Source organism: Eptesicus fuscus, chromosome 13 (genome assembly GCF_027574615.1).
Source record: "Eptesicus fuscus isolate TK198812 chromosome 13, DD_ASM_mEF_20220401, whole genome shotgun sequence".
NCBI classification, from domain to species: Eukaryota; Metazoa; Chordata; class Mammalia; order Chiroptera; family Vespertilionidae; genus Eptesicus; species Eptesicus fuscus.
The window spans coordinates 76,890,832-77,030,913 of record NC_072485.1 but is presented as its reverse complement, the minus strand read 5'-3'; the positions used below and the strand labels follow the sequence as shown (position 1 = coordinate 77,030,913).

General features: G+C 57.7%; 1 protein-coding gene across 4 annotated transcripts; it reads left to right on the top strand.

The window, feature by feature from the left end:
• Nucleotides 1–67,168: 67,168 nt before the first annotated feature.
• On the top strand, nt 67,169–136,111 carry ANO1 (anoctamin 1). 4 transcript variants are annotated; one of them, XM_054725330.1, is made up of 28 exons: nt 67,169–67,225; nt 67,592–67,764; nt 73,639–73,971; nt 82,428–82,526; nt 83,176–83,327; nt 85,613–85,667; nt 88,636–88,687; nt 91,676–91,741; nt 92,199–92,254; nt 95,784–95,825; nt 100,898–100,962; nt 101,668–101,802; nt 104,393–104,553; nt 108,436–108,518; nt 110,479–110,490; nt 111,068–111,139; nt 113,160–113,237; nt 114,240–114,314; nt 118,096–118,297; nt 118,463–118,574; nt 119,546–119,603; nt 121,577–121,677; nt 122,236–122,381; nt 124,919–125,071; nt 129,554–129,606; nt 130,493–130,677; nt 133,527–133,632; nt 134,514–136,111. In XM_054725330.1, exons 2-28 carry the CDS (start codon nt 67,657–67,659, stop codon nt 134,754–134,756), a joined length of 3,003 nt encoding a protein of 1,000 aa, XP_054581305.1. In that variant the 5' UTR covers nt 67,169–67,225; nt 67,592–67,656; the 3' UTR covers nt 134,757–136,111. The 4 variants fall into 4 exon arrangements, with proteins under 4 accessions (XP_054581305.1, XP_054581307.1, XP_054581306.1 ...); XM_054725332.1 differs by lacking the exons at nt 67,169–67,225; nt 91,676–91,741 and having other exon boundaries at nt 67,604–67,764; XM_054725331.1 differs by lacking the exons at nt 67,169–67,225; nt 113,160–113,237 and having other exon boundaries at nt 67,604–67,764.
• The last annotated feature ends 3,971 nt before the right edge of the window (nt 136,112–140,082 follow it).

The window sequence follows — 140,082 nt, the reverse complement described above, 5'->3', positions numbered from 1 at the left end:
ACGGAGTGTTTTTGCTGTTCTGCTCACTTGCTGTCCGTGACAATGCTGCAGGGAGGCACAATAACGGATCCCCGTTTCACAGACAAGGAAACTGAGGCACAGAAAGGAAAGGGCACTTGCCCAAGATTGCCGAGCTGACAAAGGGCTGGTGGGTGTGAGTCAGTGGTCTCCCAGCACGTGGGACCACCGTGCTCTCGGCCCTGACGCACCTCCCCGGGTCGCCTCTGAGCGCCCCAGCCCCCAGGTCTAGCAGGAAGCAAGAGCCGTTATACAACCCAGTGTTCGGAGACAGGACCACACCAGTGGATCAGAAGGGAGGTGCGGAGACCAGGGGGCTTCTGGGCGTGAGTGCAAATTGTGATTGTCCCGGGTCAGAAGTCCAGTGAAAGTAACAGCGCGCTGCTCAGCACCTCGGAATGGAAGGAACGAACACCAGGCTGGCTGCCTATCTGGAAAAGAGCACCATGGAAGACCCTATGAGGCAGGAAGGAAGGCGGCCTGGGAGAGCCTTGAGCAGGACGGGCAAGTGGGCCCCCTCCATGGCGCTGCAGGACCCCCTGCTGCTGCACTCGGCTGCCACAGCCACCGGACAGTGCCACGCTGTCCTGGGAGAATCCGAACCCTGCCCTCGCTGGTCCAGAGTCGCATCTGATTGGCCAAGCCTGGGTCACATGCCCATGGCCCAGTTCCCAAGGAGATGGAGCTGGAGGATTTCCTACCCCCTGACACAGGAGCAGGCTCTGTACCCACCAATGTCACACCTGGGGGATCCTCCCATAGGAAGGGGAGTTAGGTGCTGGGCAGCCCCCTCCCTGAAATGACCAAGCCCCTCCTACCCTCCCTGAGGAGTCCTACAGGACAGCCTTCCGTGGGGTCCACTGAGAACCGCGGGCTCTAGCTGTTTGAGAAGCTGTGGGAATGAGGCCCCTGAGCCAAGGGAGCTGAGTGGGCTCTGAGGACAGACCCACAGTCCCCGTTCAGGGGCGACTTGGGCTCCGTTAGCACCCACACCAGGGGTGATTTGGGCCCCCAAGGGGCAGCCCCCTCCCCCGGTCCTCGGAAACCTGCAAGAGCATCTTTCTGGGGTTCATTGTGCTCATGGCAACGGTGGGCTGCGGCTCTGGGCCCGAGCTCTCCTGGACAACCTGCCCAAACAGCCTCCCTGGTCCCGGAACCAGCGTCCCTCCCGTGAGCCAGTGAGAAGTTGGGGCCTCCAGCAGGGGGGTGACTTGTTCCTAATTAGAATGGTCCCCGCAAACCATCCTGGCTGGCAGGACCGGGCAGGTGGCCGGTGTGCTTGTTCCCGTTTGCTCCGGGTTGTTTAGTTTAGTCTGCTGTCCATGCAGCTGGGGCCAAGCCCTCGGCCACCGTGCCAGGGCCTCCGCAGCCCAGCGCCCCTGCCACCCGCTCTGCCCCGTGCTGGGGGCGGCGGAGCTTTATGGACTGGGTGCACTTGTCCCCGGCACTCTCTGAACTCTGAACATGCCCAGCCACTGGGGTCAGAGGACAGAGACACTGGGTGTCTGTCCTCTGGGCCACTCCTGCCAGGCTGCTGTCCCTCTCCGGCGGCCACAGCCCCGCCAGGCAGCCCTCTCCGCTGCCAGCCCTCTGGCCCTGCCCCACCCCCTCTCCTGGCTGTTCCAGGATTGACCCCCCAGAGCCGCCCAGGTCCCAGTGCCTCACCCCGCCTTGGGGTGGGTCTAACCCAATGTGACTAGTGCCCTTAGAAAAAGAGAGAAGACACACACAGGGGACCATGGGGGTACCCAGGGGGAAGGCGGCGTCTACACACCCAGGAAGGAGGCTTCAGGAGGAGCCTGCCCTGGGGCACGTGGGTCTCAGACTCCAGCGTCCAGGACGGGGACCGTAAATGTCTGGTTTAAGCCGAACCAGCTGTGCCATTTGTTACCGCCACTGAGCTGACTCATTGACACCTGCCCGAGGGAGCCCTGTGTTTGCTGCCGGCCGACAGGTGCACACCAGGACACGCTCCTAACAGCTCAGATGCTGGCCCAGGTCCCCCCGCGCCCCCCCCCCACCTGAGTTCACTTCATGCTCATCCCCCTCGGGTGGGTGCCGCCACCCCTGCGCTGTGTGTGAGTTTGGGAAGGCTGGGAGGGGCGCCATAGTGAGCCGCACAGCCAGGACGTGGGCCCCACGGTCCCCTCCCCTCCTCTCCCCTCCCCTCCCCACCCTGTCCTGCTTCTCGGAGTGCGACAGGACTCATCACCCAGAGCGAGACACCCCAGGTGGTACCAAGTCCCTGCGGTGGAAGTGAGGAGGGGCCAGCACACAGCTCTGGGCACTACCCGGCCTGCCCACCAGCCCTGGCACCCAGTGCACCCTGCCCGGGAGCGCAGCAGACGCTGGGGGAGGGCGTTCAACCCCGAAACGATGCCACAAAGACCATGGAAACGATAAATGTGCCGCCAACAGGGGGCCACTGTTCCAGGCCCGAGGCCGCGGTGGGTGGTCCTGCCCACAGCTCCCCCTGCTGAGCCGCGCGGGGCCCCGAGTCCAGGTGCCCCCCAACCCAGCAAGGCCGCCGTGCTGCAGGCAGAAATACTGACAGGCCCGGTGTGAGCGCGATGGGCGGCAGGTCACCCTCTCACCAGGGTCTACACCACGGCCCACGCGGACGTCACGGCGGGCCGGAGCAGCAGGCTGTCCCCGGGGCCCTGGCCTGATGCTCTGCGGTCGAGATTTTGCCATCAAATGTATCATAAATGGGGGCACAGGGCGGCCCGGGGACGGGACTCACCCTCGGCTTTTGAGGGACAAAGGACGCCTACTCCGCGTCGGGCCGTCCCGGCGATGACTGCGGCTTTGTGCACCCCACGCCCAGAGCAGAGCGCCGTGGGCGCAGCGTCCTGGCGGCTCCCAGCCCTTCGGAGATAAACGGGGTCGAGTTCCGCTTTCCCCTCTCGGGTTCCCTCCGAGCGTCTGGGAACGCGTTATCTCTCCCGAGAGGAGAGGAGGGTGGGTGCGCCGTCTTCTCTCCGAGCCGCTGCGCTTGGTCCCCGGGGGACACCCTCCCAGGGACACCCGAGGGGCCCTGTGGAGGCCCAGGAGCCGAGGCGGGCAGCCTGACCCCGTGTTCTCTTTCCCTGGGACCTGTCCCCCCTGACCCCTGCCCACACTGAAGATGAGGGTACGTGAGGCATTTGGGACAAAAGACCCCGAGGGACGCCCAGGCCCAGCCTCCGGCTCTTGGCAGGCTGGCACCCACGCCGTCGGGTGGGCCCTTTGCCAGGCAAGGCCCTCTGATCGGATGGCGACGGCTGAAGCTTTCGTGGGCGACGCACCTGCAAAAGGCCCGGCCTGGAGAAGCAAGCGGCCCGGGGGTCACCGACTGTGAGCTCGATGGTTTTATTTCTAAATGAACGCGTGGGAAGCGATCCTCCCCTGGGGAGGCGGTTCATCGCCGGCTCCCGGAGGAGGCCGACGTCTCCATTGAGAGGACTGAATAGAACTGCGGCCTTTTGGGGGGAAAGAACCCTCCGGGCGGGCGTGCTGAATTACAGAAGGGACTCTCATAGAAACCTACCACCCTTGGCAATCTCCTCTCGGCCTTATTGCCAAGAGCCTTGGCATGTGTGCTATTTACTCTGAAAAAACACCAAGCTGTGTTTTCTCTGACGGAGCTTTGAGCGTAAATATTTGCACCATTAATTAGAGTCCCTTTAATTCCGAACATTGGAGCCATCTGGGCAGCCTCGGAGGCACACGGGCCACGAGATGTTAGTCGTTCCTGGAAGACGGCGGCCGAGTCTTCCTCCTGCAAACAAACAAGCGGGCGGAAGGCTGAGGAGACGCCAAGGAGACCTGCGCCCGGATTCTGGACGCAGCCAATCAAACGGACGGAACAAGGGTTTTTTTTTTTTTTCAAGGACAGAGTCTCGGCTTGGGGTCAGCAGGTCTGTCACCATTTTGCCACCGAGTCTCCGGGTCAGCGGCACCACCCAGGCTCACGCCCGCCCCCCACAGAGCACCCAGGTAGCAGTGAACATTGGTGTATAAAATCTGTGCTCTAGCCCAGCTGGTGTGGCTCAGTGGTTGAGCATCGGCCCCATGAATTAGGGGGTCACAGTTCGATTCCTGGTCAGGGCACATGCCCGGGCTATGGCCTTGACCCCCTGTGGGGGGCATGCAAGAGGCAGCCAATCAATGATTCTCTTCATTGATGTTTCTGTTTCTCTCTCTCTCTCTCTCTCCCTCCTTCCCTCTTCCTCTCCCTTTCCCTCTCTCTAAAATCAACACAAACATATTTTTTAAAATTATGCTCTATTAAACTATCACCTTCTTTATGTAGCCAGTGATTCTAACTTTCCATTTCCAATGGCAATATTGGTTCTCTAAGAATAAAGTTGGATGAGCCCTTTAAAAACAAGAAACTTCTGAAACCCACGACCACGTGGATGAACCTGAGGGCCCTGGGCTTCGTGAAAAATGCCAGACTCCAAAGGACAAACCCTGTGTGACCCACTCACAGGAGGGCCCTAGAGGAGTCGGATTCATAGAAAGTAGGACGTGGGTGCCAGGGCTGGGAGGGGAGGGGAGGGGAAGGAAGGGGAGCGAGTGTTTCCTGGGGGCATTTTCGGTTTGGGGAGAGAGTTCTGTGAATAAATGACGCTGCACAACAGTGTGAATGAACGTCAGGGCCACAGAACACCTGAAAATGGTTAAAATGGTAAATGTCATGTCATGTGTACTTTACCACAATTAAAAAATAAAAATAGCCCAACCGGTGTGGCTCCGTGGTTGAGGGTCGACCTATGAACCAGGAGGTCACAGTTCGATTCCGGCCAAGGGCACATGCCCGGGTTGTGGGCTCAATCCCCAGTGTGGGGCGTGCAGGAGGCAGCCAATCCATGATTCTTTCTCAACATTGATGTTTCTATCCCCCTCTCCCCTCTCCCTTCCTTTCTGAAATCAATAAAAAATATATTTTAAAAAAATAAAAAGAACCAAAAAAGTTTGAAGAGATGAGCTGGATAAAGGAAAACTAGGAAGTAAATGTAGCCCCAGGCTCACAGCTCAGGCTGCAATCGGGGCCTGGAGCTCACATGGCGGACGCTGGGAAAGCTGGGCTTGGACCTCAGAGCACAGACTTAGTTCGGTCACCAACTCTGGAGCCGGCTGCCTGGGTTTGAGCACCGGCTCTCACAACGGCGGCTGTGTGGTCTCGGGCCAGTGATTTCACCTCTCGGAGCCTCAGTTTCCTCACCTGTAAAGTGGGACTGATGCTGGCGCACACTGCAGAGAGCGGCTTTATAAAGTGCTTGGCACAGGGCCTGGTACACAGTAAGTGCTGGCTAAGTGCTTGTTAAATAAACAGGCTCCGAGGGAGGCCCCGGCGGCAGCTGCCTGGTCCCCGGGCCCCTGTGCCGGTGAAGCCCAGGGAGAGGAAGCGGGTCCTCTGCATTCGCGGGGGCCGGGCTCGCTCCAGCACCTCCGGCCCACTCAGGGGCCCCCCGCTATCAGCCGTGAGCAGCTGCCTGGCGTCTCAAACTGTGGGAAGGCTGGGCCGGTTTCTCCCCAGCTCGCCGCTGCTCCCCCGTCCCCCTCCTCCTCCGCTTCCGCACAGCTCAGCCACTGTGCCCTCTGCCCAGCCTTGCCAGGGACCCTTGGGCCATCGAAGAACCCCAGGCCCTGCAGGCTCCTTGGTGGGACCCCTTGGGGAAACAGCCCAAGACTCATCGGATAAGTGGATACCAACGGTGGCATAGCCACACCACGAACTCACTCAGCCACAGGAAGAAATGAAGTCCTGACACGTGCAATAACGTGGAAGAGCATCAAGGACATTATCAACTATGAAAACAAACGCGGAGAGACGAGCACAGAAGGCCACACACTGCTCGGTCCCGTGGACATGAAACGCCCAGAACAGACAAAGCCACGGAGACAGAGAGCAGGCGGGGGTCGGGGTTGGGGGAGGGGGGCAGGGACTGACTGTGGGGTGGGGGGTTTCCTCTGGGGTGAGGGGAGTGTTTGGGACCAGGCAGTGGCTATGGTTGCACAGCACTGTGAATGTCCCAAATGCCACTGCGTCGTTACTTTACAGTGGTTCATTTTGTGGTATGTCACTTTCACCTGAATACAATTTTTAAAGTATTTTCAGTCCTGCCCTGGCTCAGTGGGAACCTTGTCTCCTACACCAAAAGGTTGCAGGTTCGATCCCCAGTCAGGGCGAGTACGGGATGCAGTTGATCGACATTTCTCTCTCTCTCTCCCTCCCTCCCTCTCCTTCTAAAATCAATAAAACCATATCCTCCTGTATCTATCTCTCTATAGAGAGATAGCGCACTGCTCAGGCCTGGGGTCTGCCTGAACCCCGCCTTTGGACTCATTACTCCCTGTGCCCCACATCTACCAGGCTGGCCTGCTCCCACTCGCTCCCCCACCTCTGTGCCTTGTCCCCACTTCTGCCCTTACGCCACCTCAACCCAGAGAAACCCCTTCCCCTCCCTGGTCCCCAGGTCAGGGGCGCGGCAGCTCCAAGCTACTTGCTGCCTCTGAGCGTCCCACACAGACCCTGCCCGCCGACCCAGGACGACAGACGTAGCGACACCCTCCAGTCCAGTGCTGATGAGAGCCACGTTCCGGGCTGGAAGCTGGGTTCTCTTTCCAGCTTCACAACCCCCCCACTCCCCCCCACCCCCCCAGAGGCAGCACGAGCCAGGGCCCTTCTCACAGATGCACAAACCGAGGTCCAAGGAGCAACTTGTGGGCGATGGGTTCCAGCCGCTCTGTTTCCCTGCGAGGCCCTGCCTTAACTCCTCCGCCCCTGGCTTATCTCCCCCAGCTGTGCACCAGCCCGTGGGGGAGGGGGGCTGGGGCCTCATCTCGCTCATTTGCACCCAGACCCTCTGCCAACCCTGAGTCGGGGTCCTACCCAAGGCAGGTGCTCAAAGAACCATGTTGAATTGCAAACAGACCTCCTAAGACTACAGATCAGGATTGAAGTGACCCATGACCCTGTCCCTGTGCTGAGGACGAGTGACACTGGGCACCTCCTGGTTTATCCGAAGGCCTGGGTTACTGCAGGTGACACAGAGGGGGTGGCTTTCGGCTCGGCAACACTCTGCTTGTTGAGTCAGCTCTGGCCTCTGACCGGCCCCTGAGCAGCAGTGGGGAGCCGTGGACACGCGGGTGCTGTTGCCGGTGGCCCTGAGTCACGTGCAAGTTCAGACTCCACGAGGCCCCGGTGTCTGATGAGGCCCCGGGGTCTGATAAGGCTCCGGTGTCCAGGAGGGCTGAGCCTGTCCCACCCCGAGGGGCTGGGCCTCACCCTGCAGAGCCTATTTTAAACCTGGGCCAACCCCAGGGCCGGAGCGCCGGCCCAGCCTCGCAGGGAGCTGCCTCTCCCCCTCCCTTGCCGCCTCCCCAAAAGGGAAACCATTGCCCATGATTACAAGCGTTGTGTGGCGTGATTGCTGTGTCCCGGAATGATGGCTGGGCTGCGATGACAGGCGTGCCACTCCCCGCGCCAGTCCACTTGCCCCAGTCTGCTTTCGACATAAACATCTTCTGGCGCAGGCGGGCTGTCCCTGACCGCCTCGCGGGGCTCCCTGGAGAACAAACGGTTGGGGCAGGTCATCCCATCTCCTCCCAGGGCACGGTCCCCACGCAGGCCACGTGGGAGCCCCAACTCTCCCCAGCCTGGCATCCTCCTCGCCCGGCAACATTTACCAAAATAGTTGCCAAAACCGGTCTTGGTAAAAAATGAGCCGGTATTTACGAAGATATCTTTTTACACCGGATAGAATGGAACATCGGCTCAGCCGGTCTCAGTCTACTCCTGGCTCTGGCACGTGCTGGGCGCGCCTGAAGGGTCCATCAGAACACAGCTCAATCAGAGCCAAGAGCGTGGAGCCAGACACACGGCTCCCGTCGGAATGAATCAGCACCTATTAATGGCCGCTTAACATACGTCTGCTAATAACAATGCGTTAAATAATGTGCATTTTAAAGCTGGCTAAATGTGCAATAGCCCATCCCTGGCCCAAAAAAGGTAAACAATGGGGCTTAAAAATAGCCCTGGACGTATTTACATTTTTTCCCCCTGAGCCTTTTCGGTTTATAGTTCATCATTCCAGGGGTTAGAATGCTAAAATTTTCTCTGTGTATTTACACAACTGAGCTATCGCCATGGATCACGTTGGCCATCAGGCCCTCCCAAGAAAAATGCGTTTTTAATCTTGATTCCCGCACCACAGTGGTTGGGGTCGGGTGGACAAACTGTGAGAAAGTCTCGTGGCCCCTGCAAGGGCCCGCTCTGCCCTCCTGGGGTGAGTGTCTGGAGCGCTCAGCCCACGCCTCGGGGCCCCCGGGCCGACCCCTCACAGGTGAGCCTTCCTCCACGGAGGCTGAGAAGCCCCACCTGGTGCCTGTCTCCCAGTTTCTGAGTCCAGACGGAGAGGGGCTGAATGCTGAAGACAATGGCAGGTCCCCTTCCTCCCGCCCCGTGGGGAGCAAGGGCACTAGACTGTCCTCTCTGTACGCAGCACATCGGGAGAGGGGCAGGGAACACATGCTCGACCGACCGGAGACATTTCTTTGTGGTTTTGCTGCTACCGGAGTGTTTCCGCCCAGGGCAGAGTTTCTGCCGGAGCAGGCCTGGGTGGATGGGGGAGGACTGGCAACTGCGGCTCTCTACCTCCGTCCCCCCCCCCCCCCCCCCCCCCCACCACCACCACCACGGACACCAAGATGCATAGATTCCTTTCATGTGGGTGATGCCTGTCCGCACGGGGTGGCTGGGTCTGTCTCCGCCAGGACCAGCCACAATGCTGATGGCTTGTGGAGTGTGAACTTGGCAGGTGACTCAGGGGTCCCTGGCGCAGGAGGGCGCCCAGCACCCGCCCAGCTCCTCCTTGTGGTGCAGAAAGTGTGAGGTGACCTTTTGAAATGTCATGCGGGCTGCCCCTGTCCCACCACCGCTGTGCTGTGGCCGGGGAGCCGCTCAAATTAGCAATTTGTTGAAGGCAGTTCTGCTCAGCATGTACTGGGTTTATTTGAGGCGGCACGGGTGTGAGGTTTCTAGAGACCCTGGAGGGGCCTCCCCTGTGGCTCTCCGCACTCTCCTGGTGCCCGCATCTCTGCCCAGGGAGGATGCGGGATTGTCGGGACCTGGCCTTCTAAACGTGGACAGGGCTGGAGGGGGCACCTGGGAGTAGGTCAGAAGGCCTTGCCTGCACCCTTGGCGGGTTTTCTGAGCCTCACTTCACTGGAGTCCTCATGTAACAGGATTTCTCCTATTTGGGGGCGGCAGTTCTGCCTTTACCCAGATTCCAAGCTCTTCCTAGCCTTCGGTTCAACTTCAGGCCTCCCTGCCTGGGGGGAGGGGTCTGGAACGCGCTCATTGCCGCTGGATGGGCCACCCACGGGATCACCCCACGCTGTGCTGGTCTCTCAGGCTGAATCGCTACCCCTGCCCCTCCCCCAGTGGACACCCTTCCCTGGGGGCCTGGCTGGGGGCGCGCCTGGTAGGGCTGCTCAGGGCCCCACTGATAAGTCGGTCCAGAACCGGTGGAGCGGCGCCCGCGGAGTGGAGGCGGGGGCGGGCCGGACCCGGAGCACAGCACCGGGCGGCTGCTCATCGCCAGCGTCCCGAGCGCTCGCTCGGTGTCTGGGCGACCGCGGGGGAGTCGATTTGCGCGCGGGGCGGGGCGAGGGCGGCGTCCGCAGGTGGCCCCCCTGGGGCGGGAGGCTGGCCCAGGACCCCCAGCCCCAAAAGCCCAGGGGGCGGAGTGGCGCGGCGGTGCGCCAGGGAGGCCAAGTTTGGCTCAGGCGCGCGCGCGCCAGGTTTCGCGTCCTGCGTCTGGACCGGAGGAGGGGTGCTGTCCCCTGACCAGCTGGGCTAGGACCCCGGCCCTCAGAACCCTCAAAGACGAAGCCACCTCCTCTCCTGGACCCCGCGCGTCCGGGGCGCACCGGAGCCGGGCAGCAAGCCCAGCCATGCTGGCGGGCGACATCGGCCTTGAGGGGCTGCCCCCCAAGGAAGACCCTGCAGCCCGTGAGTATCCAGAGGCTGCGGGAAGGGGGCGGGGGGGGGGTCCCTGAGCACAGCGCGTTGGGGACCCCAGGGGTGGCAGCTCTCAGGGGACTGAGAGGCACGCGAGGGGCGGGAGTCAGGGGACCCCAGCCTCCTCGGTGGGGACCGCCCCCTGCGCTGCTCTGGGGTGTGGAGGGTACTTTGTCAGCCGCAGGTTCCTGGGGGCACCACAAGCAGGCAGACTGCACCCGGGCCGAGGCTGGGCCAGGGATGGGGTTGGGGCTGGGGCTGGGGGCTGCCGCCTGAAGGTTTCTCAGTCCTGGAGAGCACTCCCCCCCACCCCGCACCCCCCACCCCCGCCCCAGCCGTGCTGTGTCCACCGCGTGGCGGATGGAAGGATTTCGGATGTTTTTACAGGCGCTATTAATACACACAATATTTCCGTGCTATTCTGGAGATTTATTTGAGATATAAAGTAACTACTATGACTTGGAGTCATAATGGAAACTGCAGAGGAACTGGGGGTGAGGGGAGGAGATAAATGAGCCTGGGACCAGCGGGGAGGGGGACTCCCTCGCTTCCTGGGCCTCTCCCTGCACATAAATCTCGGCCCTGGATATTTTTATACCAATAATTTTAAAATAAATGACCCAAGCAGTGCTTCCTGGACGACTTCCCCCTCCCAGTTCAGAGGTTATTAAATAAACCTGGGAGGGGGCGGGACCGGGACAAGGGGCTGCGGCAGCTGGAGGTTTACTTAATTGCGCGGCTGCGTCCCACCCCTGGAGCCGCGGGCTGGGCTTCTGTGCCCTGCAATCAGAGTGCCACCTCGGACTGGAGCTGCTAACTATAGCCTGGGAGCCCTCCTTCGGATCCTGCCCTTCTCCCTCTCTCCTCCCCGCCCCTCTGCTTTCCTTTGGATTTCCAAGGAGAAACTCATCCTGACGGCCGCTTCTTAAACCGCCCAGTTTGGCGTCTTTCTGGAAACGAAGCTGTGCGCTCATCAAGTTAAGGGGCCAGAAGGAAGAGAGAGGGCCCCCCTGGCCAGAGAGGGGAGGCCGGAGCTGGGCACCGGAGGGGAGGGGGCGGGCGGCCTGAAAAGCCAGCCCGGAGGGCCTGCCGTCCTACGCTCAGGAGGCCTCCTCCAAATGGGCCGGTTCCCTGAGACCCAGATGTGAAGTCATACCTGACACTCCGTGGTATCCTAGGACCAGCTCGTTCTCACTGCCCTGAGCCGTGGATTGTTACACATGCCACCTCCCACCCTGGCTTCCTCACCAGCTCCCTCATTGGTTATGAAGAAGTTATGTAGCCCACAGTCTGTACCTCCTGCAAGGGCAGGTGGAGGTGAAGTGGCAATTCCACTGCCTGACGCGCTCCTGCTCATCCCACAAAACCCTGTTGGGATGTCCTCTGTGCGTCTCTACACGGATGGCATCCTGGGCATGGAGGGAGGGAGGGAGGGAGGGAGGGAGGGAGGGAGGGAGGCAGAGTAGATAACTCATTGCTGAGTGGGCGTGTGGAAGTCTCTTATACATCATCCCCGGCGGTCCTCACTCTGTGTGGCAGGCCCTGTTGTTTTCCCCATTTGTGGATGAGGAAACTGAGTCATGAAGCCTCAAGGTCAAACAGCGGACAGGTGGCAGAGGCAGGATCGGAAGCCCAGGCAGGCTGTTGCTCAGCCCACTCGGTGGGAGCAGGAGCGCTCGCTCTCCTGAATCTTTCATTCGCCTGTTCAGCAAGCAGCTATGAGCTGGCTGGGTGCCTGGCACTGTGTCCTCAGGGCTTGGGACACAGCAGAGGACAGAACAGACAAAGCCGTGGCCCTGGTGAAGCTTCCTTGACCGCCGAAAGTACCCAATTAAACCCCTAATGTGCTGGCTTAGCGAATGGCAACAGCGGCGATTCTAAATCGGGTGGCCAGGGATGTCCTTGTCCATGGGCAGCATGGTGGCAGCACACACCTGGAGGGAGTGGGGGAAGTGCATTCTGGGCAGAGGGAACAGCCCGTGCAAAACCTCTGACCCAGAGTGCCTGCAACATGCCGGATGGGTTTGTGGGGACAGTTTGGGGAGAATGGAGGGAGGGAGCAGGAGGGGCCATAGGATTGTGATGAGCCTCTGGCCACTGTGGGGGCTTGGGCTGGGTGAGACAGGAGCGCTGGAGGGGGCTGGAGCAGGGAGGGGCGGGAGCTGACTTAGGTTTGGGCAGAATCCCTCTGGCTGCTCCGCAGAGAGCAGGCCGGGCCAGGGCAGAGCGGCTCCGGGGGCTCTTGCAGAAGTCCAGGTGTGCGGTGCTGCACAGCCGGGTGCGGGGAGAGGCGGAGGCCAGACCTGCGTATGGTGGAAGCCATTGGATGTGGGTCTGGGAGTAAGACAGGCGTCAGAGAAGCGCCAAGGTTTCTGGATGGCACAGGGTCAGCAGGTTTGGTTGGGGGTAGGTGAGGGGTTTGCCTTTTTGTTTTTGTTCTTTTAAATGGAGGTTAAATATATAGCATGACCTTTTAATCATTTTACGTGTACAGTTGATTCAGCGGCATTCACACTGTTATGAAACCATCACCACCATCTATTTCCAAAACTCGTCAACGTCCCAAACAGAAACTTTGGACCCATTAGACACTGACTCCGTTTCCCTCCCCTCCCCCCCCTCCCCCAGCCCCTGGTACTGTTCTACTTTCTGTCTCCAAGAATGTGACTATTCTGGATACTTCATATGAGTGAAATCATACAATAGCTGTCCTTTTGTGTCTGGCCTATTACACTTTGCATATTTTCAAGGTTCATCCATGTCAGAGCATGTATCAGAACGTCATTCCTTTTTTTAAGGCTGGGTGACATTCCATGTAGGTAGAGCCCACACTCTGTTTATTCATTCATCTGTCAATAGACACTTGAGTGGTTTCCACCTTTTGGCGGTTGTTCGTAAGGCTGCAGTGAACATTTGCATACAGGTACCTGTGTGAGTCCCTGTATTCAATCCTTTTGGGAATATACCTAGTGGGATAGCTGGAGCGTATCTCTAACTTTCTGGGCAATCACCAAACTGAAGCAGCACCATTCCCATTCCCTTTCCCAGTTGGTGTGAGGGTTCCAACTTCTCCACGTCCTAACCAACACTTGCTATGTTGCGTTTTCTTTTTTTTTTTTTTAATTGCAGCCATCCTGGTAGGTGTGACATGATATCTCATTGTGGTTGTGATTTACATTTGCCTATTGACCACTGATACTGAGCATCTTTGCATGTGGTTAGTGGCTGTTTGTATATCTTCTTTATACATCCGTTTTAGTTACTTTGCCTGTTTTTGTAAAATCTTGTTTAAAAATTTATTTTTTTTTTATTGATTTCAGAGAGGAAGGGAGAGGGAGAGAAAAATAGAAACATCAGTGATGAGAGAGAATCATTGATCGGCTGCTTCCTTCATGCCCCACACTGGGGATTGAGCCAGCAACCCGGGGCATGTGCCCTAACCTGGAATCAAACCATGACCTCCTGGTTCATAAGTCGACACTCAACCACAGAGCCACGCCAGCCGGGCACCTTGGCCCATTATTTTATGGGTTGTCTTTTTGTTGTTGAATTGCAGGCGCTCTTTATATATTCTGGATATTAAACTGTTACCCGTTATATGTTTAGCAAGTATTTCCTCACCCCCTGTAGGTTGTCTTTTCACTTTCTCGAGAACGTCTGTTGATGTCCTCACACATGTCACGTGTTCTCTTCTGTGCTGTGATGGGACACATGGAGCAAACCGTCTTGTTCCGCTGCCGTATGACGCCCAAACCAACCCAGCTGAACAGACGGCAATGTATCTCCTTTGGGCCAGTGGCAGTGCCAGGGGCTGGAGCTGCAGGGGACCCACCGTCCTGCTCTCATGGAGTTTACAGCCCGTGTAGAATTACGCTGTGGTTCACGATGTGGAAGGTTCCTGATTCTGGCTAAGTCAGCTCTGCGTGCCGAGGCCGGGTCCGCCTGTCAGACCCACCTCCTCACCTCCGAGCTGCTGATGTGGGGGCTCAGCTTCACGTCCTTTATAGCACCCAGCAGGTCAGGTCTCTGTTAACTGCCTCCATCACACCGGCCTCCCTTGATGCACGCGTTTCTCTAGCTTGAGCACAGGGCCTGGCGCGGTGGCGCTTGGTGGGTGGGTGGATAGATGTGTGGATGGATGTGTGGGTGGATGGGTGGGTGAATGGACCGATGGCCCTGTTCCAAGCCCTTTACATAGGTCACATCCTTTAATACTTTGATGATGAGGAAACCGAGGCACAGAGAGAGCATATAATGTGCCCCTGCCCACACAGCCAAGAGTGCCTGTCAATCACTTGGGGTGGACGGGGCATGCCCAGCTGTGCCAGGAGGACCTTGGCACAGAGGACATTCAGATGAGGACTGAAAATGGGTCCATGGAGCCCACCCCCCTGGTCTTTCCCAACTCAGTTCCTGCCTCCCCAGCTCTGGGAGGAGAAGGCAGTCCTGGGGGCGGGAGCTTGCAGCTGCTGGAGCCCCAGCAGGAGCCACACGGCTCAGGAGGCCCTTGCTGGTGTGTTGGTTCCCACTCGCGTCAATCACGGCCCTCAGCTCTCAGCACCGGCACACGTGTCTGGCTTTTCATGCTGCTTAATGAAGTATTAAAAGCCTTCCGACCCTCAAAATCCACTTGATAATACTCACGTGGCCATTAGGTGGACAAATGACTGGCTCGTGCCCTTAGCCCTCAGAGGGGCCTGTAAGCCAACCAGGGTTCACTGTGCTCCCCTCCGGGCCTCTCCAAGATTGGGCTGGGCTCCAGGTTCCCACCCAGCCGAGCCCCCCAGGCCCGGACGTCCCGCCCTGTTGGAGAGGGCTATCGGCTGCACCCCTGTTTGCTCTGGGCGTGGTGAGCAAACAGTACCCTCGCCAGCCAAGATTCACTCCTTTCCCTGCACACTCAGCCCGAACGACGTGTGCCCACACAGGGCCTCGGGCGTGTAATGATTTTTTAATGCGTTGACATGGCACCTCGCGCAGACGTCTGCGCAGGCCGTTTGGGCGGAAACGGGCTATTGATGGGAGCTGTTAGAGCGGAGGCGTCGGCAGCCATCATTTTTATTGCATTGTTTCCTGGGCAGCGGACGGCGGGGACTGCAGCTGATCGGGAGTGCAGGGGGAGGGCGTGGGCCGAGGCCCACGGTACCCCGTTCCTACGTGCACCCTGGAGGTGGCAGTGCTGGAGTTTGGAGCGGTCTCTTTCCAGGCGCTCAGGTCCCTCTGCCCCACGCCAGTGCATGTCACAAGCTATAAGCAGGATTAACTCCCTGCAGGTCCTGCGCCCCCACATGCACTGCACCCCCACATTCCGCCCGGTGCCTAGTCAGGACGATGCCAGTTCCTGTGCATTTCTGAAATCTGCCTGTTGCTCCCCAGGCCTGGCACCTCACAGGTGGGGCTCACGGCCTCTCAGCGTCCCTGCTCACTCAGCATCGCGGCGGCTCTTGGCAGAGCTCCTGGGAGCGGCACCTGCCATTGTGCTTCATCGGGGCGCTCCGTGAGAAAGACGTGATTTCTGGTGCAAAGTCTGGGAAGGTTTCCACTTCCTCTATGGATGGATGGATGGATGGATGGTAGGATAGATAGATTTCTAGATGATGATTTTCTATACTATGTCATCTTTCTCTACAAATGTAGATGATTTATAAATTAAAATTTGTCATCAGTATGGCTGGTTTCGGGTTATATTGTCACCTCAGCAATAGCTCCAACTACTTTCTTCATCTCTCACGATGCGTTTTTAAAACCCGCCGGTTGGCTTTGTGTGTTTGGTGACGTGCTTCTGCCTGAGGACCTCGGAGGGCGGGCTCAGGGGGCGCTCACACCGCTCCCCACAAACCCGTCCGGCCAGGAGCAGCGGGCAGGCGCCCACTCCCCGCCGGGGATAACTGAGTCATTGTCCCTGCCAGGACTCTGGTTTTGTTTAAACAAACTTTTTCTTCTCAAACAGTTTCAGATTTACAGAATTATTGCACAGATGGCACAGCGAGTTCCCAAATACCCGTGGCAGGTGTCCCGTCGTTAACGCCTTACATCAGGGGTCCTCAAACTTTTTAAACGGGGGGCCAGTTCACTGTCCCTCAGACCGTTGGAGGGCCGGACTATCGTTTAACAAAAACTATGAACAAATCCCTATGCACACTGCACATATCTTATTTTGAAGTAAAAAAACAAAACGGCAAAAACACCCACATGTGGCCCGCGGGCCGTAGTTTGAGGACGCCTGCCTTCCATCGTGGGGGACGCTGTCGCGGCAATGAGCCGACAGAGACACATCAGTATTAACTAACCTCTATCTTTTTTTTTTAAATATATTTTATTGATTTTTTACAGAGAGGAAGAGAGAGGGATAGAGAGTTAGAAACATCAATGAGAGAGAAACATCGATCAGCTGCCTCTTGCACCCCCCCCCCACTGGGGATGTGCCCGCAACCAAGGTACATGCCCTTGACCGGAATCGAACCTGGGACCCCTGAGTCCGCAGGCCGACGCTCTATCCACTGAGCCAAACCGGTTTCGGCACTAACCTCTATCTTTGATGCACAATGTCTTGGCTTTTACCGAACGCCCTTTCCTGTCCCAGCACCCCATCCAGGACACGGCGTTACCTTCAGTCCTCACGTCTCCGGAGGCTCCTCGGGCTGGGACAGTTTCTGACCGTCTGGGTTTTTGATGACCTTGACAGTTTTGGGGAGGACGGTGCAGAGCTTTCGGGTTCTTAACTGGAACTTTCTGGTCACGATTAGCCTGAGGTTGTAGGTTGGGGAGGACCCGGGGGTGAGGTGCCCTGCTCACCCCAGCGGCAGGCACACACTCTCGGGGTGACTCGCCCCGTGATGCTGCCCTTTCTCACCTGGCTGAGGTCACCTGTTTCTCTCTTGACCACTGGTGTTTGCGGTTCCGGCGTTTGATTGATGGCCATAGGACAGTGGTCGGCAAACTGCGGCTCGCGAGCCACATGCGGCTCTTTGGCCCCTTGAGTGTGGCTCTTCCACAAAATACCACGTGCGGGCGCGCACGTACAGTGCGATTGAAACTTCGTGGCCCATGCGCAGAAGTCAGTTGTCGGCTCTCAAAAGAAATTTCAATCGTTGTACTGTTGATATTTGGCTCTGTTGACCAATGAGTTTGCCGACCACTGCCCTAGGAGGTTTTAGATCAGAGCCATCAATTTATGAAAGCGCCTGACTGAGTGTGCTGAGTTCTTATCACTCATGGGCTCTTCCCTAACGAATATTGTAGCATCAGCGTTCCTTACACAACCGACAGCCCGTGTGGTTACAAATGAAATGATACCGGACAAAGAATACAAACCATTTAAAGCTCTCACTTGGCCAGAGTTCCAGGGTGGTTATAAGTATTCAGCTGAGCAATAAACTGAGTTTTGGCCTCAACTGACCACCTCATTGACATACAGAGGCGCTCCAACGTCCATTTCCAAGGGAAGTCTTTAAATAATTGTCACTGATTTTAATAAATATTCATCTGAATAGGTGCTTTTCTGCCCTTAAGGAGGCTAATGCATGTCCCGTGTCTCCTCCAGAGACCCCTGAATTTGAGAAAGCCAGGTCCAACCTTCAGGTGAGAGAAGGAGACGGGGGCTCAGAGAGGTTGAGGGATATTCCTAAGGTCACACAGCGGTTTGGTGGCAGAGCTGGGACTAGAGCCCATGTGTGTTTACTCCAAGTCCCACGCTCACTCGCCTCCTCCCTAATCTAACAAGGTGAGTGTGTAAGGATGGCCACCGCGGCAGTCCCTTCGGAAGGCTACACTGGAAACCAGCCGTGGAGATCCGCCGAGTGCCACCTGCTTCCTGCTGCCGTAGCCGAGAGTGGAGACGCCGTCTCTTCAGCTGAGGGGAAGTAGCCGTCATTGGAGAGCAGTCGTATGGAAAACGCGGAGCTCCTGGGAGGCGGGGACCCCAGAGCATGGACAGTGCCCAGGTGCTGAGAGGCACGAGGGCACGAGGGCACGAGACCTGAACAAGGAACAGTGGGTTCACTTCCCTCCGCTGGGCTCCTCCTGGGCCGCTCCCTGGGGTGGGCGGGGGGCGGGGCCACCTGCGGTGTTCACGTGTGTTCCCTGCTCCCTGGTCTTTCTTGGGCGAGGGGACCAGCCGTGTGAGTTGAATCCGTGTGAGTTTGCTGTTCCCTCGGGGACAGGGTGGGTGGCTCCCAAGCATACTTAGGCTGCTGCGCATTTTACACTTAGCTCTGGTTTTCAGCAAAATACCCTGTGGCTCCGTTGGTTGAGCGTCATCCCATGTACCAAGAAGTCTCTGGTTCCATTCCCGGTCAGGGCACATGCCCAGGTTGCGGGCTCAACCCCCTGTAGGGGGCGTGCAGGAGGCAGCCGATTGATATTTCTCTTTCACATCCGTGTCTCTTTCTCTCCCTCTCCCTCCCTCTCTCTCTCTCTCTCTCATACACACACACACACACACACACACACACACACACACACACATCCATGAACAAATCTTTTAAAAAGCACACTGCTTTGTCCTCCCTTCTCCCAAATAAAAAATGACAGTCCACTTAGACATTTGGATAAAATATAAGAAAATGGCATAAAACAACATCAGGGTGAAGGGGGGGAAATGAGGGACGCGACGGACAGAGCCAGAGAGGGACCAGGAGTGAACCCCGGCAGGCAGAGCTCCCCTGGTGCCTGCTGGCCACACAGGCCACGGGGCTCAGGAGAGGCTCTCTCCAACCTCCCCAGGTGCAGCCACCGATTCCCACGCAGCCCCCTCCCAGGATCACCCTCCCCCCCCTCCCCTCCTCCTCTTGCCTTAGATGTCTTCTGAGAGGCCTTCCCAGTCCACTCCATCCACCTGGGAGTGCTCCTTGCAGCTCTGATCAGGCTTCGTAATTAGACGTTTTAAATCGAGGTGTAATTGGCAGAGAGTGAAATGCCAGGGTCTTGAGTGCAGTTCCACCGGTTTCGACACAGACTCCTTCCTGCATCTGTGTAACTCGCACCCCATCAGGACATAGCCTATTCCAGCTCTCAGCTATTGTAAATTGCACAGCTGGGAACATGGGGTTGCGTACATGCTTTCTGACCGGTGTTTTGAGTGTCGGAGGATGTATTCCTACAAGTGGGATCATGGGGTCAAGTGGCAGTTCCACATTTCATTTTTTGAGGAAACTCCATACTGTTCTCCACAGTGGCTGCACCAGTCTGCATTCCCACCAGCAGTGCACGGGGGTTCCCTTTTCTCCACGTCCTCGCCAGCACTTGTCACTTGTTGATTTGTTGATGGCAGCCATTCGGACAGGTGTGAGGTGATGTATCATTGTCATATTAATTTGCATCTCTCAGGTGATTAGTGACTTTGAGCATTTTTTCCCTGTGTCTCTTGGTCATCTCTACGTCCTCTTTGGAGATGTCTCTATTTAGGTCCTTTCCCCATTCTTTAATTGGACTGTTTGTCTTCCTTTTGTAAGTTGTATGAGTTCCTTATGTACTTTGGATATTAACCACATATCAGATGTAGCATTGGCATATATGGGCACCTCCCTTTTCATTTTGTTGATTTTTTTTTTTTTTTTTTTTTTTTTTTTTTGCTGTGTAGCTTTTTATTTTGATGTAGTTCCGTTACCAAAAAATGTGTGTGCATATATGCATAACCCATGGACACAGACAAGAGTGGTGAAGGCCTGGGGAGGGGGGAGGGGGGCTAGAAAGAGTCAATGGGGGGAAAGGGGGACATCCATAATACTTTCAACAATAAAGATAAAAATAAAATATAATCGCAAAAAAAGGTACAGGATATTCCTATCACCCCAGGAAGGGCCTCGGGTCCATGCCCCATCGCCCCTCCCACCCCATCACCACGGGATAGTCGCAGACATAACCTCTGCTGCTCAGCAGAACGTTCCGTGCACCGCGAGGGGGTGTGCGACTGCGCACTTCCCACGGAGCGGATGGACCACGGTCTGTGTATCCATCCCTCTAGACAGATTGCTTGTTTCCAGTTGGGAGCCATTAAGAAAACTGCGAGGAACAAAGCTTTTGATGGACACGTATTTTCGTTTCTCTGATAAAATGCCAACAACTGGAGCCCTGGGTCAGAGGCAGAGGTGTGTTTATTTAAGAAACTGCCAAGCACTTGGCCAAAGTGCGCGCGCCCCCCCCCCCGCCCCCCGCCCAGTGTCTGAGAATGTACTAGTAACTGGGCTTTTGTGTACTGGACTTATTGACCGCCCTCCCCCGATGTAACCGCCAGGTAGCCAAGGATTGCACCGCCGCTGGGCAGCCCAGGTGCTCAGTCCACGTTTGCCAAGCGAAGGACATACCTGCACTGCAGCTTTTTCCTGCTGCGGAGCCGGGAGCCCACCCCCTGCTGTGAAAGGGGAGCCAGCGAGAGCTGCCCCTGGCCCATGGCTGCCCCTGGCCCACTAGGAGCGCCTGATAGAGGTGCTGAGGGTTCCCTCAAGGAGAAAGGGCAGGGAAGCCCGCGTCCTCCGCCAGCCAGCGTGGGCCGCTCTGTCCTGTTCTGAAAGGCTCTGGGTCAGGTGTAACCAGAGCTCCCGCCGCCCAGGTGAGGTCTGGGGAAGGCACTTACCGAGAACCCCCGGGACTGCCCAGGAGATCACGTTTGTAATTGTAACTGAGATTACTTGTTGAATGGGGAGATGAAAGCGGGGGGAGGGTGGGGAGGGCATAGCGACACAGAATGAGTCCTTGGGGGGAAATTGTCCGATAAGCGTCCTTTCTGTCAATAATTAGCTGGAGCTGCATTTGTGTGTTTGGGCTCCTGGCAGAGGCAGAAAATGGAACGTGTCACCTGCTTCTCGGAACGCTTATCGCTGACCAGTGTGTTCCCGCGGGAGAGGCGGCTTCCCATTAATGCGAAAATCACGCCAGGTCACTAGACCCAGTGAGCATGTGAAAAGGCGCTCCCGTTCACGGGCCATCGGGAAACGCGAGGGAAACCACTCTGGGAAATTGATAGGCGGCATTTGCTGCTGGTGAGCACGCATGGACTCGGGGCCCCGGAAGGCCACTCCTGGGAGAGTCTCCACCAGAGCCGCCCACTTGCTCAGCCAAGGCCATGTGGCGTGCCTGGCAGCGAGGTCCGCAAGAGCCCCGAACGCGAAGCTCCTGAATGCCCACGAGCACGAGATGGACACGCACACGGCCTGTTCCCGCCGTGGCTCGTCCCACAGCCCTGGGGCTGAACCGACCACAATAACTCCCAACATCGGGAAAGAATCCCAAGGATCACAATGAGCCACGGAGGCCAGGAGCGCACTGTGCTTATGTAACATGCAGAAACGGCTCGACGCGCACAGAGACGGGAACGGCACAGGGTGTCCCTCTGGGGTCAGGAAGGCGCTCTGGCGGCTGGCAGGTGTGTGTGTGTGTGGTTAGTGAAAGCGTACTGAGCTGTGGCTTTACCGACGTGAGTGATACTTCCATGGCAGGTCTCTGAGAAGTAAGGAGCCTGGCCGGTGGTTCCCAGAGCGGGGTGTGCAGGAGTCAGCAGATCAATGATTCCCTCTCATCATTGATGTTTCTCTCTTCCCTCTCTCTCTCCCTTTCTCTCTGAAATCAATCCTATATAATAAAGAGGTAATATGCAAATTGACACTCATGCCCTCGCACAAGATGGCTGCCCCCATGTGGTCAAAGGTGGCCGCCACAAGATGGCCGGCAGAGGAGGGTAGTTGTGAGCGATCAGGCCAGCAGGGCAGTTGGGGGTAAACAGGCCTGCAGGGGAGGGCAGTTGGGGGTGATCAGGCTGGCAGAGGAGGGCAGTTGGGGGCAATCGGGCCAGCAGGGGAGCAGTTAGACGTTGATCAGGCTGGCAGGGAGTGGTTAGGGGGTGATCAGGCTGGCAGGCAGGCGAGCAGTTGGAAGCCAGCAGTCCCGGATTGTGAGAGGGATGTCCGAATGCTGGTTTAGGCCCTATCGCCCCTAACTGCCCTCCCCTGCAAGCCTGGTCCCCCCTAACTGCCCTCCCATGCAGGCCTGTGGGATTGGGCCTAAACCGACAGTCGGACATCCCCTGAGGGGTCCCAGATTGAAGAGGGTGCAGGCCGGGCTGAGCGATACCCCCCTCCCCGTGCACGAATTTCGTGCACTGGGCCACTAGTACGTACATATAGATTTAGATACAGATATAGATTTTTTTTTAAAGAAGAAGTAGGGACAGGGCAGTGCCAGAAGCCTCCCCTGCTCTGAGTCACCTAAGCAGCTCTGGAGGAGATCGTGCTCGCTGCCCGCGTGGCTCCGTCTCGGTGGGTGCCCCAGCTCAGCCCACCCCAGTGGGGCTCAGCTTACCTCCCATCGCTGTGGAAGGCTGGGAGCCAGTGCAGAGCAGAGGGACACACGGTGGGCAGCATGATGGGCTTCTCCCGTGGAGGGCCTGTGGGAGGGCCGTGCTCAGAGACCCCTGCTCCTCGGGGTGCCACTTGTCAAGCAGCTCGCTGGCACGCATTTTGGGGTGAGTCCAGTAAACTAAGAATTCTAGACCCGTGGGAGGTGAGCAGACTGTGCCAGGCCCTCGAGTTGACCGAGGGCACGAGGACCAAGATGAGCTCACCAGTCGGAGTCTCCATCACACGTGCACTAGTTACCTTGCGCCGTGTGACAGGGCACCACGGAACCTCGCGGCTTACAACAGCCCCCAGGCACCATCTCGGCGTCCTCCCGTGGGTCAGAAACCCAGCAGTGGCGCAGCTGGGTGGTTCTGGCTGGGGTCTCCCATGAGGTTGTGGTCACCATGTCAGCCAGGGCTGCCAGCATCCGAAGGCTGTCCCCAGGAGGCCCGGGTGCCTCGCCACGTGGGCCCCTCCAAGGGCTGCTGGATGGTCCCCGCGTGTGGGGACCGGCATCCCCCAGAGCCCGTGGCCCAGGAGAGAGCGAGGAAGAGGCTGGCGTGCCTCTCACGAACGACCCGGTGTCATGGTCACCCTGTGACCTGTTTGCTAGAAGGGTGTCACTGAGGCCGGCACACACGAGAGGAGGGGAGATTGGGCTCCACCTTCTGAAGAGAGGAGTCTCGGAGAACTTGGGGACACAGCGCAAAAGCGCCCAGCAGAGCTCAGGGTCAGCAGCGTGTTCTGGGGGCTCCAGGCGGCCTAGATTTGCTGACCAACCATGGGACGAAACCAACTGTCCCTGGGCCGCACCCAGGCAGAAAGCGACTTCCGTTGGCCTGTGCCCCTGAGGCCTGAGACATGTCGACCACCTGTCTCCCCCCCACCCCTCGGGCGGGATGCTCATTCTCCTCTAACCATTGCCCAGATCCCAGGCTCGTGGGCAGATCCAGAGACCACGCGTGTCCTGTCCCGTGCATTCATGGTAGGGTCATTGTTGGGGGGCGGGGAGGCAATAACACATTTGTAAATGAGCCTAAAATTGTATCAGGTCTCCGTCAGCCGACGCCTGGCCACACTTGCTAAGGTTTGGGCGCCTCAGCCGATGTCAGAAGGCTTGGGGGCATCACACGTGCGGACCTGTCCCGTGGTTTCCTGGACGCGGCAGTAAGATCAGTCCGGTTAAATAGACCAGAGACAGGGGCCGTGGCACCGTCTCCTATCGCCGCGTGACCAACACCCCAGGATGCCGTGGCTTCAAACAGCAGCCACGTCTTCCTGCCCATCAGGCTGTGGGCCAGTGGGGCTGACTTGTGCCAGGTGTGGGTTTACAGTGGGAGTGAAACAGCCATTTACGTGGAGAGAGAAAAAGGGGGACGATTCTAAAGCGCCGTCACCATCGAGACTTAGGGTGGCTGAGGTGGACTGGGTTGACAGCACTCCAGATGCTTGGGTGGGCACTTGACAGGGGTCGTCTCATCACCAGCCACTGAACCTGACAAGGGAGGAAACAGCCACGGTCTAGGAGGCGGCGGCTCAGGGTTCACATCACACGTGGGACCGTGAGCCGCACAGCACTGCAGGCCACTCGCAGCTGGAAGCAGGGGATGAAACACGGCGAGACAGGCCAGGCGCGCATCCTCTGTTCCAGGGGCTTGTGACCACGGCCCTCCGTGGCTCTGTCTTTAAAATAAACCGCGGAGCAACAGGCCTGTCCTTTCGTGACCGCCCTGGGCTCTTTTAGTCTCGGCAAACAGTCTTGCCATGCGGTTAGGAGACGTCCAACGTGGTGGTCCCTCGTGGGGCTGACTCTACCGGCACGTGGGCCGGCCCTTGACCCGTGGAATTAGAACTGGTGACAGAATTCCCGCCCCGAGTGCGTTGTGCTTGTCGCCATGGTCACGGAGCATCTCTTTTGGGTCCAGGACTTTGTTACGGGTTTATTACCTCCTGAACGGTAGGTATCGTTCTCCTCACTCTACAAAGTCGCCGCGGCTCAGAGAGGTCGCGTACCTTGGCAAAGGTCACACAGCGTGTACTAATAGATCAGACCAGGAGGCTTTTCGTGGCCAGTGTCAGAATCGGAGAGGAGGTGGCATGTGGCTTAAAAATGTTAATGAAAAAAGCTGCTGTTGGCATCCCGTCCTGGCTTATTCTAGGAGCGTCTGTGAGAAATGCCTGTGGCTCGAAACCTCCACTTCTCCGTGGAGTCAGCCAAACATGGCCTCATTGTTGATCTTCAGATGCATATTTTTAGTGTGAGGTGGGTTGTGTTTATTTTTTGATAAATAGCAAAAATGAGGTTTCTATAAATAAAGCCATGACGCTCCCCCTCCCCCCGCCCCTCATTTTACTTCCTGTGCACGATTCACAAGTGCGTGGACCAATCGGATGCGGTTACCAGTTCCAAAGAATTCAAAACGGAAAGTTCCCGTGAGGAGCGGGGAAGGGAGCCTGCGTAGGCGGCTTGTTACGCGCGTTGATGGTTTGTCGTGACGGTTACCTGAAGGGATTGCCAGTCCAGGACTGTGGCTCTTTTAACGGAAAGCCATCCTTTTTTTTTTTTTTTTTGAATGGGGAAGACTTGTAGACCAAGTGATAAAACTGTTTCCACTTCTCAGTCTGCAGTGCCCACGCGGGGTCGGGGAGCACAGACCCACCGCAAGATTTTGGCTTCTCTGAGTTCCTGGTCTCCCGGGCTCCGAGGCAACCCCAGAGCAGAGTCCCCTTTTCGTGCCAGGCCCCCCGGCCCCCATGGAACCTGGGCCACTGAAGGCCACACACGAACTTTAGGGGGTACATTTGCAGTAGCTCTTGGCTGCCACTGCCACCACTTAACAAACCAAAGATGAACCTTTCGAGACCACGGATACGTGGAGACAAGCCCTGGTCCTAACCTTGTCTCCCTGTCCCCTGAGCCTCGTCATTGCTGCCTGCAGGCCGACTCCCCACCTGTGCACAGAGCCCAGCTCGCATCCCATCTGATCCCCAAACGTCCTCCGAGTCAGGCCGGTATCCCAACCTCCCCCTCTCCCTCCCAGCCTCACATTTTATCCCCGTGGCGTTTTCCTGCCTGCCCTCTGTATTCCCCCAAACCTTGTCTGCCCCCAGCTCTGTTCAACCAACTTGCCAAGTCCAGAGATGGCCTGTTTGGGCTCTGCCCGGGTCCACATGCCACCTTGGAACCCGACCCAGCATGCATCTCACTTCCTACTGCCTCCACTCAGCTCGCTCCCTGTCCCCACCCCCACGCACCACCCTTTCTTTCCTACAAGCTCTGACCCTCCGAGGAGCCTTCCGCTCTTTGTGTTTATGGTGGTAGAAACACACATCACATGTACCCTCTGGACCATTTGAAGTGTGTGGTGCAGTCGTGTTCACCACACGCAGAGGGTCTCTGGGACTGTTTCATCTTGCAAAACCGAAACTCTGTCCCCACCGAACAGCAACTTCCCCCCTAATCCCCCCCCCCTCCCCCCCACACACACCTGTCCCCAGCACCACCTTTCTCCTTTATGTTTCAACAGTTAGTCTACTTTAGGTCCCCCTGGACGTGGGATCACACAGGTTTGTCCTTCTGGGCCTGGCTTCTTTCACTCAGCACAATGTCCTCAAGGTCCGTCCATGTTGTAGCAGGTGTCAGGACTCCCTTCCTTCTCATGGGTGAATACTGTGCCGTTGGGCGGACGGGCCAGGCACTCTGTATCCGTCGGTCGATGGACACGGGGTTATTCCCACTTCTTGGCTACTGTGAATAGTGATGCAATGGACTTGGGTGTGCAAATAACTCTTCAGGGTTCTGCTTTCAGTTTTTGGGATAGATACCCACGAGGGGATCGCTGGAGCGTACAGTGATTCTGTTTTCAGTTTTTTGGGGAGCCTCCATACCGTTTCCACAGCAGCTGCACCACTGTGCGTCCCCACCAGCAGTGCACAAGGTTCCAATCCCTCCACCTCCTCGCCCACACTTGTTCTTTCCTGATTTCATTGCGGCCATTGTAATGGGTGTGACGTGGCGTCACTCATGGTTTTGACTTGCATTTCCCCGATGACGAGTGGTGTTGAGCGTCTTTCATTCGCCTGTTGGCCATTGGTATCTGTTCTTCGGAGAAATGTCTAGTCAAGTCCTTGGCCCCCTTTTTAATCAGATTTGGGGGGTTTTGTTTTTGAGTTGTAGGTGTTGTTTATGTAACCCCGATAGCAACCCCTCGTCACACAAATGGTTTGCCAGTGTTTCCTCTCTGCGTAGGTTGCCCCTCTCTCTGTTGGAGGTTTCCTTTGATGCACAGAAGGTCTCAGTTTGATGTGGTCCCACGGGCTTATTCTCGCTTTTGTTGCCTGTGCCTTTGGTGTCATGTTCAGGAAATCATTGTCAGCCCTGTCCAGTGTGTTCAGTGCTTAGAGCGTCAGCCCGCACACCTAAGGCTCTCGGGTTCAATTCCTGGTCAAGGGCACATGCCTGGGTTGCAAGTTCGATTCCCAGCCCTGGTTGTGGAGCATGTGGGAGGCAACCAATGTGTCTCACATCAATGTTTCTTCTCTCTCTCTCTCTCTCTCCCCCCCCACCACCACTCTCTCTAAAAATCAATGGGAAAATATCCTCAGGTGAGGATTAACAAACAAAAAGAAAAGAGAAAAAAAGGGAAGGGAAGGGAAGGGAAGGGAAGGGAAGGGAAGGAAAGGAAAAGAAAAAGAAAAGAAAAGAAGAGAAAAGAAGAGAAGAGAAGAGAAGAGAAGAGAAGAGAGAAAAGAAAGAAAAGAAAAGAAAAGAAGAAAAGAAAAGAGAAAAGAAAAGAAAAAGAAGTCACTCCTAAATCCTTTGTCGTAAAGCTTTTCCCGAATGTTTTCTTCTTGGAGTTTTACAGTTTCAAGTCTTAGGTTTGGGTCTTGGATCCACGTTGAGTTAATTTTTGTATGTGGTGTGAGGGAAGGGTCTCCATCCACCCTTTTGCATGTGGATAACCAGTTCTCCCAAACCATTTGTTGAAAAGACCGCCTTTCCCCACCTAATGGTCTTAGCTCCCCGTTGAAGATCATTTCGACTGTAGACTCGAGGGTTACTTCTGGGCTCTCTACTCTGTCCATAGGCCTGTGTGTCTGTCTTTATGCCGCCACCATGCTATTTAGGAGCAATTGGCTCTTTTAAAAAACTGTGGTGTTTGCCTAGTTATTTGGCAATATGTGCCTTAACCTGCTGCCACTTTTTCCCCAACTTTGAACAAAGCAGGTGCCCTTTAGACTTGGTGACAATTGATGGCCATAGAGACCTTACAAAGGGAGACTGCGCTGTCCTGGTCATTGACCGTAGTGGAGTGTCTCCCAGCCTTCCCCTCCCCGGGAGCAGAGACACCACCTCCAGGAAGCCCACGTGGATGCGGCACTCAGCATCCCATGTCCCGCATATCTTAGTGGGGGGGCATCAAGGAATTGAGGGACAAGCATGGTCCAGCCACAGAGTCTCCAGTGAGACGAAGTCGCATTCCACAGGCGATCAGCCATGGGCCGGGGCACCCAGACACCACAGGCATTTCCCACATGTGCCCCCAGACATCTGAAATGATGACATCACCCTGGCAGGTTGTATTATTTCCTTCTCTTAACACACAGCAGAACTTAGGCCGATTGGGGACCGAAGGACAGAAGGCACAGTGGAGCGGCTTCCCTGTGTCACCCAGCTTGAGTGATGACAAAACGAGAGCCAGCTGATCGGGGAGGGTCTGGGTTTGCCAGAGCCTTCAGGGTGGGGTCGTCATCCCCTGATTTCTAGCAGCCTGCACGTGGGTGCACGGCTGCAGCTCCCAGAAGTCGTGAGAAAGTTTCTGCAGAGGACAGAGACGCTGCAGGTCACACAGCCTCACCCAGGGAAGGGCAGGGCCTGCGGTGAGGACAGCAAGGACCCAGCTCTGCTTCCCTCGTGTGGCCAGCAATTACTCCGTTCATGTGCTCGGCTCCTGAAGTGTGAGATGGGGTGGGGGAGTCCCCTCGTGGGGGCTGGGTTTGAAGGGCAGAGAAGCGGACTCCTCAGGTCCATACTTCTTTTTTTTTTTTTTAAATATATTTTTATTGATTTCAGAGAGGAAGGGAGAGAGAGAAACATCAATGATGAGAGAGAATCATTGACCAGCTGCCTCCTGCACGCCCCCTACTGGGGATCAAGCCCACAACCCCGGGCATGTGCCCTTGACTGGAATCGAACCCAGGACCCTTTAGTACTGAGCCAAACCAGCGAGGGCGGTCCATGCTTCTGTTAGGGTTACTATCCCCAGAGCAAGGGCCAGCCCGGCGCACTTGCAGGCCCTCCCAAAGGAGAGCGGGAACTCTGCCGCCCAGGCTCGAGCCACTGCATTCTGTGTCTGCTTTTCCCTTAAAGGGAACCACCTTACCTTGCTGTGGTGGCTGTCACGCAGTCCCACAGGCAGCAGCTGGAACCACAGACGTGTACTGTCCCCGTCCTGGAGGCTGGAGGCTGAAATCCAGGTGTCTGCAGGGCTGGTTCCTCCTGAGGCCTCTCTTCTTGGTGGCGTGTAGACGGCCGTCTTCCCCCTGTGTCCCCACATGGTCGTCCCTCTGTGTGTGTCTGTGTCCTGATCTCTTCTTACCAGTCACCTTGGATGAGGACCCAGCTGATGCGGCACTCAGCATGGCCTGTACACAGTAGGCGCTCTGTGAGTACAGACTGAATGTACAGGGGAAGAGCCAGGTGCCAGAGAACAGTGGAAGGAAAGCCTGATGTAATGTGTTGGGGGAATCTCAGGAGGGCCTCCTGGAGGCAGTGACCTTTCTGCTGACAACGCACAGGATGAGTAGGAGTTAGTCAGGCTGAAAAGTGCAGGAAGGGTGTTCCAAGCAGAGGGAACAGTATGTGCAAAGGCCTGAAGTGGGGAGAGCAGGATGGAGGGACTGAAATGCAAGGAGTCTGGCTGGAGTACAGCAGTTGAGGGGCCGGGGGTGGAGTTATGCAGGTGTCAGGGCATTCAGTACCTTATAAGCTGGATGATGTTTGGGACCCACCCTGCCTCCGCCCGACCCCTACCTCTCTGTCTGACCTTGCAGTTCTAAGAGGAGCACCCTTAGGCTCTGGTAGCCACAGTAGCCAGCACCCTGACCTGTGCTGGCTGCCCACACACCAGGGTACAGAATTATCTCACATTCCCCCTCTGGTGCTGGGGAAATGTCCTCCCCCCATTTTCAAAAAGTTATTTTTCCCCTTTCCATGGAGCCGGATGGCCTTGAGTAGACACTCTAAGGTGCTGCATCACAGTGGGGAGGTTTTTTAGAGGTTTCCAAACTTTAGCACTTTAGAAACATAAATATTTAAAGAAGTCCACCATTTGCCTCATCGATGAAAGCCTCAGGGAAGTATTCTTAGATCACTTCTTAAAGATCAGCAAAGCGTAGAGTGCTGACTCATTCCTACAGCGTCCACGCTTCTCAGAGCTTCAGTAGGGGGCTCTGATCACTCAGTCAACAGAATTGCTGCCTGCTGCAGATATTTTCACTGGGGATTGATATCCACATCCAACCATGTGTTCATAAATCTATCCACCTATTCATCCATGCATCCATGCATCCATCCATCCATCCATCCATCCATCCATTCATCTATCCATCCATCCATCCAGCCATCCAACCATCCATTCATCCACCCATCCAACCATCCATCCATCCATCCATCCATCCATCCATCCACCCACCCATCCATTCATTCATTTATCCACCCATCCATCCAACCATCCATCCATCCATCCATCCATCCATCCATCCATCCATCCATCCATCCATCCACCCACCCATCCATTCATCCAGCCATCCAGTCAGCCATACAACCATACATTCATCCATCCATTCATCCAACCATCCATCCAACCATCCATCTATCCACCCACCCACCCACCCACCCACATCCACCCATCCATCCATTCATTTATCCACCCATCCATCCATCCATCCATCCATCCACCCACCCATCCATCCATTCATCCACCCATCCAGCCAACAACCATACATTCATCCATCCATTCATCCAACCATCCATCCAACCATCCATCCATTCATCCATCCATCCATTCATCCATCCATCCATCCATCCATCTACCCATCCATCCATCCATTCATCCACCCATCCATCCAACCAGCCAGCCAGCCATACAACCATACATTCATCCATCCAACCATCCATCCATCCATTCACCACCAAACCAGCCATTAACCCATCCATTCATTCATTCATCCAGCCAGCCAGCCAGCCAGCCATACAACCATCCATCCATCCATTCATCCATCCATTCATCAACCCACCTATCCACCCACCCACCCATTTGTCTATGTGTACATTCATCCATCCACTCACCCATTGTCCATCTATTCATCCCCTTGTTCATATTCATTTACTGTGGTCTCACTGGAGAACAAGACCAGCCCTTGCCTGTTTCCCTAGACAGACGCAGATCACATGGCAGGTCTCACCCCTTCCTTGTCCGACGGATGAACCACACGCGGTCCGAGGTGTGCATGGGTTCTGAGGCAGCTAGACGAAGGCCCTGCGTCCAGATGCATTTTCTCATAAACATAAGTGGAGCGAATTTTGCCGTCTCTTTCTCTCCAATCCAGCAAAACAGCACACCTACACAGTGACTCCTGAAAGCAAACTCTTTAGGAGCCGGACGAGACTCTTTTTAAGTCCTGAGCCTGTTTTCATTTTTAATGAGGCCGTTTCCATGAAAACCGGCAGCTCCCGGGCAGGGACTAGATGTGCCGGCTCCTCCCACCTGCCAAAGGCGAGGCCCCTGCTCCCGGACACTCTCCATCACCCCCTCCCTGAAACACCAGATCCTACAAGGATGCCGTTGCATCAGGACCAGCCACGTAATCTGTGGGGCCCGTTCCAAAGGGAAGATGCAGGGTTCTGTAAAAAAAAAAAAAAAATTAGGAAGAATTTCAAGAGGGCAGCAGCGGAGGATGAAACCCTGGGCCCTGCTTGCTTGTGGGGGACATACCCCATGACCAGCCCCGAGTGAGATACACAGGATACCTCGCTGGGCCCTTCAGTTTGCTGACCCCTCTTTCCAGACCCTCATGGGCAGCCCTGGGCCTGGCTGCCGGCCATTGCCACGCTCCCCGATGCCTCGTCTCAGGGCTGTGCATGCCCCGCCGGCCCGCCGCTGTCTCAGACAGCGAGGGTGGTCTTTGACACTGTTCACCGCACATGTCCAGGTCTCCATCTGCCAGGACATGGAGGGTGGGGTACTTCCCGGGCCCTCCTGGGATGTGGGCTGGGACTAGTCTGGCTCTCCAGTAGTGAACAGAGGTAACATTGGGTCCCTCCTGGGCAGGAGCATTCCTTGGCTGTTTCTGGGCTCTACCACCTTCTCGTCCCTCTGTCACGTGCCCGGCAATGTTTGGGGTGGTAGCTGCCCCTTCTGCCCAGACCCTGCATGACTCCCGTGAGCCTAACCCTAACCCTAACCCTGCCAAACTGAGTTGAACGTTCGTGGCACAAGCAGGAAAGAGTGCTGTGTGAAGTCCTGCGAGCCGGGGCTTGTTCGTTACTTCTGCAAAACCTGCCCCTCTGACCAACAGCCCTGGTGAAGGAAAGTCTGAGGGGCCTATCTGGGCTCACGTGGAAGTCCTTACCCGGGTTTATACCAGCAAGAGACCGCGTATCCATTATGCATGTGTTCATCTGTTCCGAGATATGTAGTGAGGGTCTGCTAAGTGTGAGCCCAGAGGCAGTGCTGGATGTAGCTGAAATCAGGCCGCCTGGGCTCTGCCTGATGGTCATCCAGCAGGACGGACACATCTGGAGCCCACATCAAGAGTCCACGTGTAGTGCCAACCTGTGGCAGAAGACCTATCACAGGTCCGGGAGGGCTTCTTGTAGGAGGTGCCCCATTCACTCATTTATTCATTCATTCGACAAATACTGAACCTGATCAGAGCTAGGCCTGTGCAGAGGGATAAGCGTGATCAAAACAGTGTATGGCTGTTCTCATGCAAGGAAAGGTAAGCGGGGAAACTGTTGCATTAAAGGAGCAGGACTCCACAGGGCACCGCGAGAAAGGTCCCATTCTTTCCCCATTGCAGTCAGGGTGTACGGAAGCCAGATCTCACCAGCTCTCACCAATGCATACTAGCTCACACCTTCTCTTACCAGCTCACACTGGTTCATACCAATTCACACCAGCTCACACCAGTCACACCTTCTCTCGCCAGCTCATACTAGTTCACACCAGTTCACACTGGCTCTCCCCAGCTCATACCTGCTCTCACCAGCTCTCACAAGTGCACACTAATTCACACTGACTCTCACCAGCTCACACTAGTTTCACACCAGTGAACACTAGTTCACACCTGTTCATACTAGTTCATACCGACTCTTTCCAGCTCACACTGGCTCTCACCGGCTCACATCAACGTGCACCAGATCATAATGACTCACACCAGCTCACACAGGTTCACAGTAGTTCACACCCAATCACAGAGTCAACTGTGCATACCTCTTCCCAACGCTGCATCAGTGACATCACACTGGTCGCCTGAATTCAGCCGCGATGGGAATATTTACACTGCGTAATCGGCTAACACCATAAATCAGGTCTGATTTGTTTGTTTCCAAGATTTGTTTGTTTCCAGCTGACCCGCCCGTCACTGTCCGGAGCCGGTTCTCCCCGCCCCCCCGGGTAATTCTAGGGCAGATCCCATGACTTTCTGGTCACTGTCATAATAAAAGCTTTCCCAGCCGTGTTTACTCACTAAAGCATGAGTTCTCTGAGTTCTCGTTCGGAGAATTAAAACATCCAGTTCTGGGTGAGATATCATGCGATAGCATCATTTTCTCGCTGCCCCAGCCCAGCAGCTTCAGGTGTGGCCTCAGCGGTGGGGGGGAGGGGGGGGCGCGCATGCTGCCCTTGCCCTCGTTTACCTTCTGGACTTCTCCTCCCACTGCACCCCATTCTCCAGCTCTCAGACCCTCCACGGCGAGGATGAGGGGTGGGGGCTGGAGGCTCAGAATGTACCAGCTCTGTGGGGTTCTCCCGGCTGGGTAGGTGTTTGAAGCTGGATCTTTTGAGGATACTTCTGAGGGACTTTTAGACCCAGAGGTAATGCAAACGTCCCACTTGAACCCCCCCCCAAGCATCTGTAGCTGATAGTAACACACAGGGTCTCTTCACCCCTGGCCGGCTCCCTCCAAGGCTCACCTCCGGTCCATAGCAGCCTCTCTGACACCCTTGCCCCATCCGCTCCCCACACCCCCGTAGGCCGTCCCCACTCAGCACAGCCCCACCCCACTGCACAGGACTCTCCAGCCAGCCTCTCGCCAGAGACGCTTTTGAAGCACCAGCCAGGCTCTGGCCCACCCTCCCCAACCCCAGGGACCTGAGCCAGGCCCCCTGAGGGGCCTCCTTGAGTCTCCCCAGCCTCCGGGAGGTCCAGCTGTGGGTCATCAAACTGATGCTGGTCACCTCCTTGGCAAGCGGTGTCTGAGCAGGAGTCATCAGCCTAAATCTTAATGAGGCACAGAAACACATTCATTATCCTTTGTGCTCTGAAGGACTTGTTCAAAGAAGCCGAGAGCGAGCCTTATTCGAGAGTGGGCTAGTTCATACTGTCACCGCGCGGTCATCGCGCACGAAACGACTGTTGTGGTTACTGTGAGCCGAGCCTGGTGCTCAGCGCTTCCTTTACAGACGTGTCCGGTCTCGGCCCCAGGGCGCACCTGTGGGAATTGGTGTTTATTTTCCAGAGAAGTAGGAAGACTCGCCCACGCTCCCAAAGCTGCTAAGGGAGAGCAGGATTCAAACCCCGAACTTCCTGCGTCCAGAGTTAGTGCTTACCCTCACTGTGCTGCCGTAGAATTATCTAGAAAATAAAAAACATCAACCTGGGAAAACGATTAAGAAAAAGGATGGAAATTTCGAGCGTGCAGATCCCACGCAGGGCCAAGAGTCTGGGATTCGTGGTAAATTTCAGGTATCAACTGGCTCGCTGATCCGACGAATATTCACGTGGCCCCACTGTGCGCCGAGAACTGTGGTCATTGCCGGGTGCTATTTCAAGCTATATTTTACCCCTCCCCCCGTTTTTCTTTTTTAAGCGATGTGTAAATTTCAGTTTTTAGAATAAGAAGGGTTTGTGGGGTGTGGTGTTTTTTTTTTTTAGCTCTATCAGAAGAGATTAAACCGAGACAGGAGGGCAAAGAAAGTGTGTTTTAAAATAGACCCGCAGCTTGGTTCACGTTCTCCCCGGAACTTGTGTCCCTTTAAAGCAGCCCCGTTATTTTTAATGCGTCCACTTCCTCCGCGGCCTGCCCTCCGTTTTTCCCATGTCATCGTCTGGGAACTCCCCGCGGCGAGGTGGGTTACACGGCGGCCCGTGGCTGGCCGGGGCCCCGGGAGCCGGGCGCTTGCCCAGGAAGGCTCCAGAGACACGAAGTGAGAGCCCGTGAAATCCTGACCCTGCGCCCTGCCCGCCGTCCCTCCGCTTCCACCGCGGTGACATCCCGAGTCAGGAGGAGCGTGTGAACTGAGTCTGGAGGAGTATTTTAAATCCCAGCCGCTGTCTCCTGAGAGCTTGCTCCCCCAAAGACGGGATGTCAGGGAAAACAAGGAGACAGACCAAGAGCAGGTCCGCTGCCCTGTGTTCTCCCGACCCAACCTGAGAAAACACTGCTTTTCCTCAGAATCAAGTCCCTCCCCCCCCTCCCCTCCCCCCCCCCCCCCCCCCCCCCCCCCCCCGCCCTTCGCTCCCTGGCCCTCTGACATGTCCCTCTGAGGCAGAACTCCCAGAGAAAAACAGGGCTCTTCCAGGCGGGTCCGTGGATGGCCTGGGTGGACGAGATAGCAGCTTGCCCTCCGGGGTGAGTTCCGAGGGGGGTCATTCCACCTCTTTGTTAAAAGGCCCCACAAGGGTGGGAACTCGGTCTGGCCTCTTCCTTGCTGTATCCCCCAAGACCCATAAGGGCCTGATGCATAGTAGGCCCTCAATAAACACAGGGTGTCCCCCCAAAATATATACATACTTTGAATGATGATAAAGTCAGTATTTATTAACATGCAGTTCGTTTTCAAAATTTAAATCTATAGAAATGAATGACTTTTTTTTTGTCAATGCCTGTTTTCAAACTGATGACCGTTCTGGCCTAGGCACGTCTGATAACGCGAAACAATGGAATCACAAACATCAGAGATCATTTTGTTCGGTATTTGTGTGGCCTCAATTCATCAGCTATTACCGGTTTTGTACCGTAAACTACCTTTTATGTATCCCCATAAAAAAAAAAGTCTAGTGACACTTTAGGATAAATCTTTTTTGTTCAAAGCTTAGTTTAGTTTCACCCATTATTTCAAATCCGTTAAACCTGAAAAGGAGCCTGGCTGGTGTGGCTCAGTGGTTGAGGGTCTCGACCCACGCACCACAAGGTCACCAGTTCGATTCCCAGTCAGGGCGCATGCCCGGGTTTCGGACGCATCCCCAGTATGTGGCATGCAGGAAGCAGCCAATGGATGATGTTTCTTTCTCATCCATATTTCTATCTCTCTCTTCCTCTCCCTTCCTCTCTCTCTCTAAAATCAATAAAAACATGTTTTAGAAAAAGAAAAGCCTGGAAATGAGTGAACATTGAGCAATCAGCTGTTAGAGTGTGTATACATTTTTTTTTTGGACACCCTACGGTATATCTGTTGAATGAATGCATGCATGCATGAATAAATGGCCCTACACATTCTCTACTCAATTCCTTTCTCCAGTGTTTGGTGATGGGCACATTTGGTGGGTGTGGCAGGCAGAATGAGGCCCCCAAAGATGCCCACGTGCTAATCCCTGGCACCTGTGCATATGGGGGGGATGGAGGCTGCAGATGGGAGGAAGGCAGCTGATTGGCTGACCTTGACGTGGGGAGATCACCCAGGACGATTTGGGCGGGTCCAGTGGAACCGCAGGGGCCTTAAATGTGGCAGAGGGCTCAGAGTCAGAGACATGAGTGGGAGCAGGGGCTACAGTGAGGCGTCCCTGTCTCTGAAGATGGAGAAGGGGCCACGAGCCAAGGAATGCAGGTGCCTCTAGGAGCTGGAGGAGGCCAGAATGGGATCTCTCCAGCAGAGCGTCGACTAGACATGTGGCCCGCTGGCCGTGAGTTTAACGCAGGGGTCCTCAAACTTTTTAAACAGGGGGCCAGTTCACTGTCCCTCAGACCGTTGGAGGGGAGTCAGAGAGTGCGGCGCACATTCCACACATGCGCACTGCGGGCCCGGGACGAGTCGGCTGCTAAGCAGGACAGGCAGCGGCGGCAAAAACACCCGGCGGGCCGGATACATGTCCTCGGCGGGCCGCATGTGGCCCGCGGGCCGTAGTTTGAGGACCCCGGTTTAACATGTTTGGAGGAGGAACATTAAGCTCTATCAGAAGAGATTAAACAGAGACAGGAGGGCAAAGAAACCTTGCTGATGCCTTGGTTTTAGCCCACGGCAGACTTCTGGCTTCTAGAACCGTAGGCAATAAATGCACATTATTTTAAGCCTGCACGTTTCTGGGATTTGTTACAACAGCCCCCAGAAACACCTGTGGCATCAGGAGTTGAGGAGAGGTGTTCGAGGCTCCTGAGGTCTTCCATGCACCAGGCGGGGGCCGAGCCAGTCCCTCGGGAGCTGACCAGTGTGGGGGCCGGATTCAAGCGGGCCCAGTCGGTTTCTTCACAGCAGGTGTTCCCACTGCTAACACACACGACAAAGGCCCACGAGGAAGAGGCGGAGTGTGGCCTTTCTCAAGTGTGAGGGACCTCAGGACCCTGTGGGAGGGGGCCAGGGCCCCTTTGTTTTCCTCCAGGGCTGAGGTTGGACGGGTACGGAGAGGGACCTGTCGCTGCCAGGGTCAGGGCGCGTGGAGGCCGGCCTTTGTTCTGTGCTGGTTTGGGAGCTACGGCCTCACGCCCAGACTGCAAGACGACCCATCTGCGAAGATCTCCATTTATTTTAAGAAATGCCAAATATTTAAACCGTCACTAGATGGCTTATAATAATAAAAGGCTCTGTTCATGAATTCACATAGAACTTGACTTCCCAGAATCTGTATAGGAGTGTGAGTGTGTGTGTGTGTGTGTGTGTGTGTGTGTGTGTGTGTGTGTGTCTCCCAGGCTGTCTGTGCGATGCTGAGGGGAAGAGGAGGAAGGAAACCGGCCTGCAGTTAAAGCGTGTGCTTTAAGTCTGGGGAGCTCACCACACGGAGACGGAGCGAGAGAATGCAGGAGGTTCAGGGTCCCCATCCATTACTGTTCAGGAATGTTTGGGTTGTAAGTGACAGAGAGCCCAGGATCAGCTTCAGGCCTAGCTGGGTGCAGGGGCTCACGTTTCCAAAGCTCCACCTTCCTCCGTCTCTTGTCTCTGCTGCTCTTTGCACACCTGGCCTCCACCGTGGGCAGCCCCTGTGGACTGAGAGCGCTGGACCCGCTGGGAGGAGCTCCAAGGTTAGCTCTGGCTGCCCTGATGCGGGTCTGCGACCGCCCCTGCGTGAGTCACCGTGCCCTGGGGGAGGCTGGGCTGGGACTGGCGGGAAGCTGACCCCATGGCTACTCCTGGAGCTCAGGGAGAGTCTCCTGGCCCTAAACCGTGCGGGCCGGGCCGAGAGGGGTCAGTGGTAGTTCCTCAAGGAACCGAAGTGCCAACAGCGAAAGTCAGGGAGTGGAAAGAGCAGAGGCGTCTCGAGCAGTGGGCTGGGCGTGGGGTCAGCCTCCGCCGGGAGGGAGGAGGAGAAACCACCTGCGGCCACCGGCAGCCCCTTCTGGGCTCAGCACCCAACACCCCTTCTCGGGGTCTCTGAGAGCCAAGAACCCACCCAGTGGCTCGGGGCGGGGGGCATCCTCTGCAGCCACCTCCGCCCAGCAAACAGTCCCCACCCCGGGTGCCCGCGGCGTGCAGAGTTTGGGGGAAAGGGAGAGAAATGGGCACAGACCTCAAGGTCAGCTGGGCACCGCTGGGCCAGGAGGGAGCGTCGGTTTTCCTGCTCTCCTGACCAATGCGGCATCCAAAACCGACATAAATTATTCACCGTGAGAAAAGGAGCGCAATTAGGCATTGATCCTGCCCCTCCCCTGGCGCGCACCCTGAGTGACGGCCACCAGCGGCCGGGGCTCGCCGCGGGGCAGGGGCTGCCGGAGCGCTCGGCTGAGGACAGACGGGACAAGGGCCACATCGAGAAGGTGAGCAGGGCACATTCTCCCCAGACGGCGCACAGAAAGTGCTCGAGTTTCGGCACCAGCAGCGGCGTGAAACACGGGCCTCTGCCTCTCTGGGGTCGGTTTTTAAAGAGGTGGAGCGGGGCCAGGAGGGCAGCGGGCCGCTCGGTCAATATTTGCTGAACTGACAAATGCATTGTCCTCGCCTCATCCCAGACCAGGAAGGGGCAGGACACCAGGATCTGGCGGCCACACCTTCCTCTCCGCTCCCAGGGGCCCAGGTCAGGCCCTGGTGGGACTCGGGTGCTCTTGACACGCCTGATGAGCCGAGGCCCCGGGGCCCATCGGCTGAGCCTCCTCCCTGTCCCTGTGAGTCCCGGGTGAACTGTGCACCGAGGGGCAGCAGGGAAGGAACGGGGAGCGGGGTCCACTTTCCAGCCAGCCCAGGGCTGTGCCCCCACGGAGCTGCCTGGCACCTGGCTGGGAGCAGGTGTCGAGGGCCAGGCCCGTGTGAGCCTTGTGTCCACTCCTGCAGATCCAATCACCGGCGACGGCCGGTGGAAGTGAGGAGAACAGCCAGGGGCTGAGCACGTGAAGGGGAGGCTGAGGGGGCAAGTCCTTCTGCCACTTGGACCTTTTCACTTACTCTGGCCCTGCCGTGTCCGTGTCCTGGGGCGGCCATAGCCAATGACCAGGAACCAAGGGACTTAGCACAGCAGGAATGGATTCTGTCACGGTTCTGGGGGCCAGAGCCCAAAATCGAGGTGTCCCAGGGCCGTGCCCCCTCCGGAGGCTCCAGGGAGGGTCCTTGCTGCCCTGTCCGGCTCTGGGGCTCCCTCCAGAGGTTCCGGGGCTGTGGCCGTGTCCCTCCAGCCTCTGCCTCCAGGGTCACATGACATCTCCTCCTCTGTGCCTGCCCTCGGTGGGTCTCCTAGGAGGACACCTGTCCTTCGACTTAGGGGCCACTAAATAGCCCAGGATGATCCCATCTCGAGACCCTCAACTGGGTTATATCCCCCAAAGACCCTTATTCCAAATTAGGCCATCTTCACGCGTTCCAGGGGTTAGGATGCGGCCTATCTTTTGGGGGCCTCCACTCAGCCCACTACACCTGCCCCCCCCCCCCAATAAAGGAGGCACAGCCAGAGACTCTTCCTTTTGGGGGTGAAGATAGAAAGGGCTGGGGCCTCACCCCCTCCTGCTCTCTCTCAGAGGCCGCGGGCCCCGTCTCGGGCCTGTTGGTGGCCCAGCGGCTACGTCAGTGATGGGCGCTTTGCTGGCGCTCTGTTCAGTGAGTAGGTGACTGAGCAGGTGAGTGGCGTGTGAGGCTCCTTCTCCTCCTCACCTGTCCCCCTTCGTCCCACCGTCTGCCTGACAAGCAGCCCGGCCTCGGCGGGACGGAGGAGGCTCTCAGAAGTCTGCCTGGGACTTGGGCTTTGGGGCCTGGAGCTCTGGGGAAACAGGGGGCGGGGGGATTGGCTCTGGTAAAATTAGCGCGTCAGGTGGTTAGGACACTGGGTGAGACATGAGTCCCCAGAGAGCATGGGCAAACGGAGGGGTCGGAGGGCCCGCTCTGGGGACACCGCACTCAGGGAGCCGGCAGGAGCGGAGGAGCCACGCGCTCTGACCGTGGCCCGGTGGGAAGAGCCGGTCTTTTAGGGCCAGGCACGCGTGGGTGAGCCCGCCTCCGCCCCACGTGCGCTGTGGGGCCTCGGGAGAGGGGTGCAGCCTCTCGGAGCCTCGTCTCTCTAAGGACAGGCTTGAAGTCAGACTCCCCGAGCACGTCGCCCGCCAGGCCGCACACCGCAGCAGCCCGTGTCGGCCGAGCGCTGCCTGGGGCCGGGCTCACGGGAAGGGGGACCAACTGGACGCCCGCCGGCCCTGGGTGAGCACAGCAGCTCCCACTGGCAGAGGGGAAGCTGAGGCGGCTGGGAGCGGTGCAGAAACGGGTCACAGAGCTCCTTCCGGGGCGGGTCCCGGGTTCGGAAGGCAGGACCCGAGAGGGTTCAGGACCACATTCCACGGAGACTGGTCAGGGGCAGGGATGGAGCCCCGCGAGAGAGAAGATGACGCCGTGGGGGGAGCCGGCGGTGACCCGGCCGCCGTGTGCCCGTGGCCCCGGAAAGCAGGACGCAGAAGAGCAGGCAAGTTATAAGGAAGCCGCCCGCAAAAGTGTCAGGAAACCGAGATAGACCTCTGTCAGCCGCGCAGCTGGAGGGGCCTGTGGGTGGAAACGTCCCAGGAGCCGGCGGGGCCCTGCTGCGGGGTGCGGGCTGCGCAGGGTTCGCACCAGGTACCCGGGAGCGGAAGGCGGAGTCCAGCTGCTTTGCCCACGTTCTGCCTTTCTGAATGATGCGGAAGCTTACGTGGTCCCCTCTGGAGCAGCTGACGGGTTTTCTTGTTATTTATTCAAGTGTCAGCACGCAACGTGTGAGGGTGGCACACACAGGAGCTGGTTGTCACCTGACATCCACCCACGACTTCATCTCTGGGAACCTTTAACAGTGGGTGCAGCTCGGGGCCTCTGTGTTCCAGAGAGCTGAGCAGATCTTATCTGGGCAGATCCTCCCTGGGCACATCCTACCTGGGCAGATCCTACCTGGGCAGATCCTACCTGAGCAGATCCTACCTGGGCAGATCCTCCCTGGGCAGACCCTACCTGGGCAGATCCTCCCTGGGCAGATCCTACCTGAGCAGATCCTACCTGGGCAGATCCTCCCTGGGCAGATCCTACCTGGGCACATCCTACCTGAGCAGATCCTACCTGGGCACATCCTACCTGGGCAGATCCTACCTGGGCAGATCCTACCTGGGCAGACCCTACCTGAGCAGATCCTACCTGGGCAGATCCTACCTGAGCAGATCCTACCTGGGCAGATCCTACCTGGGCAGATCTTACCTAAGCATCTCGCCAAAGCAGCTCAAACACAATGTGGCATGTTCTTATTTCGGCTTTTTCGGGGATATGGCAGTTTACGCAGGAGATCACGGGGACCCTGTGGGAAGTGACTGACTCCAGGTCCCCTGGTGAGAAGGGACCCAAAGGAGCCTGCAGCATCTGGTTGGGCCACATGGCAAAGAAGGGCTCACAGCCCACTGGATGGGCCAGAGAGTCACAGGGCCACCTTGGCCAGAGATGAGCCACCAGAACATCAAAAAGAAAATGACATTACGTGGTGTCCTGGAACAGAAAAGGAACATTAGGTGACAACTAAGAAAATCTGAATGAAGTACAGACTTCAATAATAATGTGTCGATATCGGTTCATTAAGTGTAACCAATGCATCATATAATGTAAGATGTTAGTAATGGGAAATTGGGTGCCAGGGGTATGGGAACTCTCTCTGACCTCTCCTCAGTTTTCCTATAAAGCTAAAACTATTCTAAACACACACACACACACAGCTAATTAATTCTAGGGGGAAATAAGAATAATGGCCACAATAGATGGAAATACATAAAAGATGTAAGAATCTGTCCTGGCTGGTGTGGCTCAGTTGGTTGAGCATCATTCCATGCATTAACAGGTTGCAGGTTCGATTCCCAGTCAGGGCACATGCCCGGGTTGCGGACCTGATCCCCAGTGAGGGGTGTGCAGTAGGCAATTGATCAATGTTGCATTCTCACATCGACTTTTCTCTCTCTTCCTCTCCCGCTCTCTCTAAAATAAATAAAAACATATTTTAAAAAAGACTAAGGAACATCACTTTATGATTTCTAAAGGACAAAATATTCTAGGCACTTGAAAAGTTAAAAAAAAAAAAAAAAGAATCTTTGAGTGATCAGAGAGAAAGCTAACATGCCTGAGGCCAAGACTTGAAAAAGCGCAAGGAAGATAGAAAAACAGGAAAAATTTTCTCTGCGGTGGGGGTAGAGGGAAAAAGACCGGGCTCTGTGAAGAGGAACTTCTGTTTGCTTTTTGGGTCTCTGAAGACTTTCTTCTCAACTGAGAACAAAGACCAAAGACAAAAGTGTTTGCACAATTTTGAATTATAATGACCTTTTCTCAACATTCGGCATTCCCAACGACACTCTCTAAAATGATTTTGATATCTTTTTTGAAGTGACGTGTAAGATCGTCATTTCGAAAAAGACCCAGAAGAAAACTCAGAAAGGAAGGAGTTGGCCGACGGGAGCAGTGCCCCAGGTGTAAAGACGGGGACCTGCCTTTTTACCTGAGATGTGGCCAAACGCATGGGGGCAGTGGAATTTCCCCGGGAGTCATCGGGATTTTAAAAGTGCTGCTTTTACAGGCCGTTTCTGGCCGGGCCTGACACTTTTTGAAACAAATTGTATCTTTGTGAAATGGATGTTTTAAATAATAGGCAAAGCCAGGTTCCAGACACACTCCAGCTCAGCACACAGCCCAAAACCTCCCTTGTGAAAGTTACACGGAATCGAAGTCTCCAAATGAAAAATAAAATCACTTTTCCAAATATTTTGGTGAAAATAGAAACTTTCCGTTTTATGAGATATTATTTTTGTCTTCCATCTGTACGCAAAGTAAAACAAAATAGTAAGGCTTAATTCCATTTTATTTCAACTGTTTAACTTTGCCCCTGAACTTTCAGCTAAACATTTACCCAATGGGTGAACTGGGTGGATTTGAATTTATGAAGCATAGTAAACATTTTCCTATTTAATAAGCTATCCCGTTTCTCTAAACTGTATCAATTTATTAGATGTTTTAGCTGCTTTTAAGGTTGAACAAAGTTTAAGGTTCGTGCAGAATATTTTTTTCTAAAGATTCGTTCATGTCCTTCTCTTTCCCATCTTGCTTCAGGCACAGTTATAGAAGCCATCTCTGCTTGTGTTTAATCAAGTTTTTGAGGTTAGGCAATGAGTAGGGTGTGGTTTATTGATTAGATGTAAGCTGGACCGTCGGGGAAATCCAAGATATGAAATAAACTTTGTCTTTGGTTTTTGTTCTCATTCTCTCTCCCTCCCTCTCCCTCCCTCTCCTTCTCTCTCTTCCTCCCAGTGGCCGCACCCGCCTTTCTGTCTCCCTTCTCCTCTGTCCCCCTTCCCTCTCTCCGTCCCCAGAGGTGGGCTCAGAGGGGCACGCAGTTGCGTTTCCAGCCACTAGGTGTTGTTCGGGGCATGCCAGAGACCTCGGAACTGGCAGTTGGTTTCTGCCCATCAGGAAGTGATCTCCCTGGGGCCTCACCAGAAAGTGGACTGGCAGGGTTCTGGGCACTGGCTTTCCAGCGGAAACAGGTTCTTCTTGAATGGCAGGGCTGTGCCTTGTTTCTCTGGGCTTGTACGTGTCTTAGGCACACCTGGCATACGCTTCCCGGACCAGCAGGATGTGTTTCTTCCTGAGCCGAGGCTGTTTTTTCCCAGCGATCACCACCGGTGACGGCCTCTCATTGATTTGGGGTGGCTTATGTGGGAGGTGAGAATCCAAGGTCCAGCAAGATGCCAAAAGCCCAGCTCGGCAGAGTGAGCCATGACTGGCGTGAAATAAGACCAGGGACCTCAGCCCCCACTGCCTGCACTTTGCTCTGCTTCCCGCCTGCCCAGCAGGGCAGCAGGCATCCCAGGGTACCTTCCATTTCTGGCCTGGTACTCTGGCTCCGCGGTTTCAAGCCCTGAATCGGCTCTTTACAGCTGGGTGGCTTTGGCCGCGTTACTTTGTCTCTCTGTGCCTCAGTTTCTTCATCTGTCAAATGGGAATAAGAGTCCCTGCCTACAGATTTTCTCGATGATGACCAAAACATCGGGTAGAATGTGTAATGCTTGTCCTATAGTCGGTACTGAGCAAACGGTAGTTGGTTCATTCATTGAGCGCTACAATGTTCCAGGTACTGTGATGGGCACTGGAGGTGGATTTTGTAGATATTACTCTTGAATTAATCTCAATAGACAAATGCTAAAAGGTAATGGGAGGGAAAACTATTCCAGGGAGGGAGGGAGTTAGTGAATGAATGAATGAATGAATGAGCAATATGTCCATCTGGTCTTCTGCAAATATGCAGCTGTCTATAGTTTAAGCAATCGATAGGGCACCTGGGCTATTTCCGGAGAGATCCCTCCATCCCTGCAGAGGACACACTGCATTCTGGGAAAATCACTTGAACATTACCTGGAGATTTTCCTCCTGGCCCCGGTCCCTTAACGTGGAAACAGCAGTGACCTGCTTGGGGTACGAGTTACATAATGACAAACGCAGCCTAACCCTCGGGTCCAGGCAGCTGTGATAACACAGCTCTTTTTGTACCTGCGACAGGTGGGGTCTGAATGGCGTGACTGTTGACATAGAAGCGCTGGAAAGCACAGGCCGAGGGAGGGCGCGGAGGGCCGGCTCCTGCCCAGAGTGGGGGCAGCTCCCAGTTTAGCTGTAGGCCACCCCCCTACTCTGAATTCAGAGCCAGGTTCTGCGTGGCCCTCACACGGAGCCCCCTTCCTCTGGTCCCTGGTCAGCCCCACCCTGGTCCTCCTCCTTCCAGAGCCTTCTCCGACCCTCGCCACCCCCAGTGCTTCTCCCGTGCCCTCCTCCTGCAAGGTGCCCGGCTCCCACGTCTGCTCCTTGCCTGGGGACTGCTGCCCCGCCACATGGGCCTGAGTCTCTCCTGGCGACTTTAAAGCTCCTCGGGGGGGCGGGGGGAGGGGGGACCACACGCTCCACCTTCCCCACTTTCCTTCTTCGGGAACGTTGAGAACAGTGCACCCGTGGGGGCCGCACAGATGATCGGTGCTTAAATCAATACTTGCCTGAGGCTCTCGGTCTGTCTCCCCTTGGGGATGGTCCACTTTAGAAAGGCAGAGGGGACGTGGACCTGGGTTCGAATTCTGCTCCGCTGTCACTAGCTGTGTGGCCTCAGGCAAGTCCTTTCACATCTCTGACCTCAGTCTCCTCGGCTGTAAAATGGGGATATGCACAGGGCGAGGGGGAAACGGAGCGCGCCTGTCTTCGGACGTTCTTAGGAGGGTAGAGAGGTCATACCTGGCTGGTGACCGACGCAGCGTTAACTGGACTCTGTGCTCCAGGAACCCACCACCGTCTTCTGCATGTTTTTATCCTGCGGGAAACATCTGTTATTGAAGGAAAGCAGACGGTTGTAAAAGTGCACAGATCCAGGGCTCAGAGTTGGTGAATTTGTACAAAGCGGGTTCATCTGATACGTACCTCTCAGATCAGCTGAGCACATCGTCAGCTCCCCAAAGCCCCTTTGTGCTGCCCCCCATCCTCACCTCCCCATCCTTCCCCATGCATTCAACTCGCCTGCCTTGGAACTCAGCGGAACCTGGCTTTTGCTCCACATTATGTCTGTGAGATGAGCCCATGTTGTTGAACGTAACAGCGCCTCACGGCCATAGCTCTGGAGTGTTCCGTCCTGTGAAGTCACCCAGTTCTGCCCGAGGGCACCTGCGTTGGTTCCAGCGGGGGGGGGGGGGTGTGGGGGGCGGGGGGGACTCCAGGGAATAATGCTACAAGAACACCCTAGAACTGTCTAGTTCTGCACACCTGCCACTGGGTTCCCACCGAGGAGGGGACTTGGTCCCGGACACGCTGATGTCCAGCTTCCGTCCTGACTGCCAGATTCCCAGAGTTGTGATCATTGAAACGTGTATCAGTGGCGTGGGGATGTCCGGGAACCCACGCCCTCCCCACGCGTGGAATTGCAGGTTTGGGAGTCTCCGCTTCGTTTCGCTTTGCGCTGAGCGGATCTGAGGGTACCGTGGACTCTCACTGAGCTTGTCATGTGCTCTGAGCACCGAGGGTCGTGATCGCCACCGCGCACACACGGCCATTGGGAGAGCCTCTTCGGGGAACTGCTGGACAAGCACCTTTTAAAGTTGGGTTTTGAAAAAAAATAATAATAAAATTGGGTTTTGTCCCTTTTTATTCCTTTGTAAGACCATATATACATACATATATATATATATATTTGGATGCACGTCCTTGGAGCTATGTGTATTACAGTGGCCTTCTCCCGCTCCGTGACTTGCCTACACACTTACTTAGTGATGTGTTTTGGTCAACACAAGTTCTGAGCTTGAATCTTTGCCTTTGCGGTCAGTGTTTCCTGTGTCCTGCGTAAGAGGTCACGGGGCTAGTCTCCTCTGGTATCTTCCAGAAGCTTTGCTGTTTGACTTTCCCTGTCTGGAACGGGCCTTGTGTATGCTGTGAGACAGGAGGTCAGGGTTCACCTTTCTCCCTACGGGGGTCCGCGCATTTACTGATTCCAAAGGCGAACCCCTCCCCCTGGGTTGGCTCTGCCGGAAATCAAATAGCAGAAGCCGGGTAGGTCTGCCCCTGGTCTCTCTGCTTCGCTGCCTTTGCCCACTTACCTGGCACACACTGCACTCTGTTAGCTTCTCGGACCATGCTTGGACCCTCGGGCCCCAAAGACCCTGCCCAAGTGCCCAGCCCACGTCCCAAGCCTGCAGGCCCCTCCCTGGACCACCCTCCCGAGGGCAGAGCGTGGCACCCTGTGTGGGCCCGTGGTTACCTGGGGAGCTCTGTCAATGGGGCTGTGGTCAGAGCAGCGATGTGCAGGCTCCTCGTGGTGCCAGATGGTGCTGGGGTGGCAAGAATGGGGGGGGGTCGGGCACCACCTGCCCCTCCCCTTAGCCTCGGGCACAGATCTCCAAGGCGTGTGTGACCTCTAACTTTGAACCTTACCTTCTCTGTTGTATGAAGGTATAGTTGTCAAAACAGGAGGACAGAAAACACTTTCTTGTGTATGCTTGTTTTGTCTATAACTTTAGTATTAGATACAGGGCACATGGTGTGCTCTTGTGAGCGGCAGGCTTGTCTCAATAGAGCTTTATCAATATTATGAGATTAAAAAAAAACCCTAGATTTCCGTTTGGTTAATGCCTCCATGATGCATATGTTCTCTACATCGCTGACACCCATTTTTTAAGAAAATAATTTGCTTCCTTCCACTTTGGGTTTGATTTGCTGTTGTTTGCTTCCTTGCTTTTTGGCGTGAGCACTTGGGGAACCGAGTTTCGGCCTTTTTTTCTTTTTGGTGAGTGCATCTCATTCTCTACCATTATCTTCAAGCACGGGCTTGACTGCCTATGATGGTATATCCAATAGAATGTAATATGGTGATAGCATATCTTTATGGCATGCCGTTCAAAATACCTTCAAATATTCATAGTGATTTACTTTAGATCTATGACTGTTTAGAAGAGTTTCACTGGACTTCCAAGTATTTGGGGATTTTTATCTTTGTTTTTTGGTATCGGTCTCTGTTTCCCGGGTTGTCAGAGGACAGAGTCCAGTCCTAGAAATGTGTTGAGACAGGTTTTACAGCCCGACGTGGGCCTCCATAGCAAATGGTATGCGTGCACCGGAGAAGATTTCTTAAGTTGATTTCTTTTGCCTGCGATTCTACCCTTTGCTACGGTAAAAGGGTTTTGTTCATTTTTAGCAGTTAACATTCACAATTATGGTGATTTACTTATTTTAGTTCTGTCCACTTTTGCTTTATGCTTTTTGATGTAAATATTATTTAGAATTACGTCTTTCCGTTGACTTAATGTACCAGTATAAAACATTCCTTTTTGTCTCTGGGGAATGTCGTCCTTTGAAATCTACCTTATTTGGTGTTAGTATAACTACACCGGATTTCTTTTTATTATTTTTGCCTGGTATACATTTCTTCCATCTCCAACTCGTCCTCATTTTGAGTCTTTGTATTAAAGTGTGTCTTCTGTAAATAGTATAAAGTTGAAGTTTTTAAAAAACCTAGTCTGATACCTGTCATTTAATTAGAGTATTTAGCCCATTTATATTTAATGTAATTATTTTTATATAGCTGGGTTTATACCCACCATCTTACTATTTGTCTCTATTTGTCTCATTTGTGTTTTGGACATTCTTAACTTCTTTTCCATTAATCAAATGTTTTTATTCCAATTTCTCTTCTTTTGTCTAGTTAGTTATACATTCCTTTATTATTCTATTCAAATGCATCCCTGGCTTTTCAGAGTATGTCTTAAAATAGTGCTTTTGCCACTCACTTTTGGTATATTTTAACCTCCACAAGGTATTATTATTATTAAATAATCAATAGTCATTTGGATTTGCCTACATAGTTGCCCTTTCACTTTTGAAAAATACTTTCTCTTAGGTATAGAATCCTAAATTGGCCGTTGTTTTCTTTCAGAAAGTTAAATAGGCCATTCTGTTGTCTTTAGCTTCCATTGTTTCTGTGGAAATGTCAACATGATGGTTGATCTTTTGAAAATAGTGTATGCCTCCCCCCCCCCCCCCCGCCCCCATTGCTTTTAAGATTCTTTTTCCTTGTCTTTCATTTTCACCAGTTTCATTGTAGTGTTCCTACCTGTGGTTTTCTTTGTATATGTCCACTTGAATTTACAGAGCTCCTCATAGCCAGAATTAAATGCACCCTGGTATATTTCACCAGTTTTGGACAATTCTTGTTCAGACTCTTTTCAAATATTGCTTCTGACCTTTTTCTCTCTTTCCTTTCTCTGGAACTCCCACAGCACATACGTTATGCATATTCAAAATTGTATGCCTCAATCTTTTCTGTTTTATGTACTTTCATTTTTCTCTCTGTGCTTCAAATAGAATATTTTCTACTGAACTATGTTCCAGTTTACTGATCTCCTCCACGCTAATCTGCTCTTCTACCCATCTTTTGAATTCTCTTTTTTTTACTTTAGAATTTCCATTCCATATTATTTGTAGGCTTCCATGCTCTGGTGAAATTATCTTTTCATTTATTTCCTTCTACATATGAACGTATGTGTCCAATAACCTCCAATACCTGGATCTGCTGTCGGTCTGTTTCTACTGTTGTTTGTTTTGATGGTTTTTCATTGTTGGACCCTCCTTCCCGGCACTCCTGGTAATTTTTCACTGACTCTTGGATATCGTGTATGAAGAATGGGGGTGGAGGGTGGGAATCTGGATGACGTTTGCTTTCCCCCGAGAGGACGTTGGTCTCTTTGGCAGGCAGACTACGGACGGATCAGCTTGCTTCTGTCAGGTATGGAGATGATTTGAGTCTAGACTTCAGGATTTGGGGAGCCCTGGTCTCTTTCGGGTTCTGCATTTAAAGCTGGTGGACTCACCAGCACCCCCACCTCCTTGCTGGATCCTCACCTCTAAGTTTTGCTTCCCTAGCAGCGAGAGACGACCGAAATCCATTGAGCAGAATGTGGAGCTCATATTTCTGTGGTTCCTTTCTCTCTGGGATCTTAGCCCTTGAGTCCTACCTGCCCTGGCTGTCCTCCAAGCCCTTCCCACGCCTAGGTTTTTCTGTTGTTTTTATGCAGCTTCTATAGTTATTCTTAACAGAAAGAGCACCTTACACAGTCGCTATTCTGTTGCGGCTGGAAGCAGAGCTTCGGTTATGGGTCTTACCAGCTGCCTCCTGCAGGCTCGTGCGTGCCTCGGAGGGGTGGACACAGGGCATGGCTGTGAGAGTTGGAACTTCAGACCAACAGCGGAGGGAAGGTTGGCTCTGGGGATCTCACGTAGGGGAGGGTCCCTGCCTCTGCTGCTTCTAACTGCATGACCTTGAGTAAGCCGCCGTAACTGTCAGGGCCTGAGGGTTCATCCTCCGCAAAGTGGGTCTAATACCTGGACCGTGTACTCCATAGACCTCGTGTGAGGTGAACCACTGGGACACAGCCACGGGTACTCAGAGAACAGAGAATTAAGTGCCTTTCTTTCTAATAAAGATGATGCAATGGGCCCCAAATATAGGGATGGAATCAGGACATGAGCCTTTTGCTATGTGTAGGTATCACATCCCTGACAGACATTTGCAAACGTTTGTAAAAGGTGGGCGTGTGCTCCAGGGAACCTTCCCCTGGGCCCGACTTCTAGAAGACCCTAAAGACATTCTCCTGATGGGCTGAATCTCGCCCGCCAGGCACAAGCAGAACCGCCGAGAATAACGCGGCAGGGGCGGCGTGTTCTGAAAGGGCAGGTGGAGCGAGGCGGGCGGAGCTTCCAGAAGTTCCCTCCTCTCTGGGGTCTTGTCCAGTGTCCCCTCCTGGGCGCTTCCACAGAAATATGAGCTCAACCCCTGCCTGAGGGGGTTACTGGTCCTGCGGCACCGCAGTCACCTGTGTGCAAGCCTGTTCTCATATGTGCCTGAACGAGGCAGGTCCCTGGCTGAGGGGCAGGAGCCGTCACTAGGACAGCGATCCCAGCTCCTGGGCCCAGATCCCCTAGCCCAGGCGTCCTCAAACTACGGCCCGCGGGCCACATGCGGGTGTTTTTGCCGTTTTGTTTTTTTACTTCAAAATAAGATATGTGCAGTGTGCATAGGAATTTGTTCATAGTTTTTTTTTAAACTATAGCCCGGCCCTCCAACGGTCTGAGGGACAGTGAACTGGCCCCCCGTTTAAAACGTTTGAGGACCCCTGCTCCCACCAGAACAAGCCCAGCTCCACTGTGGCCTGCCGGCCAGTGGCCTTACAGAAAAAGCGGGCATTTTAGCTGAGGGACTCCTGCCTTTCTGAAAGATAAGACTAAATGTATGTTAATGCAAGTCTTACCACGCAGGCGTCACCCTGGGCGGGGAAACCCAGCCGTCCCCAGGCGTCTCGCCCACCGTTTTGGCGGTGTCTCCTTACGCGTGATAAGGATGGTGCCGCTCACCTGAGCGCCTCTGTGAGTCTGAAGAACCGGCACCCGCGCCCCACCCGCCCAGCCCTCAGAACCCCATTGTTCTGGAGAAACACGACCCAGTCCTATCAAGTCTTTTACTCCCCCTCTTTCTGTCATTTTCGGATAAATCAAAATCAGGCCATCACCAGTTCCAAGATATGACACTGAGGGTCCCGAACCAGCCCCCGGGGGCGTCTCGCCCGTCTTTTCTCCGCGCCCCAGCTCTTTTCTCTTCCTGTGAATCTCGCTCTGTCTTTATTTCCCTCGTCCTCTCAGTTCTTTCTTCTTCCCTCCCCCTTCTTTGATTCCTCTTTCTTCTTCTCCTGGAAAGAGGTCTCCACGCCTTGGAGTGGACTGGAGGGCGCGGTGGGTGCAGCCCGCCGGCGCCACTGTCCCAGCGCGCAGGTGTCTTGTGATGGGTGCGGGGGAGAGGGTTCTCGTGCGTGTTCGTGGCTTGTAGAGGGAAGGATGTGAAATACCGGCGGGTCCTTCCTGCTGCCGTCTGGGCTGCCCATAGCATGCGCTGGAGGCCCAGCCGCGGGCGTAGGTCTGGGCCCGGGGTGGGGGTCTCGCAGCCGGTGCCCGCGGAGCTGGAGCACGTGACCCTCAGCCTCCGCTCTGGCACTCAGGACCCGTCTATTGGGAGGAGCCCGTGCCTCACCTTCACCCCCACCCCAGCCGGTTGTCTGGCCTCAGCCCCACGGGTGACAAGGAAAACTTCTCCAAAGCCCAGATGCTTATCTGAGACAGCGCTTTCCCAGTCCCCGCGTGGCCCTCTGCTGCTCTTCACCATTATTCTCCTGTGTTCTTGGCCCTGTTTTTGCTCTGGGTTTTTCAGATGGACACCCTGGACTGGGGGGTGAGCTTTAAAATTGCCCCCAGGGATCAGCCAGATGCTGACGCACACCCCGCGCCCCCTCTCCCCCTGCAACCCCTCACTCGGGTTGTGTTGGCCTCCAAAGTAAAGTCACTGGGCAGTCCAGGCCAAGCCAGCAGGAAATAAAGGTTTTCCTTGTCCCCCTTCCCCTAAACTGCTTCCTTCTTCCTTTCCCATATCTGCGGGAAATTCTTTCCCTTTCTCCACTTCCCCATCTCCGAGGTCCGTGGGCCTGATGCTGGTTGCCTTGCTTACCTACCAAATAATCTGGGAGAAGGAAACCACTTACACCTTAGTAAGAATTAGATCAATAGCTTGCCTTTTCCCAGGATATTTGTTCTCTGTGTCATGAAAAGCTGAGGGCTACAGTACCGACATTGAGGCGGTTACAGGAGGGGTGAAGGATGGAGGGGGAGGCTGATCTTGGAGGGCCTCTCAGAGACCAAGCACTCACACAAGTTGCTAACCCCAAGATCTCGCTTGGTTTGCATGCTGTCCGTGTTTTGGAGCAAAGAGCTTTAAAAATGGATGAGAGTGATTTGTGGCATCACCAAGGACAAGAGCTGGGGCTGTTTGGCTGATTGGGGAGGAGGTGCCAGGAGCTAAGATTCTGTGGACTCTAAATCTTCGATGTTTTACTTCTTGAGCCATTCTGTGTGAAGCATAGAAGCAGGGCCGATTTTGTAAAACAGATTCCCTTGGAGACGAGCAGAGCTGCCCGGGGACAACCAGCTGCCACCCTTCCCCCCCGGCAGTGAGGTCTCTGTCACAGGGGTTGGGATCTCTTGGGATCATTGGTCATTAGAGGAGGCCCTGCACGTGGACAGGGGTTGTGCCAGATCAGGCACCCGGGGCCCTTGGCTAAGATGCACATCCTGGGCCCCACCCCACATCCATAGCCCACTGTCCTGTATCACCACCCCCGCCCCCCTCCCCCCGTAGCAGTCATGGCCTCTGATATCCCTGTTTACCTGTTTGTTCTTCGTCTGCCTCCCCCACGGAAGGTAAGCCCCATGGGAACAGGGACCTGTCCCCAGTTTTCTCTCCAGGTCTCAGTGCCTGTTCTGTGCCTGGCACTCGGAGGTGCTCAGTGAATGAATGAATGATGAATGTCCACTGTCTGAACGAATGAGTGGCTGAAAGGCCCGGTGCAGGAGGCGCTGGCCCAGGTGCCTATTCTCCTGTTCAGCCCCCTCTGCCTCTGGGGTAATACTATATAATAAAAGGCTAATATGCAAATCGACTGAATGGCAGAATGACCGGTTGCTATGACCTGCACTGACCACCAGGGGCACATGCTCAACTCAGGAGATGCTCCCTGATGGTCAGTGCGCTCCCACAGGGGGAGCGCCACTCAGCCAGAAGCTGGGCTCATGGCTGGGGAGCACAGCGGCGGTGGCAGGAGCCTCTCCCACCTCCACGGCAGCACTAAGGATGTCCGACTGCCGGCTTAGGCCCACTCCCTAAGTCAGACATCCCCCTAGGGCTCCCGGACTGCAAAAGTGCACAAATTTCGTGCACCGGGCCTCTAGTTATGCTATGACAAACAGACAGCCAGATGCTGAGCTTCTCAGTGGTGACCCCTGCGTTACATGTGGGACCGGTGCATCCCAATAGCCTGTCTATAATTGGGACCAATGAGGAAACAGGGGTCACAGATCCTACATAGTGGGTTCTCTGGAAGGTTCTATTCCAATAGATAGAACTCAAAGTCCTCTGGGACAGTCTCTTCCACATCCATCTATAGAGCAGCTGCTATGTCAGCGCCAAAGGCAGGTTGCATCTTCCCCTCCTTGGTGACTGGAAGGGGCAGGGGCCAGGACAGCCGACCTTGACTTTCCTCTGGTAATGGCACAGAGAAGACTTCTCTTCCAAGGAGTTTAAAATGCCCTCAGGGCCTGGCTGGCATGGCTCAGTGGTTGAGCATTGACCTATGAACCAGGAGTCACAGTTCGATTCCAGTTCAGGGCACATGCCCGGGTTGTGGGCTCAATCCCCAGCGGGGGGCATGCAAGAGGCAGCCAATCAGGGGGTCTCTCTCATCCCTGCTGTTTCTGTCTCTCTCTCCCTCTCCCTTCCTCTCTGAAATCAATAAAAATATCTTTAAAAATAAATAAAATGCCCCCAGGTGCAGGGGTGCAGGGGTGCAAGCCGGCCTGTCACTGTGACCTCCACTGCCCAACAGACCAGAGGTCTCCCCAAGCCCCCAGGCACATGGTAGGAGGAGTGCCAACTGCATAGAGACCCAGTCAGCCCTGGGCCCCGAACGCTGTTAGTTCAGAGGGGAAATGCCTGCCACCCTCACGGACAACACGCCAAGGGGCCCAGAAGCAAGGAAAGGCCGTGTGACTGCGTGGGAGGCAGGTTGCTGCTGGCGTCCAGGCACTGCCCACGTTGGTCACTCCTGGTCCCGTGCAGCCATCATACCCTTCCACTGTGTCAGCTATGTCACGGATGGCAGTGCCGCAGCGGCACTGTGTGAGGGCGGCACCCGGGGCCCCTCCCAGCCGCTCTCCCCTCTGGCCCACCCTCTCCCACCCTCCACCGCCTCCACCTGTGCCTCCTCCAGGCCCTGGGTGCCCTGGCCTCCAGGCCTTCCCCCTTCTTGGAGCAGCCATCCCCTCCTCTTCATCTTCCTGGTTCCTGGTGATCCTTTAGGGCTCAGCTATGAAGCCACGCCCCCTGGAGAACCTTCCGGAAACTCCCGTGGCCTTTCTTTCTCAGGCCCTTCCACACTGCCGGAGCCCTGGGTTTTCTGTGACTCCTGTGCAGGCAGGTCTGCCTCTCCCTTGGTGTCTGAGGCTCACAGCTCAGTGGCTGCACACAGTGGGTCTCACAGCTGCACACAGTGGGTATGCACAATCCCCGGCGGGGGGCGGGGGACAGCCTCCTGCCTGGAGAGCCCAGCCCTGCTCTCTCCCTGGGCCAGGGCCCAGTGAGAGGAGGCTGACCAGGGCTTGTCCACGGGCCTTGGTGGCAGCTGCACCGTGGCCTGCGCGGCACTGCTTCCCGCGGCCCCATCAGCTTGGCGTGTCCGTGCTCCGCGTGGGGCTAGAATCCGTGCGCGCTGGCCAAGTGCACATTTTTCACTCAGCTGTGCATCTGACAAATTCTCTGCAACCTGCGGCATGCGGGGCTCTGCTGGCGCCAGGGACACGGGGAGAGGGAGACAGACAAAGGTCCCTGCGTTCCCAGGGCAGAGACAAAATAAAGGTCAGGTAACAAGTGCTTTGAAAGAAAGGAGGGGCCAGGAGCGAGGGCCAGGAAAGCTCGCTAGAAAGGCGATACTTGATCAGGGGACCAGGGGACCGGAGGGGGGAAATTAACTCCTGCGAGGCCCTCAGCAAATGCCTGCTCCGTGGGGAGGGGATCCCAGAGGTCCCAGAGGTCCCAGCGGTCATTTAAGGGGAAACAGTCCCCTTTGTTTGGTCCCCAAGATAAACACACTGTGGGCTGTGACCTGGAGCAGCAGGAAGGGAAGGCTGCCACCTGTCTCCTCCCGGAAACCTGTCCCTAAATGTCGCCGGCTCTGCAGAGACCTGGCCAGCTCCACGGACTGGGCTGGCCCGTCTGTGCCCCTGGGTGGGAGGACGTCTCCCCGGTAGCTTTGCCTTACAAACAGGTCCCATGATCTGCTCACACGGGCCCCGTCCACCTCTGGGCACGATCAGTCTCTTTTTCCCTCGTTTTCCGCCGTGCTCCCCGACAAAGGCTGGGGCGGACGGGCATTCTCTCCTGCCAGGTGGGCGGAAGGAGCCGCGTTGTTCTGCAGAGGGAGGAGGGTCTGGGGCGATGTTGGTCCAGGCAGGCGGGAAGGAGAAACATGGCTAAGAAAGTCTCAAGGTGCTCGTGCCGAGGATCAAACCGTGGAATCACATCATAAGCAGTTCCTCCCCATTCTCCTGCCGCTTAGGGGCGGGCGGGTGGAAGGGCAGGGGGCAATGGAGCCGTGTGGATTTCCAGAAGGTCTGACGTCAGGCCTGCAGGCTCCCGCACAAGCAGCGGGAATGCTTCCCAAGCAGCTCTGGGAAGTGACCAGCTGGGCGCAGAGGCGGGGCGCCAGGACGGTGGCCGGGGGCCCTCACAGATCTGGGTGACCACAGGGACGGGCTGTAGCCACCAGGGCGAGCTTCTGGATGGACTTCGGGACCAATAATGACACACATGTGAGGAAGAAGGTCCCACGTTGGGTCCATTTTTAACCCTTTATGGGTGGGCCGGTGTGTGTGTGTGTGCGTGTGTGTGCGTGTGTGTGCATGTGTGTGCGTGTGTGAGTGTGTATGTGTGCAAGGGCCGTCAGGCACGGTCACACACTCTCAGTAGGTCAGGGTCCAAATTCCTTCCTGGTTCGGAGCCTGAGGCCTCAAGGGGCCTTCAGCCCGGAGGGTGTGGGCCGTGTCTGTCAGAGGCTCCAGGTCTGTCTGTCAGAGGCTCCATGGACCTGGGGACAGCACTCCTTGGAAGAAGGCCAGCAGGGTTCAGCTCAGAGGGAGCAGATGCCTCTGTGTGAAGTCCCTTGTCCTCAGGGCCTTGAGGGCAGCTGAAGTTCTTTCATTCTTTCAACCCCCAAACGCGGCTTTCCCTTTGAAAGCCTGGAATCGGCGGGCCATGCGGGCCATGCGGGCCGTGCCCCGGAGTTACCGTGACCTGCCGGGCAGGGGGTCCAGTGCTGGCCGGGCCTTGTTCTGCTGCAGGGGGGGCTGTCCCCTGTCCCCAGGATGGGTGGGGTTTCTTAGGAGAAGCGGCCATCCTCATGGGGATCAGTGCCGCAACTCCCGCCGCTCTGGGCAGAGGGGTCTGTTGGAGACTCAGTCTGGACTTCTCCCCACATCACCAACCAGAGGACCCCCCGTGGGGTGGCAGGGTGGGACATCTGTGGGAAGCCACTTGCAGACAGTGGTGATCACCCTAAGGACCTAAGAATGAGGTAGGGTTTGCAGAGAGCTTAGCACGATGCTGGCCTGACCGTGTGTGTACATCCTCCTCACTGACTCCACAGGACTCAGGCCTTTGGGTTCTGTCTGCATAAGCAAAGGGGTTGGCAGGGCTGAGGTGATGCATTGTCGGTCACCGATGCCTTCTGCAAAGACAGAGGCTCCTCCCTTCCTCCTCCAAATGGTTTGCTTCTTAGAGAAGAAAGTGCGCTGTTGAATACCTGGCCCAATTCTGTGCCTTTTCCTGGGTCCCAAAGGCCCACTTCCAGAGCCATCACATCAGGACAAAACAGCCTGCAGCTGCCATTGAAGGGGGCAGACGCAGCAAGATATGGAGTTAGGCAGTAGGTGGAAGGGGACAGAGTCTCTGGAGAGACCCAGAGCTGGGGAGGGGTTTGAGGATGGGGGAGGTGGTAGGAGAATGAGCGGATGAGTGTGTGAGAGAATGAAGGATGGGTGAGTGAGGGAGGGAGCGAGGGCACGATCCCATGAAGGCGTGAGGGAATGTGTGAGGGAGTGAATGGGGTAGCGAAGGAATGATGGCCTGGTGAGCAGTCCCTGAGTGACTCAATAAATGAGTTGATGAATGAGTGCATAAATCATGGGTGAATGAATGAATGGACCCCCCCCCACCCCAACCAGCCAACATGGTGCGTTCAGAATAGTGGGGGGCAGGAGCCTGAGATGCCTCCTTCTCAGGGCCCCACCCGCTTGAGCGTGGCCTGACCCCAGTGTCCAGGAGTCCTCGGGGAGGCGGCTCGGTCAGACACCCTGCCCCGTGCACTTGGCGCATTGTGTCCGACAGCCTCCCCCTGCGTGTGGTGTGTGCGTGCTGTGCACTTGGTATGTGTGGTGTGTGCATGAGGTGTGCATTTGGTGAGGCAGACACCGATGCTGCTGCAAACACAGCCCGGAGGGCCCTCGGGGGCACCCTCAAGGGTCCAGGGGCCCTTCCTTCGGTCCCGAAGAGGAAAGCTTGCTCCCCTCCTCCACGAAGAGCCTGTGTGACCAGCTGTGTAATCAGATGCGTTTGGGAATTGAACACTATTCGGCCCAAATATCTTATGAATGTGCCTCCAATGGGCCTTTAGGCAAAGGTGGTTTTCTCTCCATGTGGTGCTGTGCCCATAGAACTCCAATGAATCGGCCATTTTTCCTTAAACCACAAAAGGGTCCGATGTAAGTCCGCAGGGTACACGGTGAGTCAGTGTTTTTAATAACATTCCCTCTATTCCTGATGATAAACTAATCTGTGTTCAAATCTCAGAAAACACAGCAAAATATGCAGCAGAAAAGAAAGCCGCCCCATGGTTGTCCTTTGGTGATAACAAATGGCGCTGTGGCCACGCCGGCCTGTCTGTCATCCCCGACCATACGTGCCTTTGAGACCTGGTCTGAACTGGGATGTGCTGTTAGCGAACAATCCACACCAGATTCCAAATACTCATCAGGGAAAAAAGACTCTCAAATCCCCATTTACAATTTTTATCCTGATAATAGGCTATAAAGATCATATTTTTATATATTAGGCTACATAAAATACTCTATTAACTCCACCTGATAGTTTTGACTCTATAAAGTGGCTACAGGAACATCTCAGATTACCTGCGTGGCTCACATCACATCCCTGCTGGGCAATGCCATGCTGCAGGGTCCGGGAGTCCCTCCGCGGGCCCACGGGAGGTCCCCTCGGGAGGATGAGGACGGGAGTGTGACACCTGGGTGAGGTTCAAGGTTCTGACCCAGCATTGGGTCAGGAGGTCCGGTGACTTGCTGGCGAGGCCCCCGGCTCATTGGCTCATTCGTGTGTCCCGCAAGCATCAGGCCACTGCTTGGACTGGGTGCCCGGGGGGCAAGAGGTGGGGGCGGCCCGGGGAACACAGGACACAGTGCAATCCCGGGAGAAGCTTGCCGCCCGCAGCTCGGCTCAGGATGGCGAGCCTGGACCTAGCGGAGGCCCTGACACGGACCGGAAGCTGGCACCGAGTCACACACACATGAAGACACAGCTAGACGAAGGCCGCGGTGTCCAAGGAGAGGCCACGCGTGGTCCCACAAGAAGCCGGAAGACCTTTTACCCCAGGCCCAGGGTCTCCCAGGAAAGTGTTGGCATCTTCCCATGGGGACACCCACGCCTCGTCTGTCCAGGGGGCTCTCGCTTTGCTGGATCTTTGGGGAAGCTGGGTGCGGCCACCCTGCTGCAAGAGGGTGCCAGCCAGTGCCTATGACACCAGGGCCCGGCCTCCCTGGACATGGGTCCCTAGGGAAATTAAGGGCTGCACACGGCCACTGAGCCCAGGGAAGCAATAATGCAGGTGCGGTGCGCTCACACGTGCACACACACACACATGCACACACACGCATGCACACACATGGAGGGTGCAAGGGCCGTCAGGCACGGTCACACACTCTCAGTAGGACAGGGTCCAAATTCCTTCCTGGTTCGGAGCCTGAGGCCTCAAGGGGCCTTCAGCCCGGAGGATGTGGGCCGTGTCTGTCAGAGGCTCCAGGTCTATCTGTCAGAGGCTCCATGGACCTGGGGGACAGCACTCCTTGGAAGAAGGCCAGCAGAGTTCAGCTCAGAGGGAGCAGATGCCTCTGTGTGAAGTCCCTTGTCCTCAGGGCCTTGAGGGCAGCTGAAGTTCTTTCATTCTTTCAACCCCCAAACGCGGCTTTCCCTTTGAAAGCCTGGAATCGGCGGGCCATGCGGGCCATGCGGGCCGTGCCCCGGAGTTACCGTGACCTGCCGGGCAGGGGGCCCGGTGCTGGTCGGGCCTTGTTCTGCTGCAGGGGACTGTCCCGTGTCCCCAGGATGGGTGGGGTTTCTTAGGAGAAGCGGCCATCCTCATGGGGATCAGTGCCGCAACTCCCGCCGCTCTGGGCAGAGGGGTCTGTTGGAGACTCAGTCTGGACTTCTCCCCACATCACCAACCAAAGGACCCCCCGTGGGGTGGCAGGGTGGGACATCTGTGGGAAGCCACTTGCAGACAGTGGTGATCACCCTAAGGACCTAAGAACGAGGTACGATTTGCAGAGAGCTTAGCACGATGCTGGCCTGACCGTGTGTGTACGTCCTCCTCACTGACTCCACAGGACTCAGGCCTTTGGGTTCTGTCTGCATAAGCAAAGGGGTTGGTAGGGCTGAGGTGATGCATTGTCGGTCACCGATTCCTTCTGCAAAGACAGAGGCTCCTCCCTTCCTCCTCCAAATGGTTTGCTTCTGAAAGAGGAAAGTGCGCTGTTGAATACCTGGCCCAATTCTGTGCCTTTTCCTGGGTCCCAAAGGCCCACTTCCAGAGCCATCAAATAATGACAAAACAGCCTGGATCTGCCATTGGAGGGGGCAGACACAGGAAGATAGGGAGTTAGGCAGTAGGTGGTAGAGTCTCTGTAGAGACCCAGAGCTGGGGAGGGGTTTGAGGATGGGGGGAGGTGGTAGGAGAATGAGCGGATGAGTGTGTGAGAGAATGAAGGATGGGTGAGTGAGGGAGGGAGCGAGGGCACGATCCCATGAAGGCGTGAGGGAATGTGTGAGGGAGTGAATGGGGTAGCGAAGGAATGATGGCCTGGTGAGCAGTCCCTGAGTGACTCAATAAATGAGTTGATGAATGAGTGGATAAATCATGGGTGAATGAATGAATGCCCCTCACCCCTGCAACCAGCCAACATGGTGCTTTCAGAATAGTGGGGGACAGGAGCCTGAGATGCCTCCTTCTCAGGGCCCCACCCGCTTGAGCGTGGCCTGACCCCAGTGTCCAGGAGTCCTCGGGGAGGCGGCTCGGTCAGACACCCTGCCCCGTGCACTTGGCGCATTGTGTCCCACAGCCTCCCCCTGCGTGTGGTGTGTGCGGGCTGTGCACTTGGTGTGTGTGATGTGTGCATGAGGTGTGCATGTGGTGAGGCAGACACCGATGCTGCGGCAAACACAGCCCGGAGGGCCCTCGGGGGCACCCTCAAGGGTCCCGAAGAGGAAAGCTTGCTCCCCTCCTCCACGAAGAGCCTGTGTGACCAGCTGTGTAATCAGATGCGTTTGGGAATTGAACACTATTCGGCCCAAATATCTTATGAATGTGCCTCCAATGGGCCTTTAGGCAAAGGTGGTTTTCTCTCCATGTGGTGCTGTGCCCATAGAACTCCAATGAATCGGCCATTTTTCCTTAAACCACAAAAGGGTCCGATGTAAGTCCGCAGGGTACACGGTGAGTCAGTGTTTTTAATAACATTCCCTCTATTCCTGATGATAAACTAATCTGTGTTCAAATCTCAGAAAACACAGCAAAATATGCAGCAGAAAAGAAAGCCGCCCCATGGTTGTCCTTTGGTGATAACAAATGGCGCTGTGGCCACGCCGGCCTGTCTGTCATCCCCGACCATACGTGCCTTTGAGACCTGGTCTGAACTGGGATGTGCTGTAGGCAAACAATCCACACCAGATTCCAAATACTCATCAGGGAAAAAAGACTCTCAAATCCCCATTTACAATTTTTATCCTGATAATAGGCTATAAAGATCATATTTTTATTATTAGGCTACATAAAATACTCTATTCATTCCACCTGATGGTTTTTACTCTATAAAGTGGCTACAGGAACATCTCAGATTACCTGCGTGGCTCATGTCACATCCCTGCTGGGCAATGCCATGCTGCAGGGTCCGGGAGTCCCTCCGCGGGCCCACGGGAGGTCCCCTCGGGAGGATGAGGACGGGAGTGTGACACCTGGGTGAGGTTCAAGGTTCTGACCCAGCATTGGGTCAGGAGGTCCGGTGACTTGCTGGCGAGGCCCTCGGCTCATTGGCTCATTCGTGTGTCCCGCAAGCATCAGGCCACTGCTTGGACTGGGTGCCCGGGGGGCAAGAGGTGGGGGCAGCCCGGGGAACACAGGACAGTGCAATCCCGGGAGAAGCTTGCTGCCCGCAGCTCAGCTCAGGATGGCGAGCCTGGACCTAGCGGAGGCCCTGACAAGGACCGAAAGCTGGCACCGAGTCACACACACATGAAGACACAGCGAGACGAAGGCCGCGGTGTCCAAGGAGAGGCCACGCGTGGTCCCACAAGAAGCCGGAAGATCTTTTACCCCAGGCCCAGGGTCTCCCAGGAAAGTGTTGGCGTCTTCCCATGGAGACACCCACGCCTCGTCTGTCCAGGGGGCTCTCGCTTTGCTGGATCTTTGGGGAAGCTGGGTGCGGCCACCCTGCTGCAAGAGGGTGCCAGCCAGTGCCTATGACACCAGGGCCCGGCCTCCCTGGATATGGGTCCCTAGAGAAATTAAGGGCTTCACATGGCCACTGAGCCCAGGGAAGCAATAATGCAGGTGCGGTGCGCTCACACGTGCACATACACACACATGCACACACGCATGCACACACATGGAGGGTGCAAGGGCCGTCAGGCACAGTCACACACACTCAGTAGGACAGGGTCCAAATTCCTTCCTGGTTCGGAGCCTGAGGCCTCAAGGGGCCTTCAGCCAGGAGGATGTGGGCCGTGTCTGTCAGAGGCTCCAGGTCTGTCTGTCAGAGGCTCCATGGACCTGGGGGACAGCACTCCTTGGAAGAAGGCCAGCAGGGTTCAGCTCAGAGGGAGCAGATGCCTCTGTGTGAAGTCCCTTGTCCTCAGGGCCTTGAGGGCAGCTGAAGTTCTTTCATTCTTTCAACCCCCAAACGCTGCTTTCCCTTTGAAAGCCTGGAATCGGCGGGCCATGCGGGCCATGCGGGCCGTGCCCCGGAGTTACCGTGACCTGCCGGGCAGGGGGCCCGGTGCTGGCCGGGCCTTGTTCTGCTGCAGGGGGCTGTCCCCTGTCCCCAGGATGGGTGGGGTTTCTTAGGAGATGCGGCCATCCTCATGGGGATCAGTGCCGCAACTCCCGCTTCTCTGGGCAGAGGGCTCCGTTGGAGACTCAGTCTGGACTTCTCCCCACATCACCAACCAGAGGACCCCCCGTGGGGTGGCAGGGTGGGACATCTGTGGGAAGCCACTTGCAGACAGTGGTGATCACCCTAAGGACCTAAGAACGAGGTAGGGTTTGCAGAGAGCTTAGCACGGCCGCAGTGGGCACAGTACCGCTGCCCGTTAAATAAGAGAGCACACACAGGGCATCTGTGGTGTGGCAGGAGGGCGAGGAGTGAAGAGTGCGGAATAACGCAGCAGGCGTGAAGTGATGGGGCAGAAACGGACGGAGCGTCCGGACGGAGCCGGGAGCAGGGCCAGCGGAACTGACATGAGTAATGCGAGTGAGCTGGACCAGAACGGCTTCCGGGTGGAGGCGGCGGGTCTGAGCTGGCGGGCTCTGACCCACCCGGGCATGTTTTTAGAGTCCTTAGGACTTGTTCTCAGAAGGCAGGCCTCTGAGAGCCCCGGGATGGAAACAACAGCCATGGATTCTGTGGGGGGAAATCCCTCAGACAGAGCTTCATGCCTTGGCCGCGCTCCAGACTGTGGGGCCGGCGGTTTCCATGCCCGCGGAGTCTGCCCGGCCAGCTGCAGCGCGCAGGCCTCTGCTGGGGATTCTGACCTCACGGAGGGAAGGAAATGACAGTGGTCCCGTCTCCCGCCCACCATCGCTCCGTTATAACTTCCCCAGGCACGTCTTCCCCGGGATAATTACACCCCAAGTCACTTTTAGGGCCTTAGGGCCTCTACCTGCTTGGCGACCCCCACCAGAGGCTCTAAAGGGGCACAGAGCCAGCCGGGAGTGGGCCGCGTGGCCGGGTGGCCGTTGGCGCTCACAATAGCCCTGAGTCATGAGCTGCTCACTTCTTCCATGCGCCTTCCCCACCCGCCGTCTGTGAGTCAACGGCATTTATTTAGCACCTCTGAGGACGGAGACCTGCAGTGGGCAGCTGCCCTGGGCAGGGGTGGCTAGGACCCAGGAGAGCAGCCTCCGCTGCCCAGCACCAGCCCCTCGCCAGCCAGCCAGCTGGGGGGCAGCCCCTAGGGGTGACTGTGTATTTTGTGGGGAGAGACCACACCTGCCACCTCAGAGCTCTCTCATTCCCTCGGTGAGAGTGGTGAGAGCGAGTGTTGAATTCGTGGAATGCGCCCTGCCTCTGGGCTTCGATGTAAACCACCTCTCCAGGCCTCCGTGTTCTCATCTGAGAAATGTGGGGTGATAAGATCAGGCCCCCCCAAAAAAAATCTTCCCTGCAGATGGGAGCCATGGCCCCCAGGGGACAAGTGACAATGTGTGGAGACATTTGGGGTTGTCACACCGGGAGAGGGAGGTGTTGCCCACAGGTCTACGGTGCCAAGGTGGAGAAGCCACCCGCCCCCCATCACCATGTTAGAAGAGAGAGAGCCCCGTGCACGAACCCCTGGCCACCACGGCCCGGTGAGTCAGAGGGCCTGATCGCATGCAGAGCTTGGCAGTCGCCTTTCCACTAAGTTGCGGACGGTGAGTGCTCAGACTCAGGCGTACGTTGCTAGGCAGAGAGCAAGGTGCCTTTGCTCGTGGGCAGCCAAGGAGCGGGCACTGATGTGGAAATTGAAACACGGTTGGAAGGGTGCCCTCTGCGCCGCTGCCTCCCCCAATTCCCCCTCGGCCTTCTCCTGTGTCCCTTGTCACTTTGTGCCTGGACTCCTGCTATTAAAATGTCAGCAAAATGCCCTGGCTGGTTTGGCTCAGTGGATAGAGCGCCGGCCTGCAGACTGAAGGCTCTCGGGTTCGATTCCGGTCAAGGGCACATGCGTGGGTTTCGGGTTCGATCCCTAGAAGGGGGCGTGCAGGAGGCAGCCGATCAATGATTCTCTCTCATCATGGATGTTTCTATCTCTCTCCCTCTCGCTTCCTTGCTCTGAAATCAACAAAAGTGTTTTTTGGTGTGTTTTTTTATGTCAGCAAAGACATAAGCACCTGATGATGGGTGACACGAAAGGGCAACAGGGTGACAGACCAGGCTGAGCTGGTGACGCTTAGACCTTCCCGTCATCAAATGTACCATGTGGGCTAATGAGGCGGCTTTTTCCTAATTCCTGAGCCGGGAATTAACCCTGCTGGTGAACTCTGTCCCCTTGGGTTTTTAATCCTCGGAACCACTGAGTCAAAAAGCAGGAAATGCAACCGTTTATCTAGAGGGCCTGTTTGTAAGCAATTTAGCAACGCAGAGTAGAGACAGAATCCCAAGGAGGTGGCCCACTGAGCCAGCCGAAATCACCGCCAGGGGAAGGGCCCTTTAAAGTTCTCTAACTCGGAAGATGTCTCCACGTAGAGAATCCCATTGCCCCTCCCTATTTTTACTTTTTGTTGGTCCTTGACACCCGGTGATCCAAGAACCCCCAGGCCACTGATGTCCTTGCTGGCCGTCCACTCACCAGCTCTGCACAGAGGCCCTGCCTCTCCCCACAGCGTGTGGAAGCATTTCCACACTGTCCACCTGGGAAGACTGGGGAGGGGGGCAGGGCAAGGGCATCTACAGGGATGTGGCCAAGAAAGGACGCTCCGCAGCAAGCAGACATCTGGAACATCTGGCTAAGGCCTAAGTCACAGACACGAGAGGGCCATAGGGGGCACTGTGCCCGGAGGAAGTAGGGAGCTGCCGTGCCTAAGACGTTGTCCCCCCATTCTGCGGCCCCCAAGAGGGCTCAGCATCCTCTCCGGTCAGAAGTCAAGTGTCATTTCCCAAACTCTGGGAATGCCCAGTGTCCCCAGAATTGAGGAATCACAAATTTACTCTTTTTCACAAATTACACCTCGTAGACTTCTGCGGGACCCTTTGTACTTGGAAATAAATTTAGAACGATGACATTAGGGTTACACAATCTTGGTTGTTTACTAACAAGGATAAGAGAACTTAAGTTACATAACCGCACGCGTGTGTGTGTGTGTGTGTGTGTGTGTGTGTGTATTATTCTTCCCAGCTTTTAAAAACGTGAACTTTTAGGAGTGAGGTCTCCCTGGCGAGGCAGAAACCGTGGAGGGCTGTTTCCGGCGGGGACTTGGCCAGCCTCATGCACTTCTCCAAACCTGTTATCCCTGTCCAAGGTGCAGACAAAGGGTCCTTTAGGGCCACTGAAAACCCGTTGGCAAGGCCGGCCCAAGGGCAAAATAACCTCCCTCCCTGCACCTCTCCAAGTTCAAGAAGCTCACAAACCTGAGCCTAACTGAGAGGGATGGGTGGGAAGGGGAGGCGGTGACAATGCCGACCAACCCCCAGGCTCCCCCAGCGCCTGGCACTGAGCTGAAGCTTTGCGTACCCCGGAGGCTCACAGGAGAAGACGGAGCCTCTGGGGGGTGAAGGAGGCTCACCCAAGGTCATCGAGCTGGAAAGTGCCAACCCTGGAACCAGACTCACCCCATCTCCCCCACCCCGTCCTGTCCGATTCCAGAATCCACCCTTGGAACCGTGGCATGCTATGGACATAATGACCTTGGAGGGCAGCTTTTTAACCACTTCTGCAGGCCCTGAGTGTTCCTCCGTGGCCATGCACCAAGCAATTGAGTGAACAACTGTACGAACCCTTGTAAAGTGAAATGGAGTAAAAAAAGGAAGTGCCGTAGTTGAGGTACAGGTTCTTGGGTCTCTGCTTACGCAAGGGACAATCCAGGACAGCTTCCTAGAGGAGGTGGCATTGGCGCATACGTTGGCGATCTGACAGGATGTGGAGAGGCAGAGGAAGGGAGACAGTTCTCCCTGGGCTGGGTTGCCAGTGTGGCCCCTGGGAACTAAACCTGGGTGTGGCTACCCCTGGAGATGTGCAAGGGTAGAGGATTAAAAAGCTGTCCTGAGGAACACCTACTGTGTACCAGGCGCCTGTGGGTCCTGGGAGGAGAACAATCAAAATCACTGTCCCCCTTCCCCCCCCCCCCCCCCCCGCCCCCCTCAGGGAGTCAGTAGAGGGTCATGCAAGGAGTGTAGACTACTAGGCATGAACTCCACCCCCCTTCCTGGGCCTTCAAGCCCCCCATCCCCTTCTGCAAAATGAGGACCAGGCTGTGTGCATTAAATGAGATGGGCTGTAGGAGGGCCTCTGCTGGTGCCTGAGTGCCTGGTCGCAGAATACTAAGCATTCCATGAACGGGAGCTGCGGGTAGCAGTAGGGGGATTCCAGAGAGATGTTTACCCTGGGGGAGAAATGCACGGAGCCAGGGCCTGGGGAGGGCGGGTCTGCACAAAGCAGGAGAGGCTCCCCGGAGGAGGTGAGACTGAGTGACAGCAGGAGTCCGCCAGAGAGTGGAGGGGGAAGAGGCAGAGAGCACATTCCTGACTTCACTCTGAGAAGCGTCTCTCTCCTGCGAGGCCACCCGACGCAGAAGTGCGACTTCTGGAGACTTTCATTCAAGGTGGGGGCGCCGGGAGTTTCCTCCCAAATATGAAACCTTGGCCACCCTTAAAAAAAAAAAAAATCCAAGGGGCACTTTCTCCGGATAAAAATAAAACTTGGAGGGGCCGCAGGAACGCAATACTTTCTTCCTGCGTTTAAGTTTCTACGGAAAATCTGACCAGCGGCCGCCGCCCCTGCCCTGAGCGGGCGCGGAGCGCTTATATCTTTCTTTAAGGAAAAGACAGCAAGGGTGGGGCGGGCGCGGCCGGCCGGGTGGGCGCACGGGGCGCGGAGCTGCTGGCGCCGAGGGTGGCGGGCGGAGCGGGAGGCCCGGCCCCCTGCGAGCGAGCGCGCCCGCCGCGAACGCTGCCGTGTCCGCTTTCAGAGGCCGCCGGGGCCGTGGACGGGGAGGGCGCGCCGCCCGGCGGTCCCGGCGCACAGACGAGCGAGATGAGGGTCAATGAGAAGTACTCCACGATCCCGGCCGAGGACCGCAGCGTCCACATCATCAACATCTGCGCCATCGAGGAGGCCGGCTACCTGCAGTCCGAGGGCACGGTGAGTGCGGGCGCCGCGGCCGGCGGGAGGGCCGCGCACCTGCGCCGCGCCAGGGGAGGGCAGCACGGGGAGCGCCGGGCCCCGCGGGGCTCGCGGTGCGCGCGGGACGCCCACCCGCGCACGTGGGGCGTGGCTGCCGGCACACAGAGTCTGCGATCTGCGGATCCAGAGCGGGGGATCCCCCACCACCCCCGCCCGCGCAACGCGGCGCCCCTCGCTCAGGCGCGGCTCTGCGGCTCTTTTGCCCCGGGTGCCGGGTGCCGAGTCGCTTTTGCCCCGGCCCTGGCTCGGAGCCCAAACTGGGGCCCTGGGTGGGACTTTCCCTTCCGATTGGTGTTGGTTGGGGCAGCCGGGGTGGGGGTGGGGGAGCCACCCCGCTGGAGGAGGGTGGCAGCCTCCAGGCCCCACAGCACCGCCACTCTGGCGGCGGCTGAGCCCCTTTGGCCTTCGACCCGCCAGCGTCTCCCCCACCTGCCCCGGGTGCGCGGAGTTCCCAGGGCGCGCGGCCGGCCGGGAACGGGAACTCCCAATGCCCCGGGCAGCGGGCGGGCTCTAGTCGCTGGGACTTCTTTCCACCCTGTTCGCACCCCGCACCCGCGCCCAATGCTGTGGTAACCCCGAGGCATGGGCCAGCGCTGAGCCGGCCACGTGGTTGGGGACCTCTATGGGGTCCCCGCTGCCCCCCCCCCCCACCCTCTCCATCCAGACCCGTCAGTCACAGGGATCCCTGGAGGACAGATTTTGCCCATGAGGGGTTTGGCTTAAGGTTAGAACAAAGTTTGCCTAAGGAGGGAAGGTCTGACATGGATGCCCTCAGCCCGGGGAGCCCTGCGGCTGCTCACTCTTCACGGAGCAGACTCCCCTTCCGCCCAGGGCTCGGCCCCTCCCCAGGGGATACCAACGCCCCAGACCGGTGTCTTTGCCCTGACCAAGCTGAGGATCGCCCTGGCCTGCCTCTAGCCTCAGGTCTGGAGACTGGCATTAGGGAGGTGCCTGTCATGTGGGGCCCCTGTGGGACCCCTGTGGGACCTCTGTGGGACCCCTGTGGGGCAGAGACTGGACGGCCTTGCAGCCCCTGGGGTCACAGTTGAGCTCCTGGCAGTCCTTTCAAGGCTCCTCTGCAGCTGGGCTTGCGCGGAGGAGCAGGCAGGCAGCCCTGGGAACGGTGTTGATGGAGAGGGGTCTGCCTGTGAGAACACCATTGGCCTTGAGAGCTTCAGGGTCATCATTTCAACAAACGCTGGGTGCCTGCTGGGTGCCAGGCCGTGCTGGGTCCTGGGCACCCCCATAGGGAAGCCTCGCCTATCTGGGACTTGAGGAGCGGTGACGGAACGTTACCCAGGACAGTGGCAAGGGACACGTCCTTAGCACTGGGCCAGGCGCTGCCTAGCAGCTCATTTAACTCTCACAACAACCATATGGGGTAGGTGCTGTTGCTACAGATGGGGAAACCGAGGCCGAGAGGGATCTGATGAGCTGTTCCCAGTCACCCAGCAGCTTGGAGGAGAGAGCTAGGAAGGGCCAAGACAGAAAAGCAGGTGGTCTGAGGAATGGGCATTCTGGAGAAGGAGCTCCGTATACCTGTTAGGGGGTTGGGGGTAGCGGGGGGTAAGAAGGGGGGTGTCAGACAGAGAACTAGAAGACCCAGAGGTGGGAACGCAGGACACCAGTTAGGAGCCATGAGGTAATGGTGGCATTCGAGGACATGGAGAGACATGGACAGTCCAGAGGTAGACCCGATTCGATTTGAAATAAGAAATGGAGCCCTGAACCTCCAATGGCCTCTGGCTCTGGAGTCTTACTTCAGGGAGCCCCCCTCCCCTGCCCCTTGATTATCTGGATCCAGAAACTGTCTCCCTCAAATCTTAGCGAGGGTCACAAAGTCTGCAGAGAGGCAGCCTGGCCCTTCCTTCCAGGTCTTCACAGTCTGGAAACCCGCAGGCAAGCCCAGGGGAGACCACTGACTCTCACTTTGCAGGGTATTGAGGGCCTGAGGGCTGTGAGTCGGGCACTGGCTGTAGGAGAGGTGGCCGCAGAAGGGCTGGGGGCAGCAGCTCTAGGAGCCGGGGGCCTGTCTGGGGGGCCGGGAGGCAGCGTGGTGGGAGAACCTCCTAGGGCAGTGGTCGGCAAACCGCGGCTCGCGAGCCACATGCGGCTCTTTGGCCCCTTGAGTGTGGCTCTTCCACAAAATACCACGTGCGGGCGCGCACGTACAACGCGATTGAAACTTCGTGGCCCATGCGCAGAAGTCGGTTTTCGGCTCTCAAAAGAAACTTCAATCGTTGTACTGTTGATATTTGGCTCTGTTGACCAATGAGTTGCCGACCATTGCTCTAGGGCATCCTTGGCACAGCTGAAGCCAATCATTGTTGCTCAGTGGTTATCTTGAGTCGCCCAGTGACAGCGGCTCTGTACATGCAAAGGCCAGAGGGCGTGGGCTGCTATCCGGTTCCCAGACGTGCCCCCCACACATGCGGTGTGGCCCTAATTTCAATCAGCCATCAGCATCAGCCGGTCCCGTGCAGACTGCCATTCCCCGCCCAGGACTTGGTGCCTCCCCTCTCTCATTCCCAGATTCAAGGGTAAAAGTCACTTCGTTGTGTCTGTACAAAGAGATGTAAGGAATGACTCAAAAGCTAGAGGCCACGTTGGGTGCTGTTTATTTCACGAGCTGTTCTCTGTGTTCATCTGTGAGTGTTTGCACTTCCTTCCCTCACCCTGGTGGCTGTCAGTGGCCCCATCTACGTGCCCAACAAGCCCAGACACCCCAGAGGCACCTGACGCTGGAACCTGCCTGCCCGAGAGACAAGCACTGCGCTTCCCTGCTTATCTGCCATTGGAGGCGATCTGTTCGTAGATTACAGCATTTGCCTGATCAGCAGAAATTGATGTAGCGTGCTGGTGATTCAGGTTTTTTTAAATTTTGGGATAAAATGAAGTTTCAAAGGGATGGTCCCCTTGGATCTGAAATTGAAAACCAAAAGAAATGTGGCAGGTCAATGATTTCATTTTCCCCATTTTAAGAAAAAGAAAAGGAAAAAAAAAAGTGCATGTGGGAGATTCCCCTGGAATGGTCATTGAGACTTTGGTCACTGAGACGTGGGCTATTTCACACGAATGTGTAATTCGGCTCCTGGAGCGCCAACTCCAGGTCCGAAGCCAAATAAAGGAACGCATCGCACGGGGCCCCAGAAGCGTCCCGGGTGTGGACACGGGGCTTCTGCCCTTTCCTCGGGGTTTGGGGAGGGAGTTTGAAGAGGCAGGTGTGGCCCGGATGCGGACTGCCCTCTCACTGTTTGTGGTAGTTGGGACAGGGCCTTTGTCCCCTGACATCTTCCCGTGGAGCCTCCGGGAGCCTACACGACAAAGCACCCACTCCACTGCTCCATGGAAGGGCCCCTAGAGTCACATGGCCACCATGTCAGCTTCTGTGGTCGTCACAGTGTGGCCACCTCCCCAGCTCAGAGTTGCTCTCCAGACCCTGGGGGTCTCCCAGCCCATGTTGCGTGCAGTAGAAAAAGAGCCCACACTTTCTGTTGAAAGGCTGCTAACCCCTCACCCCTTATTCAGGTAGGATCGTCCCATTTTATAACGTTAAGCCACGACGCAAACAAAGAAAGCAACTGTCCAGGGGCACAAATCAGTGACAGGGTCAGGTCTGGGGGGGCGGGGGATCCGGGACTCTCACGCCAGTGCTTGGTGCTGCCTCCTGCATGTCCTGGCAGTGCATCCAGCTGTCTTTTATAACTTCTTTAAATCTAGATTTGGCATTGCCACCATCTTCCACTTGTGGTCCACTTTGACCATGAGATTGTTTTCCCCTGTCCTCTCCTAGTTCTTGGTGCTGTGTCTCACTTCCCAATTAGAGCAAACTTCCGTGGTAGATTCTGGGTGGACGCTTGATATATATATATTAACACATTTAATCCTTGCTACGACCCTTTGAGGGCAGTCACATCAGACGAGAGAGTTCTTGTTACTCCCCCAGCCCTCATTTTACAAAGAAGGACCAGAAGACAAAGAGATGAGGCTGTGTGCCTGGGACGAGGCAGCAGTAGTGGCAGAGCTGGCCTTTGCCCTCAGGCAGGAGGGCGCCCACTGGATCCGGCCTCGGTGCTGCCACTCCCCAGCTGGTTCGAGATGTGTGGGGATGTTTCTGTGCTCCCCAGACTGTCAGGCCTCATGGGTCCTCCATCAGGCCTCAGCGGACAGAGTTGTCGTCCAGTGTTGAACCTGGGGAGTTGGGGGCTGCCCCTAGGCTTATGTCCCTGCTCTCTGGCTTGATGGGTCCCTCTGGATTTCTTTCCCACTCTCTAAGGGTTCGTTTGTCCACTTCGGTCAGTAGTAGCGGTTATTCCAGCCAGCCAGGGCACTCATGGGGCCCACAGAAGGTGCCAGGCCCACCCTGTGGGTAGCAGGTTATGAATGGAGGTGTACTGGGGCAGTTCTTGGCCGGGCCTCAGGGATCCTGTCACCCACCTTAGAGGCCCCTGTGCGGTAAGAGCTCCTAAGTGGAAGGTCCCAAGGCAGTCCCGGCACACGAGACCTGCACAGGCTGGAGTGGTCAGGGACCCCCCAGAGCATGGAGGACAGGGATTCGTCCCATGCCCTGAAAGCTAGGTAGAATTACGAAGCACAGAGGAGGGGAGGGTGTGCAGGTAGGGAGCACAGCAGGTGAAAGGGGATGAGGATGTCCTGACTCCAGTGTAGGCCCCCGGGGGTGGAGGGCAGGGGCACAGGAAGCTGGGGATGGTGGTGTGGGCAGGACACGAGGATGGACAGCCAAGCCTGGCTCAGCTCTGAAGAGGGCAGTTCCCCATTTGGAACCTAGGGATAAGCCCCTTGTACAAATGCTGAGCGTCTGGAGTGCCCAGGATGGTGGCAGCAGGCAGGCTGTCCACTGTGGTCTGACCTCGCCCCAAGTTCTTGCCCTGCCCGGCAGCAGTTCATTCCCTGAGCGCCGGCCGGTGGCTTCCCGGTCAGCCCTCGGGTCTGGCTTTTCTGTCCACTCCGCCGGGAGAAGAGATACCGCGTTTACCGCCAGCTCACTGTGACTCTGCACTTCTCTGACATTCCTGAGATATTGAGGAGAATGAGCCTCTGCCATTGGCACCAGGATCGAAGGCAGGGTGACAGGACGCCCCCCAGCGCCTGCCCTGGGAATTAGATGGAGCGTGGGCCCAGCACAGGCGTTCTGTAACTCAGATAACCCTCCTGGCCGCCAGTGGACAGCTTACACTACCCTCCCGTTTTACAGAGACGGACACTGAGGCCCAGAGCGGGAAGATGGAGAGGGCCCACGCCCAGACTTAGAGCCAGGTCTGGCTGGCCGCAGGGCCTGGTGCTCGGCCCCTGGCCCTCATGGCCCCTTCCTCACTCCATGCTGAAAAAGAACGGCACCTCGAGTCCCCGCTACTATGGAGGGATGGAGCCCCCTGGGTGTGCACACGGGGTTCAAGGCTGGGCAGTGACCTCAGGAGCCCTCACAAGCCCTGGCCTCTGCTCTGCCTGTGAGCCTGTGTGAGGAGCACTTTTTGGGGTCGACCCTGGTCACCTTTGGCAAACCATCTGGTCCCTCTGGGCCAGCCCGCTCGGGCTCCTGGAACCAGGAGGCCTTCCGAGGGCCGGTGGCCTGCTTGGCGTCTTCACGTGTCCTTCCTTAGCAGAGAATGTCTCCTTCATGTCAGAGGCATGAAGGCGGCCGCGGTCATGGTTGACGTAGCCCCTGCCCGCTTTTGGTGATTGTTGAGTGACTGATGACGGAGGGAGCGAGTGGATGATGTGGATGATGTGGTTGGTTTGAAACGCGCTGCCTCTGAGGGCCCACCCCCGACAGCCCAGCCGTGAGTGGGTTTCCCTCCTCTTCCTCTGCAGCTGCTGAACTCGCTGTCCGTGAACCCTGACGCCAAGTGCAGGTATGGCCTGTACTTCCGCGATGGCAAACGCAAGGTGGACTACGTCTTGGTGTACCATCACAAGCGGGGCTCGGGCAGCAAGACGCTGGCCAGGAGGGTCCTGCAGAACGACGCCGCGCTGGGCGCCTGCAGCGGCCGGCAGGAGCAGCCCCTGCCCGGGAAGAGCGGCCCCGGGGGCAAGGGCGAGCAGGAGACCCAGATGGACTTCTACGAGGATGACAAGCGGTTCCGCAGGGAGGAGTACGAGGGGAACCTCCTGGAGGCGGGTCTGGAGCTGGAGCGCGACGAGGAGGTACCTATTCCTCTTCTTATTGGCGTGTTGGGCGCGTCGGGCCGGGGGGGGGGGGGGTGGCGTCGGTGGCGGGGGCTGTGCAGTTCTTTCTTCTGAAGGCGGTGGGGACGTGTCTGTCCTCTTAGCTTTAAACCCGTTCTTAGGGGAGGTGGATGAGAACGCCACTCTTGTTAAGGTCGGGTAGAAATTGCTTCCAATGGCTTCGGCGGGTCCCAAACCACCCCCCTCCAGGCCACGTCTGCTCTGGGGTAGGACTGACCTTCTAGCGATGGCCTTTGGGGTGGAGGCCTTTCCCGCTCTGGTCAGGTCCTTCCCTGGAAGATGTGCCCCAGTCCAGGGACGGAGGATGGCGCTCTCCTGGGAGTCTTCCTGGTCGTTGGCCTTGGCCCTTCTCAGAGGCTCAGCTTCTCCAAATTGGGGGGTCAGCCTGACTGAGCCCTGAGGGCCGGGTGCTCTGAAACCCCGCAACTCTGACACTTCTCGGGAGCCCCGCTCCCCGGCAAAGCCTGCGAGAGAACCGTGCTAAGGGAACGATTCGGTGGAGAGCAAACAGTGAGCTCACCCTGCAAGCAGGGCTGCCCCGGTGGGTGGCGAGAGGCACCGCAGTGTGGGGAGAGGGCCCTTAGCAGCCCTGGGTTTGCCGGTGCTCCCCCGTCGCCCCCTTAACCGCTCTGTGCGCGGGGCCTGCCCTCTGTGAACACTGGGGACCGGCCCCTGGCCCAAAGCGCCGTCACCGCGAGGGTTAATGGAGAACCAGCAGAAGTCCGCACCGCACACAGCGAACAGAACCAGTCGTGCATGAGCAGGTTAACTGAGGGAGCTGACAGCCACCTGTGGGTGTTCGATATAGAAGTTGGTATCGATTTGCTATTCCATCGATGAGAACCATAATCGATAGCGAATGCTTTCGGTCCAGTGATGAGAATGCTTTGGGGCTTCAGTTGGGGAGCCCGTGGTGTGACGTCTGTTTCCATTGACCTGTTTCTACCCTGACCGGGCATGGGTTCCTGTGATTGGCATGGAGCATGCCTCTGGGTCATGTTCACCTCCGGAGGTGGGGCTGCCTGCGGGTGCGGGTGACTCCCGCTGCAGGGATGTTGGAATTGCAAGGGCGTGTGAGGGGCCTCAGAGTGTTTTGATGACGCGGGATTTGGCCCTGACACGGTGGCAGAGCGCCTCTGTCCCTGGCCTTGGGCCGCAGCTGCAGACAGGTGTGCGCTGGCCCTTCCGAGTTTTGTGGCTCACTTTGTCTTAGACCTGAGCTGGGGCCACTCAGAGGGAGCCGTCGTTTTTGATGACTTTTTGCATTGTTCCGGCCCACCAGCCCTACCGCCATTTGTGGAGACAATACTGCTACTGTGCAGAGCTGACTCCAACATGTCGCTTTCTAACAGGAGGAACAAACGCTCCTCTGGCAGGAGCGGGCGGGCAGAGCCGGGGTCTTGGGCTCAGTGTGGTGTGTGCTAGTCTGTATAGTACACCCAGGGGGTTGCTGCCCTTCGTTCCTCACTACAGCTATGAAATCTCCCGCTTGAAAGGGCCCACGAGGTCTGGTGATTCACACTGACCCTGGCCCGCTCCCAGACCCTCTCCCTGTCCTTTGTTCAGCGGCGTGGGCCTCAGTTTCCCCGTGTGCCACATGGGGATACGCCTAGTGTCTATATCACTGGGCTGTCGTGAGTAAAGTGCACAGTGCTTAACTCCGAGTCTGGCACGTGACAAATTCGTACTGAACGCTGATCATATTTCACCAGACGTTACTGATCCTGGGAGAGTGGGAACGGCAGTGCCCGCAACGGAGGAGAGAAAAGAGCCGTATCTTTTCCAATAACTTTGTGACAAGCAAACATAAAGACGTTGGTTGCTGTCACCAATAAAAGATCTAGTCTTCCCAATAAGGGGCCCAAAAACGCCATTGATAACTTGGCTCTGTGGCCAAAGGAGGCCTTGGGGCCACCCGTCGGGCCATTTCAACATGAAAACGCTGTGGTGGTCTATAGACGGTTCGAGTTTCCCAAGCAGCTGACGCTGAGTGCGGACCGTCTCCCGGTGGAGTCTCTCCGCGGTGACCCGCGCTTTGCCAGGGCCGCTGTCACGTGCAGTCTCACCTGGGACCATCAGGCCCAAGATGGCTGGGAAGAGCCTTCACCCGGTGCCCTCACCTGCTCTCCCGAGACAGGCGGGACCAGGATCTATTCAAAGGCCGCTTGGGCTCAGGCAGCTTGGGAGGTGTGTGCGCGCCCCCGCCAGGGCGATTAGCAGACAGCCGCTGTTGCTTGTTTCCGGGGGAGAGACGCCCTTGTTCACGAACCACTCCCCCTGGTGCGCTCCCATGACAAGGACGGAGAGGCTTTGTCGTTTGGGGAATACAGTAGCCTCTGAAAGACCCCCGATGTGCAGTCGTGCCCAATTTGAAGCACAATTTGGTGCTTCTGTGCACTTTTCTGGGGAGAAAAGTCCATGGAATCCATTGGACCCTCAAATACTCAGTGACACCCAAAGAGAAGGGACCGTGGCATTGAGCAGGTTTCTCACCCTCGGCACTGCTGGCGTCTCATATTGAGCAGCATCTCTGGCTCTCTCTGGCCGGTAGCACCCCCAAGTCACGCAACCCAGAATGTCCCCAGACATTGCTAAGTGTCCCTGGGGCTAATATTGAGAGGCTCGGCTTTAAAGTGTTAACGTGAAAAAAAAACATTCAAATCTGTAAAGAATTTTTGTGAGTTTACAAAGCTCCGGAGAATGGCCGGTTACATCTGTATTTATACATTGCAATCAAAGGAAGGGACGTAGGTGGGTTACATGGAATCCATTGGTGACAGACTAGAGAGGCGGGAGAAAGTAAAGTGGGATGGGGGTGGGGGTGGTGGGGGGACCCCTTGGAATTGGATCAAAAGTAAAATGATAAGCACATACTTAGGTGGGGGCAGAAACAATGAACATAACCATGAAGGAATCTGTGGTATCTGTCCTGGTGCCCAGGGTATGTTATTATAGATGCAAAAAGACAGATAGGCTCAGGTAAGGTAAAGGTTGATCTTGTCAGTGAAGATACCGGCCTAGGACGTGACTACCCACCATACCCGCTTTTGGTGAAAGTTTCATTTCAGGCCATCCTTTGTGGTGACTGTAGGTCTCTGAGTTTGCAAGACCGCCATGCAGGCCTCCCCTGAGCTTGTCAGGTTAGCATGTGGCCCTTTCCTCCACAAAAGGCTCGGGGACGGAGTGGACAAGAAGCGGGACAGATGAACAAGGCCTCCTGGGTGCGATGGCAGCCCCCCTGAGCCCAGTCTCCCCGGGCCGTGTCCAGGCAGTCCCGTGGAGGTCACCAGCGGCACAGACGTGGCCTGCCTTTGCTCCCCGAGGGGCCAGCGGGCATGCTGTGCTGTGTGACTCCTGAGCAGGGTGGGCTGTGAGCCCTGGGTGGACGTGCTTGCCTTTTCCTTGAGTCGGGGGGGTGGGGGGGGGTGTTGAGGTAAAGACATCCTTGGTGACGCGCAAGACCCGCCTGGCTCGGGGCACAGTGGGGGCCGGTTCTTAGGGACACACAGTGGTTATTCTCCTGGGGCGGCCATAACAAACTGGGGAGCTTAAAACAATGCAAATTTATTCTCTCCCAGTTCAGGAGGCCAGGGGTCTGTGGTCGAGGTGTGGGCAGGGCCCCACTCCCTCCCAAGTCTCCAGGGGAGGCTCCTTCCTCCCTCTTCCAGCTTCTGGGGCTCCAGGCCTCCCTTGGCTGTGGCTGCAACACTTCAGTCTCTGCCCCTGTCTTCATACGGCCTCTGGGCGACCTTCTTATAAGGTCACTGGTCCTGGCATTGAGGGCCCACCCTAATCCAGTATGACTTCCTCTCGACTGGGTTACATCTGCAAAGACCCTCTTTCCAAACAGGATCCCATTCAGTCACAGATATGGGGGGGTTAGGACACGGGCGTCTCTTCTTGGAGACACCGTTCTCCAGCACAGCAGCTGAGACTGTGCACTGGAGTAGTGGCCCCAGGAGTGGGTGGCTCACGCAGGGGTACGAGCAGTGGGCGAGGGAGGTGCGGTCCTAATTGGGGGCAGAGCCGGGCAGATGGTCTGGGATGGGTCCAGCCATGGTGTCCGGGCCCAGCATATGCACAGAAACCCGCCCCTCCCGTGGTCCTGTCAGAATGCGGCTCTGATGCAGCAGGTGTGGGGTGGGAACGGGACTGAGTTTCTGACCAGCTCCCAGGGTGTGGGGAGGCCGCTGCCCCGACCACACTCTGAGGCATGAGGAGCGTGCAGGCCTTCTCCTCCACGTGCCGGCAGAGGCATCCTCAGAGAAGGGCCCCAGAGTCCACGGCCCGATCCCATGTTGGCACCCAGAGGTCGCCCCGACAGAGCCCCCAGCACCCGTGATAGGAAATGACAGGAAGGAAAAGCGTCGTGGAGGCAGGAGGCCCCGCCTTCCTTCTGAAGAAAAGCGCCCTCTATCCCTCCCTCCGACAGCAGAGGGGTCAGCAGAGGGGTCGGCGTCCGGGATCCCATTAAATGGACGAGAGCAGTTGGTGGCCAACGTGGTTCCCTTCAACTGAAACCCATCAGCATCTTTCAAGCCCGGCCTCAAAGCCTGCCGGACATGATTTACGTCCGGGGTCATTGCCGAGAAGGCCACACACTGTTACCCGCTGTGTGTGTGTGCCGGGGGCGCCGCGGCCTGCACCGCCCTGAGGCTGAACCTGACCTCGGCGCTGGCAGCACAGTGAGGGCCTCGGACATCAGAGCGCTGGGAAGTCTGTCCGCCTTCACGCTGCCGCCCAGGGTTCAGCCGTGCGCCGGGCTGTCTGGCTCGGGTTCCTCCCGTGGAGCCCGTGTGGTCCCTCAGCGACATCTGTGTCCCATCCTCGTTACGGTGGATGTTCCTTTTGAGGAACAAATGAGGGAGAATGGAGGCGGCTTCCAGACCAAGCTTCGGGCGCGGGGTGCATCGTGGGCTGGCGAAGACGTGGCCTCAGACCACCTCAGCCACTTCCTGGCTGATCGGTCTCGGGCAAGGGGCTTCCCCCCTCCTGGACCTCAGTTTTCCAATCTGTGAAATGGAGGTGACGGTACTTCCTTCCTCAGGGAGTGAACTGAGAGAGTTAACACTCCTCGCCCCCACCCCGGGCACAGGTGCCCTGCTCATGGTCACAGGGGGCTGCAGCTCCTGCCTTTCTTTCTGCCTGTCGGGAACCAGAAGGCAAATCTTGGGGGACGGGTCTCCCTGCAGATGGAGACACCACCAGGTGACAGGGCAGGGGGCGGGTTGGTCTGCCATGGTCATGGCCACAGGAAGGGGACATGTTGCCTGCAGTTTCCAGCTGAGGCCTGGAGGGCATGGGAGGTGTCCCAGGCGATTCTGGGGCTTGGCTAACTGTGATGACCAGCTGGGCCCTCAGCACTGGCGGGGGTGAGGGCGGCCCCTCCTCGAGGCTCCTCCTCAGCCCCTGTGGCATTAGGGGTGGGGGTGTCCTCAACTTGGAGGAACTTGAGGTCTAATCCCAACATCTCGATACATAAGAACAAATGAGCGGCAAACGTTTTGGGGGGACTTGTCCATTTGGAAGCAAACCCTAACCCATCCGTGTGAGCTCCCTAACTCCGCCGTGCGTAGGTGGCCCGGGAATTGACCCCTGTACAGATGGAAGGAAAGGAACGGAGGATCTGAGAGGTGATCCACGGAGACTGACCCCGCAGGGCCTGGGTCCCAGATTGCTAGTCCTGTCCTGAAGCAGTCATTTCTCCATTCATAATTCCACCACTAGACCTTCATTTCTTTGGCACTAAAGGTTTTATGTCTTTTGAGTCTTCTGCTGAGGCTTTTACACTCCCACCTGAGTTCCTTTGGCCTACCTTAGTTTGTGGGCCTATCTCTTAAAGTGTATCCTGGACATTCTTTTTAAAGCCGAGTCTTTAAAAGCCCTCAAAGATGGTTGCACAGCCCCGCCCAGGTCCCAGATGGGTTGTGATAAAATCTGTGCCATTCTGGCTGCAGCTCCGACATCCTCATGTGTCTCGGGCCCTGGAGTGCCCGAGTCAGCTCTTTCTGGCTCATTGGGAACCTGCCAGCCGGTTGCTAACCCTTTGGTAGCTTGCACTAGGCCCGTGGTCAGCAAACTGCGGCTCGCGAGCCACATGCGGCTCTTTGGCCCCTTGAGTGTGGCTCTTCCACAAAATACCACGGCCTGGGTGAGTCTATTTTGAAGAAGTGGCGTTAGAAGAAGTTTAAGTTTAAAAAATTTGTCTCTCCAAAGAAATTTCAATCATTGTACTGTTGATATTTGGCTCTGTTGACTACTGAGTTTGCCAACCACTGCCCTAGGCCATCATGGGAGTATTTACACCATAGACATGGGCAGATGCTACAACTAGAGATCATGGCCAGGGGTTGTTTTTTCTCTCTGCAGAGCCAGGTTACCAGCATCAACCTGCTCTGCCCTGCATGTCTGTCTTCCTTTCTTTGGTTGAGTATTTTTCAAACATGTCTGTTGAGTGTTTAATTCTCTTTGTGACACTCTATTTCTGGAAGTTCTCTTGGGTTCATTTCCAAGTTGGCTGTGTCGGGTTTTAGTCGTTTCCTGTCCTTGGCAGAACCTTTCTGATTTATCATCCATCTAACCCTTTCAGAACCCAAGACCCAGGGCTCACACCCGGGTATACACGAGCTTCCCTTGCCCGTATCTTAATTTAGTTGGGGGGCCCAGTCGGAGCCCTGACTCTGTCTCCTCATGGAGCCCCCCGCTCCACAGCTCTGGCCCTGGCCAATCTGTGGCCTCCAAACTCCCCAGCACGAGGGGCCCGAGTCGGGAGGGGTCTCACTGCTCTGGGGCCTCTGGCTGTTGGAAAAGGGGACCCAGCGTCTCACAGTGTCTTCCCGCTGCGGTGGGCTGCGGGCAGGCTGGGCACCGTGTCTTAAAACGTCCCGTGTGTGCTGTTGCCGAGCTGGTCCCATGACCCCTTTCCCAAGCCCGCCAGATGTTTCCCTGGGAGAGACCCGTTGCTCACGTAAACAAAGAAGCGTGTTTTCCCAGGGAGGCCGGCCGCGCACCAGCTCCTTGACCACCTCGAGAGAAATCTCCACGGACCGGGAGGGTGTATTTTGGGCCTGCGTGCGGATGAGCAGGGCCCAGAAATAAACTTGATCTGTAGCGGGAGGAGATGGGCTCTGCCGCACGTGGGCATCCGCGGTCGTTTCTCCCTGCTCGGGCGTGCCCACGGCTCACCAGGGCCAGCCTCTCGGTGCCCTCCCGGGGCTCCAGGTCTGGGAAGCTGCTTTCAGCTTCTTGGCAAAGGAGGCCACATAGCAGGCATGGCCTCAGTTGCCTCTCGGCCAGGGAGAGGGAGTCTGGAGCAGAGGCAAAAGCCCCTCATTCTCTGGCCTCTCCTGCCAGCCAGGGGTGGGGGGCTGGGCACTAGGGCCTCCCCTGACTGTGAAGCAGTCCTGTGCTGCCCAGATTTGCAGATGAGCATACAGGGGCTCAGAGAGGTTGGCTGACGTGCTGGAGACCCCAGAGGGGCGGGGTAGGACTCCCACCCAGGCCACCTGATCCCAAGGCCTCTAAGTCCCGTGGCCTCGCCCAGTGCCCACCTGATCTGAGTCCCCAGCCCTGGGCCGCTGAGTCAGGGCTCCAGGCTCCCGGCTGGCACACCTCTGAGCCCTTGCCCATCTGGTGGGTCCTGTGCTCGAGCGCCCTGGTTCTGGCTGTGTCCGTGAAGCAGCCCCCGCCCCAGCTTCTGGCCCATGTTTCTCTGCAACTTCCCTGATGGCTGCGCTCCACGGTCCTGGGAGCACAGCCCCGGGGAGGAGGGTTGGGGGGGGGGGGGGGGGCCTTCGGGCCGTAGCTTTGTGACGAGTGCAGCTGTGTCCTCTGGAACCTGCAGATGTGCCTTTATTTGGAAGCAGGGTCTTTGCAGATATGTAAGTACTTAAGGGTCTTTGAACGGCATCCTCTGGATTCAGGGTGGGCCCCAAGTCCCATGACGTGTGTCCTTAGAAGAGAAAGGAGGGGGGTTTGAAGCAGAGACACGCAGAGGGGAGGAGGCCATGTGAAGACAGAAGCAGAGACGGGGGGGATGGGGTCACAAGCCCAGGGACACCTGGAGCCCCAAAAGCTGGGGGAGGCAGGAAGGACCCTCCTCTGGAGCTTTCAGAGGGAGCACGGGCCTGGCTCTGTGCTGTAAAGGGGCCTCTTGGGTGGTATGGCCGGGCTGCCCTGGGGGGCTGCGGCTCACCCCCTGGTGTTTGGAGCCTGGACCCTCCATCCAGGCCCTCCTGGCTCTCTGCTCCCTGAGACCTGGCCTCCCGAGCTCCCTGCGCCACCTGCAAGGAGGGGACTCAGCGCCCTCTCGAGAGGGGCAGGAGGGGTGACGGAGGCTGTCACTGGGCCCAGAGGGGAGAATGGCTTCCGCCCGTGTCTGCCCGCACTGACGGAGAACGCCTCTCCTCTCCCAGACCAAAATCCACGGCGTCGGGTTTGTGAAGATCCACGCGCCCTGGAACGTGCTGTGCAGGGAGGCGGAGTTTTTGAAACTGAAGATGCCGACCAAGAAGGTTAGTGGGGGACGTGTCTGCTCCGAGGCAGGTCTCCGGCCAGAGGGCCCCCCAGACTCCGCAGTCAGAGGCTGGCAGGAGGCTCCGTGCAGCCCACACCCAGGCGGTGGCTCGGGCAGGGAGCCGTGGCGCGGGCTGTGAGATGAATGCAGTTGAACTCCCCGCGCAGGGGTTTCTCGCTCACCGTGTCTCAGCTCGTTCATCAGACCTATTTTAGTTGCATTTCCTGGCTGGCTGGGATTTTCCTTTTTAATCTCCGAAAACGGTGCAGCTCAGACCCCATAGGAGGGCGGGACGCTCCTGAAGCTCAGCTGGGCATGAGGAGGGCGGGGGGAGGGTGGTGCGGTTCCCGGGTGAGGACCGGGAGGGGCGGTGATTCGGGGAGTAAGTTATCCAGGTGTCTCAAATTCACCCCTTTTGAAACAAAAGTAAAGTTTGGGGAAGTTTCTGGAATGGATTGCAATTGCCCTTTCGGCCGGTCTTGCCTGAAACCGCGGGCTTCCCAGATTTATCTGGAACCCAGACGTGGAGAGGGGCACCCTGGCGGGTCCTAGCGTGCGTTCCCCGGAGGGGCCGCCTCAGGGGGGTAGAAATAGACCCCTGGTTCTGGGCTCAGCAGATGATGGTGCTTCGCCCCGTCTCGCCGCAGCTGTATCACATCAACGAGACGCGGGGCCTCCTGAAGAAGATCAGCTCGGTGCTCCAGAAGATCACGGACCCCATCCAGCCCCGGGTGGCGGAGCACAGACCCCAGAGCATGAAGCGGCTCTCCTACCCCTTCTCCAGGGAAAAGCAGCACCTGTGAGTGGGCCCAGCCCTTCCCCGGGGGCCCCGCTGGGGGGTAACCTCCCTGTCATCATCCATAACGTGAGAAATGCAGGTCGTGGGGCAAACTCCCCCAAAGAAGTGGGGGTGGCAGCCCCTGGTGCCTCTTCTCATGGCGCTTGGAGTTCTTGGGGCCCTAAGAATGCTCCCTCAGGTCCCTGTTCACTGAGGAACTAAGGGGGCAAAGAACGTGCCATTCTGACAGGGACACTGGCGAGGGCACAGGGAGGGCAGGTGTGGGCCTCGGATCACAGCCCCAAAGCAGTGGTCTAGGCACCCTGCCTCCTGCCCTGCTCCATCCCTCTTGTCCCTCTTAGGATGCGCCTGCTCAGGAGCTGGGAGGCAGGAACTGGAAAGCGGCCCCAGCTGGAGTCCTGAGGCCCCAGGGACTCAGCAGCCAGCGGGGTTGCCTGGCAGTGCAGTGTCTGTTCCGGAGCCTTCCCGCCTCCCTGACCCCTCGGGGCAGTGGGGCGTAGCCACCCGAGTCGGTGGTGGCTGCAAGGCCTCCGTGGGCAGAGCTGGAGTGCGGGCAGTGGTGGGAATAAGAAGCGTGGGCTCTGGGGATGCAGTGGGACTTTGATGGCGAGCTCGGGGGGGGGCGGGGGCTCCCAGACACCCCTGCTCTCACGGGCATGGAGACCTGTGCCTGGGCTCAGAACTGGGGCTCCTGCCTGGCAAATGCAAATGCGTTAGTCACAGCGCAGAGGTCCCGTGCCCCGCTTGGCCCATTTCCTCAGGACAAGGAACAAGAAATAAGTAGCTCAGCGCAGCTTCTTCCACCAGCTCCCAGACCGAGCTCCAGGGCCTTGGAGGCAGACCAGGACCCCAGTCCCCGGCCTCCCTCCCTCTGCCCTGGCCAACTCCCTCGCACCCTGCCAGCCCAGGCTCACCGCCAGGCTCCCCGCAGCCGCCCTCCCAGCCCTACCTTGCGGAGTGGGTCACCTACCCCACCGATGTCCCTGTGTACTCAGAAGTGTTAGGCAACCTCAAGGTGGACCAAGACCTCAGGACCAAACCCATCTGGGAGTTGCAGGGAGATTATCTTACATGCAGAAAGCATGCCGGTGGAATGATGCCATCCCCGCCCCCAGCCGTGTTGAGGCAGAGACCACAACTGCCCACCAAGACCGTCCTCAAAAGGAAGTATAATTGGGGTCCAGGCTGCCTGTCACTACTTGAGCCAATTAAGCAGAGACAGGGTTGAATACTATGGTATGAGCGTTTATTCCAATAATTCTGGCAGGAGGGGAGAACAGAGGTCATCCACGAAAATCTGCTCTCCCCTCCCCATAAGCCAACTGCTTCTATAGGGTAGAAGGGCAAAGATTACATGGGAAAGTAAGAATCACAGGCCTGGGGAAGTTGGCAAGGTATAGTAGTTACAGGCAATAGGGGCTGGGGGGTTGCAAAGGGCTGGTGCCTCTGGGACTAGATTATTTCAGCCTCGAGATTGTAAATCTTTCCATGCTGATAGGCAGTTCTTTGGAAAGGAGGACGGACTGCATTCTGATGGTAGCTCCCATGTCCCAGGGCATACACCTCCCAGCCAGGTTAGAATGTGCTTTCTCTAATCAGAACAGAACCATCACGGTTAACAGAGCACGATGAATATTTCTTACTAGAGGCCTGGTGTACAAAATTCGTGCACGGGGTGGGGGTCCCCTCAGCCCAGCCTGCACCCTCTCCAATCCAGGACCCCCTCGGGGGATGTCTGACTGCCAGTCGGACATCCCTCTCACAATCTTGGACCGCTGGCTCCTAATCGCTCACCTGCCTGCCAGCTTGATCGCCCCTAACTGCCCCCTGTGTCAGCCTGGTCGCCCCTCACAGGCCCCCCTCCCCCCCGCCGGCCTAGTTGCCCCACGCAGCCTGCTGTTCAGTCATTTGGTCATCCCTCACTAACCCCCTGCCAGGCTGGTCATAGGCAGCCATCTTGTGATGGTGTGATGGTCAACTTGCATGTTACCTCTTTATTATATAAGATAATTGCAGCTGGTCCCCAATATTCTATTTCTGCCCCTAACAGAAGTAGGGTCTTCCGTGGGGATGTCTGAGCACACTTGCCTCTGGGGTCACTTCCCACCCCTGAGGGTCTCCCAGCCTCTTGGGGAGAGGGGGATACGGGGGGAGGATAAACTGTTCCAAATGCCCGGGGTCTGTCACTCCTGGGCTGCGGACAGTTCTGCCAATTCCACAGCTGACGCTCATGGGGACAGCGTGGTTCTCAGACTCCAGCGAACTGTGTCTTATTACTTCAACAGATTTGACCTGTCTGACAAGGATTCCTTTTTCGATAGCAAAACCCGGAGCACAATAGTAAGTATCACGTGCGCATGTGGGAATCGCCAGCCGACCGGCAAGGTGGCCCCAGAGAGAGGGATGATAATTTCATTTCAGAGAAACTCCTCGGGGTGGAAGTGCCTCTAATTGTCTGTGACAGAAATAATTAGGATAATAAAACCTAGAGAGCTTGGAGGGGCCCAGAGGATGGCCCAGCCCAGCGGGGGGCGAGGGGGGGGGGGGGGGGCGGGGAGGGGTGGCAGCAGGAAAGAGGGAGAGGGATTCCAGACCCCGGGGTGATTTCTGGGTGGTCTGGTCTGGCTGTTCCCAGCACAGCTCCCTGGGCCCTTAGAGGACTCTGCAGGCTCCTAACTGTGGGGCCCAGGCCCAGAGGTTGTCCAGGCAGCGGCCAGACAGGAGTGATGGGCGGTGACCCTCAGAGCCGGGTGGGTTGGGGTAGATATCTGAGGCTTTGCCAGATGAGCAAACCGAGGTTTGAAATCTGACCAGGCCACCCTGCCCTGTTCAAGGTATTGGCTTAATGTTTATCCATTGGCTGCCAACTTGTCCCCCAGCCAAGCTGGGCCCTGCGTGGCTCAGGACCCAGCTTTTATCTAAACAAGAAATTAACCTCGCAGCCAAGCCACAGCCAAGCCTCCGCTGCTGCCCTCCCCTCCCCGCCCAGAAAGCCCGGCCTGGGGGGAGGTGCAGGGCTGGACCGTGAGCAGATAACTGCTGGGCCAGAGACAGTGCCGTGGGTCACGTTGGCGTGGGGGGCTGCTGCCGAGGCCTGGGCAGGCAGATCGGGGTCCTGTCCCCCCTCCGGTCCCTCCCGGCCTCGTGACTTCGGGAGTCACGGAGCCTGCGTGAGAACCACGGCGATCCTGGCTTCCTGCTCAAAGGGCAGCGGGAGCCTCCTCCGAGGGTCACCGGGACGCAGAGCCGGGAACAGAGGCTGTGATTTTTATTGTTAACCGTGTGACTGATCAGTTTTAGCAATTAGATCCCATAATCGTAAACAGAGGGGAACTCCTTTACCCGGTATAGCTTGGGGCTGGCCTGTGTCCAGAGGGAACCCCTCTCTCTGGGATGCCCACTGCTTGGGAGAGACACCCACTTCTCACCGGAATGGTTTCCCTTTCCTACGGCAGGGTGAGACAGGAGAGAGTGGCCAGCGGTGTTTACTGAGCCAGGTGCCCGTGTTTCATTAGGTGTGTGCACCCCAACTTTTTACATCATCTGGGGCTGCCACAATGCTCCCTGGAGGACAAGGCAGGTGTACATTTGTAAATGCACTCTTGCTATTATGGAAGGGAGGAATACGTGAATCTAAAGTTTTAGTTCTCATACACTGGGAATCAAGTCACAAAAAGCCATTTTGATAGGGCAGTAAGTATAAACTGAACCGTCCATCAGTCCATTTACCTGTGGGGCGGGGTCACTCTCTCCCAGAGACCCTGAAGGCCAGTTTGTAAACTGCCTGTGCTCTAGATTCCACACTTCGGTGATTCAAAACGTTGCCCTTGGTTAGTCAGGCTCCATGGTCTTTGAGTCCCAACAGTATTTGGCAGTGAGGTCACTGTAGGCAGTAGGAGTCAGGAACAGCAGGGAAGGAGCCAGTGTGCTGGTCTTGGGGTTTAGACCGTCAGCCTTGGGCACTAGGGAGCCGTAGGAGATTGTGGAGCAAGGTTTAAGGTGAGGTCAGATCTGCCCTACAAAGATCCCTGCCCGTGGCCGGCTGAGGGAGAACAGATGGAGAGTGCAGGCAGATTCATGGAGGCCGTTGTGAATGCGGCTGTGACGGCAGGTGGATGGGAGGAGGTAGTGCTGGGAGAATCAGCGTGGTCAGAAAGAGGCCACCGGTTAGATTTGGGGGATGACAAGAGGGAGCCAACTGAGTGGGCCATCGTTCATTCATTCATTCATTCATACGGTGAGCAGTTATGGAGAACCTGGTGTGTGCCCAACACTGGTGGGCGGAGAAGCAATAGGGCGGGTGGTGAAATGCCCTCCAGGACAAGAGAGAAGTTAGAAGGCAGAGCGACAGGAACGGCAGGTGCTCTGTGGCCTGTTTGTTCGGGTCCCTCTCATTCAGATCTCGGGACAAGGGCTTCTGGCAGAAGGAGCAGCCAGGGTGGAGGCCCAGGCTATGGGAGAGGGTTTGGAGAGTCAGGGGAGCAGCCAGGAGGCTGGGGTTACTGGAACAGACAGGATGGGGAGCGAAGGTCAGACAGGTGGGCCTGGGGGGCCCCACGGGAAGGCTGTTGGCCTTGCCCAAGTGAGGGGGGTCATGGAAGGTTGCGAGGGGGATCCGCGTGCTCTGCCCCATATGTGTGTGGTGTAAGGTCCACTCTTCTCATCCCATTTTGCAAATGAAGAAGCTGAGGTAGGTGCCAAGGTCACACAGCTACAAGAGGTAGAGCCTGGACTCAGACCCAGGCAGGCAGACTCCCCAGCCGGGGCTCCTGAGGCCACCAGGCAAACTGTTTTGATAGCAAATGGGGCACGGAGGGGCGTGTGATGGGAGACTTCGGTGTGGCGGAGGGGGGGGAGGCGGGGAGGTTCTGCCAAGCACCCCTGTGCTCTGCTGCCCCCTGACAGCGTAGAATGGAATCCTGAGATCTGCCCACTCGGGGTTTCTGGAACTTTCCTGGCTACACCGGGAGTTGCCCTGTTAGCTGGGTGCTTACGTCTCTGAATTGTAACTCACCTCATAGCCAGGGGGACAGGAACCCATGACGCAGGGCCCCTGGGACAACCCCTGACCCTGAGACTAGCGCAACAACGGGAGTCGGTGCTTCGAGAAGGAAAGTCAACGCACTGACACTTATCCCTGAGAACATCAAAACGCCAACACTGCTGACCGAGCATCCTCAGAAAAGTCCCCGGAGAGGAGGTCATCACGGGCCGCGCTCGACCGCGTCCCTCCTCGGCGATCACACGGCGTCCTCTGCGTGCCGTTGCAGCCCGAGTAACTGTCCGCCCCTCCTTGTCTCCACACCAGGTCTATGAAATTCTGAAAAGAACAACGTGTACCAAAGCCAAGTACAGCATGGGTAAGGACATTTTTGGGGCTTGACATCAGTGCTGGTTTCCCAGTGGTAATCTCGCCTCGGCATCATCTCCGTGGGGGGCGGGCGGCGGCCTGGGAGTTGTTAGAGGGTTTTGATTTAAGCCCCTGTGACAGCTTCAGAAAGGAGCGCCGTTCCGGGACCGGAACCGCAGGGCAGTTTTACGGGCCGCACTTCCCCGCACCAAAGCCTCCTCTTTTGGCTTGAGGCATTTGTGAGGTGGTGAATCCTGGCTGCTGGACACAGGAGGGTGACCAGGTGTCTTAACCCTCTCTTGACCCTCACAGTCCAGCAAGAAGTAGTTAGGGTTCCAGCCAGGGCGGTAGCCCAAAGCGGCCCCTCCAGGCCGATGCTGCCCCACACCAGGCCGATGCAGCCTCACACCAGGCCGATGCAGCCTCACACCAGGCCGATGCAGCCCCACACCAGGCCGATGCAGCCTCACACCAGGCCGATGCAGCCCCACACCAGGCCGATGCAGCCCCACACCAGGCCGATGCAGCCTCACACCAGGCCGATGCAGCCTCACACCAGGCCGATGCAGCCCCACACCAGGCCGATGCAGCCTCACACCAGGCCGATGCAGCCCCACACCAGGCCGATGCAGCCCCACACCAGGCCGATGCAGCCTCACACCAGGCCTTGCTGGAAAGTGCTCCCCTCACCACATGCCCTGATTCTGCCGCACCACCTCCCAATCTGGGCTCCTCGGGGGCCAGTGTCCGGAGCCTTACCAATCAAAGCTTGTGGGTGGGCACCGCCCCGCCACCGGTCCCTTGCCCACAGCTGCAGGCTGAGCTTGCTAATCTGGAACATTCAGGGCAAAGGAATGAATGCCTTTTCTAGCCGATTCTCCTTCTCGAGCTGTGGTAGGCCCTGGCGGGGGCGGTGTCCACGCTGCCATTTATCACGCTGGACAAGCACCTGGGGTGGTGAGGCTGTGACGAGGGCCGCAGGGTGCGTCTTGTAGGAGTGGGAGTCTGTGCACCCAGGAGTGAGAGTCCTTGCCGCCTGCTCCCCACGGAAGGAAGGGCGCCCTGGGAGGGGAGGGCAGAGTGGGAGGAGTAAATGCTCGGCAGGTGACGGTCCTGGACAAGTCCGGGACTCAGGGTGAGGATGAACCCTACAGCGTTAGACAGGCTGTGTGTCCTCTGGCCAGTAGGACCAATGGCCGGTCCCAGGGACACGCTTCCAGGCCTGAAATCTCTAAGCCCGTGTCCCAAGTCAGAGGGAGTGGGGCCTCAGCGAGGGGTCAAGAAGAACCCCAAAAGACTGTCCCCACAGGCCTGGCCAGAGCGAGAGCCTCCAGAATGGCGCAGTGGACACAGTTTTTAAGCGGGGGGGAATAGAGCAGGGAGGAGGCATGGACCTAGCACCCATGTATGTCTGGGAGCTCAGGCTGCCTGTGGGGCCCCTTCCCTAGGAAGCTGCTGATAGCCAGGGGGCTGGGGCCTCTGGGTGCAGGGGCTCCCTGGGTGGGGGTGGGCGCTCTGAGCGTTCCCGCTATTTCTCTGGCAGGCCTGGTTCCCAGCGCCTGGTGTCAGAGCAGATCAATGTGGGGGGCACCTACTCTGCACCCCCATTTCACATTGGCGCCTACTGGCCTCCAGATCATTCATTCAGCACCTGAGGAGTCTGTCACCCGCCAGGCCCCTCCAGGTGCTCCCTGTCCCCAGGGGTCTGTGTTCTGGGGGAGGGAAATAGACAGTAAATCATCAGATGCACCAGGTCCTAAACTTGCCATTGCAGGCAGTGGGGAGGCCCGGGGGGAGGGAGGGGAGGGAGAAGGAGTGGTCAGAGAAGGCCCAAACCTGAAGGAAGGCAGCTCCGTGTTAAGAGTGTCCTAGGAACAGTGAGGAGCCGGTGACCTGGACCACTCCCCACATCCTTTTCTTCTTTATAATGTATTTTTACTGATGTCAGAGAGGAAGGGAGAGGGAGAGAGAGATAGGAGCATCAATGATGAGAGAGAATCAGTGATTGGCTGCCTCCTGCACACCTACTACTGGGGATCCCGCCCACAAGCTGGGCATCAAGCCCACAACCTGGTCATGTGCCCTGACCGGGAATCGAACCATGAACTCCTGGTTCATAGTCCAATGCTCAACCACTGAGCCATGCTGGCTGGGCCCCAGGTCCATTTCTTATTGCAGGCAAACTCACTTGTGTGTGATTTCAGCCAAGTGCGCCCACCTCTCTCTGGTCTGGATTTCCAAGCGCCCTCAGGTGCCCTGACCATTCCAGATCACTAATTGTGGACACAGTTTTTGGGGTTGCTTTTTTTTTTAAATATTTTATTGATTTTTTTACAGAGAGGAAGGGAGAGGGATAGAGAGCCAGAAACATCGATGAGAGAGAAACATCGGTCAGCCGCCTCCTGCACACCCCCCACTGGGGATGCGCCCGCAACCAAGGCGCATGCCCTTGACCGGAATCGAACCCGGGACCCCCCCAGTCCACAGGCCAACGCTCTATCCGCTGAGCCAAACCGGCCAGGGCGTGGACACAGTTTTTAAGCAGGTTTCCAGAAGTCCCCTTTCCAGCAGTCTCACAGCAGCGGAAGGCGGGCCGGCCAGGCCAGTGCAAAACCTAACCCACGTATCACCTAGAACGCCTCTTGGGCCAGGCAGGTGGTCCTGTGACCAGCCAGGGGCTTCATGGAAACCCCTCAACGGCACTGAATCCCAAAAATGTGTGTGTGGACCAAGACCAGAGTCCCGGGACCCGATCCCCATGCACAGCCGGCATTCTCTTCCAGGGCGGGGCGCCCTGACCCGCACCTCTGGAGGTCAGGACGTGCAGGTGGGGCTGTTGTTGTAACGCTCTCCGTGCAGGGCCTGGGTCTGCAGGTAAAGGCCTGGCTCTCATCCCACTGCCCCAGGAGCACCGGGCACGGTGCGCTTTCTCCCCCAAACGCAGCTTGGATGCTCTCGGGCCCTTTTGCGTGTAACTAATAGCCGGATGTATAAACAGGGCAAGGAGAGGGAAGAAAGAAGGACTCTGCCCTTCTAAGTAAAAGGCGGAAATGTGGCAAATACGGTAAGTGCCTCTGCCCCGTGCGGGGCCGCAGGCCTCCTCCTCGGCTTCTCCAATCAACCTAAAAATCTCATTCCAAATTGTGTGCGTGTTTTCTGACGCCATCCATTTCCCCTCCCATCCGTGATTTTTCTCGTGATTCAGCTTTTCTAACCACTCCAAAAAAAAATCATCCTTCCGATCTGCAGGCTTGGTGAATCGCAGGTGTTGGGTTTTCTTCCTTCCTCCCAGACGTAACTTCCTCTCGGGGGTTTCCTGGGTGTCTTCCTACTTCTGCCGGTAGCGCATGTCTTTGTCGTCTAGTCGCCGCAGGAAGGTGGCGGGGCTCTGCAGCCAGGTGTGGCTCGCTTTCAGAAAACGCTCCGTGATCCTTTGACCGTCCTGGGGCAGCTCTGTCGGAACGCAGGGCAGCAGGGGACACGCCTGGTCCATAACCCTCTCTCTGCCTTTATTTTTTAAGGCATCACCAGCCTGCTGGCCAATGGCGTTTACTCGGCTGCCTACCCTCTGCACGATGTAAGTGACCTTGACAACATAGTCTGCCTCTGCGTCATTTGCCTTCCCACATCCCCGCGGGCCGCACACCCCCTGGAGCTCTCATTATCCTGCGGTCGCGGCTTCCTGCTTTGGCTCGCCCTTAAATGTCAGCTGCGCACAGGCCTTCCCTGTTCCCCCAAGTGGGGACCGAGGAGTCACAGGGCCATCTTTTCTTGAAGAGCAAATCCACCAGAAGCGGTGGTGGCAGGGCTTCTGCCCCGGCTTTGATCGGAACCTCGACCAGCTGTCCGGGACCTGTCTCCCCTGGCTGGTCCCCGCCCCGCCCCGCCCCGCCCCCGGTTCTGGCCGAGTGGCCAGGGCTCTGCATGTTTCTATCTCTGCAGAGCGAGTGGCCGGCTTCCTGAGCTGAATCTCCAAATCCCCCTGGGATCCCCCTGACAAATATAGCCCGTGGCCTCGGCCCACGTTGTCTTGGCTCCGGGGTGGAGAGAGCGAGATGATTCCTTCTCATTGTCTCTATGGAAACGGTCTGGAGTTCAGAGGGGCACTGGGAATGGGCCGTGGGGCCTGAGCAGTGTGGGAATCCCGGACAGAGGATCTCGAACTTTCCAAATGCTCGTGACTGCCAAGGCTGGGAGCCGAGAAGCCAGAGAGGACAGGCCTGGGGGGGCCAGGGACTCAGACGCTGGTCCTGGTCGCTCCTCTTCGGCTACCGTGGCAGTAGCCCCTTGCTGTCTCTGAGCCTCAGTGTCCCCACCTGCCGGTTGGGAATAATACCCGCCCTGTCCCGTTGCCAGGGTCAGTGTGGGTGCCAGAGGGAATGCAGAAACGAAAGGGGTTTAGCAGCAGTGGGCTGGACAAACGGAGGGTGTGGAACAGCAGAGGGCGACCCCCGGGAGAGGGACCTCCTGCCCCTGCCCTCACCACTCACTGTAGGGATTTGAGGTCGACTGGCTTCCCTACCTTTTTTAAAATATATATATTTTTATTGACTTTTTAGAAAGAGGAAGGAAGAGGGAGAGAGAGAGAGAGAGAGAGAAACATTAATGAGAGAGAAACATTGATCGCATGCCTCCTGCACACACCCCCTACTGGGGATGGAGCTGGCAACCCAGGCATGTGCCCTGATGGGGAATCAAACCGTGACCTCCTGGTTCATGGGCCGACGCTCAACCACTGAGCCCCGCTGGCTGGGCCAGCTTGCCCATCTTTGTGCCTTCGTGCATGCTGTTCCTTCTGCCTGTCATGCTTTTCCCGCCTCCTCTGGCTGGACAGCGCCTCTCCCCTCCCAGGGCAGACGAAGCATCCCATCGACCCACGCCTTCCTTGTTCCCCTTCCCGTGACCTCTCCCTGCCTCCTCGGGCCCTCTGATGCTCCGGTCCCACTAAGACACCCCTTTTGGCCACCGTTCACGGTGCGTGTGTCTCATGAAAACCCGATGCTGGCACCTGGTAGGTGCTCAGTCAGTGCGGTGTTGACATGGGCTGGACCGAGCCAAGTTGCCTCCGTGAGCAATGTCGCTGGATGGAAGTTTCGAGGGCAGGGCTCAGAGCCCCGCAGATCCCACCATCGCTCCTGCCTCCTCCCACAGAGCCAGGGGTCCAGAGGGGCCCCGTTCACCCACCCGCCATGCGCTCAGGCTCACTCAGTGTCCAGTCCCACCGGCACCAAGAATGCAGCCCTCTCCATGGCTCGTGTGGCCTTTGAGCTGAGGACTCCCGGCAAGGGTCAGGGACACAGAAGCGGAAATGTTTCAGACTCCCTGCCTGTTTTAAGCCAGACCTTGAAGTCTTGAAAGGGAAAGGGGAGAAATCAACTTGTCTGAGCACCTACTGTGTACAAAGAACTGTATTGAATAGGAGCTTTACCTTATTTAATTCCGTGCAGACAAGGAGACCCAGAGAGGTTTAGTAACTTGCCCGAGGTCACACAGCCTCTGGGGAGAGCTAGGGCCAGAAGCCAGCCCTCTGACCCTGGGCTGTGCCTCCATCCCCTCGGGCCATGGTCGGCAAACTGCAGCTCGCGAGCCACATGCGGCTCTTTGGCCCCTTGAGTGTGGCTCTTCCACAAAATACCACGGCCTGAGCGAGTCTGTTTTGAAGAAGTGGCGTTAGAAGAAGTTTAAGTTTAAAAAATTTGGCTCTCAAAAGAAATTTCACTCGTTGTACTGTTGATATTTGGCTCTGTTGACTAATGAGTTTGCCGACCACTGGTCTAAGGGAAAAGAGGTCCGTGCGCATGACTAAATAATCAGGTATTACATGTTTAACAATTCTTGTGGCGCGCCGGGTGGAAATCGCTGCCCGGGCTCTGAATTTTTCATCCCCCGTCTCACTCACCACTAAGGTGTTCAGCGTCCCTGCTCGCTGCCCTCCGTGCGTGCCCGCATCATCGCCACCCCCTTCCAGGGCCTGGCTCACTGCGTTTGTTCGTTCATTCATTCATTCATTCATTCATTCAGCAAGATCATCTGTCAGCAAGGTGTGGGGTGCCGGTGCCAACCAGAGGACCCCTGCCGACATGGGGTGTGCTCTGAGCGAGACCCCCAGGCGGTCTCCGTGATCGGTGTGTCAGCCACAGAGAACGGACTTTGACATTTCAGCTGGCCACTCGGCAGCTTTGGGGCTTCCTTCCTGGTTGGCATCTCCCCGCCTTGAGGTCACCAGCTCACTGACCTCTGGATAGATGAGGTACGGTGGGACCCACGTGGCTGGCTCCACCATGAGAAGAATGACAGGGCAGGGAGAGTCCTTTAAGACTCGAGGACAGAGGTTCCGCTGCTCCCAGAGCATCTCCCTTCCAGGGCCAGGTGGCGGGTTGCTTGCCAGGGAGTCCAGTCTTCCTCACCTGGAGGGGGCTGGCGGTGGAACGGGCAGTGGGCACACCTCCAAGGGGCCTCGGAGCTTTATCTGTCAGGCAGTTCTCAGGACCAGCCTCGCCAGGCCCTCACGGAGGCCCTCTCTTGTGGCTCCTGCTTAGTCAGCGCTGGTGCATGGGACTCACTCTTGACTTTTAGACCCTCCTCTTCCATTGGAGACGGGATCTGAGTCCCAGGTTGGATCAAATTCAGCCTTCTATCCTCAGGAAAATCAATGACCCTCAATGTTTCCATCTGTAAAATGGGAGATTTGGGCTCTCTGATCTGTACGTGCAGTTACCATATCACTTATCCGTCCCTCCTGGGACACACGAGAGTGACAGGGGCCCCACCTGGACGGGGCACTGGGACCATCCAGCGGAGTGGAAGGTGTGTTCACCCTGTTGGTAGATTCTCCAGCCCCAGAAGCCACCGCCAGGGACCTGGCCACAGTCCTTTCTCGGACTTCGCCTCTGGGTCGGGTGGAGGGCAGGGCACGCGGGACACACGGAGTGATTTGTATCACGGAAGGAAGCTTGTCTACCTCCTGCTCCGTGTGAAGTCTCGTCCTAGGATGATCTTAACCGGGTCAGTGCGTGTTTGTGGAGTCTGTTTGGAAACGTTAGGAATGGAAATTACTCGAGAGTGCCCTTGGGCGGTCAGAACATCCCTTTTCTCTTTTCCCACAGGGAGACTATGAAGGTGAGGACGTGGAGTTCAACGACAGAAAAGTAAGTGGACACGAGGGAGGGAAGGGGCTCCGGCAGGGTCTGGAGGGGCCCCTGGGCCTCGGGAGGGTCGGGCGGGCTGCGCCGTGGGCATCGGTGGTGACGGGGCTTCCGCTCTCACGGTTGAGGGAGAATGTCGGTGAGCTCCGTTTGGTTGGTTTGCGCCTTCTGGTGCTCAGAAACGTCGGTGGCAGGTTATCTGTGCTCCTCAGAGGCTGCCCGGACCCGGCCGGGGCAAACCTGTGTCTTAACCGGGATACGCAACCTCCGCCGTCTCTGCTGACATTCAGCCTCTCCTGCCCTGCCCCGGGCAGGTGAGGGTGGGAGCCGCTGTGGCCAGCTGCATAGAGAGCCCTGGCAGCCCCCTGGGGAAACGTGCTGGATGGCATTCAACCCAGTGTTTCTCAAACTTACTTGACCTGGAACCCTTTCTAACGGACAAGTTATTGAGCTCGTGTTTGTGGGACGCACTTTGGAAAAGGGATTCCTTCCTTCCCCAGGGGGTGTTCCTGATTCCAGCCCCCAGGCTCTCCAGGAAGCTCTGTTCCTCCACCCCCCACACATAAACATCGTCCCACCACAGCCATCTCTCCTCCCTCCACACTCTGGAAGGTCCTGCCCTGCCGCCCTGCACATGTGCCCATGCCCAGATCCCAGCCTTGCTCCTGGCTCGGTGTCACCCCTCTCGGTTCCCCAGACAAGCTCAGACCTCCCTCCCCTCGGGGAGCAGCCCTCCCTGGGCCCTGGGTCTCTTTCGGCCCCCTGTCCAGCCTCTCACCCCGAGAGCGGATCCCTCCAAGGTGGAGGGCAGAGACGCTTCCCGAGAGCCTCGCACTGGTGGCCTCGTCCCTGATGGCAGGGCCAGGAACCTCTGGCTCTGGAATGTCCCTCACTCCCGCCCCCTCCAGCCCCCCATACGTGTTTTTAAACCTCTGGTACTTGATCCAACTTGCCCGCCCCGGGATCCAGCTGAAGATGCTATCTGGGTTAGCGCAAAATTACATATTTGGTTATTTTTAGTGGAACATCTGGCATTCGTCTGAGACCCCATGACTTGCAGAGCTCCCCCAGCCCCTCCCCAGGCCCGGCCTGGCCAGCTCGGCCTCGGAGGCCCCCTTCCTCTCTCTCTGTGCCCCTTTGGCACCAGCGACCCCCTTCTGGCCCAAGCCCATCCTCCAGGCCCTAGGCCCCTCCACCCCAGTCCCCCGCCCTCCTCCCCGCGCTCCAGCCACACTGGCTGCCTTGCCAGTCTGAAGGCTCCTCGGACGATGATCACAGCAGTGCCAAGACTGTCTCACCAGCTGCTTTTGCAGGAACTGTTTACTGAACACTGCTGTGTGCCAGGCCCAGCCAGCATGGCACCGAGTTCACCCAGACCCACCTGTTCTCTGCCCGGAAAGCTGCCAGCCTCCATCTCCTTTCTAATGTTATGCCCCAGCAATGAGCACACGGCCTGGCCCGTGGGGCTAGTCAGGGAGTATTAGATGGGTGGGTGGGTGGGTGGGTGGGTGGATGGGTGGATGGATGGATGGACAACAGACAAGTGGATAAAAGTGTGGATGGATGGATGGATGGATGGACTAAAGGAAAACAGGGAGGCCGGGAGGGAGGATGCCCAGTCAGGTGTTTGGGTCCTAACTCAGAACCCTAGAGAACCTCTCATTCTCCCATGAGGACTCCCCGCTAAGGGACCGGGTTCTGAATATTTTGCCTTTCCAATGACAAAGTCAGTGGCAGGAGCCCAGGTGGCTGACCCCAGGGACAGGGCGGAAAGGGGGACCCAGGCAAGCCAACGCCATCTTCCTGGCTGAGCTGCAGGAGCAGGGGCCCAGCAAGAGGCAGGCGCGGCCACAACTGGGGGTGGGTACGGCTCTCCCCTCTGCACCCGGTCGCCTCCTTCAGGTGTGGATTAAGGTGGCTCCATCCTGGGCTGGACTGAGAGCCACAGGGCCCGGCCCATCCTTCCTCCCTGCCTCCCGTCCTTCGTGCATTCCTTCATCCATCTGGCAGTTACTGACTGGAAACCTGTTATCTGCCCCAGGCCTTGTTCGAGGTGTTAGGGGGGGTGGCTCAGACCAAACAAACCTGGTCTTCCTGGGGCCTCCATTCAGGGGGGACATGGCAAAGGGCAAGTACATACACAGCCATTAAGAACTGCGCCAGTGCCCAGCGTGTGGGCCCCGGGGGTGGGGGGGAGGTCTGGGCAGGAGAAATGCTGGCAGGCAGAGCCGAGACCCCTCCAAGGTCTGGGTGCTGGGAGCTCTAGGTCACTGTGACTGGAGCCGCCAGTTCCCTACCCAGGGCCCCGGCACCTCCCACCTTGCTCCTGAGGCTGGGGTGCACCCTGGGCGTTCTGCCAATGGTAACAGGGAAATCTCCAGTCAGATTTCTCTACCCTGACAGCTATAGGGTGATGGATGTTCTCTCGTTGGCAGGAAGAGAACTCCAGCGAGGTAAAGTGGCTTATGTAGAAATCAGGGTGTGTCCCATTTGGCACGGCTGTGGGTGCATGGTGGCCGGCCTGCTGTGGGCCAGGCCCCCTGAGCAGGTTCGGGAACACGGTGACTGGCGTGACATGGCCATGCCTTCGAGAGGTTCTCCCGGCTTTCCCGCTGTGCCACCCCTCCCCGGGCCAGTCTTCCTTCTCTCTCTCCCTCCCAGGATCTCTCCCTCCCCCCTCCCTCCCTCCCTTCCTCCCTCCCTCCCAGCACCTCCCAGCCTGTCTATGATATAAATCAGCGACTTGATTTCAGCCAAGGGAGGAAGCCGCCGGGGACAGGGATGGCCATGTTGCTTCTCCGGGGGTGCTGGGCGGTCTCATCAGAGTTTGCTGGCACAGACCTCCCTATTCACGGAGTGCAGCCGTGGCTGCGCCTCACTTTCTGCATAGCCAGGCGTGTGAGACAGGGAGCCCGGCCCTCTGCCTTCCACGGAGCTCCCTCGGTGCATGAGCCCGGCTAGGTTCATTCTGTGGCCGGCCGGAAGGACAGCGCCCTTCAGGATAAAGGAGGCGATGGGGCTCAGGGGAGAGCCCCGGATGCCCACCAGGACTCAGTGGTTAGGGTCTGTGCGCAGCACCTCCCTCCAGGGCTCAGAGAGGTTCTGCCCAGGATGGCCGCTCCAGACTCAGCAGAGCCAACCACCCGCTCAGGGCACAGCGGGGGAGGTCCCGTGCATCCTGGTTCCCTGCCCGAAGCTGCAAAGCTCCCCTTCCCCCTCCCCCTTCCCCAGCAGCAGGCCTGGCCATTCATCTGTCAGAACTTGGAGTCCTGCTGAATACATCCTGTTTGTACCACTCGCAGGACTTTAGGTCTGAAGGCAGCTCCCCCATAAAGATCAGAGCAGGCAAAACGCAGGGTGCTGACAGCCAGGTTCACTGGGATTTATTACGACTGCGCTTCGCTTTCCTGCGTTCTTTCCTCCCAGCTTTTCGCAGTGCTAGCGGAGCGCTGACTGCGCACCGAGCCTCTCTTCCTCCCGGGCGCGCGCTCTCAGCTGCGGCAGGGGCCCGAGGAAGCGGAGAAACTGGCTGGGGGCCATTTCTGGGGAGCCCTCACTCCCTGGTCTGTGGAAGCTGGACCCACCCAGCAAGCTTCTTACACGTTGTTAATTTTCGAAGACTTGACTATACGTTGGTGCCCAGAAACGGAGGAGAATGTGTTAGCTCGGGCTGCAGGCACAGAACTGCGTAGAAGGGCGGCTTAAGCAGCAGACATTGATTCTCACAGTTCTGGAGGCTGGAAGCCCAGGACCCGGGTGCCGCCGGGGTGGGGTCCTGGAGGGCTCGCTTTCCGGCTTGCAGACGGCCACCTTCTGGCTGCGTCCTCACAGGGCCTTTCCTCTCTCCGTGTGCGTGGAGAAGGGTCGCTCCGGCGTCTCTTCTTATAGGGGCACCAGTCCTGTCACACCCAAACCCCACTTTTATGACCTCTTTTAACCTTAATTACTTCCCAAATACAGTCACATGGGACACATCCATTCAGTCCATAGCATAGAGTGTTTGGGGGTGATGAGATTAGATGGGGCCACAGCAAAATCTGAGCATAGGCGACCCCCCAAGTTTTTAAATTGAGCAGAGGAGACCCCCCAAAAACAATATTTAAACTATTAAGAAAAGGACGAAGGACAGAAGAGACCCTGGCGAGTCCTCACGGGCATGCCCAGCAGAGACAGGTGGCGAGGCATGGAAGGCCCCAGGGGGGTCTCCGCTCCCGTGCAACCAGCCGTGTGACCTTGGGCTTGGAGTTAAGGCTGGGAAAGCATGAATTACCCGTGTGCGTGGGATTTCCTTCTTCCAGCCAGCAGTCCTGACACGCGGCGTCCCTGGGACACCCTGAGCGTGTTCACATACGGCTTCCGAGTGTCCCTCTCATTACCGTTCCTGCCCGCAGCCCGGGGGGTGACGGGTGTGTGCAGACTTCATTTATTTCACTAAGTGTCTTAATCAGACAGCCCGTCTCAGGAGACAAACGTCAAGCTCTGTGCATCGCATGCGATTTTTTATTTTTTTTTAATCTTGCCACTTTTATTTCTTCGCTCCAAAGCCGAGTGGATTCTGTCCTTTAGCACAATGGTTCCGTGTGTGACAGGGACGACCGGGAAGCCTAAGTGGAAAAGCCTTGCAATGTCGGTCGCTTTAGATCAAGTCGAAAAGGGAGAGGATGCCACGAAGGTGCCCAAAGCCTCTTTCCCATCCCCACCTTCACCTGAAAACGCAGGCTCCTTCTTGCTCAGGGAGCCCCAACCCCATCGCTGGCCTTCAGCTCCAGCTGAGCAACCCCCCAGGGTGGGTTCTTTGGGACCCTTCCCAGAGCTGAAGGCCGTGACCCAGTTTTTCCACGTCCATCTCCCCCACCAGGACAGGGGCCCAGGGCTCGGGGCTGTGTCCGCCCGGCTCCCCTCTGAAAGCCCGGGGCCCAGCATGGTGCCTGGCCCTTCCTTGGCCGGCTCTCGCCAGGGTGTGTTGAGTGAATGAAGGATGTAGCTGTGAGCAGAGAACCTCAGCCCTGTGCTCTGGGAAGGGAACTGGGAGCATCCCACGCTCACCAGCCCCTCGCCGCTTTCTCTTTCCCCAGCTCCTGTACGAAGAGTGGGCCAGCTACGGCGTCTTCTATAAGTACCAGCCCATCGACCTGGTCAGGTAAGAGAGAGCAGCCTGGGGTAAATGCCCCCCGCCCCCATGTTCCAGCTCCCCTGACGGTTCAGTGCCTGGGAACCTGTTTGAACTTGACCCGAGGTCTCCCGGCAGGACCAGCGGCCTTAGTTGACGCAGTTCTTTGGAGCCCGCTGGAGGATGGGCTCTTGCCTCGTACTCGCCGTCTCCTAATTTCGCAGCCCGGCCTGACTCTGCTGGGCGACGGGCCAGGTCCTCGTGTAGCTGTGCTGAGAGGCAGGAAAGAATGTGTCCTCTCCCAGAGGACCTCTGTCCCAAGGGCAGGAAGGGGGTGGACCAGAGTCAGCCGTGTGTGTCCTCTGGGGACATAGAGACCAGAGCTCAGCCCAGGAGCATCCGTTTACACCCATCACGGCACCCAGGCCAGAGTGCCAGCTCCAAGCTGAGCCCGACTTGGAAGGAAGCTGGCAGCCTCGCGGGCCATGCATGGCGCCCACCAGCATGCGTGTCACAAACACCTTCCCCGGGGCACGGAGGGAGGGGGCGGACGTAGGGAAAGCAGAGAGCACCCCCAAACCTGGTAGCCTGGCTCGGAGCCCCGCCCACTCTCTACTTCCCGGTCCAGAGAACCAGGGGCGGATTTGAGCTGTTCCCTGCAGGGGAGGGGACGGGACGTGCCTCGCACCCGTGCAGAATGAGTGAGCTTGTCTCTCCGGCTTTGCCCGCGTGCAGGAAGTACTTTGGGGAGAAGATCGGCCTGTACTTCGCCTGGCTGGGCGTGTACACCCAGATGCTCATCCCCGCCTCCGTGGTCGGGGTCATCGTTTTCCTCTATGGATGCGCCACCGTCAATGAGAACATCCCCAGGTAGGCGGGGCCTGTCCCAGGACGCGCCCATCCCTGCGACCAGCTGCAGGCCTCCTCGGCCTCAGGCCCCAGCCCTCTTGCACCCGCACTCAGCCCCAGACAGACATGGCATGCTGGCCGTGCGCTGTCAGGGCGGGGCCCAGTGCAAGGGGCTTACTTGCCATGTGAGGCCGGGCATCCTTTCGGGCACAAACACCCTAGGAGCCGTTTTACTGTCGAAAGCAGACAGGAGACAAAGCTCCTTTTCTTCCCCTGAAGTTCTCTGCCCCCTTTTAGTTCTCAGTCCTCAGGTGACAGGAAAATCCCCCGCCTCCTGTGAGGTTGGGAAATAAAACAAGTGCCATTCATGGGCCTCAAGCAGGGGACTCAGCTGGTCTCTCTCCGCCTCGACCCCGGGGCTCGGGAGGTGAGGCATGAACAGCAGACCAGGCCTCTGCACGCAGAACCCACGCTCCTGCTGCCGTCCACCACAGTCAGGGCAGGCTGGGCACTAGGGAGAAGGCCGAGACTCTAGGGACAGCCGGGCCTCGTGCCGGGGGGAGGAGGGAGGTGTCTCCCAGAGTGACAGCCAGAACGTAAGTCAAATCGCACGAGCTCAGAGGACCCTGTCCCCGCGTGCACAGAGCTCGGGGGACCCTGTCCCACATGCATAGATGTCTCCCCTCCTTTCTAGTTAGTCCTAGACCTGCCAACACCAGCCCCAAGACAGCCAGGTTGTGTGTGAGGACGAGAGGCTGCTGTACCCCTGGGCAAACTCGAGTTTAGAAGGGCGGGTGCCCCCTGGCCCTGCCTCCCAGGAGTTCCCAGTCTCTCTGGAAAAGCCCTAAGACATCAGCTCAGCTCCATTTCCTACGACTCAGCCCCGAGTCTCGGAAGCCGAGCTGTGGCTTGGGAAGTGCGTCCACCGTCCATTCAGAAAAGAGCCCGGGAGCCTCTGCCTGGCGAGGAGTGGCTCGTAGGGCCCACGGCCCAGAGAGGCCGTATCCAGGGAACCTCGCGTAAATGTTTTAAGATGTGAATAGCACCTCAAACGCGTGTCAGTGTTTTCACACATGAATAACACCTAAGACCCACCCACTCAGGACCTAACGGTTAAGGGAACCGGCTTTTTTGGGGCCCAGGCGGGAGAAAGCTTATCCCTTTGTTTGCTGATGTGACATGAGGTCACTGTGCCTGGGTGTGGCTGTGGCGAAGATGAAAGTGGCCTAGGTGGGGCGGGGATCGGATTCTAAAGCCCTGAGGGACATGGCCCGTGGAAGCTGGGGCGCCCTCACGGTCCCCCTGGGAGGCCGCAGAGGATGCCACCTTCCCTCCCCCCTGCAGGGGATGCAGAGCCAGCTGAGGCTCTGCCCAGGCAGGCGTGCATTCCCCACAAGGGCGCAGTGACCTCCCAGGCCAGGCCAGCGCCTCCACCTCCCGCCACACAGCCAGAGGCAGACGGCGCTTACCGGGGACTCCTGAGTCCCCTCGGACCTCAGCCCATGATGTGGGGGGTGTTCCCCGGGGAGGGGGGTCTGATCTGCCCTCTTACCCGCTCCAAGAACAAGCCATCCCATTCCTTGTCTTTATTTTGGCTGAAAGTGGTGAAGGGAGAGGCGGAGGGTTTAAAACTGGCAGAAAACAGGCTTTTAGTCTGGCTGGCAGGGAGGAAGGCGGTGGCAGCCGCAGGGCTCACAGCGGCAGAGATGCGGCCAGCCCTCCCTGGGGTGTCGGCCCTCACACATGGGTTCCTTCTGCCTCCCAGCAGAGGCCCCCAGAAGAGAGGAAGTTCGGGGAGGGGCAAGGGATGGACCCCTCAAGGTGGCTTCTTTCAGAATCGCTGCAGCTGCTCGGTGCCTGGTTATTCCCGTAATAGGAGTGTGGTGTGCGCGTGCCAGCTCTGTTCCAGGGCTCCACGCTCGCTCTGTGTGATCCTGGGCACTCTTCACTCTCAGCATCCCCACACTGCAGACGGGGAAACTGAGGCCCAAGGAGTTGGAGTAACATGCCCGAGGGCACACAGGTCCCCAGTGGTGGGGTGAGATTCCAATCCAGAGCTGGCTGGCTGCACGCTGCCCCGCCACCGGCATGCACCCACCCCTCCCGCACACGCACATGCACACAGACACATGTACATGCATGCACAGCTCCCCAGCTGCTCCGAGCCAGCAGCCTCGGTCACCATGCATCTTTCCATCCCCCGTGCCCAACACAGAGCTGGGCACACACGGCACATGCACAGTTCTTTCATGTGCATGTGGTGAGTAATTGAAAGGACAGAATGGAGAACCATTCCCCAGGCGTTTATAGACACCCACCGACGGCCGTGGGCCAGCTGTGACTCGGTGCATAAAGTTGTGTGTCAGAAATTTAAAACAAAAAGCAATCCCCCCGCCCCCAGCCTTCTCCTGGATGAACATCCCCTCCCGGGGAGTGACTCCTGCCTGGGTCACTGAGAGCTCCGCATCTTGTCCAAGTCAGTGGGGAGGAGGGCAAGGCAGGCCAGAGCTCATCTTCCAGAAGGTTAAAGGGCCTGGCCGGGGGCACCGCGGCCTGGCCGGGCAGGCCTTGTGGGCCGGCGGAGGACTCTCAGCGGCTCCCTCTCTTCCAGCATGGAGATGTGTGACCAGAGCCACAACATTACCATGTGCCCGCTGTGCGACAAGACCTGCAGCTACTGGAAGATGAGCTCGGCCTGCGCCACGGCCCGGGCCAGCCACCTCTTCGACAACCCGGCCACCGTCTTCTTCTCCATCTTCATGGCTCTCTGGGGTAAGCAGAGCGCCGCGCCCCCACCCACCCCCGGGCCACTGGGGCACAGGTGGCGTGGGGACTGCCCTAGGCAGCACATGCCGGGGATGAACACGGAGGGAGGTCGTGGAAATAGCCCCCCGCTTTACCTGCAGTTCCCAGGGTCTCCGCTGCGTCGCAGCTGCCGTCATTCTGAGTTACTCTGACCCAGCCAGGAACCCCTGGGGAAAAGCCGAGGAGGGTGCTTTGCCCTGAGAAACAGGGCCTCTCTCCTGGGACCAGGGTCTGTTGGCCCGGGGAGGCCGCTGCTTTTGAACAGGAGGCCTGGCTCTGCATTCCTCCGGCCTGAGCCAGCCCTGGGGCACGTGTCTCCTTAGACCCTTGCAGATCCCTGTAGGTGCCGTGTGCCTCTTTCACAGGGAAGGAAGCCACTGAAACGCCAGGTCTAGGAACTGAGCCCCCATCTCCCTGAGCTATGGCCCCTCCACTCCTCCCCACCCATCCCCCGCCTCTCTGGATCCAGTGTCCATGGAGAACCATTCCCCCTCCCCCTGCCACCCCCCACCACCCGCTGCTCCTCATCCCCAGCCTGCCTGGCCCTCCTCAAGACCTCAGCACCGGTCAGCTCACTGCCCACTCCCCTCCTCTGACCTGGGCCCAGGAAGCTCGGCTGAGGCCTCCTGGTTGCCCTGCCCGAGCTGGAAGGCCCACGTGACAGTGCACGCCCCCACGGCCGAGCTCAGTCCGCACAGACCACAGCTTAACCATTGGGCTCATTGGATAACTCAGCTGGGTTGGCCGTGTACCAGGATAGTGCCCCTTCCCGGGCCAGACTCAGGTTTCGTGCCCAGCTCTGTGGCCTCCACGCTGGGGGCCTCAGGTCTCCATTGGTGCCGTGGAGATGGTGCTAGTACCCAGCTTATGGGGCTGTTGGAAACCTCGAGCGCATCATTGTGATGGCCTTGGGGGCATACCTGGAGCCAGCTGTGATGTCCTGCCAGCTGGCTCACCGGTTCCAGGCCCATTTGCTTTGTGAAAATGTGAAAACAGCCTAGACTCTAAAAATTAGAGCCCAAATGTGACCTCTCCCCTTGTGCTTGGGGCCCTCTGTGAATCCTTTCACTGCGCCTTCAGAAAGGAACGCTAGCTTCAGTGAGCTGGGCCCCGCTGGGCCTGGCACTGCTCTGAGCGCCTCACGGGAGGTGGTTCATCATTCCCCCCGTGGCTGTAAGAGGTACTACCTCCATCACCCCATTTGACAGATGGACACACTGAGGCAGCTTTCCCAAGCAGACCCCACTAATCAGAGGCAAAGGGAGACGAGAACCCAGCGTCTGCTCCCCCGACCCCCTCCAATACTCCACCCCTGGGCTCTGCCCCCTCTGCTGGTGTCACTCACAGCTCTGGTGCCAAGCACACTTAGCACCCGCCTGGCCCGTTCCTGATGGGACCAGCTCACATGTGTGCTGGACTGGCTTTCTCATCTGCCCACCACTCCTGCCTCCCCCTCCAGAGCCTGCGCTGAGGACTGACTATGCCAGGCGCTGGCAGAGGCTCTGCACGGCTTATCTCCGTGACCCCACCACAGCGCACAGCGGAGGGAGGCTCTGTTCATATTCTCTCATGAGGACACTGAAGCCCAGAGAGGTTAAGTGACTTGCCCAAGATCACACAGCTAACAGACTCATGCCAGACATGACAGATCCATGCCCCAATCACACCTCTCCACCCCAGCGTGCTCCAAGCCCTGCTCTGTGCCCTCCTGGAGGGGCCGAGGTTCACCCAGAGCGGGTCGTGAGGGCACTCATGCTTGGCCAGGCAGGACCACCAAGTTTAGGTTAAATCCGGTAAATCCGGTGCAGCCCCTTCTCTGCCGCCAGCTTCGTCCCTTCACACAACTTTATTGAGCACCTACTATGCGCACAGCAGTGCTGCTTCACACCCTCGAAGGTGTTGGCCAGCCCTCCCCAAAAGCCCATCCCTGGGGGGAAAACATATGGTTCCATCTGCACCACCACCCCCACCCCCACCACCCTCCTCCCCCAGGAGGGAAAAGGGCAATCTATTTCGCGGTCTGACCCAGCCTCCTCCAGCTCCACTTCCACCCAAGAGACAAGAGGGCCTGTCTGTCAGAGAGTCAAAAGCAAGTTCAGTCTACACTTCCCCATTCTGGGAGGAAATAACAGAAAAGCCAACCCACTCCCATGAAGCACTGACTGCAGGAGAAAAGGAGGTTATTAGGAATCTAGACAGAAGCCACGGGAAAGAGCCCGCTGGGCTGAGAGGTGTGTGTGCCCTATGCGGCCGCACCGCACAGGATGGGGTGCGGGGGGGACCGTCCCTCTGTCCCCGGGCCTCCCGCTGCTGGTTTCTCAATCCCGTGCCCAAGTGTTTCTTCATTGCCCTCAGAGATCACCTCCCACTGCGGCTTCATCGCCCACAGTGTCCTTTGTTTTCTGTCCTCCAGCTTCTAACGTTTCTGCTCACACAGTGACAGACAGCGGCCCCAAACCTGTTCCTGCTGGGAGGGGCGCGGGCTGTGCCCCCGGGGGAATGGCTGCCAGCCCGCGGTCCTAATCTCGCTTCCACGCCACGGAGGGGTCCGACTTCCCCGGGGCTGACACTCTGGGTCCAGAGACCTCAGCTCCCTGCTGCCTGGAATTTATGACATTTCAAAGCCTCAAATTAGGCGTCACACACAGCAACGTGGAGCCCCATTTAGCTGTTCTCCAGGATCAGTTTTCTGAAATGATGGCATAATCATGGGTTTTAACTGCCTGTCGGTTTCGTGCAGAACAAAGGGAATGATTTGATTTGAGCCCGGCCCCAAGGAGCCGGAGAGCGATGGTCCCTGCTTGAATGAAATGGCAGAGGCAGGACTGAAACCCCTTCCCCGGGGTCGGCGTGGCCTGGGCAGGTGACCCGGCTGAGTCACCCTGAGCTGGAGGGACACAGGGAGAGCTACCCAGCTTATGGGGTTGTTGGAAACCTCAAGTGCATAAGAATAGCACCTCCCTCCTGTGATTCCTGGGGGGGTTGATGAATACTTTACATGACAGCCCTTCCTATAGGCCTGACTCGGGACCGCTCGACCTTTGCGTGCACCCGAGCTTCCTTCCTGGGGAGAAGCGTTAAGGGTAAAGGGTGCAGCCAGTTGCCTCTCCAGTTGCAAGCTGTGTGCTCATGAAAGCTGTTCGCTCATTCAGGGAGCACCCTTGAGCTCCTGTCTGTGTCGGGTGCCGGGGACCCAGGGGAATAAGGCCCCACCCCTGCCCCCGACGCTAGCAGGGCCCCTTGACATGGGACGGGGATCGTAATGGAGGGCAGTGTGGACACTGTGAGCAGGAGAGGCCCCAGGAGGAGTTAGTTTCCTTCTGACACTGAGGAGGAGGATCGGGGGCTCCCCGGAGGAGGCGGCGTTTGACCTATGCTTAGTCTGTTGGGGATGCGAAGCAGGAGGTCGCGCCGAAGAGCGCAGCTCAGCAGCCAGACCACCTGCGTGGGTTTGAAGCTTGAGTGCGTGGCCGTGGCTCTCCCCTCACGCTTTCTGACCACAGGAGCTCCACCTGTGACCTGGGGGGTCCCCGAGATCGATGGAACGGGGCGGTTAAGAGCCAACGCTCTGGGACCAGCCTGGGCTGGCCCCTCGCTGGCTGGATGGGTAACCTTGGCCAGGACCTGACTTCCATGTGCCTCCGTTTCTTCATCTGTAAAAGGGGAAAGTGGCCGTCTCTGCCTCAGGGTGGGCGGGAGGGCGGAAAGGGTTCATTCCCGTGACGTTCCTGGCCCAGCACGATGTCACCCTCCCTCCCCAAACGGTGCAGAAGCAAAGAAGGCATGTGTGCCAGCCAGTGTCTCGGGGCTGCTCGGCCCTGACTTTGTGGTTTTCCTCCCTGCCTGCAGCCGCCACCTTCATGGAGCACTGGAAGCGCAAGCAGATGCGCCTCAACTACCGCTGGGACCTCACAGGCTTCGAGGAGGAGGAGGTGAGTGGGGGGCACTGCGGCCTCCCCTGCCCCCACCCGTTAGCTCCTGGGGACGCTCCTGGACGCCCGAGGCCCTGGGGCCCAGGCAAGGCCGCTCCCGCCCGCTTCTCGGTTCACATCCCTGGTGTTTGAATCACCCGCGGTTGCCAGGGCGACCGTTTGATGTCTGTCGAGTGTTTCTGATCTCCATGCTCACATGGACGCACCACCCACCACTGCGGTCAGGGACGGCTCTCACCACGCTGACCTCATCGAATCCGGGGGAGGCCGGGCGAGTCTGGGAGGGAATCACCCCCGCCCAGGAGGTCGGGTCCCCGAAAGCGGCTGTGAGCCTTTGCCCTGGTGCCAAAGCCACGCTCCCCGGTGCCAGTCATTGGGCGTGGCTGAGAAGCGGGAGCCGAGCCTTTCCCAGTCGGGGGAAAACCAGACGCCCGCATCACCGCTTTCCCAAGCCAGGGCCCCGGGGCCCCTGGGACGGCGGAGAACGCTCTCCCCAGGTTCCTCGGAGAAGCCTGGCCGCTGCCCTCCGCATGGGCAGCTCCCGCCGGAATTCCCCGCGGGAGGAGTGGGGAAGACAAGGAAAAGCCGTCCCCCCGCCTGCCGCCCACAGAGCAGAGCTGCGAGGTGTGGCCACACTGGTCGCCACTTAATTTTATAAAACGCCGAGCTTGTCTTTTAAAGGCGAGCTCTCGTGCGTGTTCCCTGGAACGTGAACTCTCCCCCAGGGTTTCTTAGCATCACTGTTTTCCCCACACGTGCTCCCTCCTGACACTGAGTCTGCCCGCTCGTCTTCAGCCAAACCTACTGCAGTCAGGGAAGCCGGGGGGCGGGCTCCGTGCTCACCGTGCTGCTGGTGGCCGAGGGGACTGGAGTCTGCGGGGAGAGGCGCAGCGTACCTCGGGAGCCAGGCGGCTGGCCTCCATCCTGATTCGGCACTGCCCTTGCTGTGTGACCCAGGCCAAGTTGCCTAACCTCTCTGTGCCTCAGTGTCCTCCCTTCTTAAATACGGATTGTGAACTAGTTCTCACTCTAGGGGGTTTGAGGGGCGCTCGGTGGATAAGAAGCACTTAGGGCAGGGAGGGCCCCGCACCAGTAAGTGCCCCATGACCGGTCACCCGCTAGCCGCCTCTGAGCTCAACCCTCTTCCACGGGGAGCCCCATTATCCCGTCTCACACATGGCGACGCCAAAACAGGTGCATCCCGTTCTCCGACAGGCAGCCCTTCAGGGGTGAGCCAGGCATGGGACCTCCCCCTGGGCAGGTTCTTTCCTTGTTACTGTTCCAGTTAGGAAGATGCGAATACGACAAAAGGCAGTCGCCTTCTTATTTGTCTTATTTTAGAAGAAGATTTAGAATGCCCTTTTCATGATGTCCCTGTGGTTGGGGAAAGTTGGGGAGGGGGCCAGTCCTGTGTGTTCAGCCCCTCAGGGATCCATCCCATGATCTCTTCACCTGACCCCCGCCCCCGGCACTTGACTTTGGGGTGGCAGTCGGAGCCCTTGGGCATGAGGCCCCAGGGGACTGAATGAGGTCCGCAAGGTAAGTCTCCCCATCAGCCCCACCCCCACCCCCATAGCTGACCAGGGACCCTTTGGGGGTGCATCTGAGGGGTAAAGGCAGCCTCTCCATGCAGCCTGAGCTCCCGGCGTTGGCCCTGGGAGCAGAAGGAGCCCGTGGACCCCTCAGCTGAGACCGACACAGCCCAGCACTGGCCTGGGAGGTCCCGAAATCACTCAGGCTGCCAAAGCAACAGCACTGGTCACCCTAAAGCAACAACGGTCGCTAGTGCGTCCCGGACCCCCCAAGTGCTCCTCGCGTACCCGTGTGTGTCCTGCACCCTCATCCCAGCCCTTAAGAAAACTGTCTTTCGTTTAGAGGACGTGGCCTGTTTCTTTAAAAACAGCACAAGTAACGGAGTCTTTCTGTTTGTTTTCACTTTTATGTTTCTGGTTCCCTGAAGGAGGCCGTCAAGGTTTGGAACTTTTTGTCACTCCTCTGTCTCCCCGTAGCCTGTCTCCCGGGGAGAGGGACCTTCTCACGCCTCACCTGTCTCTTTCTACCATCAGGCCTCCCGCAGCTCCTCCACCGCCGGCGGGGTCTCCGCTTCTCCCCGCCTTCGGGTCTCTCTTAACCCCGTTCTTCCGTTCCAGTGCCCTTCGCTGTCCTGCTCTGGGCGCCCCCGAGGCCTGGCGCCTCTGGTCTGCCCGCGCTTGCTGGATCTTACTGCGTCTCTCCTGCCCCTGGTAGATGTTCTCGGGGCCAATTCACAGCCGGGTGTTCCGAAGGGGGCCCCCGGGCACAGACTCGCTGCCAGCAGCACCCAGAGCCAGGTTCCGTGGCCTTCCCAACGGGCTGGGTTCCCAACACGGGTTAGATCCCGGACAGACGGCACATTGGCGAGTTCTGAATTGGAAATGGGACAAAACAGCCGGCTATGAATTGGCCCCAAAGGGTGCCCAGGGGGAATGGGTGGACTGAATTTGGCATGCGCGCTCGAGGTGAGGACCTCAGACTCACAGTTCACACGGCCAACTTGGTTTCTTCCACAGGACCATCCCAGAGCTGAGTACGAAGCTCGAGTTTTGGAGAAGTCACTTAGGAAAGAATCCAAGAACAAAGAGGTACGGTGGCCACTGCTTCTGGCTTTCCCAGCAGTAAAACATGGTGTGTTCATCAACAGTGTAGACGAGGGCTCAGAACGCTCTGTATGTTCAACAGTGTAAATCACAAGCTGGCCCGCTAGACAGAAATATTTGGGCTCTGCAGGCCTCTGTCACAACTACTCAATTCTGCCACTATGGCTTGAAAGCAGCCATAGACAGCAGGTAAACAAATGGGCCTGGCCCATTTGTTCCAATAAAACTTTATTTATAAAAACAAGTGGGGGGGGGCCAGATTTGGCTATAGGCTGTAGTTTGTCCAACCTGCTATAGCTCTATCTTCTTGATCTATCCTGAGCGTGACCTCAAACTTCAGCCAGCATTTTAACACCAAGGACCAGGTAGCTTTGCAGCTTTTTCGCAGTCCACTTGACATCCATTGTGTCCACCTCATTGTGGTCTGTGTTGAAGGATGAAATGGAGGGGGTTGCTCAACCAGCGTCCCTGAGCAAATGGCCAGTTCCTTGTTCCACTCACAGACAACGAGGATGAGAGAGAGAGGCGGTGTTTTGGGGATGTCCTTGAGGCCATCATCTTCTTATAATAAATGCCTTTCTTCCTCCCCAATCCCGTCATTCGAGCTGGCAGTCTTACGTGTGCAGCCTGAACACGCACAAGCCTCCAGAGAGCTTGGCTGTTTTGCGATGGAGGTGTTTGTACATGGCCGGGACCGCGCAGAGCCCTGGGCCCTTGTCAGCACCTGACCGAGGCTGGGGACCTTCGCATCATGCCTGTGGGACGGGGACAGTGGACGGATGCTCGTCCCAGCTCCAGTGTCTGCTGTCCCCTTTGCACGCTCAGCCTCCGGGGCTGATCAGGACCGTCCCCCAGTCTTTCCTGGTCGCTGTGTCACATGGACAGAGTTTTCTGGTTCCGGGTGGCCGGGGGTCGCAATCGCCAACATCCCATCTAGGGGTAAAGTGGGTGCACCAAAGCCCCCTCTCGGGCCCGTTTCCATGACAGCAGAATCCAGCTTAGTCCTCTTGTAGTCACAAAGAGGGTGCACTCTTTAAACACACTCTTAGAGTGTGAGCGGGACTCGGGGTGCAAAAAATATAGCCACAAAAGCATGAGCCATCACCCCAAATCAGGAGATTGTCTTCAGTTTAACCGATCCGAAGGTGTGACACCCCATGCACGGTGCCTTCTGAGCAGCGACCTGTGGCCTTGAGTGGCTCCTTTACCCCTCCTGGGCCTCGGCCTCCCCTCCTGAAGGGAGAGGCGTGGATGCCAGCGTGCTCAGTGCGGCATCCCAGGACAGTCCATGCCACGGCTTCATGGTGGCACCTCTGAGCGTGAGCAGGGATGGGTGCTGCATGCCCACCTAAAGGGAAAGGGCTTTGTGGCACATGTCATGTCCATGTAAATCGAGGGACTTGACCAACCCCAACAGTGGGTGTGCCCCTCAGACCCCCAGTCACTCCCCCTCTGGGCTTTGATCAGAGATCTCAGATCACATGAGAACAAGGTATGGGGTGATTTCTGCAGGCTGTTGGGGGACCCCAAGCCCTGTGTGCCCCTGGTGGGCCACACCCTTTATTTTCTCCTCCATTTCATTGGCTCCCAGCGGCTCCTTTATGGTTTTAGTTCCCCCCAGCTGAGGCACCAGATTCACTTCGGAAAGCACAATCCACCCCTTTATTGGTCTTACAACTCTGGGCGCGGCCTCCTTTATGTTGGCGTCGGATGCTCCGCACGCTCGGCGTCTCTGCATAAGCGAACCCTGTAAATCGCAGCAGCCGGTTTGTGAACCCCGCGGGCTTCTGTGCTGGGGTCTCAGTCTGAGGCTGGTCTGCCGCTCCCCTCCCCCCGGGCCTCAGCCTTGCTGTTAGGTCAGGGTCCCTGCCAGCTCCTGCTGGTTTGCAACACCCAGAACCTGGACCAGCCTGGGTGGCAAGCACACCACGGGGGCGACGGGGGCCTGGGCCAAGGTCACACCTCACCCCGTGGTGCTCTCTTGTTCCCTCCCACCTCCCCTTAGAAGCGCCGGAAAAGGCAAGAAGATTCAACAAACAAATGGAAGCAGAGGGTTAAGACAGCCATGGCGGGGGTGAAATTGGTACTTGTCTGTGTCGGGGCGATGCGAGTCGTGACTGTTTGCGACGATCTAAGTCCATTGCGTCCTCCTCAGCCAACTCTGACTTCTGTGTCGGTTTTTGTCTTTTTTTTAACACTCACCTTCGTGCTTCTTCGCCTTCCTGCCGCACCCTGTGGTGAGCTGTGACGTGTGTGGAGGTGTCACTGCATGGCTATGGCTGTGGGGGGTTGGGGGTGCGGGGGGCCTTGTGAACTGTGCTTGTCACCACTGCCTGCCAGCGGTCTCGTCTTCTCATTAACACGCATGTCGCCCGTCCCCGAACGCGGGCCTCCTGGGTCGTGTCCTCGGCAGCACTCCTTGTGCGAACACGTGCGTTTCCCATGGAAAAGCCCACCCCGAGTCTTGAAACATCCCAGGTTGGTGACAGGCTTCTACGCAGGGCTCCTCCCGGCCCAGAGAGCCTCCAGGCGCCTGTCGCCGCGTGTCGCCGCGGTCCGCTGCTGCTACGTGGCAAACAGCATTGGAACGTGCCGTGTGGGCTGCTTGTTTCGACTTGCTCTGCAAAGGAAAATAACTATTATGGTCTGGGCGGCGGAGGGCAATGCACCTAAGACCGGCTCGCCTTAGACGTGAGACCTTCAGCCAATGAAATGGGTCCAATACGCTTCTCCCCGGCGAGGGTCTGGCGGTCTGACTTAGAAAAGTGTTTGACACGCTTGTGGTTGCTATTACTGCCTCACACAGAGGAAGCCCACTTTAAACGACCGTTCCTCCTATCATTCCGTGGCATCATTTCCTAGGTCACGAGACCCCAGCTGTTTCTTTGAACACTAGACGTTTGCATCCACTCAAACTGTAAATGTTTTTTTTTTTAAGGTGTTTCTCAGTATTTCTGTTGTCCAAGTTCACGCACACACGCGCACGCACATATGTGCACACACGCACTCACACACACACTCGTGCGCGTGCGTGCCTCCCCACCCGGGTGGTTCCCACGGTGACCCGCATTGTTCCGTGTTGCAGACTGACAAGGTGAAGCTGACCTGGAGAGACCGGTTCCCCGCCTACTTCACCAACTTGATGTCCATCGTCTTCATGGTAAGTTCCGGAAGGCCGAGGCGGGAGGACGCTGGGGGAGTCTCCCACACCCAGCCCGGGGTCAGCCGTCACTGTGGCAGGTGTATGCTCCTGGGATGGTGCCGCTGGAATGGGAAGGAGCGAGGTTCCCCAGTGGTCCCCTGGGGTCCGTGAGATAATTTCCCAGGTTCCCTCTCATTGTGACACCCAGACCCAGATTTCGCAGATACTATTTAAGACAAAACTGAGGTTTTTATTTTTTTTTAATTTATCTTTATTGTTGAAAGTATTACAGATGTCCCCTTCCCGCCTCCCACCCCACTGACTCCCTCCACCCTGCTCCCACCCTCTCCCCAGGCCTTCACCCCACTATTGTCTGTGTCCATGGTTATGCATATATGCATATAAGTTCTTTGGTTAATCGTTTCTTGCCTTCTCCCCTTCCCTCTGAGCTTTATCAGCCTGTCCCATGCTGCTATGTCTCTGGGTCTATTTTGTTCATCAGTTTATTTGGTTCATTAGACTCCACATACGAGTGAGATCACGTGATGCTTGTCTTTCTCTGACTGGCTTATTTCGCTTAGCATAATGCTCTCCAGGTCCCTCCATGCTGTCTCAAAGGGTAAGGGTAAACGTACCACAGCTTTTTTATCCACTCGTCTACTGATGGGCACGTGGGCTGTTTCCAGATCTCAGCTATTGTAAATTGTGCTGCTGTGAACATAGGGGTGCATACATTCTTTCTGATTGGTGTTTCTGGTTTCTTAGGACGTAGTGTTAGAAGCGGGGTTGCTGGGTCAAAAGGCAGTTCCATTTTTAATTTTTTGAGGAAACCCCACACGGTTCTCCACAGTGGCTGCGCCAGTCTGCACCCCCACCAGCAGTGCACTGGGGTTCCCTTTTCTCCACATCCTCCCAGCACTTGTTGCTTGTTGACCTAATGATGGTAGCCATTCTGGCAGGTGGGAGGTGGTACCTCCTTGTCCTTTTAATTGGAAGGTTTTTAAAGGAAGAGATTAAATAAGCACAGACAGAAGTCCGGGTGATACAACTCAGGTGACTGGGGGGCTGTGACGGGCTGGTGGGCCCGGCCGACTCGAATGACTCGGCCACACCTGAGCTCTCCGAGGGGGTTTCCCCCCACCCCACGCTGATGGGGCTCCCCCGGCCGGCCAGGCTTTCATTCTTCCCCACGAGGTCAGGGCCACCTATGGTCACTGAAGGAACGGCTGTCCCCTTGTCCAGCCCCCACCCTGTGACCTGGCTCCCAGGGGCCCCGGGTTTGAGGGCTGAGCCTGAGCCCAGCTGGCCGGAGCACCTAACAGGGATCATCTCCTTCAGGCCTCACCACCTGCCTGTCCTGAGACCACCCCTGCAGCTGGTGAGGAAACTGAGGCCTGGAGGTCCGGTCCCTCTCCCCAGGCCGCCAGCCAGCAGGAGACAGGGCCACAGGCCACGAGGGCCGTCTGCCCCAGGAGCCCACTGTTCCATATGAACTTGGAGCCAGAGGCTTATCTTGGTTTTCCAGGCTGGGATAAGGGCAGGGCCAAGTGAGGACTCAGTTTCCCCTCGTGCTCTTACACATGCTAAAGGGGGATCTCAGCTAATGGAAAGAAATCCCCGGAGCCAACTCGATGGGGCTTGGGGGGCTGTTGTGCCATCCAGATGACTCTGAGCGGGCCGGTCTGGGCTTCAGGGCCCTGGGGCACACGCCCCAAAGGCATGTGAGTGTCCCCTCTGGGCAAACATTGGGCTTAGTTCTGGGGGGCACCTAAGGATGATGTGGTCCCTACCCAGAGCCTCCCTGGGGCTCACGTCACAGGGGACGGGATGCGGAAGCAGGAGACTGAGGCACCTGGCAGAGAAGCGGCAGTGTCCTTGCAGAAGGACCAGCGAGGGGCGACAGGAAGTGAGTGGGGGGGCTGGCTGGGCCCTTCTGCACAGCAGCAAGGAGGCCTTGGCTACATGTCACTTCCTGGATGGTCTTGCAGGGCGTTTAAGCGCCTCGTAACCAAAAATGAGGAGGTGGGCTGTGCAGGGCTAGCCTGGCAGCTCCACAATGCCGCCAGACACGGACCTCTCTGACCTTCCTCTCACCCATCCTGTGCCTCCTGCTCCAGCCCCGGCATCACCTCCACTCTCCAGGCGGGAGGGAGGGTCAGGGCCAAGGGGAAGGAGACCATGCCCGTGGAGGCAACCCCTCTTTGAAGGTGCTTTCCAGAGACCTACCACAACCTCAGCTTGCATCTCACTGGTCAGACCCTTTCCCGTGGGCCCCCCTGTCTGCAGGGAAACGGGGCACACTATCACTCCCAGCAAAGGCAGGCTAGTGGGCAGGGAAGGAGCTGGCCCTTGATGTCCTGGCCACCCCGTCAAATGACTCAGTAAGTTTTGTCCCGCCCACGGGAGCTCCATTCACGGAACAGATTTTGGTTGAGCACCTACGATGTGCCCCGTGTTGCTGGTGTAGAGACCCCGGAGTGGCCACACCAGCCAGCCCCAGGCCCGAGCGGCCCTTTCCTTCCAGGGGGAACTGCACCCAGAAAGGAGGCTGCATGGGGCTTGCCTGTCATGGGGACGTGCCAGCCCTCTGGCTGGGAAAGGGGGGGGCCTTGCTGAGTCACCCTGCAGGCCCGGCCGCCTGCCTGCCCGCCCCTCCACACGCTGGCACGAGGGCCATCTCCAGGGCCAGGGCGGTGCCTTCCCCTGGGAGGGGCCCCTTGGCAGGAGCCAGGGATTTCCGAGGAAAGCCCTTGTTCCCAGAGCCGGCAAGGAGCGGTACCCACACCTCAAAATGGGGCCACCCCTTCATCAGGGTGTGGTGTGGCCGCGGACATTTCTTGGGCAGGGTGTGGTCAGCCTTTAGTCACCAGCAGAAGCAAAGTCACTGGCCCAGAGTTCAAAATAAGAGCTTTGCCAGGAGACTTCCGATGGCTGCGGTGTCCCGAGGGGTGAACCAAGCTGCAGGCGCACAGCGCACCCCCAGGCCCCCGGGACTGTCCCAGGAGCCTCTCGGCACCCTCCCGCAGAGCCGGGGCCCACCCTCCGCACCCTAATGGGAGTAAAGGTGTGAGGATGCGGACACCCAGGAGGGAGTGGGAAGAGCATGGAGCCTGCCCCCGCAGTGTGTCCTCCGGGCTAGGATTCGCAGGTGGCCTCACCCCTGGGGCAGGACAGGGTCTCCCCGGCTGAGTTAGGGTCTTTGAGGAAAAGGAAACGGAACCCAGACAGACAGACAGACAGTGCCACACGGAACAGCCTTGTCATCCCAGCCAGCTGCCCGCCCCCCCCCGTCTCCCAGGCAACCTCCAGCCCGCGTTGTGTGGGACGTCCCAGTCCAACAGTGGGGTGTGGCAAGAGGAGGGGCTCGCTCTTGGGGACAAGCCAGAGGGTGTTGGTGACCCCAGGGAGGTTGAGAGAAGGGACCCCATCGGACTGTCCACCCCACACGCCACCCGCCTCCTTTAAACATCGCTCCACCTGAGAGCGTGTCTCTACTTCTGCTCATCGCCAGGTTGGGGGGAGGAGCCCCCACCCGGTGGTCAGCCTGGTGCACCCCACTTGTGTGCTGGGTGACCTGGCCTGGCGGCAGACCGCTCTGATCTGACCCTGATCTGATCCTCAGTCTCTTCTGGAAAACAGAAACCAGTCCCTTGTTCGTGTCTGTGGAGTTAATGCCACCGAGCCCCTGGCGTATGCGGGTGACAGGAAGCTGAGGGTGGGGCGAGGGCTGGCTGGGGAGCACAGGGGGTGGTCGGGGAGACCCAGGTGGCCCAGCCGAGGCGTCCCTCCTCCTCTGCAGATCGCGGTCACCTTCGCCATCGTCCTTGGAGTCATCATCTACAGAATCTCCACAGCCGCCGCCTTAGCCATGAACTCCTCCCCCGCCGTGCGGTCCAACATCCGGGTCACGGTCACGGCCACCGCGGTCATCATCAACCTGGTGGTCATCATCCTGCTGGACGAGGTCTACGGCTGCGTAGCCCGGTGGCTCACCAAGATCGGTGAGCACCCGTGTCCGGGACGCGGCCCGGCCGGCCCTGGAGCCAGGCAGCCCCTCCTGCCCTGGGGCCTCGGGCGGGTCCCTTCCCTCCTCTGGGTCCCGTCCCCTGAGAGCCGCGTGGAGCGGTCAGCCGGCCACTCAGCGGCCTGCGTCTCCCTCCCTCCAGAGGTCCCCAAGACGGAGAAGAGCTTCGAGGAGAGGCTGATCTTCAAGGCTTTCCTGCTGAAATTCGTCAACTCCTACACCCCCATCTTTTACGTGGCTTTCTTCAAAGGCCGGTAGGGACCTCCTCAGCCACTGAAACTCGCTGCCTTCCCCCCACTCACTGCTGCCAGGCCCGTGGGAGGCTCCCCTCCCTGTGTCCATAGGCGGGGGGCATCATGGCCCAGGACAGAGCAGTCAGGATGGTTCTCACTGCCGCCGAGTGACTATGGGGGTGCCAGGCAGCAGGGACCCTGGGCAGTGGGGTCCCTGAATATTAGGGACCCCAGGCAGCAGGAACCCTGGGCAGTGGGGACCCCAGATAATAAGGACCCCAGGCAGTGAGCACCAGGTGCCTCCACAGTGGGTCAAGATGACTCGGGGCGAGGGCCCTGGGAGAAGGTGTGAGAAGTGTCAATGATGACAAGCTCCACGTTCCAGGCTGGTGACAGGGTGAGCCCGTGTCTGGACCCTCTGGAGCCATCCTGGCCTGTGACCCCCTCCACCAGACTCCCTACCACCCCTCCTGCTGGGGCTGGCAGGTCTGATCCCAGAACCCCTCCCAAAGGCTCCTCCTCAGCATCCTGTAATTTACAAGACCCTCGGGGTCCTCCCACCCTGGGGTCCCAGAGCCCAGCCAAGGGGTCCAGGCCCCCTGAGAGCATCCGTGACAATGGAGCAGGCCCCCAGCCCTCGCATCCCACAGGAAGCTGAGAGGCAGCCTCAGGGACCACCACACCCCAGCCTCCAAGGTCCCTGGGGTTCCGTGGCCCTGTCATCGTGGGTGACAGCTTGGCTTAGACCCCCCCTGAGCTCTCCCCTCAGCCACTAGGTTTCCTGTTACGTTTCTCACCCCATGTGGGTTTGGGAATCACAGGAACACTGGACCAACAGAAAATCCCCCGGTCATTTTTTAGCCAATGGAACAGGCAGGGAGAGGCCTATGTAATACACTCCAGGCTATGCCTTCGGGACTCTCAGCTCGCCCCTCCCCTGGGGGTCCCCCAAGCTGGGTCTCTGCTCTCTAACGGCCTCCCAACCGTTACAGGTTCGTGGGGCGCCCCGGCGACTACGTGTACATCTTCCAGTCCTTCCGCATGGAAGAGGTAATGCACTCGCAAGCCTCCCGTGCCCCCGATCACATCTCCACTTTGTCCACTCAGCACCCGGCCGATTCCTTATCGGGGGCAGTCTCCTTCCTTCCCGTGGGAGCCCCTCTCCCGGGGGGTGGCCGGGCTCTGATAATCTTAGGTGTGTCCGTACAGGATTACCCTAAAAGGGGCATCTCTTCATAGTCAGGGAAACCCAGCAATGACACCGATTTTTTCCCTTTTCCTATTAGACCGAGAATCTTTTCTTCTTTGGTTAAGATGAGAGGAAAACTGAACTCGGCTACCTTTAACATTGAAACGCCCACTTCTCTTCCCCCCAAACACAATGCTGGTGACCTGGGGCCACCGCCGGTCTGGTCAGGGCGCCCGCTGTCCTCTGCCGCTGAGTCCCGGCCCCAGACCAAGCTGGGGCTTCTGAGCCTATTGGTTGCTCAGGTCTCAGGGGACCAGGTCAGCATTTCCAACCCCCAGAATAATTCCACTTATCGGAAAATAAGGGGGAGTGTCTTCCTGATGAAGACCCTGTGGAAGGGAAGATGGGGGTGGACATCAGGTACAGGGCGATCTGGCTGCCCAGGGCACAGCCTAGAGGTTCAACCCCTGGAGTGCCAGCCTCCGAACATCCCGACACAGGCCTCACCCACAGGAACAGATGTCCGCAAAAGGCCCAGCCAGGGCTTTCCTCTGACGTGCCCTTCACATAGACGGTGCCCTGACAAATTCCTCCGTGTTTGGAGAAGTTGGTGACGGGCCTTTGTAGAATAGAATAAAGCAAAGGCCATCATCTTTTTTTTTTTTTTTTTTAATGAAATGATGGCTCTGCAAGATAAACTTTTGGGTAAGAATATAAAAAGGTTTGCTAGGGACTCAAAGAGGAGTCCTCTGTACTCAGGGGGTCTTCCAGGGTGTCCTGAGTTCTCTTTGTTCAGATGAGTTTAAGTTTCTCAACCATCATACCGGCCCCCAGCCTAAGGCCACACAAGCCCCCTAAGGACAGGGGCATTAGGTGGCTGGCTGTCTCACCATGTGGCTTCCCAACTGCGGGGACCCCAGCCTGCCGTAGCCGTGGCCGTGCAGGGTCTGTGGACAGGCAGCCAGTGTGAGGGACAAGGCGCTGGCCTTGGGGGAGGAGGGGAAGCCCGAGATCAGCCCCGGCGCTGCCCATCCTGGTCATGCACTCCCTCCCTGAGCCTGGTCCCAGCCCGACGGCCTGCAGGCCAGGCGCACTAGCTTCCTGGGGGCCGAACAAAATACCGCAGATGGGAGACTCAAAACAACAGAAATTGCCCGGCCGGTGTGGCTCGGTGTTTGAACATCGATCTATGAACCAGGAGGTCACAGTTTGATTCCCGGTCAGGGCATATGCCCCGGTTGTGGGCTCGATCCCCAGTAGGGGTTGTGCAGGAGGCAGGCAATCAATGATCCTCTCTCATCATTGATGTTTATCTCCCTCTCCTTTCCTCTCTGAAATCATTTAAAATGTTTAAAAAGCAAACAAACAAATTGATTCCCTCACAGTTCTGGAGGCCAGCTGTCCAAAACCAAGGTGTCAGCAGGCTGCCCTCCTTCCAAAGGAGAGGGGCTCTCCCCGGCCTCTCCCGGCTTCTGTGGCCACGGGCAGTCCTGGGCGCTCCCTGGCAGATAGACACAACACTCCGACCTCTGCCGACCTCTGGCTTCACTCGCCTTCTCTGTGGGTCCGTGTTCTCTTCTTGTAAGGACATCAGTCATTGGACGGGAGCCCACGGTGCTCCGTGTGACCTCATTCTAACTTGGTCACGTCGGCAAAGACCCTATTTCTAAATAAGGTCCCCTCCTGAGGTTCTGGGATTAGGACGTGACCTAGCTTTGTGGAGGACACCATTCAGCCCACCCCACGAGGGCCGAGCTCCCCTCCCTGAGGGCTGGTCCTCTCTCCCGGGCCCTCGGGGTGGGTGGGATCTCACGCGCCCTCCCTCTACCTGCAGTGCGCCCCGGGCGGCTGCCTGATGGAGCTGTGCATCCAGCTCAGCATCATCATGCTGGGCAAGCAGCTCATCCAGAACAACCTGTTCGAGATCGGCATCCCGTGAGTACCGCCGGGCCGGGAGCAGACTGATGTCCGGCCTGGGCCAGGACCGGGTGGGGGGTGTGGGGATGCCAGACAGGGAGGTGGTGAGGACAGAGGGGGAGGACTAGGCAGAAGCCACCCGACCGGGAACGGGGAGGAGGCCGGGGACTCTGCTCCCCGACTGGCTGAGAATGCAGAGTACCGACAGGTCCTATGGTTGGCAGGTGGAGGCTGTGCCTGCTTACCCAGCATCCTTCAGGAACCGTGGCCCTGAAGGCGCCATGATCTGCCTTCTCTTCCCGCCCTCCCCGGGTCCGCTTAGGCACAGCCAGACCCTCAGCACCTTCAGGGCCTCCCCGTGATGTTAGGTGGCCATTGCCCGCCCTGCGCCTCTGTTTCCTGTGACCCCTGCCTCTGGGGGCAAAGAGGACCGTGGACAGAGCAGTCCTGGCCGGTGTGACAGCTCGGTGTGAAATGATGGCTTTGGGAATTAGGAGCATGGCTTACGGTGCAGACGCGCAGCCCCCCAGAGCCCGCCCTCCGGGCAGCCTGACCGCGTCCGGGCCTTGCTTTCAGGAAGATGAAGAAGTTCATCCGCTACCTGCGGCTGAAGCGCCAGAGCCCCGCCGACCACGACGAGCACATGAAGAGGAAGCAGCGATACGAGGCGGACTTCACGCTGGAGCCGTTCGGGGGCCTCACCCCGGAGTACATGGAGATGAGTGAGTACCGGCGGGCTTGGAGGGAGGCGGGCCCTTCCTCACCAGGGACGGCCGCGCCACCGTGTGCCCAGGGGTGGCACGGAACGCTCAGAGGCGGAGCGAGGGACCGACGGAGAGGTCAGGTGTGGCCACATGGCCACCACCCGGAGCCTCCCTGACCCCACCCCCACCCGCCTCCCTCTGCTCTGGCCGCACGGGCCTCCCCACTGTCACCCAGACACAATGGCCACCTGCCTTGCACGAGCAGTGCCAGGAATGCTCTCCCCCAATACTGGCACGACTCCCCCTCTCCCTTCCCCCGGGCTCAGCACCGAGTGTCCACCCCAGAGGGTCTCCCTGACCACAGTGTTGAAAGGGGGCAGCCCCTCCCTGCACAGCGGCTCCCCTCCACCCTCCCTGCACACGGCTCCCCATCACCCTCTGACACGGTCAGCTCGTCCCGTCCCGTCCCTTTCCTAGCGGGCCCCCTGCACCTAGAGCAGGCCCAGGTGGACGGCGGGCGCTCAGTGCGTGCTCACTGAATGAATGGATGGGGGGAGGAGGTCTCAGAGGGGAGTGCCCCCTGGCCACCACGGACAGGTTACTTAAAAGGCGGGTTCCCGGGCCCATCCCCGGTCTGTGCGGGCTGAGACCTGGGGCTGTGGGTTTTAAAACAGACCCCTGGGCAAACTCAGCCAGACGCCATTCTGCCGCGGTGAGGCGGTGCGGGGCAGGGCGACCTCGGGCGGAGCTTCCTGCTTTATGGCGAGCCTGCCCTGCGCGCCGGTTGGCCCAGCTGGTCCATGCACGTCCCGCCCGGCTTCCCAGTGGTGCAAGGAGCACCGTGCCATTGACTCAGAAGGAAAAGAGTCTGGAGGCTTGGAATATAAGGAAACTGTTGTGTTTGGAGGACATTCTCTGTTTCCTCCTGGAATAAAATCCAAGCTGAACCAGAGGCAAGTGGGCTGTCCCACTCAGCATGGGGTGTGGGAGGAGGCCTCCCCTCCCTGCAACCCCCCCCCCTGGGGGGCGGGGGGGAAGGGAAGCAGCCTGTGATGGGCTAAGATACGAGGTCGTTTCTCAGACGTTCATTTCCATGATGGCTGGAGGTTGAGTCCCCTGTTCCCCTGGATGTGATGAAATTAGATCCTGGGACAGGCTCCTCCTGCCCACCCAGGAAGCGCCCCGCTCCCCCGTGCCCCCACGCCGCTCTGGGAAGCTGGGATTGACTTATGGACCAGCTGGGCCAACAGACGTGCAGGGCAGGCTCGCCATAAAGCAGGAAGCTCCGCCCGGGTCGCCCTGCCCCGCACCGCCTCATCGCCTCACCGCGGCACAGCAGGGCCCCGCTGCGCTTGCCCAGGGCTTTGTTTTAAAATCCACAGCCCCAGGTCTCGCCCGGCTCAGACCAGGGATGGGCCAGGGAACCCGCATTTTAAATGAGCTGTGGTGGTGGCCAAGGCGCGCTCCCCTCTGGAGCTCTCTGCAGGAGTCTTCAGACCTTTCCCTCATCCTTCATCCAGGGGGCACTCTGCACCCCGCCACACCCCCTCCCTGCCTCCCCCTCGAGGCCAACTCACTGGGCACCCAGAGCACACGGGTGCCCGAACACGGCAAGAAAAGGCCCAGCCGAGAATGTCCCGCCCCCGCCCCCGCCCCCCAGCCCCATCGATGCTCCAGCTGCCCTCCTGGCCCATCAGTGCAAGACGAGTGGGGAAACCCACAGCCTCAGCCTCAGCAGCCCGTGGCCCGCACGCTGAGCCTGTCCTGGGCCCCGTCACCCCCAGAGCCTTTAGGCCGACCAGCGTACGGCCCAGAGGCCACATGGAGCCCCCACCCACTGTGCTCGGGGCAGTGGCCACACTCAGCTGCCCAGGCACACCGGGACATCCTGTCACCTCCTTGTGGGCCGCCTGCACCGAGTGCCGTGGCCGGGTCCTGTTGTGCAGTTCCTGAACCAGCAGCCCCACTCGGTTCCGCTCAGCAACCTCTTCCTGTCCCCTCGGGGTCGCCGGCCCTGTGCTGGCTGCAGTGTCCCCAGCCAAGAAGCCACAGAGGCGGCCTGTCCGTGATGAGGATGAGGAGGGAGAGGGAGGGGCCTGAGGCAGGGCGACATCATCCTGCACACTGGTCCCTGCCGGCTCCCCGAGGCCCGATGGAAGGGGGTGACAAGGGCTTTTGGAGACACTGGCAGGCCCCCCAAGTGCAGGAACCTCTGGCCGATGGGAGCTTAGGGGCCCATGAAGGTCCTTCTAGCCCAGGCACGGTGGCCAAGGCTGGGCCCTGATACTCATGGGGACTTTTTCCCATTATTGATATTGATTTCTCTTTTTTACTTTTTAATTACAGTTTACATCCAAGATAATTTTGTATTATTTTTGAAGATTAAACATGTGATAAATGAGGACTTATGGACCAGCTGGGCCCATGGTTCAAGAGTCACACTCCCTGGTCCCCTTCTTCCTCGGGAGGCAGAACCCCAGTGGTCAGCTCCCGGGGCTCCTGGGACAGGGGCACCCCCTCCCTTGTGGGAGGCTGATGGCTCCCTCTCTCTGCAGTCATCCAGTTTGGCTTCGTCACCTTGTTCGTGGCGTCCTTCCCCCTCGCCCCGCTGTTCGCGCTGCTGAATAACATCATCGAGATCCGCCTGGATGCCAAAAAGTTCGTCACCGAGCTGCGCAGGCCGGTGGCCGTCCGGGCCAAAGATATCGGTGAGCGATCCACGGGGCGGGTTGTGAGCGAGCACATGCTGGGTTTGGGATAGGGAACCCGCTATGCCCAATCGAGAGCCAGAGCCAGCAAAGTGGGGCCAGGCACGGGGTCCCCAGGGGCTGCTCACTGCACCTTGCCTGGATGGAGACTCAGAGTCTCGGGGCGGGGGTGATGCACAACCCCAAGGCTCCTCACTCCCCCACCCCCCGACCTCCTGACTCCTGAGATGTATTGGCCACGAGAGTATTTGGGAAAGAGTTAGTCCGGACACGTCTCCCCACGTCTGCCCCAGGTCCTCCAGCCGCACTTCCCTTCGAGGTCCTCAACTCCCCTCCCCACGAGGGACATGTGTGCACCCCCAGAGCACAGAGGTAGACCAGTGGGGAAGCCCACGTTAGCTGCTTGACAAGGGCCTTCCTATGTGGGGTATCACTTAATCACTTGATGTTCACAAGAAAGAAAGAAAAGGAGGGGAAACGCCCCCTCCCCCTGATGAAGGACTGGACTGAAGTGTGGCAGGACCCCCCAGGGCCTTCCTCCGTGGGGTATCAGTTAATCATTTCACAGCCCAGATATGATATTGCTAAATACAGGGGCTCCCTCAGCCCTGCCAGGAGCTCCTCTGTCCTCTTTGCAAATGCCCCCCGGGGCCATCCATCCCTGCCCTTGGCCATGCCTTGGCCTCTGCTGGCCAATGGTAGCCAGGCCCACCCCCACCCCCCACCCCACCATCCACCTCCGAGATGGCGTGGACTCCATCACAAGTGTGGTCTCTTAGGTTGAACTGGATGAAATCGCCATCTTCATGGCTCCAACATGGTCGCCTATCGGTGATTTTGTCTGGTTCCCATGCAACCCCACATTGGAGCTGTGGGATCCATAGCGAGATCTGCGGGCCCAGCTTTGAGAGGAGCCTGGACACCTTGGCTTTCCTCGGGGAGGGACATCAGAGCCAGGACTCGAGTGTAGCGGCCATCCCCTTGCGTTCTGACACGTTAGCTTGCCCCCATCACAGACCACCAGTAAGGACTCTCCCTACCCAACCTCTCTGTAGGGTTCCATGTGGGATTTTTTTTTTAATTTATTTGTATTGAGTTCAGAGAGGAAGGGAGAGGGAGGGAGAGATGGAAACATCAATGAGAGAGAACCATTGATCGGCTGGCTCCTGCACGCCCCCTACTGGGAATTGAGCCCACAATCCTGGGCATGTGCCCTGACTAGGAATCGAACAGTGACCTCCTGGTTCGTAGGTTGACGCTCAACCACCGAGCCACACCGGCCGGGCTTGTGTACAATTTTAAACAGCTGTTAAGGCCCTTGAACTGGCTGGCCCTCTGAGTCCCTTCTGGTCCCTGATTCTGCCTCATCCTCGCCCCACCCCCACCCCACCCCCATCACATGGGTCGGAGCTCAACAGACGTGAAGGCCCCAGAGTCAATGTTTGGTCCCTGTGGACCAGGAGGCCACGTCCTCGAGTCAGAGCAGCTGGGTTTCCGTCTCACACGTGGAGCCGGTCTTCGCTCGTGGGCCACCCAAACCAGGCGACGCTTGCAGACCGCCCTGGAGACTGAGACACGGCAGCAGGCTTCAGTTAGCGCATCACGCCTGCTCCGAGGACCACCCCCGGGAGCAGGTCTGGCATTGAACTTCTCCTGGGGGTGCAGCTGTCGGGTGGCAAGATCCTGGGTCCCACTTTCCAGATGGGAAAACCGAGGCTAGAGGGCTGACAGAGCCGGGCGGGGACCTCCCAGAGCCGCACACCTGTGTGTGGAGAGTGGCCTCCAGAAGCTTATGCTGCACCAGAGGCCTCGCCTGGGGCGGCAGGTGGCCTGCTGGGCGCACCCCGGACAGCCCCTGGGAAATCCGGACCCCGTGCCCAGCGGCAGGAGAGGACAGAGCGTGGCCTCCTGTCCCTCTTCCTTACGATTCTCAGGTGCCCGCAGGCCCCGGCCCCACGGTGTTTGCTTTGGCGCCCTTTGCTTGGCAAAGCCCTGGCGGCCCCCTGCAGCCACACCCTAAAAGGTGCCAGCCCACCAGGGCGAGAGGAGCCTGGGCCTCCGGCCTCCGCTCCACGGTGGCCGTGGTTCCCACCGCGAGCAAGGCTTGGAGCGGGTCTTCGGGGCGTCGGGGAGGTTGGCTCTTGTTTTTCTCTCATTCTTGCGGATCACCGCTCACTTCCTGGTTCCTGTATGGTTGGTTGAAGGCATAATCTGCCTCCTTTCATGGGTTTATTTATGGGCTTCTTCGCCGTAACCTTTTCCTGAAGAGGCTTTTGTATTCCTCCTGTGATCCATGCAGGGCCCCGAGGGGACAGAGGGCCCCCGTGGCCCCTGTGACCTGCACCCACGGGGCGGGGGGGGGGGGGGGCGCTGGGGAAGCTCTGCCACAAAGGCACAGCGCCTCCATCGCCCTGCCTGGGCACGGAGAGGGGGTGTGGCCAGTCGCTGCAGGGGACCCAGCCCTGTGCGTGGGAACCGGCTCCAGCTTCCCAGCCCTGACCTCTGACACCAGATTAACCCGCTTCCGGCTCTCGGCCTCCTTCTGCGGAGCCTCCGGGAACAAACTCCTGCCGGCATTCAGCTCCGGGCGCTGCGGCGTGTGGTCACGGGTGACTAAACAGCCCTGTCATGTTCCTGGAAATGGGGCTTAGCACCTGGGATGGCAGAGGCGCCTTGGAGAAGGCAGCTCCCCCCACAAAGGAAGCCCAGAGATTTTTCCCAGAGCGTGGTCCCTGGCTCCTGGGGATCCGCAGAGCCGCGGTTCTCACCACGGAGCTCGGCCAAGCACCTGGGGAGAGGCAAGACGCCGAGACAGGCTGGTCAGGCCCTGGTTTGCACCTTTTTTTATTTAATATATTTTATTGATTTTTTACAGAAAGGAAGGGGGAGGGATAGAGACTTAGAAACATCGATGAGAAACATGGATCAGCTGCCTCCTGCACACCCCCTACTGGGGATGTGCCCGCAACCAAGGTACATGCCCTTGACCGGAATCGAACCTGGGACCCTTCAGTCCACAGGCCGACGCTCCATCCACTGAGCCAAACCGGTGAGGGCTGGTTTGCACTTTTTAAGCAGGACCCCACGATTCTGGGGTGGGGGTCACTCAGAGGCCCACTGGCCCCACGTGAAGACAGACTCAGCTCCCAGCTTTGGGAACGCTCTGCTGGCCCACCCGTTCCCCGCTGTCACCAGCCCGCCATGGACCAGGGAGCCCCCTACCCAGCGACAGCACCCTTCCCCAGGCTACCTGGGCCCCAGCACTCCAGCACCCCAGCTCGGAGGCCGCAAACTCAGGCCCCACAGGTGGGCCGCATGTACGGGCGACGGGCACACACAGGGTGCTGACACGGCCGCGGGGCGATGTGAAGGGCCGTGTTCCTGCTCTCAGGGAAGACCAAAGGGAACCAACCAACCTGTGTCTGGATTCCGTCAGCCCTCCCAGGGCCGCAGGGACCGCTGACCGGAGGAGGGCCAGCAGCAGGGGGCGCTGTCACAGGATCCTCACAGGCGGGCTGGGAGGAAGAGAGCGCAGCACCTCACACGCCGGCCTCGGGCGCTGCCTCCACGCCCGTGGTTTCTAGCTTCTGGGCCACACAGACCTGGAGTCATGTCTTTGCAGACCACCAACCTGCACCCCCAAATCGGGGCCCAGGGGCGCCCTGGTGCTCACGGCTCTCCTGCCCCAAAGCAGCCTCTGCCCTGAATAGAGAAACCCCGCCCACCACATTCTTCCCTAATGACTGTCACACTAACAGGCCTCTCCCGCCCTTTCTGAGAAGTGCTGGTTATTGCTGGAATCCGATCCGGTTCGGCGACAGGGCTCCCGGCCCAACGGGACTGGGTTAGGGTCAGGCAGGAGGCACTGGGCCCCTTCCCAGGAGTCGCAGCAATCGAGGCCCTAACAGGCAGGGCCTGCTCTGGGCCCCCAGATGAGGCACCTCCTTCCTGGGCCCGGCTGCCAGGGAGGCCCGTGGCGGGACACCTGCTTCTCCGGGGCAGCCGTGGTCCTTCTCACCTGCGTTCAGGTGCCACGGGAAATGGTCATTACCCCCAGGACGTGACCCAGGGCCGTTGGTATGCTCTTTGACCCCTGCACTACTTCTGGCTTGTCCCTAAATATAGGGACAGAGGAAAGAGCTGCATAACAGTTCTAGTCACCAAATCTCTGGGCTTGGCCTCGAGTTGCCGTGCCGTGGGCAAGAGCTGCACCCGACTTGAATCCTGGTTGTTCTAGAAAAAAAAAAGGTGTCGTCCCAGCCAATCAGTGGGTAAACAGGCTCCCGGGAGCTTGTTCAGGATGCCTGAGGGACCGGCTGGTTTGAAGCACGCGTTTAGAAGTTAGGATTTGCTTACAAGCAGCTGGTGAGCCTGCAGGAGCCCAGGGTCTGGGGTCGGCAGGTGCCTATCTGGGCCCGTCAGCCGGGTCCCTGAGACCAGCCGCCGGGGCTCCCTAACACTGTGCTTCTTCTCCCTCCCCAGGAATCTGGTACAACATTCTCAGAGGCATCGGGAAACTTGCCGTCATCATCAACGTAAGTGACAGCCGTCGGGCAAAGGGAGGCCCCAGCTGAGCTGCCTGGCAGCCCGTCGCCCCTCCCAGGGAGCTGGGCACCCTCTGCTTTCAGCCTGGGCGGGGCCGCGGGCTGGCAGCAGCGTCTCCTCTTTAGAAGTGTCCCCTGGTCGTGTTGAGACGTTGTGGGGAGCATTAGGCGAGAATCACCAATTCTCCTCGACCTTTTCCTGCGACCTTGAGCAAAATTCTCCACCACCATGCCCACCTTGACCCCTTAGTCCACTCTCCCTAGAGTCCTGAGGATAAACAAGAGAGAGGCAGAGACAGAGAGACATTGAGAAAGAGAGATTCCTCTTAGGCAACTTTTCTGCTCTTACTTTTTTTTTTTTTAAGTGCCTGGCCGGTGTGGCTCAGTTGCTTGAGCATCGTCCCGTGCACTGACAAGTTGCTGGTTCAATTCCCAATCAGAGCACATGCCTGGGTTGCAGGCTCCATCCCTGGTAGGGCGTGTGCAGGAGGTGGCCGATCGATGTTTCTCAAAACTCTTTCTCCCTCTCCTTCTCTCTCTAAAAATCAATTTTTTAAATCTTAAAAAAAATAACATAAGGCACGAGGATTGTACAGTGGGTGTTGTTAGTCCTGTGTAACCAGAAGAAAAGTGGAGGCACAGAGAGGTTAGGTGACTTGCCCAAGGCCGCACAGCTAGTAAGAGGCTTCCAGCATTCATCCCATGCCCAGGGGTGTTGTGTCCCCAGCTCCTTGGGCTGCCGGAGGGGCTGCCAGGAATGCCCCCAACCCTTCATTTGTTCACTTGGCATTTGGTCACGTTACTAACTCATGGGCATAGTGTCCCACGATCGGGCCCAGTGCCATGGGTCCTGTGCTCACCCTGCTGTTCCCCCCAGGCCTTCGTGATCTCCTTCACGTCCGACTTCATCCCCCGCCTGGTGTACCTGTACATGTACAGCCAGAACGGGACCATGCACGGCTTCGTCAACCACACTCTCTCCTCCTTCAACGTCAGCGACTTCCAGGAGGGCACGGCCCCCAACGACCCCCTGGACCTGGGCTACGAGGTGCACATCTGCAGGTACCGCCCCCCGCCCTCCCCGTGAAGAGCCCGGTTTCTGGGAGAACCCGGTTCAAGCCAGGATTCTTTCAGGGGCAAGTCACAGGACAGCTCCGTCGTACGCTAAGAAATAACAGATCCCTTCGTTCTTTTAACTAAGAAGTCCAGAGTAGCTTCAGGCATGGCTGGATCCAGGTGCTGCCCTGTGCCATCTGGGCCTCTCAGGTGCTGCCTCCCAACTCTGTTTCCTCCATGCTGGCATGGTTTTCTGGCAGGCAGGGAGGTCCCCCAGCAGCTCCTGCTTTGTACCCTTCGGCCCAGCAGTCCCAGTGGCAAGAATGTTTCCTGCCCAGGAGTCAGCAGTCCCAGGCCCGAGTCTCTTGGACTCTGCAGGCGCTGCTGGTGGCGCTGCAGCAGCAGACACGCCCAGCCGGCGAGTGATCCGTGAGCAGCGACATGGTGCCCTGCGGGCTGTGTGTCAGGGAGGGGCCCATACACATAGGTGGGCACACACACCCAGGAAAGGCAGAGGATGACCCGCTCCAACCCTCTGCCTGTCCTACCGCAGGCAGGTGCCCCAGGGGCCGGGCGGGCAGAGCCCAAGCCCCAGCCTCCGGCTCGCCAGGAGCACCCGTACCTTCGTGTTGTTGGCGTGTTCACGCCAAGGACACGCTCAGGCTTGACCTATTTGTCTAAACTGAGGTTTAGAGGAAGGATGGTTCTGAAGAAAGGAGGCAGGGAGGCGTGTGGTCGTTTCGTTAGACATCCCCTCAGGGGTGTCAGTGCTGATGTCTGTAGGGTCAGCCTCGGGTTTGAGGACCAGGAAGCAGGTCACAGGCATTGGTTAAGGAGGCAGCTCCCCACCCCATGCATTAGTTCGGGTGTCCTGCTCACGTGGGGGAAGGCCAGGGAGACAGGGGGAAGGCCCCGTTATTTGAAGGGTCTTGTTGCTTTTACCCCCGTGGCCGTGGAAGGCCGTGGGCCAGACCACTGCACTCCCCAGAATTCGCTTTCAGCCAGGTCCACCCCATCCTTTGGCCATGATCATGGGCTGCAGGTGCTGTGAGCTTCACGCCTCCACTGGCCCCGCCCATGACCACCCACTTCCTGGAGGAGCTGGCTGTGGGAGGGGCAGCACCGAGCCCAGCCTGGGGCGGTGGGTGTGAGAGAGGCGGCAGAGCAGAGCTGAGAGCTGGCGATGCTGGTGGCTACCATTTGTTCCTGTTCTAAAACAGGCCTAGTCTCATGTAATGCTCACAGCCATCCCCAGAGAGGACATTAATATAGTTATTCTGCCCAGGGGAGCTAGCAGGTGGCTAAGGAGAGCCACGCAAGGAAAAAAATAAGATCATCTCTAACAGAGGTCAGTGCAGGTGGTGGCATCTGGGCAGGTCTGTCAGTGGGCTTTGAGGGATGCATAGGAGTCTGCCAGGTGACCCAAACACATTTCCCAGTCTCCCGATGCAGCGGGCCTTGAGCACGGAAAGGAGGACCACGTGTGTGTGGCTTCTGATGCCGGGAGAACCCGGGCTGCCTGTTCCCCTCGGAGTTCAGGTTGTGCAACTTCTGTGTCGCTCCGCAGCTGGCACCAGACTGTGGGTTCCCAGCCCGATCCTGTCTCCAGGGTTGGCAGCTTAGCCCTCCCATCCAGCTCCCTCAGAGATAAAGCTCTGTGGGTGAGGAGCCCTGTGGGTTGTGTTCCCTGCTGAATCTGCTCCCTGGATGGGGGCCTGGCCCGTGGTAGCTGCTCAATGAATGCGCATGATGTGAATAAGTGAGGGAGTGCCAGGCCGCGGCCCAGAGAGGCCCGGTGATTGCGCAGGGACACACAGCAAGGCAGTAACTGGGTTGGGGTCCAGGCCAGGGCTACTGTGCCCACAGAGCCAGGTGCCGGCCCTCCTCCTCTCCCCCACTGGACCTCAGCTTTTCAGTGACAGCACGGGGCACACCTGTGGCCCCCAGCCTGGAAACTGTGGGCATATTTTCTGAGAGCATTTCCAATGCAGAGGGGTGTCAGCCCATTAAACCCAAGCACCCCCGGATTTCAGGGAGCAGTTGGGTGGGCCTAGGTGGAGGCAGGACCTCGGGTCCTCGCCCTGGGCATCTCTGGGCCTGCATAAAAGAGGAAGGGGACGGAGAGACCCGAAGCTCAGGAGGTGCCCATCACTCCCGCTTGGCAGAGTGGGGGCAGACAATAAGTAAAGATCAGGTGCGCCGAAGGAGGGACAGAGGCAGGCTTGGGGAGGGGTTGTGAGGCCCTGGTCTCTCTGAGCAGGAAGTCATTAGGCTATGTCTAAACTTGACAACTGGGAAGGAGGGGTGGACTGTCTTAGGCAGAGATAAGGAGGTAACAGCCAAGAGGCCGTGGCTGGAAGAGAGAGGAGTGCCCCTGGGCACTGGGCCCCGTGGGGCAGTTGCCAGGCAGGCCCCGACCACGCCACTCGTATGTGTAACCTCCTCCACAGGCCACGCTGAGAAAAACGTGTCACAGACCCAGCCTGAGTTTTGTGGACAGCAGGCGTGGCCAGGCTTAGGGACCCCCACCCACTTCAGCTAGGGAAGCCCCGCTTGCTTGGTTTGATCTCCCGGGGTTTCAGGTGGGACTTCTGGAGAAAGGGTTTCACCAGAGGGTCCCAGAGCCCGCTTCTGTGGGCCCACAGCTGGGCCTTACCTGGGGTCCTCATTTCCACAAAGCCCCTCGGGCCCTGCCAGCCCTCGGTGGTCCCTGGCCATCCCTCCAACATAAAGAGACTCCCCGTCACCTGGGCGGCGGGGCTGCCCCTGCCGAGGCTCTGGCATCAGGGGCCACGTGGCGCTGGGCAGAACCCCAGGGTCCTCTCGCAGCCCCCGATTCCTGCCGGCATCTGCAGGTACAAAGACTACCGGGAGCCCCCGTGGTCGGAGCACAAGTACGACATCTCCAAGGACTTCTGGGCCGTCCTGGCGGCACGGCTGGCCTTCGTCATCGTCTTCCAGGTACGCCGGGTCCAGGAGTCTGAGAATCTGTGTCAGGCAGGGTCAGGGCGGGGCGTGCCCACGGAGGCATCAGTCAAAGTCCCATCCTTTTGTGCGCTGTTTTCATTTGATGAATTGCTTTAAAGCCTTGACACTTGTCTTATTTGGTGATGCGTGACCCAGCGGCTCATTTCTGAAGCCTCCCAGCCAAGGAATTCGGAATCCTCCAGAGGCGTTTCCTATTTACGGAGCTCAGATTCTCTCGAGCAGGCCGGCTGCCCTGGCCGGTGGCTCGGTCGGCTAGAGCAGTGGTCGGCAAACTCATTAGTCACCAGAGCCAAATATCGACAGCACAATGATTGAAATTTCTTTTGAGAGCCAAATTTTTTTAAACTTAAACTTCTTCTAACGCCACTTCTTCAAAGTAGACTCGCCCAGGCCGTGGTATTTTTGGAAGAGCCACCCTCAAGGGGCCAAAGAGCCGCATGTGGCTCGCGAGCCGCTGTTTGCCGACCACTGGGCTAGAGCGTCATCCCACTACCCCAAGATGGTGGGTTCGATCCCCAGTCAGGGCACATACAGGAATTCAACCAATGAATGATGAGCAAGTGGAACAACAAATGGGTGTTTTTCTCTCTCTCCCTCTCCTTCTCCCTCTCTCTCTCTCTGAAAAACAATAACTATAAAATTTTAAAAAGAAGGCTGGCCAACATGTCGGGAGGGGCTACTGGCAGGTTTCCTGCCTCAGTTATACCTTCCAGGAAACCAAGGCCCCTGTGCCCAAGGCCACTGGCAGGGGCGTGACAGGGGGGGGGGGGGGGGGTGCGCTGCCAGGTGGGTAGAGGTGGGGAGCCTTTTCCAGGATCCTCCTTCCCACCGCCACGCGCTGACTGTCCTTCCAGAACCTGGTCATGTTCATGAGCGACTTCGTGGACTGGGTCATCCCGGACATCCCCAAGGACATCAGCCAGCAGATCCACAAGGAGAAGGTGCTGATGGTCGAGCTGTTCATGAGGGAGGAGCAGGGCAAGCAGCAGCTGCTGGACACCTGGATGGAGCGGGGCCCGAAGAAGGACGAGCCCTGCAGCAACCACAGCCCCGAGGCCGCCCCGGACGGCCCCGAGCACCAGGGCGGCGCCCTGTAGCGGCCCCGGCGCCCGACCGACCGGTACCTCTCCCGGGCAGGCAGCCCACCCCCACCAGGTCGGGTGGCTCCTGTGTTTGCAGCAAACCTTGAAGACCACCTTCTGATAAGACAACATTTTTTAAAATCTTTTTTTCTGGGGTTGTTTCTTTTTTTTTTTTTCCCCTTGTTTTTGCACAAAACCATTATGCAGGGAATTTTTTATCTTGACTCTCGGAGTTCATCAGAACGGTTGCTGGGACGGGGCGGTGCACGCGGCAGAGGCGGCCTTGGCAGGGCAGTCCTGGCGTCTCCCCCCCGCGGCGGCCATGAGCAGAGGCGCCGGGGAGCACCTCCCGTCATCCCCCCCGGCGCCCTGACAGGTGGGAATGGCATCCGAGGCCCTGGGCACATCTGGTGCCACGTGGAGGGGGAACGGAGAAGCGGGCAAGGACTGAGCCATTGGAGACCAGGTCCCTGAGACCTCACCTGCCTCTAGGTCCGGAGAGCGAGCCCATTCCCATCCCCCTTTCTGTAGGCTCAGAAGCAGGCACTCTGGTCAGGAGCGGTGGCCTGGCCATGTCAGCCAGAGGGCGTGGGAGCGTCCAGCTTACTCCTGAGAGCCAGCGGGGGCAGGTCCCGCCGGGAGCCACACCTGCCCCCTACCCCACCCCACCCCACCCCTGCGCCGGGAGCTGGCCTCACAGCTGTCCCCTTTCCTCATGGACAAAGCCCAGTGACAGGACAACAGGGTGTGAGCAGTCACGCGGAGGCATCTGGGGGCGACAGTGGTTTCAGGAAGTCTGACGGCTCCCAGGGATCGGTCACAGCTTTAGGATATTTATGGAGGGTCTGTTTCTTTTTTCTTTTTTTTTTTCCTAATCGATTCTATGGTGGTGGGTTTGAAGGGTTTCTTTTCCTGTAGCTCAAAGGTGGAAGGAATTTCTTTTACTAGTTAACCAAATATCGTTGAGAGGAATTTCAAATACTGTTACTACCAAAGATTTTTATTAATAAAGCCTTCTATTTTGGTAACACTTCTCTATATTTTTACTCATAGGAACGTTCCTGTTGGACAGTTAGGATTTTAAGAGCTTTGTGCACACAGGTCTTGCGGGTGACGGGGTCCAAGTCTCGAGCACCCAGAGAAACACGGGAGGGGAAGGAGATACACCGTGTTTGTCGCGACCGCGGGGCGGACGCAGCGCTGACATCCCGCCAGCTGCCTGCTCTGTTCATAGTCTGCAGGCGGCGACGTCCCTCGTGTGCTAAAATGGTGCCGTCGGATGCTTCTGTGTTCTCATGTACAGGACGTTGTTTGACATGGGGGTTTTGTATACGAACATTGTATTAAAAACTAGGTGATTACCAAAAATCCTTTGATGGAAACCTTCTCTTTTTGTGAGTGTGCACAGATCCGGAGGGCCGTGGCTAGACGCGCTCCCGAATAAATGTGTGTGCGTGACACCTCCCTCGCGGGACACTGTCCGGTGACATCTGCCCAGGAAGCTCCCCGCCTCTCCCCGGGTCCCAAGCCCCAGGGCTGAGCTGAAAATTCGGGAGGGACTTGGGGGCATCCGTCTTCTTTGGTGAGACACATGGAGTGCTGTGGGTGTTCCTGAGACGTCCCCTCTGAGTGTGTGTGTGTGTGTGTGTGTGCATGTGTGTGTTTGTGTATGTCTGCGTCTGTGTGTGCAGGGATGTGTGTGTGCACGTGTGCATGTGTTCATGTGTGCTTGTGTCTGTGTGCGAGCATGCGTGCGCATTCATGTATGCAGGGGCTTGTGTGTGCACATATGTGCATATGTGTTTATAAGTGCTTGTGTCTATGCAAGTGTGTATCTGTGTGTGCCTGTGTCTGTGTGTAGGGGCTTATGTGTGTGCGTGTGCGTGTTTATATGTGTTTATATGTCCTTGTGTCTGTGTGTGCACACGTGTGTGTTGGGATGGGAGTTGTCACACCTTCCCAGCAGCCTCTTCCATGAGCCCCAAATCCTGACCCCTGATCCCACCCAACAGAGTATTTGGGATTTCATGGAGCTAAACCTTCCCGCCAACCTTTCGGGGACCAACCTAGAGTCACCAGTGTTTTCATGTGGGTGAGTGGGGGCACCTGCTTTTAAACCACCACCGAGGAGCACCATCATTTCGTGAAAGAAGGGGCATTTGTAACATCAAACCTCAGCGGGCAGCACACCCTGTCAGCTGGACACGCCTCAGGAGCCGCTCAGGCAGCCGGGGTCCGCACACCGCCAGAGCCTTCCCTGCCAGCCGCAGGCCTCGAGCGCCACCTGGTGCCCAGGTGCCTCCGTCCCCAAGAAAACCTCAGAGGCCTTCTGAAGCTTTGGCACCGCATTCTAGGTCCTAAACGGAGGCAGCACCCAGGGCCAGTGTCGCAGGAACCCCGCCCTGTCCTCGGTCCTCCCTGAAGCCGGAGGGCTCATGGTGGGACCTGCCCCATTTGACAGATGAGGACAAGGGTCAGAGCAGGGCAGTGAGTTGCCCAAGATCACAAGGCTCCTTGGCACCTAAGCCAAGACCTTATGGAGGCGGACACTCAGGCCCTACAGACATTCACTCATGCCACGTCCACAAAGAGAGCCCTGGACAACGCAGACACCGCCCCTGCACTCGGGCGATGGCTTCTTGCAGAGGGCGCCAGGTGCTGAACCAGGAAATGAACACCAAAACACGATAGCTTCAGAGGAAGAAAGGGGTGCTGATGAACATGTAACAGGGGGTACCACGGACAGACTGAGTTGGTCAGAGAGGCCCCTGGGGAGCTGAGCAATGAGGAGCCAGAACGTAAAACCCTGGAGAGGAAGGCAGGACAGTTCAGGCAACGGGAACAGCCAGTGCAAAGGTCCTGAGGCAGCAGTGTGCTGGGCTAACTCTAGGAGCGGCAAGGACAGCGTGGCTAGAGCGAAGGGCAGGGGAGGCCACCAGAACCAACTCACGCAGTGAGGACTGTGAGCTTGGTGCTAAGTGCCATGGCAGAGTGAGAGTGGTTTTAACCAGGGCAGTGACAGGATCTGATTCGCATCTTAGTCTTTGCAGCTGTGGGGTGGGAAGCCCGAGAGGAGAGAGCTGCAGACGTCCAGGTGAGCGATGACAGGCCTGGACAGGGTGGTAGAAGTGGTGGAGAAAGAGCAACAATGTCAGAAAGACTCGCCATCTCGCAGGGGAAGGATTCCACAGAGATCAGCTGGTCGTTCAGTGCCGTTACTTCACAGCAGGCACAAGGAGGCCCAGAGAGGGTCGTAGCTCCACTGTGGTCACACAGCAGGCTGCACAGCCATCTTTCACACCCAGGCCCTGTGGACCTAGGGCCGAACACTTTTGCTTCTGGCCCCTGGAGGGTGTGGTGGGAATGGGCAGGAGTCCGTCCCCCAGCGTCTGATGTGGGGTTTTTGGCTGCCCTCCCCAGAGGGTGGAGGCTGGTGTGAGCTGCATTCAGCCCCACAACCGCCGTTTGACAGGGTCAGAATTAGTTGATATCTGAGTGAATTTAATATAGAAAAACCAGTTAAATCCACATAAAAATCCAGGCTTGCTGTTCTCTTGAAAATTCTCCCCCACTGATGACACGGCCCCATTTTCACCGTGTCACCTCTCATGTGTGATGGGCCAGTGGCGGTTGCCCTTCTTCAGAGGGTGCGGGTCCTCTCCACCCACCTCAGTCCACCTCCCACCCTCCCAAATGTGCCTGCCCACAGCCCACAGAAGCAGCTGAGACTACGGCTGCTGGAGCCACTGCCTTTCTCGACGAGCCCCAGGGCAGGTCCTTTTCCTGAGATGCACAACCAGCTGTGGGGGTCCCTGGAACAGAGCCTGGCCAAGGTGTGTGCTGGGACACAGCTGTCCTCACCCCGAGGCCGGACTCAGAGCTGGCACCCACCTCCCCGCCTCCCACACATCCACCTGCAGGCTCCGAGGGGCCACTTACATGCTCCCTACAATGACCCCCAGCACAGGCGTCGGGTGTCTCCACGCTTGGGCAGCACTCATCTACCGTCCCCGTTCTGTAGGAGCCACAGCCAAGTGGGAAAGTGCTGACCCTGCAAGGAACAGACCCGGAAGGAGCAGGGGTCCAGGGCCGGGCACAGAGAAGGCACCAGAAAGTGCCAAATGAGTGAATGGATGATGGGTGGCTGGGAGGATAGATGGATGGATGGATAAGTGGATAGGTGAATAGGTGGATAGGTTGGTGAACGGGTGCATGGATGGGTGGCTGGGAGGATGGATGGATGGATGGATGGATGGATGGATGGATGGATGGATAAGTGGATTGGTGGATAGATGGGTGAATGGGTGCATGGATGGGTGGCTGGGTGGATGGATGGATGGATGGATGGATGGATGGATGGATGGATAGATAAGTGGATGGGTGGATAGATGGGTGAATGCGTGCATGGATGGGTGGCTGGGAGGATGGATGGATGGATGGATGGATGGATGGATGGATGGATGGATAAGTGGATGGGTGGATAGATGGGTGAATGCATACATGGATGGGTGGCTGGGAGGATGGATGGATGGATGGATGGATGGATGGATGGATGGATGGACGGATGGATGGATGGATAGATAAGTGGATAGATGGGTGAATGGGTGCATGGATGGGTGGCTGGGAGGATGGATGGATGGATGGATGGATGGATGGATGGATGGATAAGTGGATAGATGGGTGAATGGGTGCATGGATGGGTGGCTGGGAGGATGGATGGATGGATGGATGGATGGATGGATGGATGGATGGATGGATGAGTGGCTAGGTAGACAAATCAGTGAATGGGTACATGGATGGCAGGCAAACAGACTGACGACTGAGCTTTTCTGCCTTTGAGCTGCGCAGACCTTGAAATCAAGTGGCAGGGGTGTTGGTGGAGGAGGTCAGGGGTTACGTGGGAGGTAGGTGATGCCTCTGGCCCGCAGATAGGCCCGCAGCCTCTGGCAGAGGAGCTGACACCTGGAACACTGACTTGGGCAGCACAGGCATCTCAGCCAGGTTTCCTCAGAGGGGCTGGTGTGAGCAGCCGGGCCAGCATCCTGGGATGCACCTGGGGGAAAGGCAGCTGTGAAACTGAGGCCTGATTTGCTCAGCTCTGCCGATATTTATTTACTGTGATCCATTCTCCCGCTCCCCTTCTCTTCACCCCTCTACCCCACGCCCCCTCTCTCCCCACACATTTTTATGGACGTGTAACAGAAAACTGCACATACCCTAAGTGTCTAGTCAACTGCCACAAAACCACACACCTCTGTGGCCAGGACTCAGACGCAGAATGTCACTGCACCTCAGAAGCCTCCCTCGGTGCTCCCTTCTGGTCACCCAACTGTAACCAGGG

Excerpts from the sequence above, each read along its gene's own strand:
- ANO1 (XM_054725330.1), top strand. The coding sequence starts at position 67,657 with ATGAGGGTCAATGAGAAGTACTCCACGATCCCGGCCGAGGACCGCAGC. Across the intron at positions 92,255-95,783 it reads CTGCCTACCCTCTGCACGAT|GGAGACTATGAAGGTGAGGA; the intron begins GTAAGTGACCTT and ends CTTTTCCCACAG. Across the intron at positions 119,604-121,576 it reads AGTCCTTCCGCATGGAAGAG|TGCGCCCCGGGCGGCTGCCT; the intron begins GTAATGCACTCG and ends CTCTACCTGCAG.